The 120,297-nt window shown below is 41.2% G+C and overlaps 4 protein-coding genes and 1 long non-coding RNA gene across 7 annotated transcripts; 3 read left to right on the forward strand and 2 right to left on the reverse strand.

The window, feature by feature from the left end:
* Positions 1 to 10,979: 10,979 nt before the first annotated feature.
* LOC139640851 (uncharacterized) lies at positions 10,980 to 13,081 on the forward strand. The gene is made up of 3 exons (XR_011694955.1): positions 10,980 to 11,086; positions 11,901 to 11,994; positions 12,795 to 13,081. It is a non-coding gene; the product is annotated as an uncharacterized lncRNA (long non-coding RNA).
* A 24,208-nt stretch (positions 13,082 to 37,289) lies between these two features.
* mthfs (5,10-methenyltetrahydrofolate synthetase (5-formyltetrahydrofolate cyclo-ligase)) lies at positions 37,290 to 45,551 on the reverse strand. Of its 2 annotated transcripts, XM_071515136.1 has the most exons (4): positions 45,529 to 45,551; positions 44,142 to 44,253; positions 42,733 to 42,997; positions 37,290 to 37,989 (listed from the first exon to the last, which is right to left on the reverse strand). In XM_071515136.1, exons 2-4 carry the CDS (start codon positions 44,250 to 44,252, stop codon positions 37,763 to 37,765), a joined length of 603 nt encoding a protein of 200 aa, XP_071371237.1. In that variant the 5' UTR covers position 44,253; positions 45,529 to 45,551; the 3' UTR covers positions 37,290 to 37,762. The 2 variants fall into 2 exon arrangements, with proteins under 2 accessions (XP_071371237.1, XP_071371229.1); XM_071515128.1 differs by lacking the exon at positions 45,529 to 45,551 and having other exon boundaries at positions 44,142 to 44,354.
* Positions 45,552 to 46,295: 744 nt separating this feature from the next.
* On the forward strand, positions 46,296 to 61,322 carry zfand6 (zinc finger, AN1-type domain 6). Of its 2 annotated transcripts, none has more exons than XM_071515106.1 (6): positions 46,296 to 46,496; positions 51,282 to 51,439; positions 52,674 to 52,791; positions 58,445 to 58,530; positions 60,009 to 60,113; positions 60,451 to 61,322. In XM_071515106.1, the coding sequence occupies exons 2-6, from the start codon at positions 51,289 to 51,291 to the stop codon at positions 60,597 to 60,599; spliced, it is 609 nt and encodes a 202-aa protein (XP_071371207.1). In that variant the 5' UTR covers positions 46,296 to 46,496; positions 51,282 to 51,288; the 3' UTR covers positions 60,600 to 61,322. The 2 variants fall into 2 exon arrangements, with proteins under 2 accessions (XP_071371207.1, XP_071371199.1); XM_071515098.1 differs by lacking the exon at positions 46,296 to 46,496 and adding an exon at positions 47,511 to 47,589.
* A 722-nt stretch (positions 61,323 to 62,044) lies between these two features.
* On the forward strand, positions 62,045 to 79,545 carry fah (fumarylacetoacetate hydrolase (fumarylacetoacetase)). Its single transcript, XM_071515119.1, has 14 exons — positions 62,045 to 62,156; positions 62,686 to 62,796; positions 63,767 to 63,888; positions 64,434 to 64,483; positions 64,958 to 65,048; positions 66,457 to 66,554; positions 67,287 to 67,339; positions 67,561 to 67,660; positions 73,296 to 73,426; positions 74,200 to 74,275; positions 75,033 to 75,079; positions 76,086 to 76,187; positions 76,726 to 76,843; positions 79,059 to 79,545. Exons 1-14 carry the CDS (start codon positions 62,076 to 62,078, stop codon positions 79,133 to 79,135), a joined length of 1,257 nt encoding a protein of 418 aa, XP_071371220.1. The 5' UTR covers positions 62,045 to 62,075; the 3' UTR covers positions 79,136 to 79,545.
* Positions 79,546 to 92,002: 12,457 nt separating this feature from the next.
* Positions 92,003 to 92,185, reverse strand: LOC139640859 (cortexin domain-containing 1 protein). Its single transcript, XM_071515050.1, has one exon. It carries the CDS (start codon positions 92,183 to 92,185, stop codon positions 92,003 to 92,005), a length of 183 nt encoding a protein of 60 aa, XP_071371151.1.
* Between the last annotated feature and the right edge of the window lie 28,112 nt (positions 92,186 to 120,297).

Here is a 120,297-nt window from a genome sequence, read left to right on the forward strand (position 1 = left end):
GCAGGACCAACGTTTTGACGCCAAGTGTGTCTTCATCAGAGTCAAACAGTACAAAGGCTTGTATTCTCTTAAATAACCTCACCTAATTAGGGACTAATCCAGCACAGGCTGGAAGAATGTGGAGGGGACAACAAGCTGCATGCAGGATTCCCAACTATGCAACAAAAAAGAGCAGTAAATACATAAATAGATACATAAATATGATATTTCATGCATATCCAGTAAGCTGTATCAAGATATCAGTAACCATAATAAATAACTTGTATCGAAACAATATATATTAGTCCATTAAATATCTTAAACAAAACTCCCCTCATCAGAAATTACTACAGCATAGGCTGGAAGAGGGAGAAAAAGGGGAGGGGACAATAAATTGCATGAAAACAAAGTTCTTTCTTATGCAATATTAAAAAAGAGAAAAGAGAAAGTAAACATGAAAAAAGAAAATATCTATTCACAACAGTAACCACAGACTGCATCAAGACAACAGTAACAATAATAAATAGCCTGCATCAAAACGATGTATCTTAGTCCATTGAATATCAAAACCAACACTCTCCTAATAAAGAATTACTACAGTAAAAGCTGGAAAAGTGAAGAGGGGTCAGTAGGCTGCATGTAAATAGGGTTCTTGATTAATAAATAATAAAGAAAAGGACACATATAAAAGATACATGACCTTACATCCACCCATAAAAAAAACAACAAGTAGGGCTTGGCTTAGGGCTATAAAAACAAGTAAGACTTAGCTCCTCGTTACATCCTGATGGTTCAACAGTGTTAAATTCAGTGATCCAGAAAGCTTAATGGACTAATATATATTGTTTCGATACAAGTTATTTATTATGGTTACTGATATCTTGATACAGCTTATTGGATGTGGTTACTGATGAAATATCATATTTATGAATCTATTTATGTATTTACTGCTCTTTTTTGTTGCATAGTTGGGAATCCTGCATGCAGCTTGTTGTCCCCTCCCCATTCTTCCAGCCTGTGCTGGATTAGTCCCTAATTAGGGGAGGTTATTTAAGAGAATGCAAGCCTTTGTACTGTTTGACTCTGATGAACGTTAGTCCTGCAATAAAGTTTGTTGCCTTCAATCTGTGTGCTCCAGTATACTTTGGACCATATCTCTGAAGTCCCTCCTGATACAAGATGGCTCTACTCTGAGAGCACCGGACAGGCCTACTATTCCTTATTAAACCTCTTCCTTCATCTACCACCTTAGTCCAAGTCAATTTCAAGACCAAAGGGGGTCGAAACTCAGTTATGAAGTTATGAATCTGCAGGCCATGGAGTAAAATCCAATACCCACTACGGATTACTAAAAGGTTTATCTTCATACTTTGGATAATGTTAATGGCCTACGATTACTTCACATACTGTTTGCTAGGGTGATAACATGCGCACCGGACAGAACCATCTACTGGAGACAGAGATGATTTTGGTACCAATCCTCTGGTACCAATCCTCAAGTCAGTGTAGTCCTTTAATATCATCAGACAATACAATACATATTCTTGAAAAAGGACTGAACAGGCAAAGACACCACAGGAAAGAAACTAGGACAAAATAAACTAAAGATCTTAATAAGACAATACATGGGATATACTACTAAGTACAAACTAATCAGATAAATAGTAGGGCGTGCACATTTTCAAAATTTGATTTGAAAATTGTTATGTCCTGCAGAATTATTTTTAGATATGATTAGCAGTGTAAAGGCATGGTGAGCAGGTGAATTGCATCCATTTTGCTTGATTTCTCAATATCTGGCTTGTCTCCACCAGTGAGGTAAAAGTTTGGAAAATTCAACTTTTGTCACCAAGTGGTGTCTGCAGGCAGTATGCGTCACTTTTGTTTTCTGTTGAAAGCAATGAATATTTGCTTTGCTCTACCGCTTACCTCCCAGCCACAATGTGTACAACACAGCATAGCTATCACCGTTATTAGCATTCGTCCTACTCTCCCTCTCTCAGTCCCCCTATACTGACTGGGTAATGTAAGGTAATCTGTAAATAAAGCCACATGTCGTCTGCGAATATAATTAGACATTCACAAGGTTTGAGAATGATAATTCCACATCGGAGCCTCTCTCTCGGTGAGAGAGACGCGTGGGCGATGCTGGATTCAGAATGAGGCGGTGCAGAGGTGTTTGCTGTGTCCAATACATAATGAAATTGCTGCGTTTTATTCAGAGATGTGCTTCTGTCACGGCTAGTCGTAAAAACTCTTTGATGCTGTGTGTGCAGTTTGGACATGGTAAAACATTGCTGGATATCAGACCTGCCATGTTCATGTGGTTCTGCATTTTGAGGCAATTTCACATCTCTACCTGGTTTACTGTTGTTGGAGGTTGGTGTGAATATAAAAATTCAGCATATCATCCACAAATCTCAAATTTTAAAGTGGTAGTCCTGAAGTTCCTTTTTTTTTGTTTATTTTGTATTGTGTCTCCATCTTTGTTGCTAAGAGCTCATAGCTGTGCAGTTTCTGCACTGTGCTTCCCAGAGATCACCTGTCAATCAAACAGTGTGGGCGGAGCTTGGATTTTCTGTTGATGCAGTTTTGAGTTTCTGTAGGTGGCGCTCTGTTCTTTGTCTCTTCAGCCATGGTGGCTATCACTGCTCATGCTAACTACCCACTTCTTCTTCTGGAAACATAAAACATATCACTTTTCCCAGGAAAGAGCTACCAGACGCCAATCTATGATAGAGAGTAGGAACTGAAAATATTGCAGATTATTAGATTATTACTTTAACCAGTGGAATTCAATCTGATCAGGATTTTCAGAGAATCCCACCCTGCTCCCATTTTCGTACATGTTCTAAACTTTTATTCTGTACCAGTTAACTAATCCCAGTCATTAAATAGCTCTCACTGCTTCCAGAGTCTTCCTCCCTCCAGGGACATGGATGCATCCTTACTAAATTATTCACAGCATTGGATATACAGCGTATGGCCAGTGGAGGTGTTTTTTAATTTTTTTAATTTTTCCCTACCGTACCTCTCGTCCCATCGTGCATTGCTGTTGTTCACATTTCTTTTTTGTGTTGGACCTGAGTTGGCTGCTAATTGAAATAAATAGACCCAATTTAGCTCTGCTCTCTTACGCTGATCTATGGAGTTGGTAGCACATAAAGCAACTGAAGTGAAAGTGAAGGAGTGTGCGTGCAGGTGTACATTATGTGTGTGTGTGTGCGTGGGTGGAATAAATAAATGAATCGACAGGAGATTGGACAGTTGTTAGAGCCTGGATTGGAAATGGCTCCAGCATCATAAATCATACAGATGGTTCATTCTGGTGACTGGCATTAGCTGCCTTTGGACTCCCATTGGCCCAAATCACCACACAATACATACACACTGAACCTCTGACCTTCGCAATTGTTACTCAAGCCCCCAGTCTCCTTCCAGTCTTCATTCACGTTCTCTGTATTCACACTGATCCCTGCAGGAGCTGCTGCACTGTGGTATTTTTTTAATCACCTGCCAAATTGAGGAGAAATAGAGTACAGAAGCCCAGAGGAACTGGATTAGGCCCGGAGTCAGGACTGGGGTCAGTTGAGCATGACCGGTAACTGTGTGGCTGTACGTGCACATGCACACAACACGTGCACACACACCAATTAGGCAAACAATGAAATGTAAAAGCACCCAAGACAAGCTCACTGCACACAGACAGGCCTGATTAAACATGGTGAAGCCTGGGAATGAATTGGACCATATGTAGAGCAAGTGAGATGTCTGCATTCGGAGGAAAAGTCCTATGGTTTTAGTTTAGGAGGTTTTGTCTCAGGTACGTGAGTTCAAAAATCACAGATAAAAAATCATCCAGCAAGAACTGACACACTGATAAAAAAGGAGGAAATCTAAAAGAGGCCAACTGATGGGGAAAAGGACTGGTATTTATTTAAATGAGGTGCAAAAGCAACAAAAAAGTGCAAAAACTAAAAAAAAAAAGTCCACAAACAGAAAACGTATCAGTCGTCACTTTTGCACCTCATGCAAATAAATGTCAGTCCTTTTCCCATGAATTGGCCACTTTTAGATTTATTCAGTTTTTAGCTGTGTGACTTCTTGTTTGTGTCTTTTTTCAACCGTATCTAGACAGCACACACACACACAACCCTAGCCCAACTCACTATACTATACACTTCACTGACTACATCCGTTCCCTAACTCCTACCCTAAACCTAATCCTAATTCTAATCTTAATCCTAAACCCAAATCCTAACCCTAAACAACCCCCTTAAAGAAGTGAGCAATGGGAAAATGTCCTTACAGGATCTTTCTATCCTTGAGAGAACATTTGGCCCTCATGAGGATAAAAGTACAAGAACAAGAACACACACACTCTCCCAGAAACCGCTGCATCCTGCCCACCTACCAGCTCCAGTAATTACGTCTAGCCTGAGCAAACTCTGAGGGAATCTTGGCCAGGAAAAGAAGAAGAAGCTGTTTGAATTTTCTATTTCAAGGTCAGCCAGAAACGTCCAAGTGAAAATGACGAGGCCGGCTTGCAGAGAGAGATGCCGCGGAAGAAGGAGAGCAGACAAGCCTCTGAGTTTTGGGACCGGCTCGTAATGAAACACTACGTACCGCTGAGGCCCATTTCAGATGGGAGCCAGCCAACCTTAGCGGTGTGTGTGTGTGCGCCGGAAGGTAAGAGGTGTTAGTCTGCGGAGGACTTTCTGCATAACCGAGCGCGTTCTGGTTCGAGACGGATCTCACGAAGACGCGGGGGGTAACGGCCCGCGAGCGTTTTTTCCGGTCTCGACCGCGGTGAGTGATGGTGACGTGACGGTCGAGGCCACCTAGACTCCCTCGTACCGGGCGCTTTATGGACCGCCACGTCCAGAAGAATGTCCTCAGCCATGCATGAAATGGAGATGCCACCGACAGCTGCTGACAAAAGCAGGAGGAGACAAATGTTGTTGCTTTTTCATATTTTTCTGTCAGCAACAATGCTTTGTAGGGGAGAGAATTTGATTTTGGACAGCGCCGGGCCGAGGACAAATCACAGCGTTCGGCCGTGGACGAGCATGACAAGCAGCACCGGCCAGCTGGGTTCAGCATTGTGTCTCTTGCCTTTGTAGGAGCGCACAGCAGCAATTTGCTACTTAGCAGGCAGTAGCCCTCCTTTTATTCTCTCCCACCACATCCGTCTATTGATTTAATACTCACTTGCTTTTGCTGACTTTTTGCTCTGTGGCGCTTTGGACATGCAAATGTCCTAGAATGCAAATTACGGAGTTTCGTGTCGATTCACAAGCTGCTAATGATACTGGTGGTTGGAAAGGGGCCCAGCAGGCATTTCATGGACATGGACTTGTAGGACCCAAACCCAAACAAGCACAAAATGTTCACAGTGTGATATTACAGCACATAAACAAATCATATTAAAACGTCTTTGGAAACTAAAGATATCAGAAAGACGCTTATGTCCCGATGTGCCAAAATGATGCAGGTAGCAGCTATAGGAGACAATAGACGTCTTCTTAACTTTGACTTTGGTGCTTTATTTACACAGGTTTTCAATGTTGGTGCAGGCTGTCGCATCAACATCAAAATGAACGTCCACATCAAAACATTGACCTTCCTCTCCTCCTCCTGTCTGGGGAATTATGCATTAAGAAGGAATGCAATTGCTCTTGGAGCAATTAGGGCTCATTAAATATTTATGGATGAGAAATGGTATTCCTGAATCTTTAAATCATTCAGCCCTGATTTCTATATGCCACCCGTTTCCCTGCTGATAGCCGACGAATAATGAGCCAAATTGAGTGACTCATGACTCTGGGAAGCAAATGAACGCTCATGTAGGTAGGATGATATTCATTCTTGAAGATAGCAAGAGGACATAATTTCATGGGGATGAAGTAGCACATCAAGCCTGGGGTAAGTAAGATTGGGACATAGTTAACCATGACTAAACATACCCCTCATTTAATTATTCAATAAGTCTCCTAACAGGATATTAGTAGAATACATTAGCATTAAATTGAGGCATGATTTCTTGGAGGCTTAGGTGGAGATGCCTTGCATTTAGGTAGACCTACCATGTAATTATGCACTTGGAGATTTATCCCCTCATGCTTCACGCAGGTGGTAAGACAGTTAAGTAACGCCTACAGTGTGTCTTCTTTATTGGACACATCAGTTTTCTGGGTTTCAAACGCGGTGCTAATGTTCATTAAAATGGCATTCAACGACAAAACACCTTGTGGCAAGAAATGACCATTCAAGAATGCTGATTTACACGGGTATAAATGATGAGATGACAAGATGAATTTAGATGATCTCCCTGGGGAAATTGGGTCGCTGCAGCAGCAAACAGGAAACACCAAAGAAGAATATGAATAAGAGTATAGCAGAAATTAAACACAGCACACACAGTTTGACGCTACAATGTGTTAAGTAGAAATATGAATGAATAGTAGGAAAACATTAACTACAGCTTTTCATCTATGCATTACAAGTTGTTGTTTTTTTTTTGTTCAAAACAATCAACAATGAGTCATTTAGTACGGGTCTTTTCGTTAGCAATCCAAAATAACCAGTGTGCTGGTATCGGCGTTCCTGAGATACTGCCAGCCAAAGAAACAACACAAAGTCATTGTTTTTGTTCAGACACATGAAGACCTAACATACCATGTGTCAGCTGAGAGTGTGTAAGTCTGTAACTGACTTCTGTTGGCAGCTGAATTATCCAGCTTTCGTGGCTAGGGGCTTGTGCTGTGACACTTCTTTGTTGCGCACAAGAAAGCAGAAGCTGTGATTACCTTGATACAGCTGACTTCCATCCTGCAGCAGCACTTAAAGTCTGCACTTTAAAAGCTCAGACTGTGATGTATTTCTTGTGTCATATGACACAAAACGATTCAAAGAATCACATTTAGGTGTGATGTATCTTTGATAATTTGACCACATTTTGACAACTGCATTTAGTCTCTTCTGTATTCTTTATTTGTTTTGTTTCTTTGTGTGTGTGTGTGTGTGTGTGTGTGTGTGTGTGTGTGTGTTTGGGGGACACTATATTGAATGAGTGACTAGCTGTGAGGAATAATATCAGTTAACAAGCAGCTGAATAGAACTTGCTGCTTGAGACTCAGAACCTAGTATTTTGATCTTTGTAGGTACTTGAAGTGAAGTGACTGTGACAACTTTTATTGAACCTTATACTTATGCACTGCATATCACTCAGGAAACATTTGTACATGTTTGGTAATGAATGTGAAGTACCCCAGTAGTTCTGTTTCCAAGGAACTTAAAGGTGCAATAAGTAAGATTTTTACTGCCCCATAGCACAAAATCACTATAATACAGCCTGTTTCAAAAGTAGGTATAAATGTTGATATACAAGCATAATATTAATCATAAATAATATGAATGAATTCCCACATGTTAATATTATCAATTGAATTTAATAATTATGTTGTTTAAATAACTAAATAAGTGAAAAATCGCTAAAATAACAAAACGTCCAAAAAGTTTCATTTGATTCCATGCTTTAGTGCTTACAAACTCACTTATGAGATCATTTTATTGAGCATTCATATAATCAGTTAATCAGAAGGAATTAATTTGGATTAGTATAGTATAGTAAAGTATTCTGCAGGTAACTGTTTGCTGACACTTATGCACTCCAGGCAGGACGAATGTTACGCTCTAAAAATAGTGTTGTTGTTGTTCTGCAAAGATGGATTTGCTGTCTGCAGCTGCCTGCTGGCTCCGGCACACCTGTGGCGTCCGGTGAAGCTCTACTGACGTCCTAAATAGTGAACAACCCGACACTCCATGCTAAACTCTCACGAGACAAGAGTGGCAGGTTTGGCAAACTCCGGATCTCTTCTCCTCATGACAGTTTTCCACTGGTAAGCTGTTGCAGAGGTGGGAAAATTAACTTGAGGCGTGATGTTCTTCTCTGTGGAGGAAACTGTCGCCATTTGTCAGGCCCTTTTTTTTTTTTTTTTTTCCTTCACAAATTCTAGCTGGGCTGTGTTTCTCCGTCTGCCGACTCCCAAAGTTCTGCATTTATTTCTCATATCACGAGTCAGGCTATTTCTGGAGTTACGACCCGCTGCTATAGACCCCCAGAAAAAACATACAAGGCCAATTAAATATTTGAATGAGAGGTAGACCCTTGGGGGCCCAAAACTCATCCCCTTCATTTGACAGAAATTACATCTTATTTGCAGCTGCGTTCTCCGTTCTCTTGCTGTCTGCACACATTAAACCGTTCAGACACGGCTTATTAAAATGCTATTTCTGTTCAAGCCTTTTCCAGCTACTTGAAATATTCACTCATTTCTCTCGTTTTTTCGAGAAGGGAGGACATCATCCCAGCAAACGAACTCATATCGCTCACTGAAAAATGTAAAAATGACTGATGAGGCTTCCAGAATGATAATCGGGTTCGTTTTTTATCGACTGTTAAGATCAGATGAAACGTTGCGGATCCCCACGGGGAAATTGGGTCGTTACAGCTGCAAATAGAAATAGGATACAGCTGTGAAAAATAATAAACATAAGAATAGAACAAATGGGAGGTATTTAAATATAGCCTAACACTATATCTGGCAATTCCAATGTGTCAAGAAAATATTTAGTCAAACGGTAATGAAAGTATGAAAACAATGAGGGTGTCCAGAGTAACAGCAGCAGAACAAACTGAGATGAAGACAAAATTGATGAAAATATGTGATATGAAGATAAACCAAAACATGAAATATATGCAGGATGAAATAAGTGAAAAAATAAAAATGTCAAGATACATGCAATAAAAACGAGTGAGATCTACTATGAAGAAAACCAATCTATAAAAAAATAAATAAATCTATAATCTGTAATTTACAGTTTATGATGTGCAAAATGTGCATCATATTCAAATTGCCAGCTCTAAAGAAGGCCATACATATGTAGATGTGTGTAGACGTGTATTGTAAAGAAAAATACTCCATAGAAAGAGATAAGAGCTATAGATTGTATTTGAATTGCATAAAATCTAATTTGTCATGCTCATATTGAACCACTGAATTAAGAAAAAAATGAATTTGTTGAATAAATAAATTCAAAAATGACATTTGTAAGACACCATTTGAAACTGAATGCAATGGCTTGAAATTGAATGTGATTATTGTCCAATTCAACTTTTAACTTTTAATTCCGTTTTCCCAATTAAAATTCCTCCTGACACACACATCAGGTCACAAGGGCCTTCTGTTCCCTGAGTGTTGACTGGAAGGGGCTAACTCCTCCTGGTTGTCTGCAAGGTAGAAATTGATGTACTGAGCCTTCTACGCAGCCCAGGACCAGTAGCTAGGACAACTCTTTCACCAAGTAGGAATAAGACTTAATCATTAGCTGAAGAAGATGAACATGGCACAGTGCCACATGGCTTGTGATTGGCTAAACAAAGAATGTTAGCCCAGTTTTGGCAGGCTTGGAGGAGGCCAGTCAACACTCAGGGAACAAAAGTCCCCATATGTGTGTCTCAGGAAGCTGAATCTGAATTAAGAAAACTGAATTTCAATTAGGAAAACCAAATTATGTGCCTTGAATTTATCAGCAAATAGACTGAATTCAATGGTTCAATATGACTATGACAAATGTATCCATTTTATATTTATATTCAAATACAATCTCTACAGGGATTGATCTCTTCCAATACTATCCACCCAATCAAATATATCCAAATACAGTATATTCTAATAAAATGATTGCACTTCACTTCTGTTCAGCGTAGAGTTTGGGAAATCCTTGAATGAACTTGAATGAAGTTTTTGGAGGAAACTTGCAGTACAGTAGGGTTTCTCTGGATTACTTGCTGTTGTGGTGGGTTTTGTAATTTCATGAGTCTGCGCTGGTGTTCAGGGAGTTCAGGCTGGTCTCATATCCAATTCCCCCACAAGGTAACACCTCATTAATAATGTTGAATAAATCATGTGTTGTTAACGCTGCCATTAAACACTCATTTAAACTCTAATTGCTTTGTAATCAATCTCACACTCGAGACTATCAAACATCCCTCTCCATAAATGTGTAGGTGTTTAGTGAGTGTGTGTGCCCATGCGTGCATTTAAGAGAGGCTGTATTGCACACACACACACACATACACACAGGATGCAGTGTGAGGGCAACACACATATTAAATCCATAGCCCTGCGGATGCTCATTGTCTATGAACTTCAGATGTGAGATCTGTTGATGTGAGGGAAAAGTTGTGTGTGTGTGTGTGTGTGTGTGTGTGATGTTAGCTCAACAATATGTGGAAAACTAACAGCTGGTGCAAAGAAAGTGACCATTGGGGTTATGGATTCAGAATAAATATTATATGGCTTAGAATGCATGGCTTATGTATTAGAGTTCGGTGCCGTTACCGTAGGCTTACCGTAGGCTTTTAGATATAAAACGTGATGTTGCTTCATTCAAGGTCAACATGCTTCATCACAGCTTCATCTTATGCCTTTCATCATAGTTTTGTTTCAACAACAAATCTAACAGTGAATTTTACGATGTAAATCAAACTAAGGAAGAACTGGACACTAATGCAAATCCTTCAACACAAACGGTTAGTCTATCCTGAGCTGTCTGTCTCTTGTTTGTCTGTTCAGCAAAATCCTCTGCACTGTAATAAGTGCTACATCCATCATGTAGGTTTAATATACTTTAAATAGTTGTGATCTAGTTTATTTTATTTGTTTTATCCTAAAAAGTATCAATATACTTTCCCTTTACTTAAAATGTGTCAGTATATATACAACAATATATTTTAAATAAAACTATCACAATTTATTTGAGTAGTTATGTCTATGTGATTGTTGTGTACATTAAATGTTATAAAAGTGAGTTGACATACACAATTTATTAGAGTAGTTATGTCGATGTGGTTGCTGTGTTCATGTAACGTAATAAAAAAAGTTGACTATCACTTTTCCCCTGATGCTTTGTGCTGCAACGTGTCTGTCTGGTCTGGGCGGGACAGGTCACTTTACCCGGGAAGGTATCAGCAGCTTGCTTGGCACTACAGCCTACTCACTCTGTTCGCCGCTGCAGAATTTTATGGATCCTGGATAAAGCGGTAAGTTGAGCAATTTTAGCCGAATGATTGGTGATGTAAAGTCGCGCTAAACCGATGACTTGAGAGGTCCCGTTCGACAGCTAACGTTAGCTAAGCAAATCTGTAGCTAGCTGCCCTGCACACATGGCAAGCTAAGTTAGCTGCCCGGTGCTAACTAACGTGATCCTGTCGACCACGGTTCTGTCACCGTATTTACCGCAACCTAACGTTACACTTGGGGAAAACAGAAACCTGAAGCGAAGCCTGTAAAATTTAATATAGGCTAAGCCAAGCCGATTTAAGTTTCAATACAGACAGGCTACAGACATGCTAGCTAAAGTATGCCTTATTAGCTAAGTTAGCTATCACGTTTCAGTCAGAGTGAGTTTTATGCACTTGTGCTCTTCATTATGTCTGCCATCTCGCTTCTCTTGTTTTGCCTCAGAGCAGGAAACTTGGTGTGTGGCCATACACGAAATTAGAACCATAAACGGTTAGATAAAACCCCTAGACAAAAGACGCTAATGCTAATGCTAGTTAATGCTAACGCTAGCTAATGTCAACTTACTGTAAGTTAGCTGTAGCTGACTGTCTGATATCGAGTGTTGTGGGTTTTGGGCAGGCAGTAGTTGTTGTTTATTTTCTCAAAAATCTAATCCAAATATAGACAAAGTAAGTTTTTTTTATTTTCCTCTCAACGAGTTGAGAACCACAGCTTTAAAGAATGCTTGGTCTATTATACTGCAATTGAATGAATAGTTGAAATACAGAGGGTGTATAGTTTGTGCTGGTGTCATCAGGCAGTGAATTTTGAACAGGTTTTACTTTTTGATAGGATCCATCTGCCTCTGTGGAGAAAAGGAGAGAAGTGCTCCTGAGATGCCTGACCGAGTGGGGGAGAGAAAGAAGAACTCATCAGTGACCACCAGGTATGTGTTAGGCTTAAAGCTATGTATCTATCTGTCTGATCAACAGTCTAACTGGTCACCCGTTTTTGATCAGTATTTTTAAGTGAATGTCTTAATGTGTTGATATTGTGATGATATTATAGGGATGATTATCATTGCTCTCAAAAGATATTTACACACTGTAGATTAGTGATGAACAGTCATTAGTAATGTGATGACCAAGCAGGTAGAGGCAAAGAACAGAAAATTGCATCCCTTTACTGTAATGCAGCCTTTAAAACCAGGAAAAGACAACACTTATGCCAGATCACGATAGTACAATACCCACACTCCATGCCATTGTCATGGCAAAGTAAGATTGGCCAACACAGCAGGCATACTTACAGATGCTGTTTGCCAATGCTATAGTACTTAGGTCCATGGCTTGGAATTCCAGATTGGAGCACTGGAAACCAACTTGAAAATTGACTTGGATGTGTAGCTTACAGGTGACTGGGACACTGGTAATGGGGTCTTCAATTTTGGTGACTCAGACTTGAAAGCAAAGGAACTGAAGCTAAACAAACTTAAGATCCAGTGATCCAAGAACATAACTGCAATTTGGTGTTGTTAACATTACACTGACAGTAAGTGCTATATGAGATTGATTTTGACATATGCTGTCAACTAGTGTAACTGTGTAATGAAGTATCCGTCACCTTTAGCAACAATGGTACAATTTTGACTTTGTGTCTGATCTATCTTTTTACCTGTCTGATCTGTTTATCTCATTACCTGTTTCTCTGACCAAACTCTTTATTCTTCTTTGTCTCCACCAATAGAGTCGTGATGAAACCGAGGTGCACGCCGAGCTCAGCAGTTGCCCGATGAAAATTTACGCGTGCCATCAGCCCGATGCCATTGGCATCATCAAAGAAGGACATCCAGTGGTCAGAGGTCTGACCAACCTGTCAAAAGCATGCTGCCTTCTCTTTGGACTTGCCTATGCCATGGAACTTAAGTATCTACCAAAACTGGCGTGTTACATGTGCTGAAAATAATTTGTCTTTTGGCAAGTTACTCATGTAATAGAATTTCAGTTGGCATTTTCCTTTTGTGTTCATTCTAATGTGCCTTAAATTAAAATGGAGTTAACTGTGTTCTAACCCTACAATCATTGTCATTACCTCATGAGGTAGATATTCAACAGCATTGTGTGCACAATTCAGCAGTTATGGCCTGTTTTGCAATCTATGGCACTGTTAGAATTGAAACCTTTGAAACAGTGGGTTGTGAAGAGTTAAATAAATGTTATAATCTTAAATCTGTCTTTCCATTTGTTCTTCTTAATTTGAAATTGTTATTGTTATTGACAGGAAAGTCTATTTATGTAAAGTTAGCCTAATCAAAACGTAGTGCTTGGGATATAGAAATTATAACAACAAAACCTTTAGAGAAATTAATGTAGCATAATTTATTCACCAGAGGTTGTAGCCTGGACTCAATTTAATGGAGTTCATTCACATGTGTGATTAGGTTAATTTTACTATTTTACATTTTATCTACAAGTAACCTGTACTCATTTTAATTAAGTTCAATATCATGTGCAAGTGAGTTACCTTTACCAAGAAAATTAAGTTTATCTAACTAAGTAATATCAGTAGTATTAGTTAACTCAACCTGATTTTACTGGGTTCATGTTAAGTAATGTTACAGTGTTCATTCTACTTAAAAAAGCCTTGAAGTTGACTCAACTCAAAAAGTCCAATGCAACCACTTACCTCACTTTTTATAAGTTAAAGAAAGGCATTACTTTTTAGAGTGTGTGCTAATCTTTTCCCGTTAAATAATACAATTATAAAAACATGTGGCTTACCAAGATGGAAATCACTCTCCATGTTTTCTGTTCTAAACAGTGGATATTGTTGGTGATGTTTCTCCAAATGAATGCAATGTGAGTTTTCTGTCTCAATGTGCAGGTGAACAGCGATCAGAGATGAAACTGTGAGTCTGAGTCTGTGTTCAGGTCAGTCTGTCTTTATGACTCTGACATTCTAAATTCTCTGAACTCTGCTGCATTCTGTCCAGCTGCGTTATGATTCATCAGATGAAGCTCAGGCTCCAGTAAATTTCGATGACAGAGATGTCTAGCTTTGTATATGGTTTATAAACTAGACGTGATTAAAAAACACATAACTGAATATTTGGAATTTGTAAGATGCCTAATTTTTTATGCGGAAAACATCTATTTAATTATTGCTAATTCCTATTGCATTTTCACTGTTTAAAGCCACAAATTAGCTCACTCTAATCTGACCTGCTATCAGATCTGAGGGGATACTGAGGGGTTATTCATCTTCAATTCAGCTTTTCAGGTGTAGAATTTTGTTTTCCAGAACAACCTGTGCATCAACCCATGTCACTAATAGAAACAGAAATAGGCGTAAAGAGACACTGTGAAAACCGCTTATTCACTAGACTCATTCTATATGTATGACTTTTGCATTTTCATATATCATTTTGTTTTTCATAGTCCAATCATGGGACGCCTTTCTCTGGAGGATGCTTACTCACTGAAAAGCGCCCATGCCAGTACACACAAACAGACATAGGCCTACACATACACACACACACACACTCAGCCATTCTGTCTCTGTCTTAGAAATGCTGAGTTGTCCTTTCCATTTCGGTGGTTAGTGTGTGTGTGTGTGTGAGAGAGAGAGAGAGAGCGAGAGGGCAGAGGGTTAATCCTGTTGGCTGTGAATGCTCCTCAACCTGCTGCCCTCCTGGGACAAGTTGCCAGGCATGACAGCACAGACTAAGCACATTTCAGTGTGTGTGCGTGTGTGTGACAGAGAGAGAGAGAGAGAGAGAGAGACAGTGAGAGAGAGGTTAGGTTTGAACACATTTGATGTGAATGGTTTTCCCTGTTTCTTTTCACAAAAACCTGTTGTTTCAGTCAGTCCTCTTGTTTCCTCATGTATAGGGCCTTTAAATTAAGGTTCCACCAATATGTGTTTTTGAAGGCTGATATTTTTGGATTGAAGCGGCCAATAACCGATATTTTGTGCCAAAATAAATGTTAAAATCTTAAATAAATACGTGTTTCCAACAGAATTTTTTTTCTTGTCATGGTTGAAATCCTCTGAAACAACATTCAGACCATCATGGGACACTAAAACTCCAGTGAAACCCAAACATATTCATACATGCTTGTGTGGAATCTGATCAACATTAGGATCAATTCAGTTTAAAATCTTCACAGTATAGTATTGATCAATTCTACGATAAATATGTAATCAATCAAACTGCATCATATCCATCATATCAGAGGTGGACGAAACTGACTGGACCAAAGCTGATTTTAAATTAAAAGTTGACCAATATCGTGGCCAGTATATTGGTCTAATCCTACTTTACACCATAAAATGCAACTGCAAATGGTATAAAGAGAAACACATCAAATAGATAATTCAATGGCTCCACTGTAGATGACAGTTTTCCTCAGGCTTTGTGTGGGAGACAGCTGGACTGCAGTGGGTCAGTATCTGGTGTTGTGAGGCTGGACTCTGCTGCCACAACCAGCCTAATGCCAACAACCAGCCACACACAGATAAGCTGGTAAGACACCGCTCTGGGCTGATAGAACTAATCCTAATACCAAACAATGCACACCCACACACACACACACACACCCACACACACACACACAGCTGTTGTCATTAGAAACTCCTTGTAACTCCAATTATGGTGATTTTCACGTCTTAAACTGAAGGATGTTTTAATGTCAATTAAAGGATTACAAGGTTCCTCTCTGGCTTGAGAAGATTCTACAACGCTTGGGTGGCATTAGTCAAAATAAATAGAAACACTAATAGAAACCACAGTGATCGTTACTGGTTGGATGTTAGATGTTAGAGAAGGAGGCTTGTTACCAGAAAGTCACCGGTTTGAATCGCAGGACCGGTTGGGAAAATGAATAAGGATAGTGAATAAGTAATGTTCTCTCTTGTTGATGTTCCCTTGAGCAAGGCACTGAACCCCCAAACTGCTCCAGTGGAGACTGTGGTTGTACTGGGCAGCTCCCAGTGTGAATGTGTGGAACTGTATGGCATCGGTGAAAAAGAGCATGGAGCTCAGTCAACTTACCCGGGATAAATAATGGTGAAAATATTTAAAAAAATGAAATTAAACCCATTCAAAACTAATTTGGATAAACTCAAAAACTGCATAGTCATCAAGCAAAATACAACGTTTTCTTAGTTCCTGAAATGTACAAGGTTTTCAATATTTTGGAGGCTATATCATTATCATTATGATGAGATGATGAGAAGTAATTGAGGGTTTTCTTTTTAGAAAATTTGACCAAACCTCCAGTGACAGGATATAAATGTAGAAGGTGTTCAGTGTGTGGGATGGGAGAGGAGCCTGTCCTCCCAGTGGTCCTCCATCACCATCCGGGTGTCTTGATGCTGCACCTCCTGTCAGGCTGAGTAAAGCACTATTGATCACCTTGAAAAAAAAGACTGGATAGGTCCCTGCGGAGCCCTGCATACCTGAGCACTGATGACAGCAGACAGGAGACAGACAGGAGAGTGTGTGCGTGTGTGTGTGTGTGTGAGAGAGAGTGTGTGTGTGTGTGAGTGTGTGTGTTTGTTCTTGTATTTCTATCTTCATGAAGACCAAATGTCCTCACAAGGAAATCATCCAAAGTGACGACTTTTTGCTGCTCCTCAGTTTTTTAAGGGGCTGGTTTAGGTTTAAGATTAAAATTAGGATTATGGTTAGGTGTAGCATAGGGTTAAGGTTAAAATTAAGGTTAGTTTAGGGGCTAGGGTTTTAAGGTTAGGGCTAAGAATTATGGTTACTGTAGGTTTAGGTCAGGACAGTGGTTCTCAGCCGTGTCATGTCCCTTTGTACGTTTTGAGAATTACCAATATTTTTTCACAGTAGCTAATGAAGCTCTTGCTAGCCACTGTAGCTTGTTCCCTTAGCAGGAGATTGAACATTCAAACTAGCTAAACGTCTCCCGGGTGGTGAAATTCTGTAACTAATTTTGTCGTTCATGTAAATAATACTGAATGGATTTTTGTGAAATTAAACCAAGTCATATGTGTCGATGCTTCATTCAAAATGAAAGCTATATGCTTCGTAGATAACTTATATGAAGTAACCTCCCATTCATTGACAGAGGGTAAAGTCAATTATGTTTAATTCGGCTCCCAATAAATGTATTTACTACTTAAAGAGTAACTAAAATCCACCCAAATCTGTGGTGAAGCTTGACACCTAATGGTGAAAAGTAGGGTACTGAACCAGCCATCTGCTATTGGCTGGTCTTTGGTGCCAGGTGATGTCACCTTCTATAGAGTACAACAGGTGGTGACATCACCTGGCACCAACGATCAGCCAATAACAGATGGCCAGTACCCTACTTTTCACCAGTAGATGTCAGGCTTTAGTTACTCTTTAAGAAAAATCAAAGAAAGGATGCAACCTAAGTTCAAACTGAGCCATTTATTGCAACTTGCCTGTTGTCATTGTGTTTACATTGACAGTTAATAGCCAGTGGTGCTTGGGGGTTGAGGGGAAAAAAATCAAACACATTTTTTTTTTCTCATTAATTGGTTCAGTCCCCTCCGCAGTTCTCCAGTGCCTCCCCTAGGGGGCGCGACCAACCAGTTTAGAAACACAGGTTAGGAAATTAATGTACTGGAGTGAATGGAAGGTACTCACAAGTACAGTAATACAAACGAGTGTGTGTGTGTGTGTGTGTGTGTGTGTGTGTGTGTGCTTATTCAGATGAACACAACCCAGTGTGTACATACAGCAGTCACTGTGACAGTTACAAAATAGACCCTGGTCACAACATCATAATCACCATATATTACGAATTGAGTGGAGAGTCCCACTGTGCCTCTCAAAAGCAAACCTGACATCCTGCTAACGTGCCGTTACATTACCTGCTCTTCTGCTGTCTCCTTACTGTAGAACATCGTGCGGCGTCTGGAGACGCTCTGCGAGACTCTGGGCTGAAACTGGGTCGACAGCTCTGCAGAGAGCCAAACAGGGAAAAAGAAGGAAATTGGAGCTTAGAAATCTGTGAAACAAGTTCTCCCCGTAAGGGAAGATGTGATCACATCAAACACAAGGCTGTAGCTTCCCCTCTTCACTCTATGGGGAGTTAAATACGCCCTCCGAGAGAGACAGAGAGAGAGAGAGACAGACAGAGAGACAGAGAGAGAGAGAGAGAGACAGTAATGAAATCACGCCACCCGAGGGGAAAAACTTAAGCTACTCGCGTACCTCTTCCATTCTGCTTCCATTACCTGCCTCTTACTCCCAAGTTCCCCTGGGTTCCACTTCATTGAGATGTGGATATTATTTCACTCCAACACTGGGAAGACGGATGATGAGCATGCTAAGTGGCCCAAAAAAAATCGCACTACTCGAAAGCTGTAATAGATTTCTGCGGTTATGCTGTTCCTCTCATTTGACCTGATGTGGAACTGCGTCTTCAGATGGATTGAGACGTCTCGTTAAGCCTTGGTGCCTCCGCTTCTATAGTTTTCACTTCTATCCACACAGCTGCACATACATCTGTGCAGATTGTCTCTTCTGTTTTTTTTGTTGTTGATGTGTTTAAAGTCATTCTAGTGACACAGTGGTTTGTCTTTGAAATGGAATGTAAATGTTATGGGTTTAAATAGGGGTTTAAATTTGACAATTTTCATGCCAAAAGATTACCTCCCAAAACAGTGTTAGTATTAAAATTCATACTAAAATACATGATCATATAGAGTTTGACTCATTTTCTGGGTTTTCTGGGTTTCTGAAGGCTGCCAGATTTTGTATTGAAGCTGCCAGTATCTTTAAATTTGGCAATTTTCATGCCTAAGGAATTCCACTAAATTTTATTCAGTGTTTCTGCCAGAATGTTATTCTTGTCAGGGTGGAAAAGCCTCTCAAACAGCATTTAGACCATCATGATGGGACACTAAAACTCTCCATTGAAAGCCATGCTAATGAAATTCTTAGCAGCAGGGTGACTGTATGTCACCTATTCAGTGACAAGAGAAACTCTACATTTGGCTTTTAAATAATGAAAGAATTTACATAAATAATAATGTGCAAAGAAAATAAAATGTCATGTCAGGTTTGACAGACAGGAACCAGAGGTGGACAGCACTGACTAGACCATATCCAATATTCAATAAAAGGTCAATATTATCCCCCATATAGCCATCTAACCCCAGTTATGAGCAAGAAAAAGTAAAGAAGGGTAGAATGGGCAACATGCAGCATGACACATGAATGATGGAAAACAACTGTACAAAGATCTGGACAAAGAAATCAAATTCCTGCTCTATGCAGATGATCTAGTTCTGCTGTCTCCCACAAAACAGGGACTACAGCAGCAACTGGACCTGCTGGACCGCTACTGCCAGAGCTGGGCCCTGGCAGTCAATCTGAAAAAGACCAATATCATGGTGTTCCAAAAAAAGGCCAGATGTCAGGAAAACAGACACCAGTTCACCTTAGGAAACACCATCATACCACACACCATGAGCTACACCTACCAGCCCATTGCGCTGTATGGTAGTGAAGTCTGGGGTCCACTCAGTCACAATAGCTTCACCAGCTAGGAGAAACATCCAACAGAATCCCTACATGCTGAGTTCTGCAGACACATCCTACACACACAGAGAAAAACACCAACAAACGCATGCAGATCAGAGTTAGGCCGTTATCCTTTAACAATCAACATTCAAAAGCGAGCGCTAAATTTTTTAAATCACCTCAAATTCAGTTCCCCAGACAGCCTCCACTCTAAAGCCCTCCGAACCCAAGAGCTGAACCCAGAAAAGAGTCCGCTGTGTCAGCTGGTGCTGAGACTAACTGCCCCCCCTCAGCCACACCCGGACCAGGCTCACACCAACACTGCTTTACCAACACCAATCAGAGTAAACCAAATTATTAAACAATGCAAAGAAACCTATTTGGAACATTGGAAAAAAGAAACTAAAATCCAAAGTAGACTAGAATGTTATCTGACCCTAAAAAGAGATTATGAATTGGCAGAATATCTCTCTACTGTCAGAGATAGGAAGCAGAGACAGATCCTCACCAGGTACAGGCTCAGTGACCACCAATTGGCAATCGAAACAGGAAGACATAAGAAATCATGGCAACCAAAAGACAACAGAACATGTGGTCACTGTTCGACAGGTGAGGTCGAGACGGAGATGCACTTCCTCCTAAAATGTGAAAAATTTAACTCAGCCAGAGAAATCTACTTTAACAAGTTCAGCTCCCAAGTCTCCCACTTCAGAGAGCTTGATGATCAGTCAAAGCTGCGACTTCTACTAGGAGAGGGAAACACAGCAGACCAAGCGGCTCAGTTTGTAGAAACTTGCCACAACCTGAGGAACAGTGAGTGACCAATACACTTTTATTTTATTTTATTTATTTTTCTCTTTGAATGTTATTGTGTACTGCATATAAAATGTGTGTAACCCTTGTTACCAACAAACATGAATTCCTTCACATAGTTTACTGATCCTCACTCTGTGATGGAGGCTCTGGGTACGGGAGCTGAACACGCAGCAACCCAGTTCCTCTGTCCAAGCACTGACTCACACACACACACACACACACACACACCTAGACTGATATTCATCTTGATGCTTTGGCAATATTGTCTGTGAACTTTCATGCCAATAAAGCACATTGAATTGAATTGAATTGAAATTGTATGAATCATGCATCTTGTATTGCAACCACAGATGGTGCAAAAGGTAGAACTATAACTTTGTAAAGTACACGTGTGTAGGCACAACAAAAAACACACAACTTGAGCCTCTCAACAAATGAGAATTTGCTAAATAATTCCTTGTGAGGATGAAGCGGTGTAGCTGTAGTTCACTGTTGCATGCAGGCGGTGAAGTTAAAAAGAGGGAGTTCTGCAATGCATCTTTATCAGTCTGTCAGAGGGAGACCCCCGGGGCCCAGACTCAGACTGACACCGCGCTGGACTCTTTGAACACACCTGATGCTGTTTGTCTGTGTGTGTGTGTGTGTGTGTGTGTGTGTGTGTGTTGCGGCGGAGGCTTCTTTGATTCCTTCCTGGGCCAGGCTTTCAAACTTAACGACATTAGCGAAGTCCCGGACCTCTCCTGAGAAATATATATATATTTTTTTTTTAGCCATTCAGTATTAGTCCGATGAGTAGAAAGAAATATCATTCCAGTTATTCAAGTGGAAGGCTCTGAATTATTCAGCATGGCCTAGATAGCGGTCCCATCATTTGCTCAGCGGGGTTAGGCGATATGAGTAAAATATGCAAAAATCACATGTCCCAATAACATCTGGTGGGGTGCTTATGCACATATCTGAATGAGGCGGACACTGCTCAGTGCACAAGTCCTGGATGTCTGATTTCAATAGTATAATGACAGTGTGACGTTAGAATATGAAACAGCATGCTGACTGAGGCCATCCACTCTAACAGGCTCTGATCAGAATTAGTGTGTGATGGAAAACTGGGTGGCATCTCAGCAGGGATTAGTTCTCCGCTGTGGATGAAGAGATAACATTGAGAGTGGGGTTAAACTGATATCTCAGCGTGATATTGGTCTCATTACAAATCAGCCATTTATGTAATCCACTGCCAATATGACGGATATGATTCAGTTTGATTGATTAGATTTTTATTGTAGAATTGATCAATACTACACTGGTTGTCTATGGGAAGAACTTAACCTGAACTGATTTGATATTTTCATCTGATTCCACACAAGTATGCATGAATATGTTTATTATTATTAGCAGCAGTAGTAGTAGTTGTATTGTTGTTGTTGTTGTTCTTATCATCCTGGGCTTCAATGGAGAGTTTTAGTGTCCCATGATGGTCTTAATGTTGTTTCTTTTCCACCCTTGTAAGAATAAAATTCTGGGGCAAACACTGAATACTTGGAATTTTCTGAAATTTATGGCAGGGAAATGGTCAAAATATAAGATATTGAAAAACTTTCAAAATCCTGTATTGGTCGAAACCTAGTTACAATACAATATTAACTACTGAATACTCTATTATTGTGTTATAGTGTTATTCAAAAGACAATTCTCCAAGTAGGAATGAAAATGGGCAAACTTAAAGATATTAAATATCACCACACACACCACAGTCGCATATACAGTATATGTAGTGATCCTAGACCTGAACAACTGCCACACAGCCTGAGTATTATTTAGCTAAGATACTGGAATCCTTGATTAATTCCCCACTAAGAAGCTTTTGAGGTAATAATTTCCATTTCAAGTGTGTCTCAGTCGGGCGTTTAGTCTCGCTAAGGCGCCGTCTCTCCCGCTCTGAGATGAACCTGAACGACGTTGAGAATTTGCTTGACAATAAGCAGCATTGTCTATCCATCTATCAAAAGCCCTGAAACAATTAATCATGCTTTGATGTTGCGAGGATTATCTGCACGGATACAGTCACACACACACACACACACAGATATCACTTGCCATGTTGTCAGTGCTGCAGGAGACTGAGATTGCCTCGGGGACTGAAGCCAGTTCTATGCGACCCGCCACAGGAGGAAGGCTGCAGAGAAAAGAACTACAGAAATCCATTGCACTTTGTAGTAGCTAAGCCTCTTATCAAAATGAAATGATTAACACTTCTTTGATGTCACCGGCATTACCGTGACTCTGGTGAAGTGATGATTTATTTGCATACTAGCCAACTAAACAAGCATCAAAACTGCTTGACAGAAGTGGGATTTGTGCAGTATGACATGCTGCTGCGTGTGCACGATATAGACAACATGCGCTCCAGCTGTATTAAAAGCAGATAGATAAAAAATGTGCACACATTACAAGCTAATATACAAAGCCCTTTTCTGACCCGTGGTGTCGGAGAGCTCTAATGATGTGATCAAACCTACAGTTTGTTTTCTTTGGTGGGAACCATAGTTGAAAAGTTGACTTTGATGCATTTTTGTATTTGGTTTGTTTAGGTTCACACTGACCAAGGGCTTGTAATCAAAAGTCACATGGACTCACATGTAGCTTGTTTATAGGACAGAGTCTGTCCACCAGGTTAGAGACTGTAGTGGCGAGGGCCAGAGTCAAAACAAATCTGATTCCAGTCCCTGTAACTTTAGCTATGATGGCCTGCACTCTTTGCTGTAATTTACCTTCTCTGGTGTTCATAGCAGTTAAGTGAAATAAGATGAGGTAAGATGACACTTTATTGATTCCTGTGGGGACATTGGGTTGTTGCAGCAGCAAAGGTATATAATAGAAGTCAATAGAGAAAAGGACAAGTAGAGTATACGCAGTATATAAAAAAGCAATATATCAAATAAGCAATGAACAATAAACCAATAACAGAATTTAAACGATGTAAATAAGGTACACATGTGCATTGAATTCACATTAGGCCATATTTGTGTACATAGTGTTGTGCCTTGCAGGCTAGCACAGTAAAGAAACTATGCCTTTACCAAATAGATTACAGACTGTGCCATGTGGATATGTGCAATACCAGCTGTTCTATGTAACAAAGCTCCAGGAAAGAGGAACCATATGTACAAATGTGCACATGTGCAATATTATCTGTTCCCTGTGTGACTCTATCATTGGAACAACGAACAGGAAGAGTGCTGTTTTGTGCAGAGTGCACCGATATATGCAGAGAAGTGTCCACCGACAGTCCAGAGTCTAGGAATCAGTCCAGACTTCATTTTGTTTAGCTAGGCTTTCCAAGAATCAGAAACTGCTGGCTATCAGATGTCAACATCTGTCTCCTTCTACCCATAAACCCTTGCGTTTTGGGGTCATTTCTTGTAGTTGGTTTGGATTACATTCTCAATCGTAACGAACCACACTGCAGTTCTCTTGGAAAGGACAGAGACTCGCATTTTCAGTCGTCTCTGTGCCGTTACTTGGTGCCACCTGAGGTCAAATGGCATTGTCCTCACCTGGATACACTCAGCAAACTAAAGGAGGGAACAGAATTTGAATAAACTGCTCCATACTTGTTGTGAATGCGCCCTTAGCACAGAGCGAAGACAAATCGATACGAACGTCTGGAAAGTCTAACATCCCTCCAGTCACATACTGAAGATGGTACAGCCGTTCATCTCTCAATATCCCTGTGATGTTGTTTCTTACTAACAATAACGCCTTGCAACACAATGCTGTCAGCAGGAAATTAATGAATTTCTAATCAAAACACACGTCCTCATCTCTCTCAATGGCTACATGTACATGCATGGAGATTTACATTCTTAACCTGGTTAATAAACTAACCTGGTTTTGGGTCAACACATGTAATCATCACACGTCGTTACTGGGTCAGAAAAACCTGGGCAGCTCATACTCTGATTATGAGAAACGTGGCTTACTCCCATATTAAACAGGTTACTGTGGCGTGGAAACATCTTACTCCTTTCAGTTTTGGTTTGCGCTCGCACAGCATTATGGGTACATCTTGATGTCAACAAGAAAACATGGCGGCAAGCAGCACTTACTATGAGTCTCTAGAGTGACTTCTACAGAAGTGAGAAACAAAACCTAGTCTTCTATAAAACGATGGCGTTTGCAAGTATCACTATCAGGAATTGGTGTATCAGTTGTTTACTCTATTGTGTTAACTGGTGTAATCATAGCAACAGGGATGCTCAGTCACAGGGTATCAAGCTGAAGCTGAATTAGACCTTAGCTGGAACATGAACAGCAGCAGGGTTACTCTGGCATGTAAACGTAGCAATTGACTCCGGCATTGTGAGTAAAACACTATTCATAAAACACTCTCTGGACTGCTGTGTTCATCCTGCGGCTTCTAGCAGGACGCAGGCACTGCTGCTGCTGCTATCAATCCTGACTGCATGGACACCACACACTGCCAGGAGACTGGCTGCTGTGTGTGTGTGTGTGTGTGTGTGTGTGCTTGTGTGTATGTGTGTGTGTGTGTGTATGTGATGCAAGGGGGCGAGCTGGGCTGTAGTGATACAGGGCTGCCAACAGAGGAACCATCTGCATGGGTTGGATGAATGGATAAATGGAGCTATTGGGGAAGGAGGGGTGGAGGGACGGATGGAGAGATCGGGGAAGAGAAAAAAGCATACTTTCACAAACTGATTGATAGATAGAGGGAAGACAGGGTGGAAGGGAGGCATGGAGGGAGGTAGAGAGAGAGAGAGAGAGAGAGGTGTGGTTGAGAGGAAGTACTGGTGAGCTGAAATTGCCAATCAGCAGGAATCCTCCCACCTCATCAGGAGAGAGGGAGAGATACACAACCATGACCCACCTATCCACACACACACACACACACACACACACACACACAGTAACTACATGCTCTCAGTTTTGGAACTGTTTTGTTATATGATATATGATTATGTATTGTTGTTTTCAAGCCAAATAATGAATTTTTCTAATATGGTTTGAATATATAAACTGTTGTTTGATGGGTTTTTTGGGGGGGGGAATGTACATGTTGTAAATGGCTTTGGCAATATTTTGATATTCATAGTATTCCCATGATGTCACATGCATTTCCTACCAATATGGCGCTTTACCATGTACACAGCTCATTGGCTGTGGCTGTCATTTGATTATAAACATCTGTTAATTTATTACAATCACCTGCTATTTTCCTACCAAGATGGCCGTGATGTAACAGAATACCACTAAAGTTATTTGTTACATTCCTTGTATTTTCTAGGTGTTATGTTGGAAGGCTGTCTTTTGTTTCTCCCTCTCGGTCTATATATATATCTATATATATGTGTGTGTGTGTGTGTGTGTGTGTGTGTGTGTGTGTGTGTGTGTGTATATATACATATATATATATGTGTATATATACACACACAATAGGAAAACTGGAGCAGGTAAGGGGCCCTACATTTGCCACATGTAGTGAAGTCATGTTATTCCACTAGGTTAGGAGTGGATGCCACCCTCTGTATGTTTTGTTTGGTTAGTTAGAGCAGACAGCCAGGAGCAGGTTTTTGTTTCAATGTTCTTTTCTTTAGATAGTGAGTTAAACCTCTCCTTCTGAGTTAGTTCTGGTTTGTTTTTGTTCTTTACTTTGATTTGGCATCCCTCTGGCTCCTTGTTTTCCTTGGGGTTTAAACACCCCTATTGCGAATAGTGAATATTGTAACTACCTGCAAAAGAACAAACACTAAAGAATATTTCACTATACTCCTACGTATCAGTGTGTTTCTGTCCTCCTGCTGGTTCAGAGAGAGAGAGAGAGAGAGAGATGCTGAACTGGGTAGACTGGGAGAGATGGGAGGAAGAAGGTGACCTAGTGGGTGAGATGCCACCCTTGGGTGGAGGTGAGGGGGTGGGAGGACGTGTTAATGAAATAACAGCATCCAGCAGAGATCAACCGCACCTTTCCCTCTCCCTCCGCCCCCCCGTCACGCTGCATCTGAAACGGCAAACACAGAATATCAGTTAAGTGGAGGGTGCTCAGGTGTCATCATGCCCCCTCTGGCAGCCATATTGGAGGCCCTCAGCTCTCTGTGGGATCACTCTGCCATAGTGATGACACTTTTTAAACTTCCATTGCCGCCAGCTTTCGGAAGATCTTACCATCTCACCTTAATTGCGAGTGACAATTAGCGATGATCTTTGTGAATCGGACGCACCCTGTAATGAGCCTCATTTGTAAAAAAAAAAGGGTCGTTTTTGATCTGAAATGCATATGGATTACTTCATTTAAATATGCATGAACAGCGACACAGCGCTGTGTCACTATTTCCTTGGCAGCAATTAAGTGTGCTTTCCACCCACTGTGGGTGGTTTGTGAATCACATGTTTTTTTCCTCTGTCCTTTGCGATGGTTTTAACCTCCCCAAAACTGATGCAGTCCTTTTGTGAATTCACCCCTCTCTCTCTCACAGTCTCTTTCTCTCTCTGCCTCTCTCTTTGTTGTCTGTCCTGACTTTCATCTCACCATGTGGAGTCAGGACACGCTCTGTATCAGACATAGACAACGTGTGTGTGTGTGTGTGTGTGTGTGTGTGTGTGTGAGGTTTAATTGGCTTTAACACCCAGATTTTGGCAGCTTGGCATGTCCAGCATCCTCACGCACACACATGGTCACAATAGCGTAAAAACACACACATACTTGTATGCCTACAGTATGCGCACACACACACACACACACACGCACACATTATAATGCAAAACAAAAGTTGGGTTTCTCAAGGGAAATAAACTACTGGGACCTTGAAGGTCAAACTCCAACTGTCCTTGTGGCCTTGTGAACCCTGTGGTCTCTCACACACACACACACACACACACACACACACACACACAGTGAATGAGTAGCTGACTCACTGAGCTGACTTACCTGAAAAACAAAAAATAGTTTTGCTTTGTTGTTGTTGTTTGCTTGTTTTGTTTATTTAGTTTATTCCCCATTTGTTATGTCTGTCATCCCTGCTGTGTCTGTTGACATTGACTAAAAAATAAATAAATAAATCTACACTTGAGATTAACGTGGAAAACAGAGGAAAAGAGAAAGTGAATGAGTGATTCTGGCAAACGATGCTGCATCTCACACACACACACACACACACACACAGAGAGAGAGTGGCTGGCTCAATGAGCCGGCTTACCTCAGGAATGAGTCTAGAAATCACAGCAAATATTAAAATCCATACTGGAGACAAAAAAAAACCTTTGTGTATTTCTAATAAAATTTACCTTTGTCTTTTGTGTCTGCTGGGGCTGCAGTGACTCATATAATAACTGCACTTTGAATATACCAAGTTCCTGTTGACAGAAAAGGACAAGACAATTTCTTCTACCCTTTTTGTTTGGCCTTCAGTTGAATAGCTGTTATTTTGTCAATGTAATTTCATTCAAATCAGTGTTTCTCTCTGGGACTTTCCCCCCCCGCACGCTGTAATTACATGCAAGTTTGGGAAGGTAACATTATGCTGCAGTGGTCAGCCTGCATTAAAGTCTGCACTGGTAACAAACTGCCCACGCCCACACACACACACACACACACACACACACACACACGAGCTGACACAAAACAATGTTTCCTATTTGTACAGTTGACAAGACTTGCTGAAGTCTCCTCCAGGCTTTAAGTTGTTCCTGACAACACAAGTCAGCTTTCTTTCTTGTGATTTTTCCTTTTGTCGTACAAATGGATGACATGAAACTTTAATGACCGAGTTAAAAACTTGAAATTAGGTCACTTACAGCAGCAAAACTAAAACTCCCGCAAAGGCGAAAATGGAATATACATAATATTAGAGCAAATGGGTGGAAATACACATAATCCAAGTGACAACTCCAAAGTATCAGGAACATATTGGCTTTTGTTATGTACTAATCTACGCTCTTAATTCAGGCTGATGTCATCAAACTCACAGTATGTGCCAGCAAAATGATTTTTACATGTAGGTCTATTTTGAAGAATGCCCGTTAGTTTACATCTGTTTTGAGGTAAAATGTCGGAGCAAACATGATATTTTTTGAGTTATGGTTTATTGATTTATGGTATTTTCTAGTGATGGGACGATGTATCGAAATTCAATAAATCGCAATCCAATACAGAAAAATGAATCGTGATATTAGCTCCATTTTATTCTGCTGTAGTAATCACAAATGAGACGACTTGACCATCACAATTTCACAAGCTCTCCATCCAAATTATATTATCTGCACTTTGTAGGGACATTTTTAAATTGTTGTTTACATTCTAGTGAGCCAGTGCCATCGCCAGAAAGATTTGTGGCTCAAAAATAAACATTCTGCACTGACATACTTTCTTGTCACTGAACTTTTATTTATTACATCGTATCGTACTTGTATTGAATCGTGAACCCGATATTGCATCTCAAATCATATCATGAGATAAGCATATTGTCCCATTACTAGTATCCTTCTAAAAACCTGTGTATGCACTCATCATAGTGTAGAGTGTCAAAAATCCCTAATTAACATTTTAAGGAGTCAACCTAGTTTAAGATCTGCCTTCTATGGTCAGAGGAATATCATAAGGACACTAAGGACTTGACCTTTGACCTCCTTACTATTGGCTGCTTGTAATTTTTGCTACTCTAGGAATTGAAGCTGTTTCCACTGTTGCACTCTATAATTCCCCGGATAAGAGAGTCAGCTAAAAGCCTGAAATGGAAGACGTAATAGTCCTTTCATAAGCACTCTGACATAATCAGGCCCTATTCTCTCCTTCAGAAATATGCAAAAGACTTGATACACTCAGCAAATGCTGCGACTGGTGGACACTGATTACAGGCATAATCACGGTCTCAACTCTTACTCATGTGCAGCAGGTTTTAGTCCCAGCTGGTGCCGTTATAAAATGAGAAATTAACGTAATCTGTGATGTATCATAAATATTCATAACACAAAGTTAGCCCCTGGAGCTATGAATTCATTCAAGACACATTTATTACTCCGCAAGTTGACCGAAACACTGAGATTTATCACACGGGCTCGGGTTCAGGCTGAAATTACACGGATTCAATTATTCAACAATGGAAATAAGTCACTAGCGCGTCATTTATGGAACATACACTGATATTTCCTCTCCTGGCCTTCAGGTTCCGAGTGAGCTGTGTGTGTGATGGATCGTTTAATGACTTCTCAGACCATCGAGTGTGTCGCTGCCATTTTTCTCTGCCGTTTATTGCGGTGGAGAAACTCTACTCTGTTCATAAAGACTGAAACAAATGTGTGTGTCTGTAAAACACACACACACACACACACACACACACACACACACACACAAAATGGCACAGAAGTGTAGCAGGACTTCAGCTGCTTGTTCTTCATCAACTTTCCAAGCACTTTCTTTCTTTCTTTGGTGTGTGTTAAGTATGATTAGACCAATATATCACGTCCATATTGGCCTTTTATTAACCCTTAGATGCATAAGTGTGCCAAAAATAAAGCAGCTGGCTTGTTTTTAAAGCAATATCAATGCAATGAAAACATTTCACCCATTAAATTTTTTTTTTTACGTATATAGTTTTACTTTTTAAGAAGATAGTTTTTTGTATTACTACCCGAAGTTTCCAAAGATTACCTGTATGCATTTCCGATGGAATTTTGTGTGAAGTGTGCAACACAAGACTTATTTTACACTGCTATTATTTTGCATCTGATCTCCATTTTTGCACCTAAGAAAATATTTGATGTAGGTTATCAAATGTATTATGTAATATTTTTGCACATTCCTTTCCAGAAAATCAAGAGTATCTCTCTATCATCATCATATGAGCCTACTTTATAGCTAGATAACATTGCGGTTGAGGCTGTGTTGTTGGCATAACACTCTTTTATTTGTTGTCTTAGCACTAATATCGGCATAAATGATCAGCTATGGGCAGCATTAACCCTCATATAGCAGTACTCAGCCTTCAAAACCCCATAGTGGTTGAGCCCTAGTGCTAAGACAGATGTGATGGATCAACTTTACAGCCTTACTGTGCTACATAATGCCACAATAAGCAGTGATGTAAGTGAACTGCCAGTTCACATAGTTCTGATGAATTTTATAACCCATTTACATTACTGTCTGTGTCTAGTTTACATTTCTCCCACACTTCCATTTTTAAAATACAAATTTTATGGTGTGAAACCCAGCTTGAAATGAACTGCTGTCCCGGCAGGCTTAATAAAAAGACATGGATGTGACAATAAAGTTTTATAAGGCGGCATGTTCTTGAGGGATTATTTCCATTTCTTCCTGTGGGTGTCAGGTGATTGGAAATAATGGAAAGGAAGAAGGGCAACCTAGAGCACTGGCATAAACCTAAGAAATCACACACACATGGAATTATCCTTCTAGTTTTCACTGGCCTGCTCTGTTTGGGGGATCTGGGTTTTACACCTGTCCCATGGACTGGATTAGAATTTGAGCCCAGAGATCACAGCACCAGAAACAGAACAGGGCTGTACCGCCTGGGGAATCACATCCTCTAAATAAGACAGTGGGATAAAAAATAATTTAGTAGGCCAAGCTCTGCTACGGAGAATCTAGTTCATGCATGAATTTTATTATTCCCAATAAAACATTCCCCCCCCCCTAATCAAGCCGCTCATTCAGCTGCAACACAGCTGCATAGCACAAGTCATCATCATTTCTTTTTAGTCAGAGATGAGGTACAAAAGATAAACGGGATCAAAACAGGTGACACAACAGCTTCATGTTTCTGTCTGTCTCACCTTCAGAAGCCTTGCTAAGGTAAAGGAATCTGTACATGCATGAAGCCCCTTTCCAATTTGGTCTCCATAGCAGAAAACTCTTCTAGCCTTACATCCTATGAAATATTGAACAGCCCCCTGCTGTTGTGCTTCACTAGGTGGAGGCACACACACACACAGACACACACACACTCACACACACACTCACACACACACATACACAGACACACACACACTCACACACACACACACACACGCACACGCACAACAGGATCAACAGGTTAAAAACAAGGAGACTGTCAAGTGACTAAGAGGGGGGAGAGGGGACACTAGAGACGGCATGAATGAATGATCTAGGGCAGCAGCAGAACTGGCTTATAGGAAATAAAGCTGGTTCTTTACAGGCTGATATAAAGTTTGAACATAAAAGTAAATCAAAAATAGATCAGACATACTACAAGGGAAGAAAGATATTCCACAACTGCAAAATAGATATCTATAATAGAGGTGTGCTGGACCCCAAAACATAGACATGCATTAGAGGCAGACAGACCAGATGCCAGCAGCCCATATGGGAAGACTGTAATTGATTTAGCATTGAATTGTAAAATAGCATATACCACAGACTTCCCACCATAGCAGATCCACTGGTGATTTTGACTCTTATTCGTGGGATTTGATGTTTTTTACTCATTTTAAGCATTCTCCTATAGATTAGACATATTTTGGTCTAAGGTGATAAATCCTTTGTTTACAATTGTACAGAAGTATAGTGTGTGCATCTTAAAAAAAAAAAAAAATCACCAGGTTTTCTCATAAAAACAAGACCTTTTCTTGTTATTGAGAAAATGATCTGTTGATTTCCAATTGGCAGCTTCCTATCCGCAAAATATAAAGGGAAACTTAAATCTATATCTAGCCCTGTAAAACATGGCAGCACATGCATTTTTCACTTCAGCTATGCAGACTATTACATTTATGATTCAGTTATGAATAATTATGATGTCCATGTAGGTAGTAGTAGCCATAATCAAATCAGTGTTTTCAGTACAGAACTTGAGATCTGTCATACTGGTGGCCCAAAATTGTTTAACCCTGGATATGATGTCACATTATTAAAAGCACAACAATATGGCAGATCTTTGTCAAAGTGTTAATGATCTAATAAGAATCCAGGTTATGAGCTGTCCAGAGTGGCATGGGAACGGCATAGTTTTGGCCAGACATCACTTTTGACCCAGAGAGCTGTAGTTAGCCTGGCCCAAAAACATTTAACCCTTCAGAATCCCCTGTGAATTTGTCCACAGCACTATTTTTGGCCAGTGATTTGAGATGCATGATTTTTTCTTCCCCCACCCAAAAAAGAAAAAAAACCTTATCAGGCCAGGCTGGAGCCAGTGTTATCTAGCAGTGCTTGAGTCTCCCTTTATAGGACATCTATCATGTTTGTTGCCCAAAATGATTTAGGGCTTGATAGCTGAACTGGAGGGAACAACAGTTATGTATTATTATGCTGCCTTCAGGGCGGCACAGTGGCTTAGAGGGTGGCAATGTGGCCCCACAGAAAGAAGGACCAGGGTTTGAGTTCTGGTCCGGTCTGTGTGGAGTTTGCATGTTCTCCCTGTGTTCACCTGGGTTTCCTCCCGTAGTCCAGAGACATGTAAATCAGGCGGATCAGAGACTCTAAGATTGCCCATAGGTGTGAATGGGAGAGGGAGAGGGAGTGATTGCTCATCTGTGTTCACTATTATGGACTGGAGACCTGTCTCTGCCTTTCCACAAAATGCATGCTGGGAGAGGCTCCATCTCCCCATGACCCCGGAGAGGAATAAGCAGGTAAAGACTGAATGAAGTACTTCACAATTTGGACCACCGTTTCTAGGTCGAAATCCCTTCTGGGCTAGGCTGGTTTTGAAAATATAGAAGCTTGTAGGTTGATATCAGCTGAAAAAAGAAAATCTGGCAGGTTTCTTTTTCAAGATGAATGCGATATGCTGCCATACCATTCTCTCCATCTGCTCTAACTGGAACGTCAAGGCACAAGATGCCAGGGCTGAAGGTGTGTAAATCATAGATATATATTCGGTGTTACTATATATCTCTGGTGTGAATGTGTGTTTTACCTGCAGGGTCACTTGCTAAAGGGTGAACCCCAGCTTCCAGCCCGGTGACAGCGGCACGGCGGCTACCTGCGTCACACGTTGCCAGTTCTGTCAGCTGGCAGGACCCCGGCTGCAGAGGATTAGCTGTGTGCGTGTCTGAGTAATGAGTGTCCGTGCTGGGTTTCTGGCAGACCTGGCATCCCAACAGATTTCGTTTCTTTAATTAATCGTCTCCAGGCTGCCGCCGTCTCTGATGAAGCAGCCAGAGGGAGAGGGAGAGCGAGCGAGCGGAGTGAGGAAGGCAAAGGGGGAAAAAAGAGGACACAATTAAAATAAAGACAAAGGGGAAATATGTGTCCCGTAATGTGTCATAGGTAGAATGCTGGAGACATCATCACCTAGTAGCAGACAATGTTGTAGGTTATTGCTAGGGCTGTAGTCAAGAGCGCCTTGGTCGAGTCCAAGTCCAGATCGAGTCATTGGTGAATCGAGTCCGATTCAAGACCAAGACCGAGGGGGGTCGAGACCGAGTCGAGACCAAGACCGCAAAACTACGAGTCCAATTCGAGACCAATACCATAGCAATGTGTTATCCAAGGCTACCATTGTATTTATTGACTAAAATAGCACATTTTTATTTATTGCCTAAAATAGAAGGGAGGTTTCTAAAGACATTTCAATAAAATTAGCATGTTTTGAGGACAAAATTAATTCGATTATAATTATAAAAACAATAATATTATGTAACGTTAATTCATCCGAGACCGATTCAAGTCCAAGTCATATTAACTACGAGTCCGAGACGAGACCAAGACCGTCAAAAATCGGTCTCGAGTCCGGACTACAGCCCTGGTTGTTACATGTTATGGTGGTTATAGAAATCTTCATGGGGTCAAGTTTCCTAGTTGGGATTCCAACTCTTAGGGCTGTTCCATTGCATTTTCCTAGCAGGTAGTTGCAATGTCTGACTTTCTGACATGTAAGTAATATCACACGAGAGGGACTGCTGTTATATTTTAGACCGAATAACAGCCAAGCTGATACACAGTATGACAGCACAACCTCCAGTGTGATATTGCTTTTATACCACCGCTCTATGAACAAAGCTATTCATCAAGTAATGGTAATTGGAGACAACAGATTATGATTTTTGTTTTTTATTCATCTCTGCCAACAAAAACAATTCCCTCAGGATTCCACTACCAAGTGTTTCCAAACAACACATTAACCGTTTATGTTAGAACAGCTGTACAGCAGAGTGATACAAATATACGCCCCACTGCTCTTATACTGTATATCAGCACTTATGAATGCCTCCTGTCCAATCAAATTACTCGACCGGAACTAACTGTTCTGGAATGCAGCATAAATTCAGCATAACATAATAAGATTTGTAAATCATTATTTTCATGGGTGTCAATTCTGAGTGCCATTTTATGTCAAATTTTTTGATCAACTCTGTAGATTATCAGTCTGAACAGTTGATCAAAACTTTCCATTAAGACAGGTGAGAAACTATTACTTGTATCTTATTAATGACAAGTTGAAAATTTTTACATTATTCACCAAAAAATTCAATTTATGTTGTAATGTAATAAACACAAACCGTGATAACACATTATCTGTCAATAGGTTTTTAAATTGTGCCCAGCGTTTTACATGAGGCCCTTTATTACATTCTGAATTTATATCACTGTTTATGTGCAGACAGACATTTTGACATTACATTGCTAGAGTATAGGAGTTACAGCCTCATAACTAACAAATGACGTGTTTTGCCTATTTTTGTCCTTTAATGCATTTCATGCATTTGTGTTGTGAACTTATTAGTGTGTGTGTGTGTGGGACATGAATGTGAGTGGAATTCAAAGGCTGCCATCATTCATGGTGTTTTTGATCCATTATAAATCTGGCAAAGATAAAGGGAGAGAGAGAGATTGGATGAGAGACACAAAGGCTGACTGCAGTCCCTCTCCCCTGATATGATAATACACCAACTGGTGAGTTTGATGCTGACACCACAATGCCTTCAGCAGGCAGCACCGATGGATAATCTCACCTTTACACAAGGGATGGATGTAAGAAGCTGATTGTGGAGCCGGTTTTGTTCGCTGGGGATCTGTGGGACTGAATAAACCATAGGGAGAACATAGCACGCCTTCATGCAGACAGTGGAGTTGTAGTAAATTCTTATCCAGCTTTAATAATCTCCAGTACAATAACACCGACACAGGGTCCTGTCTGAGGCTCTATTCAACATGCCCTGCTGTCTGAGGTATGTATGAAAGTAGGGATGTAGTGGAGGATAAACCCACCAAGACTCTGTTCACCCACCTTTTTATTTCCAGTTTTTAACCCTTTAAGGCTGATATAACTGCATGTTCACAATGCGAGCAACACAATCAACTAGTCACTGGAAGTCCAATCACTTCCTATAGAGCTCAGCGACCAGGGAAAAAGGTAAAAAAAAAATCAGCTGATGTGTGGACGATCAGCTTTTGTCAGCCAAGATAAGTTGGCCACGGCAGAACTTTTTGCAGTCATCAGCAGCCAATCCTTGCTTTCTTGTTTCTCTACCTATGTGAATTTGATTTATGAACAATAGTTCTGCCTGGCAGTGTGAAAAATGGACAAGAAGTTGACTCCAGCCATTCAAAGCTTCCCAGGTCTCTACAACTCAAAAACACAGTTTTCTTGTTTTTCACGTAATGCTACCTCATTAGTGCTTACAAGCTAGCCATGTTAACTCATCAAAATGATGTAAAGTTATGAAAGACAATAAAGCAGTGAAAAAAAAACATGTCTGTTCAAAACTTTGTGGCTGAAGATCACTACATAAATGCAACCAGTTTACATCGTGAGTAGCATCAAAGTGATGTATGTTATATAAAGGGTCTTTTAAAGGGTAAAGAGCATAAATTAATGCTTTTCTGAAAGTATAAATTACATTTTGCCTTATGATAATCACCAATTTGAGTCACTGTCACTGTCACTGTGTCAAAGTTAGACAACAGCTCAAAGGAGCGTCCTGGCTAAGTTGGCTAAGGCGCGTCCCATGTGGCTGTGAAGTCCTGGGTAATGAATCCAGCCTGGGTCCTTTGTCGCATGTCATCTCCCTCTCTCTTCCTCCTTTCCTGTCTCTCTCTCCACTATACTGTCCAATAAAGCAGAACTGCCATAAAAAATAATCTTTATAAAAAAGAAAAAATAGACAACTGATCGAAGAGATTTCTTTTCCAGTCTCTTCCATGCGCTCTCTCTCTCTCTCTCACACGCCCACACAGAGTTATCAATTCAACGTCAGGATTTTGATGCCTTCTATTAAGATCATGAGAGCCGGCCTGGAAACTCCAAAATGAGGGCAGAATGAATGATAGAAAAAAGGTTTGAAAGAGTTTGAAGTCATAGAAATGGATCATTTTCCCATCTCTCCCCCCTCTATCTTCAGCAGCAGTGGCTGATAAGGACTGTGATGAGGCTGCCCTGTGGGACCAGGCAAGGCCCTCGAAGTGATGCTGTCAAATGTGACAAACTAGTGGTGACCAAACTAGTGATGTGGTAGAAAGATGTTCAACAATGCAGAAGAAACGTAAGAGCTGCTGGAGACCTACATAAAGGAAACCCGTTATCACCAATTAGGTGTGTGAGCCAAGGTGAGGGAAAGGCAGATTTCCAGGGAGGCATAAACATGTGAACGTGTCCTTCAGCTATTAAGCCTTTTCCCAAAGTACTGTGTTGTGAAGACTGGGCCAACCACAGCTATGGGCGAGTATCAGCAACTTGTTCTGCATTGCTTCTGCATCGCCAACATGATGATATCCTGCCTGTGACTGCAGTTAGACCGATCTACTGTTTTGCAGATATTGGTCGATTATTAAATATCCATATCAGCCAGTCAGTGTCTGGAGGTTCCTCCCTGAGCACAGCTACAGAAAAAGTTTGCAAAACCGGCAATGAAATTTTCTTTGCACATTTTATTTATCGATTTACTTGTTCAATAATGTTAATTGTCAATGAATTATTCAGTTTAAGGCAGTGATGAATCCCAGAGTTTCCACTACCATTAAATAAATTAATTAAGGAGCTGCTAACCCACCTGAAGGAATTTCATTAGTCTGGGTTTGAGTGGAGAGTTTTAGTGTCCCATGATGGTCTGAATGCTGTTTCAGAGTCTTTTCCACCCTGACAAGAATACAATTCTGGGGAAACACTGAATACTTTTGGCATTAAACTGGTAAAATTTAAAGATTCCGAATATTGGCACAAAATATGAGCTATAGGCATTTTCAATACAAAAATATTATTATTGGCATCGGCTTTTAAAAAAGCCCATATCGGTCAAACCCTTATGTAAACAGCTTCACCTGAATAAGACCATAACTGAAGTATGGTTGGGTTAAACAGCCGGATTAGTCTGGCATGTAAACACAGCCAGTGTCTCCAGATCTAACAGCCATCATGGTCCACCACCACTGATGTTGATTCGCCAGCTACTCCTGGTCCTCATACAGGATTTCATCTATGAGCACGTCGTTGTCGTCTATGGGGATTTCCGGACACAGCTGCTCTTTGAAGGCCAGGGCGATGGTGTAGGGCTTCCCCCTGGGGTGTCTGATGCAGCGCTCCAGGTAGGTGTCGTAGAAGCCCTTCCCCCGTCCCAGACGCTTCCCGGACCGGTCGAAGCCCAGGCCTGGCATCAGGATCAGGTCCAGGCCTCCTAGATGATGGGAGTAGAGAATGTAATCAGAGACGGAGGTATGGAAGATTTATATCATCTTTCATCTTTTTTTATCTGTTAACCTATTCTGAATAATCTGTTTTTATCTTTTAACCTATTCTGAATAATCTGTTTTTATCTTTTAACCTATTCTGAATGATCTGTTTTTACCTTTTTTTTTTTATCCCCCCGCCCTCCCCATTACTGCACCTCAAAATTCACGACTCTCTCTCTCACAGGCATGGCTTTGACATGTATAAATGATTAATGTCGCTTAAAGAGTGACATTACGTATCCATTACTCAACCTCAAAACAACAGCAGGTTGGCCATCCAGCAATCTCCAGATTTGTTATTACCATAAATAATACATTATTGAAAGATACACACAGGCCCATGGTGGAAACCTGTCAAGTCTGCCCAGTGTTACATAATTATACGGTCTTGAATGAGATAATGATTAATGATTTAGACTTACATAATAGGTCTCTTCTAACTTGTACTAAATTTCTGTTGAAAATGAGATATCAATAGCAGTCATTGGTCAACAACCAATAGGATTTCAGTGCTTTCTTGTTTCCCTAATGTAATGTAATTTGTTTCATGAACAATACTTCTACATGGCAAGTGCAAAATGAAGGAGAAGTTGATTCCAGCCATTCAAAGCTTCCCAGTTCTCTACAACATTTATTTGAAAGACTAGAGGAATAAACATTTAAAAAACGATGCTTGGAGAACATTTTTTTTCTGTTCATTTTTTATTAATGCTACCTAATTAGCATTTGCTAGGTAGCTATGTGAACTCATCAAAAAGATGAAACGTCATCAAAAGGCAATACCCAGTGAAAAATACATGATTTGTATAGTTTGTACAGTTGATTTCTTTGTTAAAAACAACCATAATAAGTCAGAATAGAGCGACTCGACAACATTGCTCGCAGTGTGAACGCACTGTTAGTGCTAGTATTTCTCAAAATTAAGACCACATTTCCCATAAACCCCGTTGCTTCCTGTCCCCCTCTCCCCTTCCCTGGCATCTTTCTCTTTACTGAAGAGGATCAACATGTTGGAAGTGATTTTTGCATCAGCCTTTCACTCCTTCCACCATCTGCCATTGTCAGAAACTCTGAAAGCTTTAGCTCTGTTTGCTCTGGAAGAAATGCGCCCTCTTGCTGTTTTGTGCCATAAAGCAATCTCCCTTTGTGCTGTAAAGCAATCCAGTAGATTTCCTGACCAGGTGGCACACAATGTAAAAACCTGTGTAGAGGCCAGTAGAGGGCAGGCTGCCAATATTCTCACCGATGGTCTTGTTTGTTTGCGGCAATGATACCAATGTCTCAAAATGAATGTGGCAATGATTTATTAAAATGCTACATTCAGTATATGTGAGAATATGCGAGTTATTGGCCATTCCCTCTGTACTCTCCATCCCTGCATGCAGGTATCCATAGAGGTATGCACAAAGAGCTTTGAAGATCTAAATGAGTATCCAACTGAAGTCAGCGAAGTAGTACACCACACACACACACACACACACACACCGCCACAGCAGGTGGGAACGGAGCGCTCATTACCACAAACTTTATAAGTTGTTTTTCTCCCCCTTTCAAAAGAAAGAAATATTCAGATTACTGTTCCAATGGGGAAAGAAGGGAGACTGTGAGGAAAAGCCTGAAATTCACCCTGAAATTTGTTGTCTGAGATTCTGGTACAAGACGTGAGTGTATATGACAGCTACACAAGTTTCACATGGATTTTGAGGCTGAGAAAAGTTGTTGTCTATGTTTATGTTACATATGCCAACAATAGAGTAAAGCAGACCTGTAACTTGAATTATAATAGGCTAGGGAAGTTTTGAAAAGTGGATTTTCCATCTAAGTAACATTCTTTCTGAACATACGTAGATATACCCCAAATCTACACCTACAATAAGCGATATCAGATGTGAGCTATGTGGAGATTTCCTTGAGACATAATGATATAAACCAATATCCACACAGCAGCCAACTGTGTTCCTGTTTTTACCTCTTTTCTCCTCCCGCTCCATTCAGTAGCTTTTCATTTTTCTAAAACTAGTCTCCTCCCTCGCTGTTTAAAAGCGCCGCTCTCCCCCTCCCATTCCTGAAAATGTTTCTCGTAATGGCGGAATCGATGAAGCGAGCGAGTAAACCTGTTAAACTAGTAAACTCGTTAAACTAGTAAACTTGCTACCTGCCTCTTCACTTGTCATTGTGGGACATGTGACCTTCAGCAGGAGAAAGATCTGTCAAAGTGAGACTGGTAACTAGTGACACTCAGCAAGTATGTTTAGCTATTAGCCTTTATGCACACTGCTTTGCTAGGTTTAGTTACTTAGTAAGCCTCTGTAGTGCAGTGGCTTTGCTGTGCTTTATTTACAAACGTGTTGCGGTTTCTGTCGCCCTCTAGTGGTCAGAAAATCGCTTATTGCTGCTTTAACATTAATTGATTCTAATTACACATTTTGATCAGATTCCATACAAGTCTGCATGAATATGTATATTATTATTATTGTTAGTAGTGGCAGCAGCGTTTTTATAAGTTTCAGTGGAGAGTTGTAGTGTCCTATGATGGTCTACAAAATTATGCATTCATATATTGTTATTATTATTAGTATTAGTAATAGCAGTAGTAGTTGTAGTAGTAGTGTCCTGGGTTTCAGTGGAGAGTTTTCCTGTCCCATCGTCTAAATGCTGTTTCAGAGGCTTTTCCATTTTCACAAGGATTACATTCTGGGGGAAACAGTGAATACTTGTAATATTATGGAATTTTTGGCAGGAAAAAGGTCAAATTTAAAGATATTGAAAACACCTGCAAAAATCCTTGTCAGTCAAACCCTAGTTACAATATAAGTTGGACTACTGAATATTGTATTATCTGTGTTATTCAAAAAAACACTCCTCCATGTAGGCCTACCGCAAACATCATTAAATAGGAAAGAGGATTGTGTGAGCGAGGGAGTAACAGAAAAGAGTGCGAGTTTGTATGAATAAGGGATTTTTTTCAGCGGTAAATCCTCAGCGGCCCCAAGCCAGTTCTGAGAAACAGCAGGATTGCGGCATAAAAAAACCCCTCTCAACTGAAAGGAATGAGCTCAGCTTACCTGGTGTACACATTTAGCTGCAGGTTACTGGATTTCAACAAATTTAACGCTTTTACCAACATTTCAGTTTCAACAACAGGGCATTTTCAAACCCCTCAAACATATTAGGACGTATCTTACTAATCTGGTTAAATTTATCCCTGTTTAAAGCATGAAGGAATGTGCTAAATCACCTGGTTTGGAAAAGCCATAGGAGGAAAAAGCAAAAATATTACCTTTACATTTTTGTCATTTATCTGATGCTCTTATCCAGAGAGACTAACAGTAAGTACAACAGTAGAATAAGCTTCAGTTCGTACATCACAAAAATGACAAGAAACTAAAATTAAGGAGGGCAAAGGTCAGGTGTTTAGTGGCCTCATAACATTGCTGTGACCATACAACAATCATGGAAGAGTGAAGTGCTAAGAAAAGAAACAGAATGACGCTAAGGAGAGGGATAGAAGGGATTTAGCTTGGAAATTAAGGTCGGATATTTAGAGTATTTGAACTTTTACTACAGCTCCTTCTGCCTGAGACTGTCAGATTATAGTATCATCTGTCAGGGGAAATATTCATATTGAATGATATTCAGTTTGCCATCTAGCATCTAGTCTAACTATAGCATCAGTGAGGAGAGATGGGGTGGTGGGGGGTTACCTGGACTTCAATTATAGTGTCATGACAGGATATTTTACATACTGAGAAAGGGTGGCAAAAACTCACCAGCAGCTGACATTTAATTTCACTGATTACAATAACTAATTATAAACTCCAAAATGGGATCCTTCAGAGGATTAAAAGGTGCTTATACAGGAATATTGATCTTTTTTTTTTTATGGAAAACCAAAATTATGAGATGAACATATGGTTGTGTAACCAAGCACAGGACTGCTCCACTGATATCAGCAGGTACGTTTCTTTAGAGGCACAACAGCTCTATCTGCTGGTGAATCAATGTACTTTTGTTCAGGTCACACAACAGACAGCTGACAGAATATGAGTGTGGGTTGGAATTAGAATTTAAAAATCCTGTTAAGATAATTGTGGAGTCTGTGAAAGTGAAACAGCAGTTAGACATCATGGGACACTTAAACTCTCCACTGAAAGCCAAACTAATGAAATTCTTTTAGGTGGGTAGGTTTCATGTCAGGTTTTACAGACTGACACCCTTGACGCTGTTGAGTAAAATCCTCCCACTCCACACTGGAATGATTTCTCTGGTCCGACATCTGATATAAAAATCATAATAATAAAAACACATTCACTAGTTGTCTTCAGGGAGGAACCTGAATCATATCTGAGGTGGATGACACTGACTCATCAAAAAGATGTAACACCTATGAAAAGGTCAAATGTGGGCTGATTTACCAGCAAACTGATATACTGGTACAGTATATCAGTAATCCACCCTCAAATGCCCAACTGGTATCTGTTCAATTAAACCTGGGAAACAGGAAAACATCCTGGTATTTTCAGTGTATGTTCATATGAGAAAAGTATTAAACTTCTTTAAAATTCAGTAAGTTGAAACAGCAGATGCTACATAAATAGACACAAAGAGGAGCTACCAGGAGGACAAACAAGTTAGCGCTACTGATGGGGTGTGTGTGTGTGTGTGTGTGTGTGTGTGTGTGTGCTGACCGGTGTCGAGCGCTTCCTCTCTGGTGCTGTCATCGTCGGCAGGCTGTTTGATGTTCCAGGAGGTGAGGGGCAGCGCCTCCATGTCCTGCAGGCTGTTCAGCTTCAGCATGTCCATATGGCTGCTGTTGGTCTGGTATTTGGGGATGAAGCAGGTTTTACCCCGTTTAAACAGGTCCTGGATGATTTCCTCGGTGCGCACCTCATCATGCATGCTGAGGAACACGGCGATCCGCTCACAGCCCGCATATTTGGGGTGTCTGAACAGCTGGACGAAATGGCAGAGGAAGAGGATGAGGGTGGTTAATGTCTTATAAATAAATGCCTGTTTTGCTACTTCTATTGCAGATTGATATAACACAAGTGATTCAACCCATAAAGGGCTTTCTTTAGAGGTAAACATAACTATGGATTTATTAAGGACATAACACACTCTACAGTGGCCATATCGGAGGTCCTCAGCTCTTTAGCTTAACTTGTAGACATAATTTTATCATTTCCATTTTATGGTGAAAAATCTAAGATATTTACCATATACATAACATTTTGCAAATAATTCATACCAAAAATACTTTACAAATTATTGTGTACATTTCATTTGCAGTGTGCATAACCTCCAAAGCAGTAGATGGTGATAATGAGCTGTGAGTGCATTGTACATGACTGCAGCTCAATGACTGTAAAGCAGCTATGACTTTGGAACAAACCAGTGCTAACTGCTTTCGACAGAGCCTTTAGACCAAGGAGGTTTTATCTTTAGACCCTGGCCTGTAAGTTACCTGTATTAACGGAACTCTACGTCCTCCGACTGACTACATAATTTACAGTTGCACATTATTAAGTGGGCTAAACCTGACTTCAGCCTCTGCAGCAGCGGGTCGGCTCGGACTGTTGATAGCCCCAACTCCGTTCAAAAAAATCTGGTAGTTTATTGTTGCCTTGCTTATAGGCAAGTAAGATAACTTAATACTGTCCAAATATCAATAGGACACTCTTCAATTCGGCATGCATCTAACCCACCAATAAGCACTTTATTTCAGTCAAATGCCAAGTTTTAGAACTGGTTCACACTGCTCGTCACCGCCCACCGTGGGGTGTAACGTTATTTTGGTGGAAGACGATTGTGGGAATGACATGTGAACTACATAGCAAAGGCGAAATTATGTTTAGATAAGAGCTGCTTGATTGGATGTATGCCGAATTGAAGAATGGAACTTACTAATTAAAAAAAAAGGCTTAAGTCATGTTCTAGCAGGTATGCACCTTTGTCGATATCCAAGGCAATATTGAATTGCCAGATTTTTGAACGGAGTTTGTCTTGAAGGTTCTCTCTTCTGGAAACGTATTGGCTGATATCACAAGGCTTACAGTACACTGATTTCCAAATCACCAGCTGGCATGCCCTGACCTACCTTTTGTGAAATTACTTGAGACTGTCGAAGTTTCTCCTGGTCACTCAACGCTGCAACCCGTCGCTTTATTTCTTTCCTCAAAGCTTGCTTAGCTGCTCGCAAGGCGGCCATTCTGCTTCTGCAAACCCCAAGTCAGCTTGAGCAAAAGCAAATAAAACAGAAAACTGCTCTGTCAGTTGGCTCTCGCGTCGCAAATAACTGTGCTGGAATAAGGAGGAAATTTCGACAGCTGTATTTGATGTCACGCAACTTTCCAGCAGTTAAACATTAATAGATAGGCTACACCAACGTGCCAGGTGCCAAAGCACAAACGACAAGGTGTTTTTGAGTATGTGAAATATGCAAACGTTCGTTGTCAATGGAACAGTGAAGAACATATCACTGCATTCATAAATGTTACAGCAAATATCTGACAGCGTCTGCACTACTACTCCACATGTCTGATGCCTGGTCTCATGTGATGTCAATATCCCAATAACCTAAAAATAAGACTTCCGGCTTGGGCGCAAACCTTCAAAATAAAGGTTTATGGGATGGTTTCGCGGACAGGGATTAAAGCCTCGTCCTAAATACAAAATTCAGTCGAGATATCCATTGAAAAGCCCTTAGTCTAGGACTAGGCTTAATCCCTGTGCGCGAAACCATCCCTAAAAGTGTAGTTAATAAAGATGAAATTTTAAGAATGTTAATAATGTTAAGAAATGGATGTGACAAATTAGCTATGAAATATGTAATTAAGAATAAATAACGTAGCAAAACAGTTGTATATCTTTCTTGGTCATGGTTGAACACATCATCTTGGGCCTCTGCATTGCTTGCCGAGGTTCTCCAGAAACCTGCCATGCTTTTGCTGATAATGCTGGGCCTAAATATTGGTGTGTTGTTAAAGTACAGGTCTGTAGGAGTGTGTTGGCATTTGTCTTGTGCAGTAGCAATGAAAGGTGACTCGTGTAATGTTTAACCTATTGTCGTATGTTGTCCAAAAATGCCATTTCTCTATTGAAATGTACAGCGGAACTTCCAACAAAATGATTAGAACAATTATTACCATAGAAAAACATTGTAGGCTACACAATGTGTAGTTGCATTTGCTACTTACGTAGGCTACTTGCTTTTTTATGCAAAATGTTTTAAGTCAATATTTGAATGCTGTGGATTTGTAGAGATGAGGTTTTCATTCTGAAAATAATTGGACCAGTAGTGTTATTCTTGTTCTGGCTGCTGTATAATACTTCCATGGGCTGAAAAACAGGATGAGCAAGAGGCCTACAGGTATTTTTTAACACTATACCGAACTTTCTCTAGTTTAAATTGGAATTTCCCCTCAATCTGGACTTCTTAGAGTCACATAGCAAAGTCTGTCTACTGTGAACCACTGTCTGCCTACTGTGAACTTACTATTGTAAGTCTCTTTGGACCAAAGCGTCTGTTAAATGACATAATGTAATGTAATAATAACCTTTGTGTGCCATACAATGCCCTGTGTTAAACATTCTCAGTCCTGTCCTCAGGACTACTGCTGGTTTTCTATCCTCCAGCTAGTTGCCTTGACCAGGTGTCCCAGGTGTAAATCAGTCTCTGATTATATGGCTACATTGTAAACCAGCAGGACTCTGGATCCTGAGGATTGAGAACACAAGCGGTTTGGGCTGTTCCACAAAGGGATCCAGGTGCTGACCTACCTATGACAAAGCAGGTTTGAATTTGGCCCGGGACCTGTGTGGCATGTCTCTCACTTCTATTCTGTCTCCTCAACATGAACTGTTTAATAAAGTAGAAATACCATAAAATAATCTTTGAAAGGGACATTTTTGAAAACATGCTTTAAAAAAAATAATTTCTGGGACTCCCCCCCCAAAAAAATAAATAAATAGAATTAGTTTAATTTCAGATTTGTACAAATCCTCCATTGACACCAATTCATTATGGACTAGCAGTTCCTCGCGCGCCACCTCTGGCCAATCTGCTGTGGTTGATATTGCACCCTTCTGCTACACCCCCTTTGACCTGACGTACGCCATCCAGGTCAAGGTGACGTTTTGCAGCCAGAGCCTTTTGGTGTTTTTCTGCATAGGTCGCCACTTTAGATAAAATTAAATCCTAAAACCACTCTATAAACGAGGCTCAAGACGCTGGTCCTCCACTGGGTGGTCTTCCAACAGCGCGTCGGTATGGTTGCTATGGTATTTAGGACGCTTCTGCAAGTGTCCATAGGACCAGTAGGCCCAGTTTGGCGTAGTGTTGAGTAGGGGTGGTGAAATGTTTTTCTTCAAGTAAACCAGATAGAGACGTTGGACAGCCGCCAGATAATTTTGAGACGCCAACGACTTTGAAGCGGGCGGCCGAAAGAAACGGGTAAGGTCGGATAAGCCTTTCAGCTCAACTATGAGAGCTAGAGCTACAAGTGCGTTTATCCCAACATGGAGAGAACGGTACGCCAAACTCCATTCAAGAATCCGGCAGTTTAATGTGACATTGCTTATCAGCGAAGTACACACTTCAAGAACATCGCCTGAGACCTTTAACACATTGCTAGGGGTCACTTGAAATGTGGCATATATTTCATTCACCAAGCAGTACGTATTTCGATAATATTACAACTTTTAGAATTGGTTTTCCTGATATTCCCACGACCTTCCCTCGTCGAAATACGCCGTGGAGGGCGGCAGCTACCATGTGTGGACAATTCTAAAAATTGCAATTTTATTGAAATTAAACGCTACTTGGTGGATTATATTTATGCCGAACTCACCGATGGAGCAAGTAATGCATAAAAAATGTCTTAAGACTTGACGTACAAGGTGTGCATGCATGTCGAAAAGCAATTGGCGACATTAAATCGCCGGATTTTTTAATGGAGTTCGTCATGCGTTCTCTCCATACAACAGAATTACATGTTTCTACAAGTATGCAGAGTTGGTGAACACGACGTCAGGTGCTAGTTTCACTTTGATAATTAGACTGTTGCACTGGGTCTTGCTAGAATGTTATCCTGATCATTTCGCGCTAACAATCGTTGATGTTTGGGAAAACTAACTAGTTTCTCCTCAGTTTTCCTCAAGGCTACTGTTCGGATTCAAGTGAAACTCCTCGCTCACTTTGTTTACATTGTTTCTGTCTGTAAGAGAATGTATACACATAGAAGTGATGCTCACAATTTAATGATGTCAATCCAGTATTTTGCAATATTTGTCAGGACTTGTTTTCATCTGTCAGTTAGGACTTTCCCCCTTCCCCCAACCAGCTGTTTACTAAAGACAATAACAAATGATTGACGTGCCGCCCAGCCAATGAGTACACGAGTATGGGCGTGGCTTGTGCAGCAGCTAGCCAATGGCGGCAGGCTGTTTGTTATTGCATTGTGGATCTATGCATATGATGTCGGATGTTATCTGTGTTGAAACGAAGAATAAGAGGAGCAGAGAGGGGATTTGGGACAATTATTGAGGTTGGTCGAATACAAAGTTTCATTATAAGAAATTGGAAACCTTTTTAGACGTTTTACCCACTGAAAGGCAAGGTTATCCGTCGCTTATGTGTCGAGCTTGTGTGGTATATTGATGCTTTTATCAGAACAAAAGGGGGCTGTTGAAGCAGGAAATGAAAGGATCACTATGTTGTTGCCTGGGTATTTCATTGTAGAATATCTTGAAATGCACTTCAATCTGCTCCAACTTCAGTTTGTTGATGCTAGTACGCTGTATCCTCATTGGGGTGTACATTTGGGCAAAGTTTAGGTCGCAGATATTCTTTTTAAGGTTATGCAGAATATGTCTATGATTAGGTTGAAAATCTCTGTTGGTAAGGTGGGTATTCCCCTGAGTTTTAATTGGCTGGATCTTACAGTTGGTGTCTCGTCTAACTTGTACTTGAAATCTATATGCTTAAGTTAGCAATGCCAAACTATCCTGCGTCTTTTGACTTGTTTAGCAGTGCAACAAAGTAAGTTTTTTTTTTTTTTTTCATTTAAAGATAAGATATCACCTATTATGGGAAATCTGGTTGCCAACAGCTTAACATTTAATTCTGCCAGACTTCACTGTTAGAGAAACATTTGACCTGTAGTAGCTGTTTAGCTACGAGCTAGTCTGGTGTGTTAATGTTCACCCTGTTTTGAATACAAGGAGGCCAGGTCAGTAGGTCACTGGCAGCCATGTGGTTACTCAGGTGTGGGTCATAGTTCAAGAATAGTGTCTTACAAATCCAGTTCTGTGGTTTTTATTGGGGCCTGCCGCCATGCAAACTCAGATGTCCTTGTCATTGTCATTACACTAGACCGATTCTGAGTTCAGCGCTATGCACTGAAACAGACTAAATAAAACATCCACTATGTAACAGTGGCATTCCACTGATGCCAAACTTGATAGTTTCAGTTCCAGGTAGGTAGGCGGAATGCTTGTTTTCAAGTAATTTCCCAGCAGCCTTGAGATTGGGTGTATTCCAGTTCAGTCCAGCTGGACGATGAAAAGCCATCTCTAGCACCCTGCCCTTGATTTGCTAAGGTTTAATGTGTCATTATGGGAGGACTAGATAGACTGTTGCTGAGCCTCACACATGGTGTACAGGTCAGGAATTCATTGGTAATCAAGTACTCAGTATCCTAATACATAGCTTGTGGGTGTGCTTCATCGGTAGGAGAGGCAGGGAGAGGGTATAGTTCAACAGCAGTGAATTTGAGAAAGGCAGAATACAACAATATCAAGCCTCAGATAGAGAGCAGGCCAAAACATGGGCTGCTTTTACAACAGCTTTCAATGTCCCTCCACTTATTGTATGCCACTTCTGAGCTATAGCCTGCTTTCTTGTCTCTATGTGTGATTTCAACTAGGCCCTCCCCCAGATTAGAGATATTCCAGATTAACACTGGATTAGGCTCTCTCTGTTAATGTGGAAGATGTATCCCAGAATATAGTCCCTCTTCTTCACCACCAGTGGGATAGCGCAACTCACAGGCACTGGAACTGGAACCGGTATGAAACAGGAGTCAAAGTGAACCCAAATTCTTGGTGCCCCAAAGCTATCTCCTTACTCCACAGTTCCCAGTAGAGACACTATAGGGAATCCAACAGAAGCCTGTGCTATAGCTGGGTGGACCAGCACTCCATTAGGTTCTCATGGAGAAAATGGCAGTAAAAGCAGCACCAGATGTCCTGCAGAGCAAATGTACTGTTACATCACCACACACCAGCATTATAATCGTAGGAGGCTCAGCAATATGCCACATTAGCAGCCTCACATTTTGTCTTTGACTGCTTTGGTTGTGATATCTACATGGTTACCACTACATAGGGCTAGGCAGATATCGTTGGTGATATATGAGGTCGTTATTGACCTTTTATTAAAAATCTGATATCAACCAGTCAGGGTCGTCCACCTATGATTGGATGGATATGATGCAGTCTGATTGATTAATAATTGATCAATAATACACCGGTTGTCTGTAGGAAGCCATTAACCTGAATTGATTCTGATGATGATGATGCCATTTTGATCTGATTCCACGCAAGTATGAATGCATACATTTTATTGTTTTTATTTTTAACCTGGGTTTCAGTGGAGAGTTTTAGTGTCCTATGGTTTCAGTTCTGTTTCAGAGGCTTTTCCACCCTGACAAAAATACAATTATGGGGGAGATACAGAATACTTGTTGTTTTTCTTTATTTGGTATTAAAATGAACTAATTTAAAGACATCAAATGTTGGCACAAAATATTAAAAAAAATATCAGTATCAGCTAGAGCTGCAACGATTAATCAATTAATCGATTAGTTGTCAACTATTAAATTAATCACCAAGTATTTTGATAATCGATTAATCAGTTTGAGTAATTGTTTAAGAAAAATAAGTCAAAATTCTCTGATTCCAGCTTTTTAAATGTGAATATTTTCTGGTTTCTTTACTCCTCTATGACAGTAAACTGAATATCTTTGGGTTGTGGACAAAACAAGACATTTGAGGACGTCATCTTGGGCTTTGGGAAACACTGATCGACATTTTTCACCATTTTCTGACATTTTATAGACCAAACAACTAATCGATTAATCGAGAAAATAATCGACAGATTTATTGACAATGAAAATAATCGTTAGTTGCAGCCCTAGTATCAGCCATTCAGCAATTGGTTGAACCCTACTACATGATAACAGAGGGAAGACCTGTTCTAGGTTAACTTGTTATATGAACCTTGCAGGGTCGAGTTCTGTGACACTCTGCCCCTTTACTGACTAACCCTCCTGTCTCAAGCTGATGTCAGTATGTTAGGATGAAACAGAGTAGGCCAGGGTGCATCAGCTGATCTTCATGTTTCTCTTGCGTTTTTTAAATGTCTTACGAGGGCAGGCTGGCTCAGAGAAGCGGAAGTGAGAAAGGCCACAGACACTGCTAAACTAGTGCATGACCAAACACCAAGACATATGACATCTGTTGTAATACTTTCTGTGTTTTTTTGGCATAAAACCTCACAGGCTGTAGTTGGATGTCCTGTGCACAGCAGTACTCTTCTCAGGTGTTGGTTAGAGCAGGAAAAATAGTCCATGCAACAGCTGATGTGTTCTACCACACACTGTTTCATATTTACATATCTTTAGTGTATTTAAAACAGCAACAAGAGAATCCATTGTAGCCAACACAAATTTTGCCATCAGGCTTCATCAGGTTTACTCATCAACAGTCAATAAGTAATGGGTATTTAAACAGACAGTGTTTGACAAGGGTGATGTGACTCTGCAAGCGCAAATATACACATTACAGCATTTACAACACAATCTTAAAGGCATTACTAAAACATTTTATTCAGTATATCAGCACTGGCTGTTACAGAATCAAAATCATACAGGCTGTTCAGAAACTTTTAAAAATAAACATGAAATCTGTTGAACAGAAAGATTAATATTACGCATTAAAGGGGTAATAAGATTTTTATTGCTACATAGCACAAAATTACCATAATCTATCTGTGGGGGGTTGATAGGGTTGTTATTACCTGTAGATATAAGGAGTTAATGATGCTACACATGTACACTAGGCCTGTTGCTATGTAATTTAATTTCATAAATCGTTGCTTCCACCTTCATCAAGCCTGTCTTAACTAGTCTCGTGATGTAGATATTGACCTGTCCACCTGACACTTTGTCTTCCACAGGAGGGATATGGCCCAAGAGACCAACCAGAGCCAGGCTCCTCTGCTCTGTACAACCGGCTGTGGTTTCTATGGCAGCCCCAGGAATAACGGCATGTGTTCGGTGTGCTACAAAGATTTCCTCCAGAGACAAAACAGCAATGGACGTGTTAGTCCGCCAGGTGGGAATTAAAAGCACACAGAATATCTACTGTGACATTATTCACAATGCTGACTTGTCTCGAATATCTGCACACTGAGATGTTTTCTGTATACTGTATTTATGGCCTTCTATATCATCTGTATTGGTGAAGAAAAGTCTTGCACTGCAATAATTAAAGGATAAGTTTGCCGATCTGGACCCTTATTGTCTCTTACATACCTGTAGTACTTGGACCCACAGAGAATATTGGCTCCAGAGTCAGCTGTCGGTTGTCGAGCTCCGTTGCTAGGCCTCAACAATGAGTCCAAATGGGGTTTCTCAAAATATCTCCAAAAAAGCCATTTGTAGGCTCCACAGGGGAGCTGAGAGTAAACATGACACACTTCCTCCATTACACACACTTTCTCTAATCAGGAAATCACAGAACAATTTATCTCTGCTGCAGCACAGGCTGTTGTGGGGTGAAAGTGCGTTACTGGCGGCATGATCTAGTTTTGCGGACGCAATGTTGCAGCAACAAATAGTAATAGGATACAACAGAGAGAAATATAATATATTAAAATGAAGAGTATTTAAACAACACAATTACAATTGTGTTATGTGTAAATTACAGTTACAACAACAGAACATGTTAAGTAGAACTAAAACAGTGAAAAGTATGAGATATATGAATAACAGCAGGGTGAAAAATAGCAGCAGTGGAAAATACTCAAGCAGAGAAATGAATGAAACGTATGTAAGATATGTAAATGTACAAAAATATTAAATTTGCAGTGTGAATATACATGCAAAATTATACAAATATCGAGATATATGCAATATATAACAAATTAGAAAAAAAAATATGAGTAACAACAAATATGTGAATATACAGCATATATACAGGATGTGTAAACGTGAATTGTATTTGCTGAACAGATCCACAGAAGGCCATTCATATGTACAAGTATCTAGTTGTGCAGGCTTGCTTGGTACAATACTATTCACCTTATCAACATATTCATATTTACAGGTGTAGATAACTTATGTACAGAACATGCAGATTTGGGTATGTGCATCAATGGCTGTCCACCTTATCAAAAACTCATGTGCAGAAAAAGTGACAATGTGCAGTGTTTTCATGATCAGGACGTACTTATGACCGGATGTTGCATCCATACAGAAATGTGTCCAGAAAAAAAAGGGAGAGGATTGTAAACAGGTGAGTGAATAAGTGAATACAAGGTTGAAAGGTGCTTTTGTTGTGATTTCAGGTCTGTCCTCTACAGACAGCAGTATTGGAGAGTCGCTCCTAGCACAGTGCTCCGACACTACTACTGTATCTGTACCAGCAGCCATATCCCATACAGACACAGCATCTGGACACACCAGGTACTACAGCTTTACCATCTCTCCAATTTCAAATGCAGTTTCTGAAAGTTTTTGGGCTCACCTGCCAAGGGCTGCTAAACTAAAAATGCAAAGAATAGTTTTTACCAGCCCAAATAATTCATGTACATTCGTCATCCTATCTGTTTTCATTGCTATTTCATGTACCGAATCAGGTACTAACCCTGTGAAGCATTCAATAAAGAGACGATATTCGATATCAAATATCGCCCTGCCCGCTTAAATTACTTAAAAGTTCTAGCCTAGCCTAGAAATTTTACACAATTTAGGAGAAGTAAACTAAAATACTAATACAGGACAGTATTACGATATTAAATTTTGTTTATCTCCCAAGATTGTTTACATGTTGGTATTAATCTTCAACTAACATTAGTCTGGTTAACCATCCAGGCAGCAGAGAAAGAGAAGTTTAGATGCTACTGCTTTGTATAGAGCAGCTAACAAGCAGCCAGTCAGAGCCTTTGTTTTGCCTTGATTTGATTTGCTCATGGTCAGAGAGCGTGTGCGGTGGTCAGTGGGGACAAAGTCCGAGAACAGGCAAAGACCAAAGACCCAAGGCATTCAAATGTTATTGTCTCAAAAGGTTACCAGATAGTGTGGTAGGTGACCCTTACTGATTTATCCACCAGAGACAAATCTTACCTGCATTTTACCTGCATGCGGGTTCATTTCAGACACTGGTTGAATGCACACATTGACTTCTTGATATGGGGAAACCTTACAATGATTGTTTTGTTCCTTAGCCAAATGCCACCTTCAGAAATGTGCCAGATTACAGTGTAATTATCTGAGGAACTTGCATCATGCCCTTCCTCTTTTTTTTACCAGAGAACACTGTGTGTATTATATCTTTGTGGTGTGATGTCATATGGCCTGAAGCCTGTATGTGTGTGACATGTAGTTAACTCTATTGTATTTCAGAGGCAAGCAGGGATAATAGCCACAATGAGAGTAAGACAGTCTTTAGAGCCATAATGAGTCCCTCCTGGCCAGGCCATGTCTTCTTTGCCTTTTTAAAAACTATTAATGAATTTAATTTATGGTTGTTGCCATAAATGTTGGGTTCAGATTTGATGCGGAGGCTATACAGTATATAGTATCGTGTACTACCAAGGATCAATCCCAACAATGCAAATTTGATGAGCAAGACGTTTTTGTTTGTTTTTATTTGGGGTCACTGGGGAGAATATGATTGAGATTCATCCCATTTCAGGAATTGCAGTTCGGCACGCCCTACGAACCAAACAATTGCAGCCTACGTCTTGCAAAAGTTGAAAACTCCGACTTCCATCTGACATGACTTTGGCTAAGCGCGGCATGTTGTTGTGTGTTACCTCAGCCAGTTCGCTCTAGCCTCAGGCCTGGTTCAAACAGCCCTGCTGCCACTTGACTCGCACGCATCCCAGTACACGCCTGTTCCACGTCCAGACCAGAAGTGTATTTCTATGCGCCATGCGGCCGCCTCCCTGACTAACAACACACTACACGGAGGAGAAATACCCTGTGAAAATAGGCTGTGTTGTGCTCCAACAGCCGAGGCAACAAGATCCCAAGCCTCATTGTCTTTGTAGAAACAATGTTGACGTCTCACTGTACTTTTCCACTTAAGGGATTAACTTTATATCATCAATCGTCCAATCTTTGGGCAAGCCTATGTGACATACGTCTCTCTCTCTCTCTCTCTCTCTCTCTCTCTCTCTCTCTCTCTCTCTCTCTCTCTCTCTCTCTCTCTCTCTCTCTCTCTCTCTCTCTCTCTCTCTCTCTCTCTCTCTCAATAGTAACATAAATAATAAACTATTAATAAATATATTTTCTTATTTATTTTTGTGACAGTTCAAAAACAGACCCAATTTTCAAAAGGCAAGTGATAATTCAAAACCACATAGCTAGATAATTCGTGTTGAGTGTTTTTATAAACACGTGTTTGTGTGCCTTATTTTGGTCATAAAGAATTATGGCACATGAGCCACTGTCACTGCAAAGTGATCTTTTGCGTACATTTTTTTTCTGCTGTACCAAAAAACATACAGAACTGTAACTCCAAAACCGAGGTACACACCGAACTGTTAGTTCAGATCCAAACTTAGAAAAAGCCTCTTCATCAATCAGCTCTGTGAAAAAAACGACCCCAGTCCTAGAGGATCGGGTGGCCTTTTTTTAAATAACCTTTATTGCAACAATTCCATCTCTAAAACCCGATATGAATGAAAACATTGCATTCAAATGAATGAGACATGAGACAAGTAATAAAAAGAACTGTACGGGTGGAAACTATTGAATCAACAGATGGTAAGAAGGGCTGTTCACTGGGCCACAGTGTTTAGAGATTAACAGAACCCCTTTGTTTTCCATGATGATTTATTATCAGAGATATATTTAATCTATCAGAGATACAATAAAAGTTTATAGCGTTTCCAGGGCTTCTATTAAATAGCAGGTAGCTTACATTAGTTGACTTTAGCTATCAATAATGACTGAAATATACTGTTGCATGTTAACTGTGCTGAAATGATTCCCGAGACTGATTGATGCAGTAGATTGCACCCATATTCCATCACTGCAGCCCTGGGGAACATGAGGCAGACTTTGTGAATAGAAAATCTTTTCACAGCCTCAATGCGACGACACAATACTGTATCAATGAAAAGTATGCCCACTGTGCCTTAATGACAGCCATTTATTTTTGCATTTACAATGCCTGCAATTTTACTGCAGTAATCCCCTCCAGCCTTGGCAGCAGCGTTACTTTTCAGTTACAATGTTTTTGTATTGCTTATATTTATACATTATAATAGTTAGTTCTTCTTGAGAGAAGAACACAAATGTTAGTAATCCGTGTCTTTCCCCTACCCACTTTTACAGTCTACTTAACGTGTTGAAATTGTCGGCAGCATATGTTTACATAATCCCACAGTTATTCATAGTCTATTGCTTTTATGTTTGATTATTTTCTACTAGTTTCATTGCATCTTTTTATATTGTAGTTGTGTGCTTATATGCTATTTCCTTTTCCCTGCCTAGAGAACATGGGAGCCAACCTCATTTCAAGAGGCGGCCCCTGTCAGATGAGAGGAGACTGCATCCCAACATTGTGAGTCATATTTGGACTCTGTTTGGGAGAGCGAAGGTGGATCTGTTTGCCATGAGGCAAAATGCACAGTGTCTGCTGTGGTTCTCGCTGATGCCCCAGGACCGGAGGGGTGGACACACTCACTAATGCGCCATGGCCAACAAGGCTGCTATATTCTTTCCCTCCCCTCTGTTGCATCCCTCTTTTTCTGAAGAGAGGAGAAGCTGACAGTCAGTCTGGTAGCCCTGGACCGCACGACAGCCCGGTTGTACGCGGAGGTGACTCAACTGCTGGCAACGTCGCCATGGGCAGTTCCTCAGTACTGGGGAGCACTGTTACAGCGAACAGAGCAATAGGTGTGATGCCCAATCTGGGCCAACCTCTCAAGGTTTGTCTCCTGAAAGGGACAGATTGATGCGTGTAGGGTTGTCTGCAGACGCTGTGCAGACTATCCAGGGCGCACAGGCACAATCCTTTATCCACCATTTTATGCTATAAACCAAAATGGTTGGGTTTCCAAAAGTTGGAGAAAGGGATGTTGATCCACTGAATTGTTTAGTTGGTCTATACTCCCTTTTCTCCAGCACCTGCTGGAGAAGGGGCACATTCTACACTTAAAGTGTATGTATCGGCAATCTCCTCTTGTCATGAAGGTTTTGGAGAGAGGTCGGTTTTCGGCCACCCTCTCCTAAAGCATTTTCTGCAGGAGGCTAGGAGAAAACGTCCAGTGATACATTCTGCCACCCTCCATTGGGAATTGCCTTTGGTTCTCGAAGCATTCTCTAATGAGCCTTTTGAGCCTGTTAGGCAAATTGCCCTTAAATTTTTGTCAATCAAGATGGCGCTAGAGCTTGTGTTGACTTCAGCTAAGAGTGAGTGATTTGTGCACACTATCCATCCACCCTTGTTGTTTACTGGTGAAAATGGATTTGGGTGATGCCACACTTAAAACCGCTCCTTTATGCCAAAGAACATGAAAAGTTCAGTTGGATGCATTCTATCCTCCTCCGCATGCTGGAGATATCGAGGAGAGATTGCATTGCTTATGCCCAGTGCACGCGTTGGCATGCTCTGGAGCGCATGGCTACGCTGAGATGCACACAACAGCTGTTTGTGTGCTATGGAGAAAGAGTAGCCGGCAATCCCCTGTCTAAACAGAGACTCGCTCACTGGCTTTGCGATGGCATTTCACAAGCTTATGTATTAGCGCGTAGAGACCCCCCGGTGGCTAATTCTGGGACACAGGACCTGTGATTAGAAGGACTTATGGTGATGGAGTGTTAAAATGCTGGAGCATTAGTAAGACTAATCACTAGGTTGGTTATGCTTGGAAACTTGTGTTAAAAGAGTGAGGGGCAATGCATTACTGTGTAAGAGAGGGACAGATCATAATGGGTATGCTTGATTGCACAGTTTGGTTACAGTGAATCAGGCCTGGGATGCGGTGTGTTGTCGCCATGTTGGCAGCCCTCTAACGTGTCACCCTGCTGCTCCAGGAGTTGCTGAAGACATGGTGGATGCAGAGTGTAGGTACGCTCACCTTATATAGGGCTGTGTAGTCTCATCCTGATTGGCTGAGAACATGCATTCAAATTTCAGTGTGCTGAGGCAGCTAGATGAGTGGTTAAGCCAACAGAGCCCCATTAGAGGGCTCCGACTGTGATCATGTGATCATATATGAAAAATGCAGCAAATCGCCTCCTCTAGATTTTTCGGTTCCCCTCTGTCATTTGGCTTGAATTCAAAATGTACCCAGATGGACGAAGTCGTGTGGGGCTTTGCAATTACATAAATTTTCTTTGCGATCTGTTGTTCACTAGTCCAACTGCAGTTATAAGATCAGACAAATTATATGTTATTTGGTGTTGGTACACACGCTCTCGTTAATAACATTTCATCTCTTGCCGCAGTAGTGAAACAATGGAAGACAGTTATACACTTGGGTTTATTTATTTAAGAAACAAGAAAAAATAAACCCAAACTATGACACAGTTTATTTCATACAGTCACGACCACCCGATTATACGATCATCATCACAGCCCTATTGTGAACCTGTTCTAGTTGGCTTACATCTATCTGCAACTGGGCTGCAGGGTGGTGTGGTGATTTTGGAGACCGTCCTTCAGCAGGAACGCCCAGGTTCAAGCCGCCGTAATATCAAGCATCCACCCTGCTGAAGTGTCCTTGAGCAAGACTGAATCCCTACCAGCTCCAGGGGTGATGCTGTAATTATCACATCCCCATGACAAAAGACTGAATTGAAGACATCCTCACTTAAGCTCATAATTCAGCATGTGTTGAGTGGAATCTCCAGCCTCTGAATGATAATTTACACTGAGTATACAAATGATCAGAGCCACCCACCTAATGTTGAGTTGTGTAATGTCTCAATTGTTTTCAGCCTTGTCCTTGAATCTCCTCCCCTACATCTACACCTCCCCATCATGACTGAAGTTGATTTGATAGGTTCTTTATTGAAAAGAACGGATGATCCTATTATTTTGTACACTCACTGAATATTTTTCCTCATACAAATGAATTCATTCTTTTTCTGTGTTTTTCAGTGGTGTAACAACAGCCTCAGCGACCTCTTCTACAGATGAGAGAACCTCAGGAGGGAAGGCCAGCCTGAAAGCTGATGATTTACAAAGTACGATTTGATTCTCCTGCACCTCCTCCTTGTTTCTCTCTGTCTGTTGCTGTGCTGCCTCTGGTCCTGTAAATGAGAGGGGGGATGGAAATGAGGCTATAGAAGACACACTGACATGTAAACACTCCTTGATGCCAACAAGGAAGAGTCAGTATTAGGGTTCAATCAAATTATGGGTTTTTGAAGGCAGATCGTAACGCCAATATTTTTGGATTGAAGCTGCAGATAGCTGATATTTTGTGCCAATATTCAATATCTTCAAATTCAACCATTTTCAATTCCAAAATATTAGAAGTATTCTGTGTTTTCCCCAGGATTGTAATCTTGTCAGGGTGGAAAAGCCTCTGAAACAGCATTTAGACCATCATGGGACACTAAAACTCTCCGGAGAGCCAGACTAATGAAATTGTTCTAGCTGGGTTAGCAGCTCCTTAAGGCAGGATGAGGCAGGTTTCATGTCAGGTTTTGCAGACTGTAAAATCCTCCCACACCACACTGGATTGATTTCTCTGGTCAGACATCTGATAAAAAATAATCAAAACATGGCTACATTCCATGCAGCTAGAATCAGCTGGTCAAAGACAGGATCTGGCAGGATTCCTTCTTCCTTGAGTATATACAAAACAGGTACATGTGGAAAAACAGACACTCAAAAGTTCAGTTTTGTTGTTAAAATCAACTTGGAAACGCCTCAGAACCTGAAAACTGTCCAAGTACACCATTCACCCTATTCTGTCTCTAGAACACCAAGATCATATTTCAAAATAAGAGTGATCCACGGACCAAACATGCAAATCCTGATATGCAAGACTGTAATGCTGTACCATGCAAGACTATTTATTGGATTTGTTTGGTCAGGGTATTACTCTTGTTATAAAATTTGGTCATCCAAAGGGTCGCAAAGAATAGTGTTTGTGCAGTAGGGAATGGACAATGAACAATGAATTCAAGCTTTTGAGTGTCTGGTTTTCACATATCTCTGTCTTGTATACACTCATGAAAGAAAGCATCGCATAACAACCTGAGAGGAGAGAGACCTTACAGAAAATGCAGATGAATTGCAGTGACATCTTGTGGCCGTTTGAGCTAGGGCCTCCTGTGTTTATGGGTCCATCTGTCCCTTTGGTTCATGTGTCTCAGTCAGAGCTGAAGCAGTAGACAGTGGGCAGGAAGGTCAGAGCTCAGCAGCAGCTAGCTCAGGGACAGTTTCTGCCAGCCAGAGCACAATGCTAAGGAGACGTCCCTCTGTGGAAGAGTGCTCACATAAAGGCAAGAGGAAGAGGGAGGGCACTGGTGAAAGTATAAATGGAGAGAGAGGTGAGTGACTGGCTGCCAACAAATAACCTAGAGTCCAGCTAACTATTTGGTCTGGGAATGGAAAGTCATCATGTTGTTCTCTGATGGTTGCATTCAAGTGAATCCCTTTCCTTTTTTTTGTCTGGTGTGAGTACTAAAGTGTCACTGCTGTGTTCCTCCAGCATCAGTATCTGAAGACTCGGTCCAGGCCTCTGTGGAGACCGAGGAGAAACCCAAAGCCAAGAAAAACCGCTGCTTCACCTGCCGCAAGAAAGTTGGCCTCACAGGTACAATTTAGTCCACAAAGAGTCTTGAATGCAAACATAAGCCCAGTTACACATGAAGCATTTAAAGATCCAGTGCAGTGATGCAGTCAGGAAAAGCGTGTTGTTACCTCGAGTTAGTGTCGCTTATCTCTGAGTTTGTGACTTAAAACACTTTGATACTACTCTTTTCTTCAACATTAAATTACAAGTACATTGAAATGTTTTTTGATTCCAGTTGAAGACAAAGATTGTAGGACAGAGTGAGAATAATAGTGCCATCCACTGCAAGCCAATATTTTTTTTTCTCTGACAAACAAATAATCCATTTCACTTCAACACTCGCCCCTTCACGTTGCAGGCTTCGACTGCAGATGCGGGAATGTGTTCTGCAGCATGCACCGATACTCAGACATTCACAGCTGCACCTTCAACTACAAAGCGGACGCTGCGGAGAAGATCAGGAAAGAGAATCCCGTCATTGTGGGAGAGAAGATCCAGAAGATCTAAGAGCGTTCGGGGTGGATCTCACCAGAAGCCTACAACTTAAGATCAACCATGTTTGTTTCCAGTCTCTTCCTCATCAACCAACCTGTCTACTCTCTGATCATTAAATCCTGCATGCCACTCAAGACTCATCTCTGGACTTTTTTATTTTTTATTTCATTGATTCCTTTGCGATCCTCTTCTTATTTTTATTTTTTTTAAACTCTGAATGTTTTGGTTTGTGAATTCTTCAGTAGGCGAAAAACAAAATAATCAAGCCCTATTAATAATCAAAAGTTGTAAAAACAATTATGTTGGGGCTACTTGAAGGGCTGTGCTTTTCTTGCTAATCTAAAATGAATACTGAATACTTTGAATACTTTGTACTATATGTAGCCTTGTTTAATAACCGAATGTATTGGAAAAACACCAGACTTTGTTTTTACATCATCAATAGGAAAACAGCATCTTGCATACACGTGCTTGTTTGCTTCCTCACCTTTTTGTATAATTCAGTCAACTAATGTGTGTGATCTTCCATAGAGAATTTTGTGTGTATGTCTGTGTCTATCATGAGTGACTAAGAATAGCTCGTATGCACGTTGTTGCCGGTTGTGAGTTTTATGTATGAGAATATAGTTCATTTATGGATGCACAAAAGAATGACCAGGATTTATCGTGCTGTATTTATGTTTGTTTATTCACTGTTTTGACTTTGATCTGAATTAAAATTAATTTTTCCTCTTATTTAAGATTGTGGTACTATTTGAGCTACGTAAACTTATTGAGGATTATGTAATGATTGTAATGGCCATACTGTGAAGCTACAGAAACTAGCAAAGAGAAAACACATGGGGCATCCACTGACTGAACACTAAACTATGGCAAACTCCCCACATCTAATATATTTACCACCAAAGCATCTAAACCCAGTTATATCCACTAAATTAATGGGGAGCAACGACTGATGAGATGTTATTTGGTTAATATGATAAATTATTAGATATAAGTCACCACACTTAGATGGCTTAGAGGGAACGATGGTCCTGAAAAACCGCCCTGGTGGGACTTTTTTAGATCTGGCTTCCAAACAGATTTCTGGCAATATTTTCTTGATCTTGCCTCTTAATTATAAGGATAAAAAAGTACATGATCAGATTAGGACTCAGTCTAAGGTATGGAGAGTGTCACATCTTGCTATACCCAATTGACACCCATGACATGGTGACGAGTACATGATGCAACTAACTTTTATTATCAGCTAAAACTGAAAAGGCTGATCACTCCTGGAGAGAGTGATTTTGCTTAGTCATGTTCCAGGCTGGTTTGCATTATCTCCAGAGGTCTGGGTTAGGGTGGATGTTATAGGCAGTGTGTGATTGGCCCTGCAGGAGGAGGTGGGCCTGTCCAAAGGCTGCAGCTTAACATCTGGAAGTGCTTACTCTACTGCTACTCATTCACTCAAGCAGAGTATAGACCGGCACTACTGCAAACTGGAAGATGTCTTTCGTAAAAGTAGACGCGAAGTCCGACTTCTCCTTCCACAATCTGCCTTATGGAGTGTTTTCTACACCGGATAACGTAAGTACAGTATTCTTATGCAGGGGAGGAAGTGCTTGGGTTTACAAACAGATTAAACACTGCTGCATGGACACAAGCAGTGGAGCAGTGTCAAGTCAGCCGGAATATAACACATAGGACTTCCGGTCATGACTTTCAAAATAAAAGCCTTATCGATCCACATGCTTTGAGTAATAAGATAAAGATGAGATGAAAAGTATTGAAGTGAAAATAAAAAAAATAGATTTAAGGCGGAATCTTTGCTAAATGAAAATACAATTGTTTTTTCCACATATAACATACAACTATTAAAGCTCGATGCAAGGATCTCAGCAAGATTGCATATGTGTAGTGTAACACTCCATATTCAGTACAGTTCTGTAGACTAATAATTATTTCATTTTTTCAAGTGACAAATGTATGTTTTTGATGAAGGAAAAATTGCCTCACTTCCATTTATTCTGGTTAACTCTGGCTGGCTTGTCACAACTCAACATGTGTGTGAATGGCTTTGTGGATAAGGTGAAGTGATGTTGTTATATTTCCTCAGCCCAGACATCGCATTGGGGTCGCCATCGGAGACCAGATATTGGACCTCAGTGAGATGAAGACTTTGTTTAGAGGACCTGTGCTATCCAAACATCAGGATGTGTTTGACCAGGTAATGACACAACCTTCTCTGTGCTGTCTAAGTTGTTTTACCATGTTAATCATTTACAGTAACCAGGGATGTAGTGGAGAGTAAAACCCACCAAAACTCACTTTACCCACTTTTTTAGGTTGACATGAATCTGACATATTGGATGACATCATAGGAAGTAGTACCAAACTGATATAAGTTACATGAAGATAAGACCTTTTAAAGTAAGATTTTCAGCGATCAGTACCAATGACTCAGTGATACTTCTTCTACAGTATGAAAATGTACCTTAATTGTTTTTGTCAGTTACAGGCCACCATTGCTCAAGGGGATGGGAGGGGTGGTGGGGTGCAAGGAAAGTTGTTTAGAAGAAGTTTGGTTGATGTTGTTCCTACTGGACACCAATAGAGGTCCATAAAAGTCATTGATTACTTTAAGGATTTAAGGAAAAAATACATTTGTACGTGAATGCTTTACCCTCCTTTTCATAGCAGTAATAGCAATGGTACTTTTGCTAGAGGACAGCTTTACTAAGGGCATGACGTGGTTTTAATGTCTTTTCTTTCAACATCAGAAACTAAGCCAGTGTATGGAATAACACACTGGATGGATGGATGGCAAAAATAAAATAGTGTTTTAAGAAGTTATTTAAAAGATGATACTAGTGAGATACCTAGTGAGATTCATTTTTAAATATGAAGATAAATGAGGTTAATATAGATCACTTTTGGTAGAGTGTATATGTCTAAAACTTGAAGAGTACATATGCACTCGTTTATGTGTATAAGAATAGCAGAAATATAGGGACCATTTAAGGCGTGATTTTCTTTTCCTCTTTTGGTCATGTTTTATGTATTTCCTATAGAGTAAGTAAGTAAGTGTACTGCTCCTTCAACATATACCAGTGTATATTAGGAGGAGGTATATGGAAGATATGGTGTATTAACGTGAATCAAATGTAGAGCATAGACTGACATGCTTTCCCTGCCAGCCCACGCTGAATGCGTTCATGGGTCTGGGTTATGAGGCGTGGAGGGAGGCCAGGAGGACGCTGCAGGCCCTGCTGTCAGCCAGTGAGAGCACACTGAGAGACGACATCAGCCTCCGGACCAGGTCAGTCTGCATACCATCTGGACATACAGTAGTCTATACAGTACACTGATATATGAGGCTGATATTGTCTTTTTTTGTCAGTGTCGTCCACCTCTGATTTGATTGATACAATGCAGTTTGTTTTGAGTACATATTTATTGTATGATTGATCAATACCACTCTGGTTGTCTATAGGAAGACCTTAACCTGAATTGATTCTAATGAGACATTTTGACTGGATTCCACAAACGCATGCATGAATATGTTTTATTATTATTACTATGATTATTACCCTAGGTTTCAATGGAGAATGTTAGTGTCCCATAGTCTAGATGTTGTTTCAGAGGCTTTTCCACCCTGATAAGAATACGATTCTGGGGGAAAAGCTGAATACTTGTAATTTTTTGGCATGAAAATGGTCAAATGTAAAGAAACTAATGTCAATTCCTTGTATTTACAACCTCCAATAGGCGTCTAGCTGCAGTATCTGGCTGCAGGCTGCCTTTAGGTCTTTTCTTGAGAGAGCTTTTATTTTCAGGCTTTGTTCTTTCTTTCTGTGTCTGCAGAGCATTTGTCCACCAGAGTTCAGCCACTATGCACCTGCCTGCAGAAATCGGTGAGCTCCTCCCGTGTGTGACGGGCTAAACTCCTGTCATCAGAGCTGTGGTTTTGAGCGATGGCCGTCCATCCAGAGTTCCAGTCAATGGAGATGCGACTCCCCCCTCAGCGCTGCCACATCTCTGAAATTTATGATCACACTTTTTGAATAATGCATTTGGTTCTGTCGACGGAGCTTGTCTCGACCTTTTGACTCCATCCAAAGCCGGTTTAAGGTGGCTGTATTAGATGTTGCTGTGTGGCAAGTCAACAGGAACAGAGGAAATGGATGGTTTCAGCACAAGGGGGCACTGTTTAACAACATGTGCATTACATTTACATTCCATTATTTTGCTTTTATTCACTCAGGTCTGTGCTGAGTGACTTCAATATAAAAAAAGGATGATATAGGCAGTTGGCTTGTTGCTTCAAGTGAATCTTCCTGCACTGTGGACTGTTTTTCCTATCAACTATCCCATCTGTTTTTCCACAGGTGATTACACTGACTTCTACTCCTCCAAGGATCACGCCACCAATGTTGGCATCATGTTCAGGGGGAAGGAGAACGCTCTGATGCCCAACTGGTACGCTATCCATCAAACTAACAACATACAGTATAGAATTAACAGGCAGTGACCTAAAAGGCTGAGTGAAAGGCCTTGATTTTATCCCATTGTTCGGGTAGATATTGAGAGACAGGCTGGAACAAATTGTTCAAGGCTCTCTGTGAGCAGCGATATGCAGAGGGACACTACAAGGTTTCTCTAATTGATTTGGGCCTCAGTGCATCAGCCTGCATTTAAACACTGCAGCATGGCTCTCGGAGCGTCCCCGCACCATGCCTGAGTCACACACCGCAGCCAGCCTTCATTTATTCTATGGCTCTCATGGGAGGAATGCTAAGGCTGCCTGGGCATCTGTGTCTCTCTCCTTTCTCTGTCTGAGTCTGACAAGCGGCGTACCGGTTACGCACATGATTGGCAGGGTGTTCTCCCCGGCTGCCGAGGTTTCTTCCCGTGTCTGTACAAACGAATGGGGTCGGGGGATATTGTTAAGCCGTGTTTCTTTTATGATGGACAACATGTTTTTAGCACTTCAGCCTTCATCTGTATCTGTATGTTATAGATAAGCGGACCACTGTATGGGCTGTTTTTGGACTTTTGAAACCATTCAGTTCAATCAAATCATATTTTTAACTTTTATTTATCAGGGGAAAGTCACCTTCAGAGTGAGCTCTACCTCTACTGGAGGCCACTGAGCAGCAGATGGGGGTTCAGTGCCTTGCTCAAGGGAACCTTGACAGTAGTTGTTGAGGGAGGAGCGAGACCCACATCTTTCCAACTGTCATTCGTCCTGACAACCTTTCAGTTACAAGCCCGCTACCACCGCCCCAGATTCATATCAACTGGGTTCACTTCTAAACACATTAACAGTGTGCAAAAGGGAAATCATGAAGCTAAAAGTCCAAATCCATATACATTTTCAGTAGAGACCAAACATCAATAGGGTATGTTGTACAATGTAGTGGTTGATAACAAGGATTACTGTAAGCATGAGACAGAGAGCCATTCAGAAAACAGTCAAAAAAGATGGTAGTCAAAAACTACTCGTCCAGTCCTGTGACGTCTTTTTCCTTGGATTTTCTGTTGATGAAGTTTGAGTTTCTGTAGGTGACAGTCTTCTATTTATTCCAAACAAACTGGAAACCATCACTTCCTGTTCGCCAGAGGATTTTTTTTTCCAGGAAAGAGCTATATATAGAGCTCCTATATAAGATGGAAATGGACCTCTTATCTACAGACACTGATGAAGGCTGGAATGCTGAAATAAAAGTTGAAAATATCTCTGTCCAGTGCGACCCCATTCTTCTGAATAGACATGAATAGACAAGGTTAATACACCAACTGGTCTGAGCACAGTGGCCCACCTCCAAACTAAATATGCTTCTTCCCACTGTGGTCGTTGTGTTAACACGGTAGTGGTTTTGTGCAGGTTGAGGCTTCCAGTCGGGTACCATGGTAGAGCATCATCAGTGGTGGTTTCTGGGATGCCCATCCGCCGGCCCTCAGGACAGATGAGACCTGACCAAAGTAAGAACATTTACCGGTTGTAACGACCTTACCGTTCACCATTGTTGCGCTCTATTACTCAAAAAAATGCCACATATTACTAATTTCTCATCACTCATTCCAAAAGTAATATTATGACTGTGCTCATTACTACCTGGGAGCAGAAGTTTGTCGCACTGCTGGTTAGATTTCACCTCCCAAATTGGTGTTTCCATTCTTTGTTACCTTCAAAGACAAGGGTAAGTCAGTTTTCCCCTCCAAATAGTGTTGTTGTCCTGTGTTCTTGTCATCGTTTGGCTCAATAAAATCAAAGTAGTGGAATATTTCCACCTCATCAAAGTAGTGGGTTGGAATACTTCCACCCAGAGAGTCCAATTTTCTACAATTTCTCATAAAAGTGTTGACAACTAGATGCAAGAAGAACTCATACTCACCGATGGAAGAAAAAAAACTCCTCAAACCAAGATATTGGAATAAAATATACCATGTTTATTCTACATCTGAATGGAATGGGATATCGTTTTTTGGATAATTCAGCTTCAACAATCTGACAATTAGAGGGGGTGATAACAAAAGTGACAACTTATTCTTCGATTGGTAACTATAGTATCATTACTGAAATAAAAGTAACAATTTGTCATAGTATTTGTTACTAGGAAAAGTAACATTACTGTAACATGTTACTATCCAACGCTGCTATTCACACACACACTTTAACCTGGATAACCATATTTACCTTTTCCTTTCTCTTAGCCAAGCCTCCGGTGTTTGGCCCGTCGAAGCAGTTGGACATTGAGCTGGAAATGGTGATTACAGCGTTTACTTAATCTAACCACTTGAAATCACATGAACACATTGGCGACTTCATGTTTGTAATGTCTGATTAGATGTTTAAATGACAAAGACATTGAGCCAGGGAGCCTGAGTTGCCTTTCTCAGGGATACAGTCTGTATGCGATAATATATGACACAATACCATACGTCAATATTTATTTTAGTGTAATGTTGTTTCTCTACTCTTTAATAGGCCTTCTTTGTCGGAGGAGGGAATCGCCTAGGAGAGCCGATCCCCATAGAGAAAGCCCATGAACACATCTTCGGCATGGTGCTCATGAATGACTGGAGCGGTAAGAGTCTCTGCACAAGGCAACATCACACAAATATCATCCTCATTATACAGCATGTGTTTGCAGTTGGTTTGCAGTCTAGAGTCTAGCCTGGTCTCATGAAATTCTGTGTAATGAGCACAAGGTTTTAAAAAGCCAATAACATGCTTCTTGTACCAAAAGTGAGAGAAATACACTCCCCCACCATGAAAGGATTACATGGAGGAGACCCAACTAGAAACAGCAGTACTTTGATGTTGAAATAACGCTAATAGCAACTAATGACAATACGTTTTCTACAGTGAGTGAAGTTTTCATTTTTAGTTAAAGTTTTCCTTATTTAACTATGACCAAAACCGTAATCCTCACCTTAACCAAAATTGTTTTTCCACAACACGTAACCTGCAGAGTTCATGCTCCTTTCCCAAAATTTTCTGAGATTGTTTTGATTTTTTAACTATAGTAGTTATTCGATGAAAGATGACAGTCTGCCTGCCAAATCAATAGGACTAATTAGCAGTGACTCTTCACTTAGAAGCGCACTTGTTCCTTAATTTGGCTCTGCATTATAGATGTTGTTGCAGCCACTTCATATTTAGTCATCGGGAAGCCGGCCTGAAATGGCAGACTAACCTCCCCATCAGAACATGACTGGGAATATGCATTATTTACTCAACTGGGAAACCTCTAGAGAAGGCTGTGCCTAACAGGTTCCTCCATCCCTGCCAGTGGTGTAGCGGTAAATAAAAAGGAGGATAATCACCTCCACTCGTTGATCCCAACAACCACCATTAGAAAGAAATGTCAATTATATGTTCCGAAAAGCATTCCTTTTTGGTGTTGTTTCTTAGGAGACTCTCTCACATCAGTTTGATAGGACTTACCATGATGTATACTGTGAGTTTCAGCTTTAAAAGATGTGGTGGATTTACCCTCCACTACATCCGTGATCTCCTCCCTCTCCCTCTCTCTTCCTGCATGTATTAAACATGAGGTGGATGTAAGCAGGTCAGTCAATTAGAGCAGGGTTACGACAGGTCTGTTTGAACAGCTCTCTGCTCTCCCAGGTCTTCTATCTAACAGCCAGGCGTTGATGCCTGTCTGTGGAACCAGTCTGATCATTACTAAGCTATGTGAGTGACCAATAGTTCTTGAAGGCTGATACTGATACTGGTATGGCATATATGGACTGAAGCTGCTGAAAAAAATGGACTATTATCATGCCAAGACATCCCACAAATTACAAAAATGTGATGTTTCCCACAGAATTTTATTCTTGTCAGGGTGAAGAAGCTTCTGAAACATTTAGAGCAGGGAGAAGCAATCATGGCTAAATATCAAACCCAAGAAATGGCAACTTGATGCTTGTGGTCTTTTCCCAAGTTGTCTTGGGGAGAACAAACTTCAAATGAAAGCGAGCACAGAGAACATCTTCACAGTTTGAGATGGGCTGTGTGCTTGACGTCGCAAATGCGTTCAATTAAGACACACAGCTGTTCATTTTCCCATCTGTTTGGATTTCAAGCATCATTCTCAAAGTGAATCTTCCCGTTTGTTCTCGTCTGTCATATTTACAATTGTAATATCAATTCAGTTTAACATCTTCATGCACACTTTTGTGGGAAATGTCTCGGCTTCCCATAGACAACCGGTGTAGTATTGATCAATTCTGCAATAAATACGGTGAGGTCCAAAAGTGTGACTCCACTACCAAGAACTCTTTTTGTTTCATCATTTATCAAAAACGAATACAAATGTTCAGTCAAATGATATTTCTCAAACAAGACTGCACAATTTTTCACCAATGTAAGTCAAAAAAGTTTGTTAGTATTTACTGAAAGTCAAAATTTCTCAATCTTTGTCCACAGTTTGCCTTAATCACAGTCTGGCATCAATTTGACAAGTTTTTGCAGAATCTGAGAATCAACATTATTCCAGCACCCCCAGAGAGTGTCTTGTGATGTTACAGTAGGTTTTGTCTTTTCCCTTTTCAAATGTTCCCAAAGATGTTCAGTGGGGTTGAGGTCTGGTGACTGTGGAGGGAAAGCCATGCAAGTCAGCACTCCTTGCTCTTCCTTGAACTTCAAATAGACCTGGCATAGCTTTCATGCATGTTTAGGCTGATTGTCCTGCTGGAAAATGAATCCTCTTTCACACAGCTTTAATCCAGAAGGAACAGCATGCCTCTGCAGAATAGAGTGCTACTTCTCTTTGGTCAGTGTGTAAGTGCAAGTCACCGACTCCGGAAAAGGCAAAACATCCCCACACCTGAATATTTCCACCACCATGTTTGACTGCAGGCTTTATGCACTGTTGCACTAAGCTCTCATGCGGCCGTTTCCATTGCAACCATAATGTTCAAATTTAGATTAATCCGTAAACAAGACTTTCTTCAGTTTTCAACAATGCAATTGTGGTATTGTTTAGCCCATGCTAAACATGTAGACTTGTTTTGTCATCATAGGAGTGGTTTGGAAACTGCTACTCTCCCATATAGGCGGCAGTTCGTTAACCGTCTTTTGACTGAACCTTTACTAACTGGAGTAGGACGTTCTTTGTTCAGTTGGCTTTGGACACTTTTGGTCTGCCTGGCTTAGATGAAAGTGACTTGGTTTGTGAAAATCTCTCCAGCGTGTGTTGTACTGCCCCCCTAGAAACTTTCAATTTAGCTTCAATTTGGCACTGGGATAGTTTTTCAGCACTCGGGAGAACAGTTTGGTTTTGGAAGTCGTTTTTCAAACTTAAAGCACTAGCAGTAGCGACAATAACACATAGAGGACCCTATTCATTTAGTCAATATCTGGGAGCAGTGATGGTGCAAGGAGCAAAAAGAGGCGACAGACTTCCAGGGGTGGAAAGAGTAGCAAAATATCAAACTCAAGTTCAAACTCAAATTTCACTTAAGTAGTATCTGGTGCCCGGTGATGTCACCACATGTTGTACTCTATAGAGGGTGACATCAGCTGGCACCAAGGATGAGCCAATGGCAGATGGTCATTTCAGTAGCATGCTTTTTACCATTAGATGTCAGGCTTTACACAAATTTGGGTTTGGGGTTTAGTTCCTCTTTAAGTCAAATACACTTAGGCCAAAATAAAAGTCAACAGTAAGTACACAAAAAAGCTCCTCAGTCACAGTATTGAGAATAAATGCAGGTCATTGCTTCCACCCTTGCTGACAAACTGTTCTGTTGGTTGTTGTTGCAGTACTGTTCTCAGCCTGTCTGTGGCTTGGTTAAATATTGAAGCTAATTTGCTGCCTGCACCTCTCGTGCCATGCCGGAGCCTGACTGGTATGATTTAGGGAGACTTTTAGAGCACGTAGCAAGTGGCATTTCAGCACAACAACTAGCCTTTATTTTCTTTTTTTTATTCCTCTGCCAGAGCCCACAATGGCCTTCTGTGGAGCGTGGCGGCAGCTATTACTTTTTTATGGCCCTTGGCAGAGTGAGGTGTGAGGAAGAATAGGCGCACAGTGCCATTCTCATAAAGGACCGGGCCACATGAGTCTACTGTTACAACTCATATGACTGGCACTGTGTGCAGAATCCATACAGCATGATAAAAGGCATAGAGCTACTCACATTTGCCTGAGGTTTTTCTGTTTTATGAAGAAATTATGGTAACACTTTACTTGAAGTGTTTACTTAAGATTACTTAAGACACAAATTCTGAATTTAAACTATGGTACTAAAACTCCCTAAGAAATATGATAAGGTCAGTGAATGGAGAGTAATGTTTTCTTTTATTAAATTATGGTAACACTTTGAAGAGCATTGTGATGCATTAGAAGAAGCCCCTTTAAAGCATAGATAAACTTTTCTGATAATATAATCATCAACACCAGCATCAGAAAATTCAACAACACTTCAAGTGAAGCAACAATTCACTTGATGTAGTACATTATTAGGCATTATAAGGCATTATAAGCACATTAAGAGTTCATGATAATTATTACAATCAGAGCATGATATAATAAACAATGTGCAAAAAATTAGCGTAATGAATGGTAGTTTTGCCCCTTTTTTGAACATTAAATAAAATTTCCACCTGCATTCTCCAGACAGGGCCCATATATTTGAAGGACAGCCCATCATAATGGTGCACAGATGCTTCTGTGCAGCAGGTTTCAGTATTTTCACTACACTGCTGTTAGCGATTTCTCCCTCTGTGACACTGCTGCTGAATGTGCAGTTTCGGGGAGGGAACTGACATCGCTTTCATTTTGTGCTCCAGTGCCGAAGCCCTCGTGAGATTAGTCATCCGCTTAGCCGACCGCGCTCTTTCTATGAATATTTTCCATGCACAATTTCTAACACAGAGCCGTACGCTAACTTAAATGTCTTCTCTTCTCAGTGTCCTCTCCCCTCCTCTCATTACAGTGGTTTAATTGAAAAGTCTTTCTTAAATGCTCCCAGTGGCTGAGGGAACGGCTTGGCCAATGAGCCATCTCTGTGTGTTGAGACAGAAGAGGAGACTGATAGCAGAGCAGGATTAAAGCATTTATAGTGGAAGGTAATCTCCCTGTTGCTTCATTAGTTTCACAGTGAGGGGGAGAGGTTTTGTAGTGTGTGTATATTTCAAGGTAACGTGCATTATATTGCTGTTAAATCCATTCCAATGTGACCTCAATGATCTATTCTTGCAATCAATTGGGGATGATAGGGGGAGTTTTCAGTAAGAATTTGACAGGGGATTTTTTTCCAAATCTTAAGAAGTAATTTCCCCTCTGACTGGTAAGTACAAGTGCAAAAGCAACAGCAGGGAGAAGCAAATGAAATATGTTGATAGAGCCAAGCTCACACAGGCCACTTATGCCCACGATCATTATAATTATCATTATTTTACTGTGGTACATTTTGTGCAAATCCTACACACAGTATCTATAAAGTAGTAATCCTCAAGTTCCTTGTTTTTCTATTTTGTCTCCATCTTTGGTGATCGTGCCAACTACCCAGTTCTTCTTCTTTTTATTCCAAACAAACCGCAAACATAAAACACATCACTTTCTGTGCAGCAGAGGATTTTTCCCAGAAAAGAGCCACCTGACACCGGGTATTTAGAACAGCAAATGGAAAAGCTTTCATGATTTCATGTATATTACCATCAAATTATTACTTTAGATGTTTTATCCTGACTGGGTTATTAGTCCCAACCAGTTCATCGCAGCACAGACGCTGCCTGGATGGCTCATTGACCAGAATTGACACTGACTGACTGATGGGTTAGTCCTTTGTACTGAGAAATGCAGAGGCAAGGAGATTTTGCAGTAGATAGGTTATGAGAGAGTAGAGAAGCAATGAGAGTTGAAATGAGAACTTCAAACGACTGCAGTACGCATGATTTGAATCCCAAACAGTATATTTTCAAGTGAAACTGTTTGAAACTCAGATAAGGAGTACTCGTCATAATCCAGTTATATATGGGACAGTCCACATCAGTCCCTCATCTGTGTGTGTGTGTGTGTGTGTGTGTGTGTGTGTGTGTGTGTATATGCATTCTTTAATGTGTGAATATGCTTACTCGAGTCCAGCATTCCAACCCGTGCCACTTTTTCACTTCAGCAACAAATTCCAAAGTAAATTATAAGTAACATCATCTACTTTTTTGTGTTGCACTTATGCAGTATCTGTACATATGTGTGTGTTTCTTCCCAGCACGGGACATCCAGGCTTGGGAATATGTTCCTCTGGGTCCTTTCCTGGGGAAGAACTTTGGGACAACCATCTCCCCCTGGGTCGTCCCCATGGAGGCCCTGCTGCCCTTCGCTGAGCCCAACGCCATCCAGGTCAGTACCGCTAAAATCCACTAAAGTCCTCCCACACCACACTGGAATGATTTCTCTGGTGAGGCAAATAAAGTAGAAAATATATTGATGCATGCTTGTGTGGAATCTGATCAAAATGTCATGACAGATTGTGTAATAAGATTAAATTAATTGAAACATATATTAAAGGAAAAAAATCCACCCTAAAACACCAATGGTAAACGTCAGGTTTTGCTGTCAGTCCCTCATAATCAAGGCTTCTTTCTAGATCCAGCATTTTGCATTTAAATCCATCGTAGAAGAGACCACTTTCTCCACCAGCAGTTGCCTCAAAAGACCAGAATGCAATGCAGCAGTGTTATGAATAAGGGACTCCACTCTGACTTTTCCTCAACTGGAAAAACTCTCATTCTCTCATTCACGATATCACTATGACTATTTATTTTCCTCCCTCACCTACACATACTCAAAGCTACAACTACACTCCCCTTTCTCTGGGGGTTGTCAAAAGGCATTCTGGGAAATGTAGGAAATCACTAAGTGAAGTAGAAGTAGATGAGGCAGTTTGAGGGAAACTGGTTACACCAAAAAAGTAAATTACAACACTTCATTACAAAACAACTCCTGGAATGCATTGAACATCACATTTTGATGATAATACCTGCTGTTTCAGATGCTTTTCCACCCTGACGTGCATAAAATTCTGGGGGAAACACTGAATCATTACAATATTTTGGAATTTGGCATGAAAATGGTTAAATGTTTGTTTTCCTGTTTTCCTGCTCTCTGCTCAGGAGCCCGAGCCCCTCCCCTACCTGCGACACGACGACGCTTACACCTTCAACATTAACCTGTCCGTGTCACTAAAAGGTACATACTATAGATATTTATAGCCACTATACATAAAGTGACGATAATCTAATAAATTGTAATGGTTTCTCTATGTAGTTTTGTAGTTAAACACACTCCCTCTTCCTCTCTCTCTCACACACACACACACACACACACACTGTGCTTGGCTGTGAAAGCCCCGAGGCCATCCATGGTAATGAGTTACCATTAAATGCTTTTTATGTCTGAGAGCTGCATCTAATCTCTCTCTCTCTCTCTCTCTCTCTCTCTCTCTCTCTCTCTCTCTCTCTCTCTCACTTAATATTTTACCGCCTATACTTTCCACCTACACTTTAAGCAGAGTGGTTGCCATTCCTCCCCTCCACACACACTCCATTATGTTTTCATGGATCTAACACTCACACACACGTACAGTGTTGTAAACTGGCATGTAGTGGAGGGGGAACCCACCCAAACTCAGTTGCCCTCCTTTTTAGGCTGACATCAATCTTTATGACCTAAATTCATAGCATACATCATCATAAGTAGTTTCTAACTGATGCAAGTTATATGAGGATAGGGTCTTTTAAGGAAAACACATAAATTATTGCTTTTCTGAAAATATAGCTGTCCAGATTGGTTTGCCTTATGATGATCACTGACTGGAGGTCATAGTTTATCCACCTTTTCATTTACCACTACATCACAAGTTATAACACACTACTGAAAGTACTGTCTTATGTTACAAAGAGATTTTCTGTTCTAACATAAGTTACTTATGCTGTGTGTTTTTAAGGGCAGAGCATGGCAGAGGCAGCAACCATATGCAAGTCGAACTTCAAGGTAAGAGCCTTGTATACTGAGCCAGAGACATCCAGTATAATGCAGATCTGCTCTATGTCTATAGTATGTGATAATGTTGTGAAGTGTAAAGTGGCAATCCATGAGATACTTGTATTTTTTTGTTTTGTCTTCATCTTTGGTGCTAATCTCAAAATGCCGTCTTTTGTTGTACAGGTCAAAACATTTTCCCACATGGGAAAGCTTACATGATGTGGTAATGAAGTCCTCAAAATTCAAATAGTTACATGCATAGTTGCCTAATGCAGCTTTAACATCATTTCAAGTATTTCATACTGTGGTTTTTCATTAAAAGCCTTGAAATGTGATTAAAAATATCACAATACTGGATATCAGCATATACAATATTGCAGGTGAAATTGAGATATTGGTCTCACCCTAATCTTTGCAGCCATTCACTATAGAGGTGTTGCAGTCAGACTGAGTTATTACCATTGACCAATGCAGTATGGATGGTAGGGTGACTGTATATCCACCTCCTGAAGGGACATTAAGTAATCTATAACCTTTATCGATCTCTATTGTCAACCAGTGGAAATTGCAACAACACTGATAGAACTTATCTCCTCCTACACAAGTCTCTGGCACCCCAGTTTCAAGTGTCCTGAAACTACAATGGGCAGGGAGTTTTTGTATGGACAATGGGTTGGAAAGTGAGTTTTGAAAGCCACATATCTCAGCACTTGGGCTTGTAATGGTTGAGTCACTGATATAGATCAACAATCCCATCAACCCCGACATATATATTGTGGTCATTTTGTGCTATGAGGCAGTGAAGGCCTTACTTACTGCCCATTTAAACAGTATGTCTACTGTTCAAGGCTGCAGAGCTCCTCACTGCTCTCAACCATCACCAGACTGCATGCAGGGAATCGCTATCTGATGGGCAGATAGACAGTGGATGGCTGTGGAGAACCAGGATGTTGTCTGACTGACAGTCTCTCTCTCTCTCTCCCCTCTTCATCCCCATCTATCTGTCTCTCTATAGTACATGTACTGGACTATGAAGCAGCAGCTTGCCCATCACACAGTTAACGGCTGCAACGCCAGACCAGGAGACCTGCTGGCCTCCGGGACCATCAGTGGACCTGTGAGTGTGTGTGTTTGTGTGTGTGTGTGTGTGTGTGTGTGTGTGTGTGTGTGTTTCTATGCTTACCGTGTAAGGAACAAATATCCTTACAACCCTTACAAGGATAGAAAGATGAGGAAAATCCTCCTCTTGCCAATCCTCAGTTTAGGGTTCAGGTTAGGCATGTAGGTTAAGGTTAGGGTTATGGAATGAATGTAGTCAATGGAGGGTCCTCACTAGTATAGTAATACAAACATTTACTTTTGCAAAGCACAGGACAGGAATAGAAACTCAAGAACATTCTTGAAACACATTGATTTGCAATGGAAACAAGTAAAACTATCACACAACACTGGCAGATTTTTTCATTTTGTTATAAAATTTTAAGGCTCAATGCTAGATTAAACTACTTAAAATAGATATTTTTTGCAATGTGTGTGTAGGTGTGTATATAATATGAGACAGAGAATGTTTGTTTAGCTGTCTGTCAAAGTTTTGACATGTGCAGTATATTTCTATGTGTATGATGTGTGTGTGTCCCTGCGCCGTGTGTTTCCAGGATCCAGAGAGCTTTGGCTCCATGCTGGAGCTGTCATGGAGAGGCTCTAAGAGCATCGATCTGGGCGGAGGAGAAGCCAGAACCTTCCTGAAGGACGGAGACCAAGTCACCATCACAGGTTAGATTTAATATCCCTCACACCCCGGCTCCAGTATTGGATTCCCTGTGTTTTATTGGTCTTGGATAGGAAGGATATGGGTTTGGGTGTTTTGTTGTATTTTAGGACAACGGATCAGTCTCCATCTATTTGTTCATTCATCCATCAAATGCGCTATCTCAGACACTGCTAATAGGATTTTGAGGAAACTTTGGGGGATTGATGCATGTCACCACAGTGGGCTGGCATTTTCACAATTACACTGACCGGCCCCAGGGAGGCACCGCAATTACCGGTCAAAACAAGCCCACATATTTGTTACTGAAATTACTTTTGTGTGTTTACTGCCTGCTTGTAAATTGGCTATCAACCTAAAATAATAACAAGAAAGAAGAAGGAGAAGAATAACTAAGTTAATTCATATAATTCATATAATTAATACGATACATGAATAATAATAACATTACTAAATCAATTAATTAGGTTTATAAATCGTCATCACAATTGTGCCTTGGGACTGTACAGAAAATTCACTAGTGGAATTTGAATGTGCCTTTGGTGCCCATGGTCACCCATGGGTGACAATGTAGAGAATCACTTTATTACTAGTACTAGAATAACCAATAATATCATTAAAACATCCTCGTTAGCTACATAAACATATTTTTGTCACTAATTCACTCTTATATATCTGCTCACCTCTTTATTATTCACATTTCCACCCCTCAAATGAAACTATGCATTGCCATGGAATGCCTTGATGAATCATGGGAGATATGGAAATGAGATATTGAAGTGTCCACACATAAAAACAAACCAATTAAAAACGCAAACTAAGCAACAAAGGATACAAAAACAAGAAACGCCAAAAATGAAATACATATATATAATATATATACAGACACATACCTGTACATACATGTACATGATATTGCTGTAATTTTGATGCACTCACCCAATGTGAACTGTTAAATAAATACGTCAAATTTCATCTCATGATTTTTTTCTGACACGTAGCTGAGAATCACTGCCTGTTCAGTAGCCTAACAGTCGTGAATTTAAGTAATTACCACCCAATATAAAAATGTTTGGGCAGACAGGTGTGTATGACACACATATGCGGGACAGAATCTGTGCTCCATTCTTTACCTTGATCCCAAAGCCCGGCCTCCCTGGGCGGCTGCTGAACCCCGGTGGAGTCAGCGATCAAACAGCACATCAGTTAGTGTGGAGCTCCACCGGTTCAGCTTGCTCTGCAGAGACACTGTTTCCCACAACTTGTAGCAGTCAAAGCTGCTGTACAAGCCCTGCACACAGCCAGCGGCAGGATGAGAGGCCACTGTCTCAGCACAGTGTAGCATTAATAATTCATTCATTCTCTGGGTTGTACAAGGCTGCCACTGTTTCACTTTCTCCCCCTAAAAATTGAATTTGATACTTGAAGACTAGAAGAAAGAGAAGAAAGAGAGAGTGTGTGTGTGTGTGTGTGTGTGTGTGTAAGGGCCAGGGCCCCGATGGCTGGACCTCTACTGCTGATTGAAATCATTAGTCAGCCTTTGGTTGCAGCAACACGCACACACACGCACACACACACACACACACACACACGCAAGCTCACACATACACACACACACACACGCACACACGCACGCACACACACACACACACACACGCTCACACACACACCACCACCCAATCTCCACTCTCATTCTGTCCACACTGCAGGCTAGATTCAGTAGTAAGTTGAAGAGTGACTCACCGCTCCCTTTTTTGTTCGTCCCATATTCAGTTGGTACATATAAAGTATTAATCTGTTTGATTTTTCATTTCATTTTTAATATGCATCGGGATCTGTGGTCTTAAAATCTATGAATGGCACTGTTTTTTGTCAAAGTTAGGTGTAGTAAAACCTAGTCTGCTGAAGTATTCATCTCCTTTCCTCACTTGGGCTGTGTTGTCTCCCTGGTAAAACAAACTCATAACATATATTATTCATTCTTGATCTTTATAAAATGTAAGACATTTTGAAAACATTTTCTTTTCAAAATTACTCTATTTTTACTAGGAAGTCTTATGTTATGTCCCTTCAATACATCTTCGTAAAAACTTGACATAAAAAGTGGAAACCCTGTAACATTTGTACTCTATAATGGATAAAATGTAAAAATGTAATATCGTAAATGTACTGATAATAATGATAATAATAATCATGTCCCTCTGCCTCCCATCTGTCCAGGTTACTGTGAAGGAGCTGGATACAGGGTGGGCTTTGGACCCTGCATGGGAACCATTCTTCCTGCCCTGCAACAGTGACACACACACACACGCACACACACACACACACACACACACTCACACCCCTATCTCACCCTCTATTGTATTGTATCTCTGCTTTTTAATTCCTTGACCTTCACCATCCAGAGGAATGAAGAGGACTACAACTAAAATACAACTGACACACACACACACACACACACACACACACACACACATTTGGCTCTTAAAATGATGTCTTATCAGCTTTAGTTAATAATTCATGACCATTTCTCAAATTCATTAGATGGAGTCTCGGAGCTTTGTAGTGAGTTTTAAAGTGACCTTGTTACTGAAATCCTGTGTAATATTCATCTGTGAGAGGGATGCTCCTCCAGGTCAAAGTGTTACTGCCAATACCAGTGTTACCTTGATGTTTTATGTGTCTTGGCTCCTGATTTATAATGAAATCATCCATTTTTAATCCCTCTAGTGTTTGTGTCTTTCATTTTCATATTGACTTACCCACTACATGGCTTCACTATTTATTCACAAGCTATGCATTTCTTCCAGCCAGGGTTGGGGAGCTTTTATTACATGAAACTGGATAACAGTGATCTGGTTACAACTAAAGATAACTGCAATCCATAATAGTTACTGTCAAAAATTAATCAGTACTCAGTGAAATCATATTACAGCCTGTTAATGCCTGTTAATGTAATAAATTGCCTGATAATTTAATTTGTAATAATTAAAAAAAGTTATATAGCATATAAAATGAATATAAATGTAATGATGTATTGCATTATCAGGAAAAATACAATAACAGGTTTTATTACATTTTTTACTCATTTAGAGGGACATTTTATTCTATTTTAAAAGGTTTATCCACCAGTTCTAACATTATCAGGTGCGTACATATCTGTTCACATTATTGTCTGTAAATTGGAAAAAAGTCTGTGTTAAGCATCACATTCTATGAATTTTTAAACAGGTTTTGTGTTTTAAACAGGTAATATGTAACAGGTTACACTGTTAGAATATTACCTCCCCAGGTGAAGGCTCTTAGCAGAAAGTGACTGTCTTGCTTTCTGCAGATTGTACTTTTAGTTCTACAAACATTTACTGAAGGCAGAAACAATCTCATTGGTTGACTTAAACCTCAGTGGGCAGAGCCAAAGAACCACAGTTTTTCTGTGCTATTTGGTAAGTTAGCAACCTGGCAAACTTGAATGGCAAAGAAAATATAAATGGTAATGACTTCTTTTCTCATTCATTCATGACCGTGGCATTCATGATCTCGTCTTTTTCACTGGGCTTCAGTCTAGTGTTACTCAGCCAGAAACACTGCGGTTCTGTTGGAAGAAATTCTCATACCACTGAAATCTGCATTGATGTTGTGTGATGTGAAACATTAGTTAGAGTGTGTCTGTGCATCACTGTACTTGGGTGTGTGTGTGTGTGTGCATGCGTTTGTGTGTGCCTGAAGAATATATACACCATTATTTTTGAGAGATTAAGCAAGCTGCTGTAATCATGCAGCAAACCAGGCTGGCTCCCATTTGAAAGGTGGGAGGTGATGAATAAATAATTCAGAGAACATAAGAGACTATCTCTGCTCCCAGAAGAGGATCCAGCGCCAGTGGCCAGAGCAAACTGGTTGGACCGTGGCAGCTTTGGCTGGCTTGCCTGTTTCATTATGGATGCTGGTGTCTTTTTGGCTCTCTGTCCCGTCTGCATTATGGATACTGGCGTCCCACTGTGGACTGATAGACTAGAAAGTCATTAGTGCTCTTAATGTTGAGTTTATTGCTGCATTAAGGCAGTGAGGAGGGAGCGATGTGTGTCTGTCTACTTTTTAAGTGTGTCTGTACTTATGCATGAACTGACTGTTTATCTGCCTCTGTGTGTGTTTTTTTATGCATGTGAGTTAGTGTCTTTCTATGTGTGTGGGTAGCTGAACAGAGAGCCCAGCTACAGAGGAATGATCAGATTTCTCCTGCAGCCTCTAAGTCCAGATCACAGAGAATTAAACAATTAAACGAGTATCAAAACTGCGGGTCAGAAGTGGGATTCAAACCCACAACTCCATTCAGAGACCAGAAACCCTGTATGTCGGAAACAAGAAAAAATATGGTATTAATTAGGGTTGATATTGTCCTTTTATTAAAAATCAGATTTGGTCCAGTCAGTATCGTCCACCTCTGATATGATGGATATGATGCAGTTTGATTGATTACATACTCATTGTAGAATTGATCAATACTACACTGGTTGTCTATGGGAAGACCTTAACCTGAACTGATTCTAATGCAACATGTTGATCAGATTCCACACAAGTATGAATATGTTGACATGAATATGTTTTTATTATAATTATAATCCTGGGTTTCAATGTCCCATGATGGCCTAAATGTTGTTTCCTCTGACAAGAATAATATTCTTGGGGAAACACCGAATGCTTTGTTGGCCTGAAAATGGCCAAATTGAAAGATATCAAATATCAGCAGATCAGGCTATTGGCAGCTTCCAATCCAAAACCATCAGTACTGGCCTTTAGAAACCCACATCACTTGAACCCAGCATTACTTCTCCCCGCAGTTTCAGACACGCTGCAGAAAGCCTTGGATGAGGTCAGCATGCCGCCTCTCAGTTTGGACGAGATGAAGAGCTTTTGAAACAGAAACTTTGATGTTTTTCCACCCCATCAGCTTTTCATTTTCAGCGCCGTGTTCCTGAGTGAGTGTGTCATCCTGACATTTCCCTCTGCAGCGATCCTGTTTCACAGCACAGTGGGCAGCTTTGATGTCAACATGCTGCCTATTGTCAGGCCTGTTAAGCCAACACACTCCTTAAAAAGTAACCAGACCACAGACCTTTAGTCCAAGACTGATTTATAGAACACAGCTTGTGCCTGACTGTGTGAGTGTGCGTGTGTGTGTGTGTGTGTGTGGGTGGGTGGATGGGTGGGGTGTGTGTGCATGTACCAATTTGGTCATGACTGCATCTGAGTGCATGGGTGTGTGTGTATTTGTGTGTATACGTGTGCGTGTGCCTGTGTGTGTGCATGCCTGTGTGAGTGCACTGCAAAAAATGCCCATCTTAACAGGTCATTTATTCTCAAATTAAATCCTATTTCTCTGAAAACAATTTTGCCATTGGTGTGAGGTAATTTCACTTGTTTCCAATGCAGATCTACTAGTTTCAGACTTAAAACATCTTGAAACAAGGCAGAATAAGGCAAATCATTGCACAAGTATGAAGAAAATGGCATTTGATTACAGAAAGTTCTTGATTTGTGTTGAGAATAAGTGAAATTATCTCACTCTAGTGGCAGATTTTATGACTTCTATAAAGAAAATATGATTTCAAGACTCAATACTAGATTAAATGACATGTTACGATGGATATTTTTTGCAGTGTGAGTGTGTGTGTGTGTGTGTGCGTGTGTGTTATTGATGGAGCAGGTGGATTTCAAACTGTGAAGCCGGGCTCCAACGGGCTCTCAAGGTCGACAGGGGCAGAGAGGAAAGTCTGAGGCAGTATCAGAGATGAAAGCAGGAATAAAGCACACTGAATTGGTAAAACGTCAAGTGTGGAGGAATTCTCTAAGATCAGCCCACTGGCTTTGGGCTCGATCTGTCTGTTGATATGTGGTTTATCTGACTCATCTAGGGATGGAGAACAACATGAATTTCTTATAAAGGCTTTGCAGCTGCGTCGCAAATCTCCTAGCATCCATTGTGGACTGCGGAGTAAAACCACATGGACTGAAATTACTTGATTGAGGTGTTCAATCAGGGGTTTAGGCCTAAGCAGAGTACAGAAATACTGTTGCGTTGGACACAATCTGCCACGGCATTCTGCTCCACCACATTGAAAATCTACTGGGCATCACCAGTCATATCTGTCTCCCAAGGTGTTCCTCAGGGTTCCATTCTGGGCCCACTGCTCTTCATCATTTACATGCTCTCTCTTGGCCTTATCATCCATCAAAATGGCTTAAATTTCCGCTGTTATGCTGACGACACACATATCTACATACGCACCAGACGCTCCCTCACTCTGCCTCTTCCTGCTCTCATTGATTGTCGCATGGATATCAAACTTAACAGTGATAAAACTGAGGCTATCCTCATTGCCTCCCCAGCCACCCGCAAGAAAATTGCCCACATCCCACTGTCTATCCCTGGCTATATCATATCCCCCACAATCTCCCAGTCATTTTGGATGCTACTCTCACCTTTGACATCACCACAACAGCTTTCTTCCACCTCAGAAACATTTCCAGACTCTGTACATCCCTCACACACTCTGTAGCTGAGCCTTTGTTGCATCCACGCTGGACTGCAACATTGTTCTCCTTTGAGTGAGTTCATGGGCTTAACAGGCTGTAGTTTGTCAAAAAAAACTCTCCAGTACTTACACTGGCTCCAAGTCCAATATTGCCTACAGTACAAGATCCTCCTGCTTGTCATTAAGTCCCTCCATGGTCTCCCTCCTCTCAGTCCCCCCCTGCTTCGCTCTGCTCCATGGGTGATAGAGCCTTTAGTGTTTACCTGCGCCAAGCTGTGCAGCACTCCTGTGCCCCAGTAGCTCCGTGCCACTACCTCCTTTACTTCATTTAAGTCTTGTCTTAAAACTTTTCTTTTCAAACTTGCCTTCCCCCTGTCTTCCTAAACTCTGGGCTTTATGCTTTGATCATTCCTTTGCTGCTGTTTGATAGTCTGTTTCATTTTGTTGTGATTGTACCTTTTGACATTTTAGTTTTGTGCATGATTATGTACAGTGTCCTTGGTTACCATGAAAGACGCTTAAAATAAAATTTATTATTATTACAGCTGGCGTCATCATGGTGGTCCATTTGAGAATTAGAGGAGTGCAAATAATGGTTTCAAATTTTTTATTTTCTTGTATTTTTATATCAAGATCTTGTTACTTTTCCTTCCTGGAAAACAAATGTCCCTAAAAATTGCCTGGTATGGTGATTTTTTATTTTTTTGCATTATAGCTACAAAACCCATCAGAAGCCACCTCAACAAATAAAGAAATGTATAGCGTTGGACATAATTAAAGTAAATAATTTTATAACCCCTATTCATTTTCACATTAGACTGAAAGGAGGTGGGATCCAAAATCCCTTATTTGGGCCGAGAAATTAAAAAAAGTCATACTTGAGAGGATAATTGGAGAGATAGTGAGTTCCAAGGCTGTCTGTGACTATAATGGCTGTGCTATTACTACTACTACTGCTACTACTACTACTACTACTACTACTACTACTTCTACTGCTACTACTACTGCTACTACTACTGCTACTACTACTACTGCTACTACTACTACTACTACTTTCAGTCACCCCGCCCACCACTTGACACTGCCATCACCCGTAAAGCACTTATCATAGCACACGACCCCAGCCACCCCCTAAACTCATGCTTCACCCTACTCCCATCTGGCCACAGATACAGATCCTTGATTTGTAAAAAGGCACGCTTCAGCAAGAGCTTTGTGCCCTCTGCCATCACTGCCCTCAATAATGGACTTGTGCCCTTGTGACTTATTTATGCTCTTTTTCGCCTGTGTCCCCCCCTTTTTTTAAGGCTTTGTTCTGTTTTTGTGACTGGCTCTGTGCCCCTCCATGTCTTTGTATTTGTTGGATGTTTTGTATGTGTACAGGCTGTGGAACAAATTTCCTCTAAGAGGACAATAAAGAATCTATCTATCTATGTACTACTACTACTGCTACTGCTACTACTGCTACTACTACTACTGCTACTACTACTACTACTACTAGTGCTACTACTACTGCTACTGCTACTCCTACTACTGCTACTACTGCTACTACTGCTACTACTACTACTGCTATTACTAGTACTACTACTACTACTGCTGCTGCTACTACTACTACTAATAATAATAATAATAATAAACTTTTAATCCATCCTTGTGTGGAATCTGATCAAAATGTCACATAAGAATCTGTTCAGGTTAAGGTCTTCCCAGTGCAGCATTGATCAAATACATAATAAATAATAAAACAAACTGCATCATATCCATCATATCAGAGGTGGACACTGACTGGCTGATATCAGATTTTTAATAAAAGGCAAGTATCGACCCAGACCCTGTATAATAGCAAACTGATATACTGGGAACACTGCAGCAACACTGAATGGATGACTTTCAAGGAATTATATTTGAAGGAAAGCCTCAGGCTACTCCACTTTGAAGCGACAGAGGTTCTCCTGAAGAAAGAGAAAGAGAGGGAGAGAGGTAAAATGAGGAGAAAGAGTTATAAATATATATACTATATATGTAATATAAATGGTTACCACTGCTCCAGCATTAACCTGCTGGCCCAGGCCTAATCAATGGCGTCCTGTGGTTTGTGGAGCTAGAAAGAGGAAATCTGGTCTACGCCTCGCTCAGAGGGCAGAACTGCTGATGCAGGAGCAGCTTATAAATGCCATCTAATTACCAAGCATTGATTCCCATTAATATAATAGCAGAGGGGCCTATGTTGGTCAGTGAGCTGTGACGAACACACCGAATAACCCTGAGATGCATCTAACTACGCCGACAGCGGGTTTTTACATAAGAACGGGAGAGATTTAGATATCAATTTAGATAGAAAATAGGATTTTGTTTTCTTTTGCCTCGCTGGTCAATTAGAGGAAAACTACAAGGTGTGCAGCGGAAAAACTTCATTGACTGAAACCTGAGATTATCTTGAAGCCGACCTTTACTTTGCCAACGAAATGTAAGTGAGGTATTGATCAAAGTGACCTTTAATAAACAGGAGAGCTGATTACAGGAACATAGTGAGAAACACCAACAGGATGCTGACATATTGAATAGGGACCAACAGGCAAACTAAGAGCACATTTTTTAGATGTTACCAAGTGTTTTGTCTGTGTGTGTGTGTGTGTGAGAGACAGAGTGTGTGAGCAGATGTGTGTGTGCACGCGTCCCTGGACAGCGTCACGTTTTCACCGGGAGGAAACGAGAAGTGGGGGAATGTGAATTTTTAGAACGTCACCTTTTCAGCGCAATTTGCAATCCAAACAAACAACTGCACCGACTTGGCTAAGTCACATGCGGTCGGGTTCGCCAAGAAAATGACAGGCCGCCGCGTAGAAACGAACGGAGGCGGAAATGGAAGGTTTGGCTTGATTAGTCGAGGCCCCGCGGTGGAAAATAAGCCGCTCGCAGAGAAACAGCTGGCAAAATATTAACCGCGAGAAGCACTCAGCCCTAACCAGACTAACAGGCTGTGAAAACGAGCCTTTTCATTGAGTCAAACCCCAAACGCTTATGTGGTTTGTACTTTTAAATGCAACTTTAACGTTCTGCTGTTTTTAATGGATCGGGTTGCGCATAGTTAATAATGACTCTAGATTATAACTTTATACAACTCTTTCCACTTCTCTCATTCTGCATATATTCCATATTTGTGGTGCATTTTCATATTCATTCATGGATTTTTTATGTCTCAGTATGGCCTGCTGCTTACTTGGCACACCGTGCTATACAGCCATACATGCTGTAATTCATATATTTCATTGTTTTCATTATCAGTTTTACTTGCTCTTGTGTTGTTACATGGCTTATGTTATGTTTAAATACCACACTTGCTCTATTCTTATTCATATTTTATTGTTCTTGATGAAATTATCAAATTTCCCCACAGGGATCAATAAAGCTTATCAGAGAATATCTGTTTAAGAGGATAAAAAGTACATTGGCTATTGCCATAAGCTGTTCAACAACACAGATTCTCTTTTATGAGGGAAAGGCTGAGGGAGTTAAAGAGAAAGTGAGATAAGAGAGAAAAATTGAATGAATAAGACCTAAACCCTTGTTTTTAGATGTTTTAGCTCTGAACACCGTGTTTGAGTATGTTATCAAAGAAAAGAGGGATGGTCTGTACATAGCTTTGATTCATGCTTTACTTGATTTATTTTTTGTTTCACTTAAAAGAGTTTAGTTTGTAGTTTGAACTCCTCTTGTCTTTTGTCCATTACATGGGAAAGATCATATGTATCAATGCCTGTTTTAAGTCATTTGTACATTTTAAATGAGTTAACTTAACTTCTACTTCCGTAACACTTCAGCAAAGCAACAGTGCTTGTACTTGAGTAGGATATTTTGGTCCTCTTTCCACCCCTGCTGAATGCCCTCCAACCTCTCTCCCACCACATCACCCCCCCACCCTTCCACCCCCACCCCCCGCACCCCCACCCACCCACCCATCCACCCGGGCCTGTTTGGGAGTCACGTTCCTGCTCCGGTGCTTCAGAGCAGCAGCCTCCGCGTAATTAGTCAGACTCATTCCTCCCTCCGAGACCCACAGGGATTTTAGACTTTACACCCCTCCTCAACCCCTCCATACCCCCAGCACTCCCTCTCCCTCTCCCTCTCCCTCTCCCTTTCCGCTGTGCAGGATTTAGAGGGCAATTTCACACCTGAGAGGGAGGCATGTGACAGATATCGCAGAGATAAAACCCCCGAGGCTCCTGAGTCGCTGCGCTTTTTTGCCTGTCACATCGCAGGGAGAGGCTTTCTCGGCCTTGGTGGCACCAGGTGAGGGAAACGGTGATCTGACAGTCGAAAACACAGTAGCATTCCAGTGGTGAATGGGAAAGTGTGTGTGTTTAGATCGAAGGTTCGGCCGATATATATATATATTTGCTGATATTTTGCACCGATATACTAAATGTTCCGATATTGGCCAGCTTTGTTTTAGTCTTAGTAGTTTTAATCCACTATAACTATACTTGGTTAGCACTTACTGCCCAGATCCTAATATATATCCACAAACTATACAGATATTGGTATCAGATGTTGGAGCTGATACCAGGCTAAAAGTACAAAAATTGTCCCACAATTAAAATCTGATACTCAGAGCCAGGTATAACAGATCAGCAACCAAAGTAAACAAAGAGGTACAGTATGTTAGATCTTTCTAATGAATAAAAATCTCTGTATTTTTGTCCGGTGACCCTAAACTAGTATATCTTGTTCAGTAACAGTAGTGGATGCGATTCGTACTCGAATTTTACTTAAGTTCAGTATTTGGAATTGGCAACCAGTCAGTGTCGTCCACCTCTGACATGATGGATATGACGCAGTTTGATTGATGACATACTTATTGTAGAATTGATCAATACACTGGTTCTCTATGGGAAGACCTTAACCTGAACCAATTCTAATGTGAAAAACCTAAGATCTCTGCCCTGCTCACATTAAACAACCTAATTTCCTGTAGTCTCCTGTCTGGCTGATGCACTAACACTGTGGCACAGATGGGCGGTCACACATTAATAGATTTATCACATGGATTAAGTCGTGAGGGATCTCAATACCCTACCGTCTTGCCAAAACAAACGCCAAAAAGTGGCTGTTTTTCGCCTGACTGAGCTAAAATAGAGCTGGAGAAGGAAGAGCAGCATTCAGCACTGATTGTGTTTGCTCTTGTGTGCTGAATAAGAAAAAAACAGAAGAGCTAGATGTTGAATTTGGAAGAGAGAGTGATTGGGGAGACGCAGACAGAGTGGTGCGCCAGGTATGTGACATTTTGATCGGATTCCATGTAATTATGCTTGAATATGTTATGACTTCCGCAGTTGATTCAGTGGTGATTTTGGTGGTGATCCAGATCTTTGCAAGTTGGAGAATTGTTGTTTTGAGGTTTTTGCTCTTCTAGTTAGTAGTAGTAGTAGTATTATTTTCCTGGGTTTCAATGGAGAGTGTCCCATTGTCTAAATGCTGTTTCAGAGGCTTTTCCACCCTGACAAGAGGAAAATACAAGGAAACAACAACTGGGCATTTTTTAATATCGCTTGGGCAGAAACATGGTCAAATTTAAAGACACTGAATATCAGTACAAAATATCAGCTATCGGCAGCTTCAATCTAAAAATATCAGTATTGGTCTTAAAAAACCCATATGGGTGGAACTGTGTTACGGATGCTGTGGGGCTTCATGGCGACAGCTGAAGGGACAACTGTTTATCCTGATACAGACATAGAACAGTGAGCAATGAGAGGGGATTAGGTGTGAAATATTCACTCATACAGCAAGCTGCCAGTGTCAGAGAGATGGTAGCAGGAGGCGAGCACACATACACACATACACACATGCACAGCTGCATACTGAATGCTGTAAATGCTGCCCTTGTGCCCCCATAAGCATGCTCAACATGACATCTGGTCCAACCTTTTCATAGAAACAGGGCTGCAGCGAAGACAGGAGGCTGCCGGGTTCAAGGCCAGAAGAGAGAAAGAGAGAGATTAACCTGTTCGATGTATAACTGCCAAGGCAAATTTAATCACTGTTTTAGATTCTCACAGTGTGGAGTCGGCCTAATTACCATAATGGTAATATATGTTCCTTGAACTTGACCTTCAAAACCCTGTGGATGGTTGAATGTGGATTTGCCTCTAAGTACAACTGAAGAGATTTTCGTCACTGTACCATTTAGTCTATTATGTGAAATAGAAGTTGATGAAAAAGGCCTTGGGGCTGGCAGACGGTTCCCCATGGGTAACCACTGAATGAAATTTCATCAGGCTTTTCATGTGACCCAATTACATGTCCAAAATAATGGAGATTCGCTTCCGATTTCATTTATGTTCAATTAAAAGACACAAAAGACAGGTTCGTTCGGCAGTTCTGTAATTCATAATAATCTATATTGTTGACATACTGAATGTAGGCCAGTCTTTTTCACATATCAAACAGAACATAATGGCATAACCTGCTATTTATTTTCAAGCCAAGCTTGTCAGTAAACTGCTGACTTCCACATTGACCCCCAGCACCTTCACCGCTTGGGACTTTTCTGTATATCTGAGATCACTGGAAAGGAATACAGCTATTTAACCCTGCTGCCTTAAGAAAAAGCATAATGTGCCATTTTCCCATCCAAAAGTTTACTATGTACCCCCCTGGTAAAGGGACTCGGGGGCTGATATGGAACTCAGCATTGTGCTAAATGGCTTAAAAACTCTTCTGTGGTGTAAGCATAGGCACTTCATAACATGCAATAGACAATCATTTCATAAATGATAAATGCTTTCTGCACAGATACATAAGTCAGAGACAAACTAAATTAACAGCAACAAGAACGTATCAGCTTGTTCTAAACTAATAGCTGAGACAGCAGCCGAGGCAAACAAGGCCAATTTATGAATGGAAGCAAAGGCGTCTGGGTGTAATAGTTCATGTTGCCATGAGCTATGACTTATTAGACAGGATGAGTTGCCTATTTTGCAGTTGTGTGTGTGTGTGTGTGTGTGTGTGTGTGTATGTGTGTGTGTGTGTGTGTGTTGTTAAATAATAGCAGAGGACATTTTGTTTCTCTGCCTTGATATGCTGTCGGCAGTAGCACGCATTCAAGCATGACTGATAATGGCTAAAGATTGCGTTAATGGTCGATAGGTATACTCAGACACTGTATCATAAGCAAATGCAAGTCAATAAAGTCCCTTATGAAAGTCATTATTCTTTATAAAACATACAAAATTTGCCTCTGTGGCACAAAATGAAATCACTAGACAAAGGCCTCCTTACATTTTGTCAGTCTTGAATCATTTAAACCTGTCACATCTTAAAGAAATAATCAAGTTTCTGGGAGGTTGACCCGCTGGTCAACTTAGCAACTTAAGTGATGACAACATAGACACCAAAATCATCCATGTGTCCCAGGTAGATCACTGCCTCCGGTGCTCAGTGCTAACAGTTTAGTATACACTATGTTGTAGTAGGCTCCATGCTAACACTTGAACTCTGGTTGAAGGTGTGCTAATCAGTGAAATCTACTACTACCAAAGTTCTACCAGGGACAAATGAATGATTTTGGCATCTAGCCTATGTTCTAAACACTTACTGTTAAGTTGACCAATGAGCCAATCTCCCCAAAACTTGGTAAATTCTTTAAAGGTAATGGTACACAAGCAACAATTTGAGGCAGTGTGGATGGGCAATTTTGGGAAAATTATGACCTAGTCATAGACCTAGACTTACACTATTTTTGAAAGATACTTTTTCTCTTTATGGCCTACAAAGGTATCCACATTTTGTTTCATTTTCCAATCCACTGCAAGCTGAAATCAACATTGCCCAACACTGCCCCCGAATTTTGCCTAGGTACCATAACCAACAAGTGTGCTAGTCTTTCTCCTCTTCATCCTCTGCTGCCTCCTCCTCCTCCTCATTCATCAAGTCCATCAGTACAGGTGTAAAGGGAAAGTGCGGTCAGTCTGCAGTGGAGCTCTGCAGTCAAGGTTGGCATGCAGTCAATGGTCGGCCATCACTGACTGTGTTTATTTGTCCGGCAGGAATGTGAGGCAGCCCAGAGGCTCCTGAAGTCGTCTAGGTAGTTACAAAAAGCCAAGTTTATGTGCTTTACTCTGTAGTGGTAATATTTTCATTCATTCAATGGCTTTGTAGGCTTACAGAATCCCAACAGTTCCTTGCTTTCCTTCTCCTCTTACTCGCTCCATGTCGGGATATAGCAGTCAGTACATTTGCTCCTTCCCAGGTACATTCCACTGGACGTGTAGGCTGCATGTCAGTGCCTGGATGTAGCCTATATGTTTCTACACTATGAACCAAAAGGGTTCCATATAGTACCAGAAAAGGGTTCTTTAGGCTTGTACCACAGTAGAACCCTTTTTGGTAGCTGTAAAGAACCTTTTAAGAAACCATGAAATGCTCCAAACCAGCAACATTAAAATAACTTTTTAACGTAATTTCATTCTTCATTTTTTTAATTTGATTTGAACAAATCAGAGGGGTCTTTGAGTCATTACGGTTCCTTACAGAACCACTACCCAAACCAAAGAACCCTTGAAGAACTCTCCTCTTTCTGGGTGTATGTATCTATGCCTCTGTGTGTGGCTGCATGTATCCGAGTGTGCGTCAGTCGTCCAGGTGCTGCTCCTCCCACGTGGAGGTGGGGATGGCGCTGTAGGGGTCCATGATGACCTTGGCGCAGCGGATGATCATGGCCACCAGCAGCAGGCAGAGGAAGGCGATGCAGGCCAGAGTCAGGCCCTGGTCCACGTCCACGAAGGCCGGGTCGGCGGTGCTCTCCACCTCCATGACTGCTGTGGTCCGCTGCTGCTGCTGCCGTCCTCAGCCACGGCCGCACACACCGCTACCATCCTGAAGACCAAGCTGGAGATGCACAGGGAGAGGAAGAGGAGGGATGGATGGATGATGGGAGGAAGAAGACAGGGATTAAATTGTCATCAAACAGCCCATTACAAAGTTCTGTGTCTGAGGCTGTGTTCACACTGCAGCTGAAAGTGTCCCAATTGTGACTTTTCCCTTTAATGTGACACAGATCTGATGTTTTCTAATCAGTGTGAGTCACATTTTTTCAATTATAATCTGGACCACATGGATAACTGGTACAAAATCGGATCCCGAGGCATGTGACCTACATATGACTTGTATTAAACACTCAAATCCGAATTTTTCAGCGTTGCCATGACAATAAGTACATATTGCATCATTCACGTGAGACAATTATCATAACTTTGGCACCACGGCAGCTTGGCTGAGCCAGCGTTAGCATGGAGGATAACGAGACGCAACAGTTGAAAGAAAGCCAACTTGCCGACCTGATTGGTACTTGGGGGAGACGCCTCAATTCAGGCAAAGCTCAAAGACACAGACTCTTACCGCAATGTGTTCCAAACAAGCAGAAGTGTAGTTGCAAAAGCAGATGTGATCTCTTTCGTTATTATGTCTTTGCCTGTGTCTTTTTGATGCACATACTGGAATCAGATGTAGGTTACATCCTTAAACAGATATGAACAGTCATCTAAAAAATCAGACATGAGCAGTAATGGAGCATGTAGGCCTGCAGTGTGAATGTAGCCTCAGCCTGTAGGAGTGCATGTTGGACAGCAGGAGTTGACATAAAGGATCATATTTAACAGGGAAAATACATTGATGATCCGCATTTACTTGCTACCACACAGCCATATTCACCTTGAGGTATCAGTGTGTGTGTGTGTGTGTGTGTGTGTGTGTGTGCTTAGCCACTTGCCCTCTGCTAAAAGCCGTGAATCTCCCCTGCAGTTGTGATCAATTCTGCTCAGACAAACACAATAAGAACATTGCCCCCAATCATGTGTGAGTGTCTGTGTGACTGTGTGTGTGTGTATGTGTGTGTGTGTGTGTGTGTGTGTGTGTGTGTGTGTGCGTGTGTGTGCGTGCGTGTGTGTGTGACTGATTAGGATTACGGGCTTGTTCTCAGCGGACACACAGTTCAGCAGCACCATTAAGAAAGGAAGCGGATCAATTATCCATGGATGTGCCCTTCACACACATCGTACTGTAACCACAGCCAGGCTGCTATGAGGGTGGAGGTAACGAAAACTAAAGACGCCCTGTGTAGCATTGTAACATGAATAAATCATCACCACATTAATATTGAGAGATTGGTATAATTACCGTAAACAAACAAGACCATTGCTGAGAATATTGGCAGCCTCTACCAGCCTCTACACTGCATTTTACATTGTGTGACACCAAGTTAGATTTTGCACAATTTGCATTGCTTTATGGCACAAAGGACGCTATTCTTCCAGAGCAAACAGAGCTAACGTTTTCAGAGATTCTCATAATGGCAGATGGTGAAAGGAGTGAAAGGCCGATGGAGAAATCTCTTCCAATATGTTGATCCTCTTCAGTAAAGAGAAATCCTTTCACAAGGAAATAGCAACAAGCAACAGTTTATGAGAAATGTGGTCTTAATTTTAAGAGACACTAGCACCAACAATACCACTGGTGTGAGATAGAGGCTACCGATCGTCTAAACCATGGTCTTATTTGTTTACAGTAAGTAAAGTAATAGGCATCACAATTAATCTGAAAATAACATATTGATGTTTAAAAATGCTACACATAGCACCTTTAAAGTTAAAGAGAAGAAAGAGAGAAAGAAGAAATTAAAGCGAATCATTTTTATTTCTGCAGAAGGAACAAAACCTACTCCCTTTAAATGATTGACAGGCATGCAGTAAAATAATCACTTGACAGCTGATCACTATTTCAGTTCAAATGCATTTTCACCATACTTGTTTTCAATTCAAAGCATTTCCATCACATCTGTTTTCATCATTTTGTTACTTCCACCCCTCATAGGCCACAGTACTGGTGTTAAGTTGCTCTGGATAATAGCTTCAGCTAAATGCCTGAACTGTAAAATGTAAATGTAATGTTCCCATGTTGAGGGTGGGACCACTCAGTTGCCTGCGGCGGGTTATTATCTGCACCAAAGAAGGAATTTGCACAGTGAACAGGTTCAAAAACATAAAAAATCTGTTTTCAGAGACAGATTTAATCAGATGCTTTCTGTCTCTTTGAAACGGGCCCAAATGTCAAAAGCTGTTAAATGACTCCATTCAGCTCTATGAGGATTTTGCCTCAGGCTTTTATTGTCAAGATGTGCTGGCAAAATAACTTGGCCTTATTCACGTATTTTACATTTGGAGCTGCTCAGTTGATCTCATCAGCATTTAATGAATCCCATAATTCTGCTTTTTTTCCCCCTAAAACACTTAGTGACAATTCTCATTATTACCATACTGCATTCCCTTGTGTCAAAAGGTTTACTCACAACCAACAAACATGCTACAGTATGTCTCCATAGACAAGAATTGAACATTAGAGATCCTTTCTCCGTAGACGATCCCACAGCATAAAGCATCATTAATATTCAAAGTGCATGCGAGTATGAAGAAGCCAGCTGAGGAATTAAAGTCTTGTTGTTTTCTGGTGATTCGTCTTGACCAGAGAGCTCCATAAATCCATCCTCTGCTGCATAGAGATAAGCTATATGAGCCTGAACGCAACACTAGAAGAGGGACTTGAAGGAAGATGGCAGAGATGTTTTCACCTCTGCTCCTGTTGTTTATTCAGTTTGTCCTCTTGCTTCATCCTGGCGGACCCCAAAAAAAAAGATGTCTCGGAGCAAGGTAGAGCTCAAACTGAAACGCTCTACTGTTGGAGGAAATGCTGAAAGTAGGGCAGGCTGTCCTGTTAGTGTTGCAGACATTTGGAGTAGGATTTTAAAATAGGATCAGTGTATTTTATTTTCATGTTGATTGTGTATGAATCAGCTTGTACATATGATATCAACTAGGGTTTGACCGATATGGGTTTTGAAGGCCGATACCGACGCTGATTTTTTTGGATTGAAGCTGCTGATAGACAATATTTTGCACCAATATTCAATATGTTTGAATTTGACTATTAATGCCCCCCCCCCAAAAAAATCCCCAAAATCACAGTGATTTCCCCAGAATTTTATTCTTGTAAGAGTGGAAAACCCTCTGAAAAAGCATTCAGGTTAAGGTCTTCCCATAGACAACCAGTGTAGTATTGATCAATTCTACAATAAATATGTCATCAATCAAACTGTATCATATCCATATCCGATATATTGGTTTAACTGATAGCAGTTCTCTGTGAAGGAAAGGAAAGGAAAGGAAAGGAAAAAGAGCTTAGTCCCTGTGGAAGCCACGCTGGCAGTAACAGCCCACAGAGGTGATGGACTGGCTGGCTAAGTGAAAGGGAATGCGCTGATTGGACTCTGATCCCAGACCAGCACTCAGCATGGATTTTGCCTCTACCTGAGTAGCAACATGATTGCCGCCCCGTCTCTCCCCCCAGGCTTTCTATCATTCTGGTTTTCTTCTTCTCTCCTTCCCCTTCTTGTCCATTTCATCAAACGTTTTCCTGTTTTTTCCTCCAAGCTTCGTCGCTCCGTCTCTTCTCCATTCCGTCGGCGTCTACCACGCACTTGTTCATAATTAAGAGGGGGTGTTCATCATGTTTGAAGTTACAAATTATTAAATTATCAGGAATCATTACAGCCACTTCATTAATTAACTTAAGTCTGCAGCATAAGCATCTTTCTGGGCAAATCAATAGCTTTCAAGATAGGGACAGAATAGTTTTTGGGTGCAAAATGTCACTTTTGTATCTGACACACCTTGTCAGTTGGTTGCTACATTCATCGGTACTCCCATTAGACATATCGATATACTATATATCGATAAACCAATAAATAATATATATAATGGGATATATATGGGGCCCAATATCTTTAAATATTAGATATGGTTTAGTCAGTGTCGTCTACCTCTGATATGATGGAGGTTCCTCTCTATCCATTTAATGATTCAATAATGTTTTTGTAGATTAATTCTTCATTTAATGTAACCCACAGTTTCCCCATTGTATAGGTTTGGTGGGTCATCCCGCCTTAAAGAGCTGCTAACACTAAAAGTATTTCATTAGTCAGGCATGAACTCTTTATCCTTAACCAGTCTCGTCCCCCATGGCAGCAAACTGTCTCCCTCCTGAACAGCTCACCAGCCACAAGGCACAGAAACAGAGGATGACCCTGGAGAAACGAGAATATAATCGGGTTTAATAATACATCCATCCTGTCCATCCATCCCTGCTCTGTCTCTCTCATCCGGAGAGCTCTTTGATTCTCTTAACCACCAGGGATGAAGGTAAAGTGGAGGAGCCTTTCCTGTGTCAGCGCTTTCGGGATTTCCTTACAATATACAGTACATCACACCAGTGAGACGTTTAGCTCTAGGAAGAAGCTTCTTCTCACTTGCCATGTTTCCATCCCACTATAAAGCACGTTTTTTGGTGAATTTTTGAAATGTCAGAAAAAGAAAATGTTTCAATGAATAAATAGGCTTCTTGATGAAAACGAAGAAACACTTTATATACATGGGAGAGATGGCACTTCGACATTTCTTTGACATTTGGAAGATAAACGTCGGTGTGTCATTATTTATTCACCAAATGGATTTTCATTGCTATTTATTGCATAATCTCTTATGCAGAGTAAAGACTCGCACATACCAATCTAATACAAGCAAGAGCAAGGAGGTTGAATTACATCACATGTATTGATGTTAAAAAACTCAAATAACATCGACAGTGAACCTTTCTGCCTCGAGAGTAAAAATGTCTTTTGTGAAACTGGGGACTTTCTATTGAAATTAGCTGTTTCCATTTAGCACTTCTAATTTGAGACATCATAATTCACATAAACACACTTGGATGGAAACCAAGCTATAGTGGCTACCCTGATCTGATCATTTCCCCTCTCCAACGACCCTCTGTCATCCCCCCTCGGGCAACTGTAACCTCAGTTTCCCCATTAGATTAATTTAATGAAAAATTACCGCTGACTCTAACAGGCCTCGTTTTGATCCCAGGTCCGAATAGCAATGTGTACAACCCCAGCTTTGATGCGTCCATCTGTGTATGCAAACTAAGACGCGGGGCTGAGCGGCGGATAAACAACACAGCGCTGTTCGGCGTTGTAAGCAGATCTGTGGAAGCTCGCGTCCTGAATGATCCGCTTGTTTTGTCCGCCGCCGAGCCCAAAAACCCAAGATGAATTGCCTCACCACGAAGCGCCTGAAATTGATAGATTATTTCTGAAAGCGCCACCTCGGGACGCTTAAGTGAGGAGAGTAAACAAATACACCTAATATTCTCATCACCTTGTGAAGACTTTCAGGAGCTCCGGTATAGTCCTTTATCACCATTGCCGCCAGTGCGTACATAAATACTCAGAAATACAAAGACACTCACACACACACTTTACATACAGATCATCCAGGCAAGACAGAGCGGCATCAGGCTGTACAGTTACAAGGAGGAAGGACAATACAATAAATGATAAATATTCCTTTAGTATATCTGTGGCATACTGATATTTTAACAACCGCGACATTAATATTGAGAGAAATTTCTACTGCCGTCTCCAGAGCACAATAGTCACAATGCATAGCAAGCACAAGAAAAAGACAAAACAGAAGACCAATGGCGCTCCGCTAGTGTCTTGTGATGATCAATGGTAATTGCTCTTATATGGACTTCTAATTAAACTGATGAATGGGCTTCATAATGCAGCGACTCTGCTACACTCACAGGGCAGGGACACATGGGAGACTTCCAGTGACTTGCAGCTTTGGCAAAAGCGCTTTTGCCTGGGTGAGGAAATGCTCCACAATAGAACTGAGGTGTTTTTTTGGTGGTCATCAAGAGGCAAATTCAGGTCAGTCAGTCAGGGTTAGACACTTGACGCCTATATAGCTGTACACAATAAAACTACATCCCTCCTCTGTAGAGGCTTTCAGGTGACACCGAACACGACGGTGCCATGCCATTGTTCCGACGGCCCGTTATTCCGAAACCCCAATAATCAGAAAACTCCATGCCTGGCTCCATCCACAGCCGTGGCTTCTGACAGCCTTGACCGTAAGCTTGCTCTAACCCTAACCTCAGTGACCCCATGCCTCAACCCAACCACCTCCGGGATAACGGGCTGTCGGACAAATGGGCTTTCGGTCCAATGGGTGGACATTTTTCGGACTATTGGGGTTTCGGAATAACGGGCCATCGGAACAATGGGCGGTCCCCCAGAACACACCCTCTGACAGCCATATTGGAGGTCCTCAGCTGATTGCATTTCTACATATCAACAGAATTGAATAAACATAGGTCTAGTTCATTTCTGTGCTGTTTGTGACTGTGAACTGATCATTTCATCACTGATACATCTGATTAATTTTGTGTTGTCAGTTTGTTAGCTAGCTAATAGTATCTGGTCAGCTAACCATCACTGTCTTGCTGTACATCTGATTGCCCAGTAGCTAACATTAGGCCTACATGGCCAGTAGCTATTAGCGGCTAGTAATTGCATGTTAACATCAACAGTAGTTGCTTTGTTTATTTAGCCTGCTGGCTAGTTAGCGAGCTAACAAAGCCAAAAACAGAACAGTTTGTTCAGGCTAACTCAGCTGACTCTTCTCAAGCTACAACTCAGAGTGTTTTGGAGTAGAGACTAGAGCTAAAGACAAGACAGTTTACTGTGTCATAGGAACCTAACTTTGGAAGCAAATTCATTTCTTCAAACTATTTACTTTTAGTCTCCAGGCTTCTATGTAGCCTAGAGATGGAAAATGCTATAAGCTATCTTTGCTAATGTTACTGTGTTCTTCATAGAAGAGATGAAGGCAGCTGATCAACTAGAGAGTCAGAGCACTAAGATCACATTCAAATATGATGATCATTAATTAATGTGGTCTATATATCATGGTGGGACTGTAGAGAGTTTGTACTTGTCTTACAAAGTGATGAGTGACTGATCCAGTTACCTTGGCTCACCAGGCCTCCCTGGAAGGTCCTACAATACAAAGAACACTCAGCTGCTCCCGTTGGGTCATTTTTACTACTTCTATATACTTCCTATGAATTGTTCTCTACTTCCTTGCTTTACATTCCAGACACAATAATCTTTTATATTTATCTTTTTTGTGTTGTGCCTTAATAATGTGTGTTCCTCTAATTTACCACGTTCAAATGCAAAGTTTCTATTTCATTCTACATCTGACCAATACAGTGACATGTGCTCAAGTGAAAAAGTGCAACGTCAACTTTGCATTGAAGCAAGTCAGTTTGAGAAGAATTTTTCTTCCATTTGTGTGGATAGAGTGCTCCCTCTTGTAACCTATCTCGCTTTCATTGGATTTGTTGGGCCTACGCATCCCTGCCTGTACAATGGGAACAGATTCAGTTTGTGCTGTTTGGTTCCTGTAATTCAATGTGTGCTTTTGATCGACAGTCCTCCATCAATGTGCCCATGCATGAGTCCGGGGTGAGGTGAGATTGTGAAGTGTGAAGGAAATTTGGGGGGGAAAGTTGGTGAAAAGAGAGAGAGAGAGAGAGAGAGAGAGAGAGAGAGAGAGAGAGAGAGAGAGAGAGAGAGAGAGAGAGAGAGAGAGAGAGAGAGAGAGAGAGAGAAAATGAAAAGGTAAAGCTGACTCCTGTGGACTGAGATAAATGCCCCCTGTCTGTGTTATCATTTAAGGTGTAATATACTGTGACACCCACTGCACAGCCTTCTTATAATTGACTGGAGTGATTAACAAGCTGCAATCATGACAAGCGTTTTAGCTATAACACACACACATATACACACACACACACACACACACACACACACACACACACACACACACACACACACACACACAGTGATAAAGGCCCTTCAGTGGAAGTGGAGGGGAGAGTGTGTCAGACAGACAGAGAGACAAGGCTGGAAAAAAAGTCTGACTTTGGAAATTATTAATTGGCTCAGAACTATTTCCTCAGGCCAAATTCAATCAAGCCTACGATGCAGGAAAATAGGACAGTCGGTTTGTTTTAATATTAAAATAGGTTTAAAAAAAAAAATCAGCTCTTGACTTATTGCTGTTTCTCTGTGTTTTAAGTGGTAAGCCGAATCTCCAAAATCGTCATTGTTTTAACTGTGTCTCCATCTTTGTTGCTCAGCGCTCATTGCTGTGGTGTTTCTGCACTGCTCTTCCCAGAGATCACCTGTCAATCAAACAGTGTGTCCAGTACTGTGACTCACTGTTGTGTTACAGTTTTTCTCAATTGATCTGACACATATTTCTCCATGCTGGTTCACGCTTTTGAAACAGTTAACAGCCTTTGAAACAGATTCTCATTTTGCCAAACAGCCCAATTCCATTGCAAAGTGAAGTGCTGCTTTGTTTTCAGATAACATCTTTATAGAAACCAAATATTAATATCAAAACCACACACGTCATCTATTGATTAGATCATGTGTGCATGCAGCCATATGCATATTAAGTACTGTATTTTCTGAAGAAAAACACATTTTCTGAAGAAAATTTCTAGTAGTGCTAGAGTGTTACTAGATGGTTGCTAAGGTCTCACGAGGTGGTTCAAGGTGGTGATCTCATAAATATTTGTGAAATGAGCACACAGTCTGAAACACTTTTCGTGCTGTGGACACGAGTTATGTAAAGATTACGTTCGTCCACCATGAATTGGATTCTGTGACAATAACACAAATTGGACACAGCAATTTCACCTAAAGATTGGCCAACGGTTAAGGTTAGGCAAGTAAAACAACTTTGGTTAAGTTTAGGGCTAAGTTTATGGTTAAGGTCAGGTAACTAAAACAGCTTTGGTTAAGGTTTGGGTTAAGGTTATGGTCGTGTCTCCTCCATGTAACCCTTTTGTGGTGAGAACATGTAATTCTCTCACTCTTTATGCACATTGTGTTTGTATGATAAGACTTCAGGAGACTAGGCTGGGTGGTCGCTAGGGATTTACTAAGTGGTTGCTAAGGTGTCACAAGGTGGTTGCTAGGGGATTACTAGCTGGTTGCTAGAGTTACTGGGTGGTCACTATTGCTAGTGGTCTCTAGGGTCTTGTGGTTGCTAGGGTATTACTGGGTGGTTGCTGGGCAATTACAAGTGATTGCTTGAGTATTGCTAGGTGACTACTAATGTTTTACCATTAGCATTACTACCGGTCTCTAATCCAACTCCACTCGCTGCCACTATAGGTGTGAGTTTGCGTGATAACATAAACAAAATGTGCAGTTCGTTTTGAAAAAATAGATAGTTTAGATGGCTGTGTTAAATATTTTGACAGCATGGATCTTAGTTCGGGTCAGGTTCCTTTGGGTGCTGCAGTAATCTCCAAGGTGCCCCCCCTCCTCCCTTCCCCCCCTTCTATTTCTCTTGTGATCCACAGGGGTGAAAGTTTGTGGCCACCGCTCCCATTCATCACAGCCCATCTGCCAGCCTGGAGAAAGGGAAAGAAATAAGGGGGGAGAAAACAGAGAGGAGAGGGAGAGGCACAGGAAAGAGGGGCTTAGGAATAAAAGATTGAAAAATAAGTGGAGAGCAGAGAGGGAAATATGGAAATAGTTTCCCCTGGCTTGGATTACTGAACTATAAAAGACAGAGAGAAGGTCTGGGAGTTGACTGCAGAGAGGAGAGAAAGACTGGCAAGAAATTGTATTGATCCCTGTGGGGAACTTGGGTTTTTACAGCAGCAAGCACCAACAAGATACAGAAAAAAAAGAATATAAACATAAAAATAGAATATAAAAAATACACCAAAAACATATACAGCCAATAATTAAAACACATTACATAGACTGTGACTCTGGGGAATGTATGGGAAAGAGTGTGGATTACTTACATGTATGGATTTACTTACAGTTGTCAGCGATGTGATAACTAAAAAGGTGGGTAAACCCATAGTAAACTGAGTTCATGTGGGCTTACCCTCCACTATTTACTTACAGTTGTTACTTACAAATATTAAAGTACTGATTGCTTGCTTAAGTAAGGATTACTAAATATGAAAATGTGCTACATATTAATATAAGTATGTATAAAGATAACATTATAAAAATATAACCGCTAAAAATCATCAATATGTATGCAGCATGAAACGGTGAAACATGGTGGAAATGCATGCAGTGTTTACTTAGGTGTGAATGTCTGCAACAAAATAGAAAACGTATGGCAAGACACAGAGCTCACATCTGCTATATTTGCTACATTCACTGACTCTCTTCATTGTGTTCAATAGAGCCAGATGGGAGGACAGAAAACCTTAAGCAGGACAAGTGTAGTTTCCCTCTGCCCCCCCCCCCTTGCCAACGCTGTGTTTGCTTTGCACTCCAGGGATCGACATAGTCGCCCTTTCACTCTCTCTCTCTCTCTCTCCCTCTCTCTTTCTCTCTCTTCTTAAGGCTGGACAGAGCAGAGCTGGTAACTGAGGGAGGAAAATGACAAAGCCTGCCCTGTAATTCCCACAGACAAGGCTACAGTGGCAAGGCTACAGTGCTCCAGGCCAACAGAAGTAGATTATAGATAATAGACCTACAGGGAGGTCTGCTTTCTGATTCCACACAGCTCCCCCACGCTGGATTCATTGACAAATTAAAGCAGAGGTGTAAGTTCACTAAAATACCTCTGAGCTATGGCAAAGTCTCAGCATCTGATATAAAGTGTTACAAAAAACTCTAAACCCGCTTTTAACCACTGAATTGGAGGACAGAGTAGAGCAATGACTGATGACTGACAAGATATTATTTGGTCAGTGTGATAAATCAGTGGTTCTCAGACCAGTCCTGCTGATTTTCATTCCAGCCATCTAATCAGGTGCTGATTTACACCTGGGTCACCAGGTGAAGGCAGTTACCTAGCTGGTAGGATAGAAAAGCAACAGTTTACTCTGGACCTTAGGACCAGGATTGAGAACCACTGTGATAAATTATTAGATCCAGGATACCAAACTATCACAATAGAGGAAACACTGATCCTGAAATGATGTTCTTTGTTTCTTCTATTTTTTTAGTTATGGCTTCCAAATACATTTGCAGGGATTTTTCTTGATCTTTGCTCTCAGTTATAAAGATAAAAAACTACAAGATACAAATTTGGACTCACTAAAGCCTAGGTACTCAATTCTGGTCCTTGAGGGCCGGTGTCCTACAGGTATTGTTCCTCCCTGATAGTTACTGAACCAATTTAACCAGTCCTTGAAGGCCAGGGGCCTGCAGGTTTCTGTGTCCCTGATAGGTAAGTTGGCTCATTAACTAGAACAAAAACCTACAGGATACCGGCCCTCAAGAACCCGAATTGAGTACCTAGGCACTAAAAGCTAGATCACGCTAGACCAGTGGTTCTCAGTCTTGGTCCTCAGGAGCCAGAGTCCTGCTGGTTTTCTACTCTACTTGGTTGTTGATTACATTCACCTGGTGTCCCAGGTGTCATTCAGCCCCTGATTACACTAAGTGAATGTAATCAACTACCAGGTAGGATAGAAAAACAGCAGGGCTGTGGCTCCTGAGGACCAAGACTGAGAACCACTGGTCTAGACAACTGATTGTAAGCCTAACTGGACCATGCAGACCGTTGGGGTGAGTCTGGGCTAGTTGGGGTGTGTTTGGGCAAGTCAGGGTTAGTGTGGGCTAGTCAGGGCGAGTTTAGGTTAGTTTGGTGTCCGGGCTATTGAGGGTGAGTCGGGGCGAGTCTGGATTAGTTAGGATGTCTGGACTAGTTGGGGCTAGTCTGAGTTAGTCAGGGCCAGTCTGGTCTAGTCTGGGCTAGTTGGGGTGAGTCTCGGCCAGTCTGGGTGAGTCTGGGCTACGGTGTGTGCCACACCTTGCTACACTCAATTGATGCCCATGAAAAGAGACTCGCTGCTATTGCAGGATAGGCGGAGATGAGTGACAGAATAAGCTCAGTCCTAACCATCACAGTCTTGATAGAACAAAATGACATTGTCCCAAGGGGTTCAGCATCAGGTCACCCAGCAATAGCTCCATCTGGCCGGGTAAGAAATAAACTCCAGCCACCTTGAGCTCCACCACATGGCCCAGTTTGAACAAGGATCTATCTGGTACAACAATGCTGCGGAGTTGGTGTACTGCTGTACTACTTAGACTGGGCCACCTGACCCAGTCCGACTCCCTGCTATGATATGACAGACTCAACAAGAGAGAGAGAGAAGGGGAGAGATAGGCAGAGAGAGAGAGAGACAGAGAGAGAGAGAGAGAAAGGACTCAGTGATGTGACCTCAGCAGGAGGAAACGCCGCGATTTTGATAAGCCGGCTTCTCTCCGCACTGTGCGTGCAAGGCCTTTCAGGGACGATGCTGACAGAGAGTGTGTGTGTGTGTGTGTGTGTGTGTGTGTGTGCGTGCGTGTGTGTGTGTGTGTGTGCACGCGCTCGAGATTCAACCCCGGTGGGACTGCTGGTAAACACAAGGCTGTGAAATCAAAGTATCATCCAGCAGTTTGACCCTCCATATGGGAGGATATTTTCAGATTCATACTTGCATATAATTACATCTCCAGGATGACAGCCATATGTAGTGTGTGTTGTTCGGGTTAGTATCATGTATTGCCTAACAATATCTGTCACTTTCTGATATCTTTCTCATATTGTAAAATAATTGCTTAGGATCCGAGATGTGCATATGTTTCCTCCATCTGGAGTTTTTGATAAAGTGAAGACTAGTAATGCACATATAAGCCAAATCTGCATGTTCTCTACACCTATACACTGAATATACTGTGATAATTTGAATATTTTTTCCCATGGTGCAGCAGAGGGCATCACAAGGCAAATGCAGATCAGACAGGCAGTCAGTCAGTCACCTGTGGCTTAGTGAGATGATGCGTTTCGTCAGATGGCCTCTAGAGGGCGTCTTGACTGTGAGATGCAGTGTTTCCCATACAGAGGCATAAAATCAAAATTTGGTCAGTGTATAGAAATGTATCTGAATCGATCTCTAATGCGCCTGATGTGCGCATCACGTCATGTCTGTAATTTGGAGATGTACAGACAGCAGACCAGCAGCATTGTACTCAATCCAGAGTCTCCTGATGTGAAAACAAAAGTGAAACTTAACATTCCACAATTTGTTCCGATCTCGCCTATGTTAGTAAGGGGATTTGTAGACAGTAACACATCTTCTGCTGCCCTACAAACTTTAACAGTAGGTAACGTTATTATCTTGTGGTATTTAAGTAACGTTAGTGGAATTAGATAGTTTAACCGCGTGGCAGTGCTTCAGTGCATAGAATTGAACACACTTGCCGTGGGTCTGTACAGGATCTGTGCTTGTTTAATCATGTTAGGTTATAAACCATATAGGCCTACAAAGCGAGACATCTTTGTCATCAAAGTTTACTGGAGCCTGAGCTTCATCAGATGAATCATAACGCAGCTGGACAGAATGCAGCAGAGTTCAGAGAATTTAGAATGTCAGAGTCATAAAGACAGACTGACCTGAACACAGACTCACAGTTTCATCTCTGATCGCTGTTCACCTGCACATTGAGACAGAAAACTCACATTGCATTCATTTGGAGAAACATCAACAATATCTACCTTTTAGAAAGGAAAACATGGAGAGTGATTTCCATCTTGGCAAGCTACGTATTTTTAATTTGATTATTTAACATAAAAAGATTTGTAGAGGATTTTGCTGAAGAGGTAAACAAGAGACAGCTCAGGATAGACTAACCGTTTGTGTTGAAGGATTTACATTTGTGTCCAGTTCTTCCCTAGTTGTATTTACATTGTAAATTCACAGTTATATTTGCTGTTGAAACAAAACTATGATGAAAGGCATAAGATGAAGCTATGATGAAGCATGTTGACCTTGACTGAAACTGCAGCAGGTGGCCTCATGGTTATTTGATTATTAAGATGTTGCCATTGCATTTCTGTCAGCATCCATGCAAATGGTCGCTCGACTCAATGCCCTTAATGACGATCGCCATGAAAACATCAACTGCATGTTTGCGAAAGTCCTGAATAAGGAGCAGTACCTTTATGCTGAAGCCTCTAGTTTCTCTGGAGTTCCTGCTGAGCTCGACTGTGACCTTTCACCTCAGTCTGCTGTTGGTCTCGGCTCCAAACCTGCTTGTGGATTTGAGAGCCTCAATATATGGGAACCAATAGCCAGCACAGCTTCATCAGCATGCAAACTTCTCTTGGATATGGACAAAGGAGACTTTCCTCCCACAGAGAAAGAGTCTCCTCTCATGGCCGAAGACACAGTGTTAGGTAATGCTGGAGCATCCATCCACCCAGCTCAGCATGTTGAGGCTCAGTCCAACCTGCTCCGCCTTGTTGAGGCTCCATCCCATGAGGCTCCAGTGACTGATGACTTCAAACTCATTGAGAGATTGAGGCTGCTTCAGCACTCCCCCTTTGGTTTTGACGATGACTACCACCTGGAGACAGTTGGAAAGAGATACCTCTATGCTCCCCCATGTGACACATCTGGATTTGTGGCTGACTGCTGCTCACCCTGTGGATCCACTCTGGGCTGCCTGGATGAGTGGGAGCCACTGGTCAAATCCCACTGTGACTTGAAGAAGGAGGGATTTGGTGAGGAGCTCCTCTATGCTTCATCACATCTCTCTAGATTTGTAGTTGACTGCTCCCCACAGTATGGGCCGACTCTGGACCAGCTTGACAAATGGGAACCTGTTGTCAGCAGCACTGATTCTCACCTGATGCAGTTCCTCTCAGTCCTCCTGGAGGAGGAGGAACCTGGTGAAAAGCACATGAATGCTCCATTCCATGATAATCTTGATGAATGGGAGCCAATTGTCAAAGCTGATTCTAAACTGATGCTGTTTCTCCAGGACTTGGAGAAGGAGGAAGAACAATGTCCTTTTATCATCAAAGGGGAAACGGTCAACTCCTGTGCACAGACTGAGGCCGCTGCTGAAAGCTCTGTCACTGTCCTCTCCGCTGGACTTGACAGTAACTCCACCTCAGAGGAGGTTCTCCCCGTCTCTCTTGCTGAAAACACCCTGATTCACCTGCTTGAGGAAGGATCAACCAATCTGCTTCAGGAGTCAGAGGCTCCTCAGGAGGCTGAAGCTTCATGTTCATCCACTCTTCTCTGTGTGTGTGAGGCTGTTGTTCACATCAAGGCGTCTAGCAGTTTGTTCCATGACACCAAGGACACCAAGGATCTGTCCTGTCTGACCCTGGAAAAGACACTTTCATCCGTCCAGCTGGTCAAATCTACAGGACCTCAGAGTTCCAGTGCCAAAGACAGCCAGTCAACAAAACCAAAGAAGAAGAAGCGTGGCTTCTTTTCTTGGCTATCCCACGTATTCCGGGGGAAGAACAAGAAATCTGCTGACAACATGGCTACAACAGCAGAGACGCTGCTCCAGCAGACCTGCCAGACAGAAGCAGATGAGCCAAAGCCCTGCTTGACTGCCCTCTCACCTGCAGTCCACTTCTGAACTGCTGTCATCTTCCTATCCACTTTACGGAAATGAACAACTGAATCATATTGTTCAAATACATTTGTTTGCACACCCTAACCCTACTGTTATAGTGTCTTTGCACATTTCTTCAAAACACACCTTTGTTCATGCAGTTATGGGTAACCTGTAGCCTAAGCAATGAAATTATAAAATTTATGTTGGGCATTAAAGATGTTTTCCTGGGCATCTCATTCTAAATGTCAAAGATTCAATCATGTTTATCTTAATCATTGCACTCAATAGTATCAAAATATTGGAATTCAGAGAATGCATGCTACTGTTGAAAGACTTGACCTGCAGAATGTTGTTAGGCCATTTACAATAGAGTGAAGGTTTATGTGCACAGAACATGTTTTATTAATTAATGGTATAAGGTGGCAGTGCTTCAGTGCATAGACTTGAACACGTGCCGTGGGTCTGCTTGTTTTACAAAGCAAGTCTGCACACCTTGACACTTTCTGTATGTATATGTGTGGCCTTCTGTAGAGCTGCTAATGTGCATACGATACACATTTTGCACATGTATATATGCTGTAAATTGACATATTGTTTTTGTTATATTCCCATACTCTTTCTCATTCATTATATATTGCATTTACTATATATTTTTTCACTTACTTCATACTGCACATATTGCATTTTTTGGATATATTTCCTATGTTTTCCTATGTTTCTTACTTTTCAGTCACACATTTGTACTTAAAGCTACACTAGGCAAAATTTTTATGTAAAAACACACCCATCTTATCTGTCTAAATCACAAAGTGGCTCTATTCCTATTCCATTTTTATATCCTAGTGCTATTTTGCTGCTACAACAACCCAAGTTCCCCACAGAGATCCTTACATTTTCATCATATAGAAATGAAACTAGTCCACTTAAGCTCCATCCAGTTTCAGCTGCAGCCTTCAGACAGCAAATAACAACAGGCTGTGAAATCAAAGGCTGAAAACCTCCAACACCTGGGAGACAAAGACTGGCTAGACTGGCTTTAAAGAAGCACCTTGAGGTGTCTAGTGGACACACACACACACACACACACACACACACACACATACACATGCACACTAGTGGATCATGCACACAAAGACGCTCGTAGGAAAAGCAGTGGGCAGTGTCACTAAGCTTTTATCAATCAGACTGACTCATACAGTGACACACACACACACACACTGACACAGTGGGGTGGAACAGTGAGCAGTCGGCGTGACTTACACACTCCATCAGTTCACCTCCAACCTGGAAAAACTATTTTCATCTTTCATCCTCTTCTTAAGAAAGATACACCGGCATCTCTTTGAGACACCCTGCATAGCAACTGATAATGTAATAAAACGTTCCTCTATATGGTTTGAAAATGTAATAAAACCTGTGAATGTAATAAATTGCCAGAAAATGTAATAACGTCACATTGATATTTTCACAGGAAACTCTCGATGTAAAGAGCCAAACTGATTTGCCAATTTGCTGACTGTTTCTAAAACAGTAACAGCATTATTTGGTTACTAATATGATTTTTACTTTTGAGTTGTTTGGGTTCCTGTTACTGTAAAATAATGTAATGTATTGAGTTTCTGTTTTGTGTGAACCTCACAGTATTGTGCTGTTATAGACATGGTCACTGTACACTTAACATTATGAATGTACACATTTTGGTTGAATCTTGTGTGTTATACCATTACTGTATTTGTTCATGTTCAGTGATTACAGTACATTTCAGTAAAGTAAGCAAAATATCAAATTGTTTGGTGTTTACAGTCTTGCATAACAGCAGAAGCTTGACAGTAAGGCTGATGCAGAACAGAGAATATGTAAGTTGATGCCAGAAGGCACATTCACTGAATGTGTTTCATCCATTTTGCATAGAGTCTGCTGCTGTCTGTCTTATTGTGTCTTTCTTGCATCATGATGGACACAATACAATCATTTTAATTGTCTGTCTGTCTGTCTGTCTGTCTGTCTGTCTCTATACATAAACTTAAAGGTCCCATATTATGAAAAACACGTTTTTCCTTGCCCATACACATATACTTTAGTCATCCCTCAACCTAACAACCCCCAGAATGTGAGAAGTGAATGCCTCTGCATTGTTGCCCTAGCCTCCTCCCTGGGAACACATGCCAGAAAACGAGCCGTTTTGATTTGGCTCCCCTTGTGACGTCCCAAGGGGAGCAATTTGCATACGCCGACCTCCATGGTGGATAACCACTCCCACTCCTCTCTGCTCTCTGTGGGCTGTTGGCCGCCATTGTTTTCCTTCGCTGCTACAGCTTAGCAGATGTCAAAAGCAAGAGCAAAACATGCTAAATGTTCCGTTGTTGGCTTCAAGGGTGAACACAGAGCTCTACACTGCCTCTCAGCATCGGAAGATAAAAAGATATTTTTTTTACAATAACGTTCTGACTACAGTAAACTTAGTCCAAATTTGCGTGTTTGTGCTAACCGCTTTACCTCGGACCGCTTCGTAAACGAGTGTCAATACAAAGCAGGATTTACATCAACACTGCTCCTGGAAGATGGAAGATGGATTTATCCCAACTGGATGTGGCCCAACAGCAAATGTTGCAAAGCAATCGGTAAGTGTCGCCACTTTGTGATGATATTTACAGTTGGGTGCAGTCAGCTGGGCTTGAGAACATGTCGAGGTTTGCTAACGTGTGTAAATTTATGTTCCATTTGCTTGTTTGCGACATTGTTTTCATGTTTGTTTTTTAACACAGTCTATGGTGCTTTGTTGCTAAATCAGCTGCCTTGTGTGGAGAGATGTGTCCGCTAACGTAGCTTGAGAATGAGAAATGAATACGGTAGTTTATGGTGTTTCAGTCCGATTAGCATCGGGTAGCGATTTAGCTCCAGTCCCGATGGGACGGAGTTTGATGCGGGCCTGTGAATACGAGAAAGCCTGTTGGCCACAACGACAACGACAGTTAGCAATCGTCTAGTTAACCAGGTCCTGAAAGGACAAAGCTACTATGATCCAGGCTAGGAGTTACTGCCGTTAGCGGCGTGCTAATCTAGCGTTAGCGTTAGCGTTAGCGTTAGCGTTAGCGTTAGCGTTAGCTAAGGTTAGCTCCTCTGGCTCACTTTGCGGACACATCTCCTTTCTAGACAGCCGCACCTAACGTGGCAAAACTCGAACAGTACTTTGTTTATCGGGGACTCTGGTCACCGCAAACATTTCACTTCTAACGCCAAATGAATGGAAGGGAGTTACTGGCTGATGACATGTAATATTTCACGTTCTGTCTTTGCACCTAGTCTGGTAACTCTAGTCTTGTAATCAGCTGGGGTTGTGGCAAAAAATAACTAGAAAACCTGAACAAGAGACTACAACAAATGCTACCTTTCTCGAGATTGTAATGTCCTATTTTACTTGAGACTGTGTTTAGAATCAACTACATGGTAATTATTGAGGCTGTAGTTTGTGGTCATGTTACTGGATTGCAGTATATTGTAAGGTGTAGGTATTACTCATGATGCAATATCCTAAACAATATTTGAGATAATTGGTTGCATTAAACATTGCCATTCCCTGCTATGGGGCCAGCACATCTCAGACATCAGTCATTAAATAAATATACAAATGTTATAACAAAGTATAAACTATAGTATAAAATAATTTATGACTCAAAATTGCACATTTTGCTACTCGCCAGTGTCAGGCCACACTATGCAATGTATATTCTTTTGTAATGGAACAATTGATGACTTCTGTGTTTCTGTTACTCCACAGATTACGTCGATGAGTTGATGGACCTCATCTTTGATCAAGTCTTCCAGGACCCTGCACCTCATGTGAGCCAGGTTTTGAAGATCCCCATCCCAGAAGACCTGTGCGCCCAGTCTGACAGGCCAGCCGAGGTGGACGTCATTGCAGCCACGTGTCTCGGTTCAGTCAAGAGGCAGTCTGAACCCGACGCAGCTGGCAGCATCAGGGAGCTCACAGCATTTGCACAGCACCACACACACTGGTATCAATACTCTGACCCTGAGACCTAGAAAGCCCCAGCACTAGCTGACAAAGGATCTGTAGGCTAGACAGTGAGAAGAGGGTACACATACTGTCAATATATTTCATTTGAATACTTAGTCTCTTCTATTGTTGTTTTGGTTATCTGGCATGAGGTCAGGTTGTAGTTGGGTGTTTTCCACGAATACATAAGATAACTAAAAACATCAAATTATAAATCATTATTGTGATTGATACACCCTGTGTACACTCAGATGTAGATTTTGTAACATAAGCAGCCCAGTATGGTCCTCTATAAGCAATATGTTATGTTTCTACATGTGCCTTTTTTATGCCTTTTCTAAAATAAAATAATTTTATTCTGTATGAACAGTCAGTGTTGTGGTTACTTATTGGTTTCACATTTAATTTACATGGGTGTGTAAAGGGAAAAACGTATATAATCCCACACACAGTGTCTATACTTACATGGTGCTTTACTACATTTCAATGACTGAAATGTAATAAAGCACCATGCAAGTGTAGACAGTCTGTTGGATTATATTACTTTTTCAGTAACTTTTGTCCTATGCCCCTGTCACTAAAAGACTTTTAGGTGTGCTAAAGTTTTTTCTACATGGATATGTAATAAAGTATAACAACACACAGTTATTTTACTCAAATTTATTGTCATGTAAAGTATTATCCAAAGTCACATGTTCAAATCAATTCATGCACAGAATGCATAAAAGAAACTTACTGCTCTCTACCTCTAAGCTGTAAGGTCCCGTAGTCTGCTTTATAAATGTTCATTGCATTCTGTAGTGAGAACACATTCAAACATACAGGCTCCAGACCAGGATGATCAACATGCATGTAGGTGGATCCTGAAGCTGCTTCATTCTTCTGGTAACCTAAGGAATGAGAAAGGGTAACTGTTACTGAATTTTGCAAGCTTTATAGGAACGTTACACTGACGATTACGTTTATCTATATTATATGTTTATTAGCACAGACAATTTAGAGTAGATGTGAGTACTGTACAACCTAATGTACAGGACAAACAAAGGTGTCAACTCTAAAAGAGGTAAGATGTTATGTACAGGGGGAATGACCAGCAGGCCTCCATGAGATGTAGTTTTTGAATATTTCAGCTATAGTTCTAAAACTGTTGAGCTGTAGCTGAGTAACACTGGCATAAATTACGACAGTCATATGTCCAAATGGTAGATAGCATGGGACATAACCATATGTTTGCCGGTGTCGTGACAATATTTGTATCCACTGCAGATGAGTTCTTTTGCGTCTTCACATCAATTTGATGTATTTGAACATAATAACTACATAATGTCTGGTGTGGATTTGTTTCCTATCGCTAGCCAGTACAACGGCAATTGGAAGACACTTCATGGAACAACATTACAGCAGCATCCAAGTAGCCAGCTAAAAGCTACCGACACCTACTGTGTTGACGAGCTTACTAGACAGCCTCAAACCACCGGCACCGGTGAACGTCAGGCTAAAAACGACTCAAACAAACCATACGGTATAGTTACAGTGCGAGACACTCCGGCAGGTAACGTCAGATATCGTTTTTATGGGATACAAATTTGTCCGCTATGGCTATCCAGAAAGACCACATAACGTTAGCCGACGCAACCACATACACACACACGGTGAGAAAGTAGGAAAACAGTGAAATTTCAACCTACCAGTCAGAGACATCCTGCTGTAACCGTGTCTGTAAAACTTCGGCAGCTTCCTCCTCTTGTTCGGTTGACAGATTCCGCCTCAAAACTGTAGGTTTTACATGTTGTGTCACGGAGTTTTCTTCTACAAGCAGCTGCCATGTTGGTCTTGGAGTTTTTCCGCGTCTGCACCGGTCTGCACCCCCCCCCCCCCCCCCTCACCCAGCCGATCAGGCGGCCAATCAGAGCAGCGCCTGATTATCAGAGCATCCCCGCCCACTCAGAACAGCGCATAGTTAATGAGGGGAGAAACTGAGAGGATGGAGAGGCCCCATAGAGCCTGGATTTGGGTGTTTTTTTGCAACAGAATTCATAACCTTATTTTAAAGACCACTGAGAAATGTTTTAAACAGCTAAAAAGAGCATAATATGGGACCTTTAAGTAAATTGAATCCTAAAATCCAGAATATCAAAAGGAATGCTTACTGTAGGAAATGGGTTACTGAACTGTTTCATGTCGCATTTATTTGCCGAGTACAGCAGGTGCAAACAGGTGCACAAGGAGTTTGACCTGTTTAACTGGTGCTGACACTACAAGACAGCAGCACAATAAGGGACTAACACATTAGATGCAAACAGAACCTCATGCATAGTGCGGACAAGATGTGCGTAATGCATTTCATGAGCTTGGAATGATAAGGTTTCTATCTGAATTTACTTTTTCTTTCAATCAAAATTGAGTTATCCACATATTCATGATGTTTGAATGTTACTTTATGCTTGTGATGTTTTGTTAAGACCCTTTTGGGTTTACATTTTCAAAAAGATAGAAAGTGCATCACAGTTTTGGAGCTGGCATGTCAAAACTTTGATGCTCAACATCTCAGAACTGCACTCCTCCCAGATAGAAGCTTGTAATTCCAAGCTCGCCAATTTTGGTAACAGTAATGAAAGGGGGTAGTGAGTCCAGCAGTGCAGCAGTCCAGTGTGCCACAGGCTCACAGTCATGAAAAGGTTGAACAGAATGAGACCGATCTGAAAATGCCATGAAGCACTGATGACGCAAAACAACAAGAGAAGGATCTGCCTGTGCGGCAGAGTGACAAATCTACTCAGTACACCTAGGCTGATGAATAGAAAAAAACTTATATCAGCCTGTATGTGCAGATTAGCAGCAGAAAATGATGAAAATGACAATATATGCTAGTGTTATCCAGAGGAATCCTTCTCATGCGCGGAACAGGGTGAACTGGCCCGCTCTCTCAAACAGGGAAATGCTGCCGAGGGTCGACACACAGTGGGGAAACTTCTACAAATGTCCACTTCAATTTGTCCTTCTAGTGATAAAACCGTCGCCGCATTCCCAACCAACAGTCAGGCTAAGCTGTGACTTTATCTTAAACACTCACTCACAGTTCTGCAATTGAAAAAGTGAACAGCAGGTCAAAACCCAACTGAAAAAACTGAATCATATTCCGGTATATTTACTTATATATTGAGCTGTGTACTGATATTTCCATTGTAGGTTCTGTGCCTTGTGATGACACTGAAATATGCTGAAATATGCTGAAATATGCTTCATTCCATATCTATTGTGGACATTTCCCTGAAGCCGTATGTGGATAAGACTGAGCGGTAAAACCCTGGACAGAGTAAACTGGGCTGTGTAGTGTAAGCCGACGTCAGATCAGATTTACGGCGATGCTTTCCTTAAGTACCATCAAGCAGCGCTCATGCCAATACTGATAGTGGTAATCATGTCTAAATAGGTCATTCATCCCGATGGAGAGACATTGTCTGGCTTCTCAACTATCAGTCTCATCACTAACCGCCCCCAGGACATCAGATCTCAATACAGGCCAGAAATCAGGCCAGTCTGAGAAAACAGCAGGGATTAAGCCACAATGGATGTTATGGGTGTCATAGTCGATATTTTGTCTTGATTATCAATGTAGCTTGAACTCACATTTGTTTCCCCCGGAGTTTTAATTCTTATCAAGGTGGAAAAGTCTCTGAAACAGCATTTAAACCATCATGGGACACTAATAAATAATGCCAATCACCAAACACAAGCCTATTGGGGAATGTGGAGCCATCATCCAGTAAGTAAACACAGGAGAATACTACTACTACTACTAATGCTAATAATGATGATACATATTTGCCGCATACATACATGTGAAATCCGATCAAAATGTCCCATTAGAATCAATCCAGGTTAAGGTCTTCCCACAGACAACCAGCATAGTATTGATCAATTCTTCAGTATGTAATCAATCAAACTGCATCATATCCATCAGATCAGAGGTGGATGACACTGACTGGAGTCCTGTGTCTGCCAGCAGCATGCTACACACTGAGTCAATTCAAAAGTTGAACAGTGTAATATGTCTAGCAGAGGAGTGTGTTTACTGCCACCACTGCATTCTAGTCTGCGGTCTCTCACAAGTACAAGCACCCAGTTAGTGGGTGACTCTCAACCAGCTGCACTCATGCTGGATAAAAGTGAAGCGGGTTTTTACCTCCGCTGACATAATGATAGATGGTGAATATTAAATTCATTTTCAGCGGGGTTCTTTTTGGAGGAAGGATTTCCTCCGAAGCGTACTTCACTGTAGCAGGCTCGTCAGTCTCTGTGCCAGCCGCCTCAACCAAGTTATTACAAATTTTATTGTTTCCATAATTTATAGGAGGAGATTCTGACTGTGAAGAGGTACAGCATTTCAAATGGAAGGCTGAACTTCAGCTTTGCCCCTGGCAATTATTGCAATCTGACTTCATTTCTATGCGCGAGCTATTCCGGGAAATAGTATTTAACTTACAACACGCTCACACACACACACACACACAAACAAATGCACAAATACTACACACTGATAAACAGTAAATAGTAAAGCTGAAAAAATATTTTTGAAAGGTTGTCAGTTGGAAGATATGATGCAATGTTGTGCGCAGATGCAGGCCTGCGTGCAATGTTTGTGTGTGTGTGCGCGTGTGTGTGAGTCAATGCTCAATAGGAAACCACTACAGGAACTCCCTCCTCTCTGTTAAGGCTTAATGAACCCTTCATAAGTTTCTCGGACTGCTTTATCATCTCTTCTCATTCTCCTCTGTTCGTTCAGACAGCAGGCCTTATCAGGCAGATGGAGAGAGCTCTGCTATGTCCAGTCAATCAAAATATTCTATCGCTGTCTATCCAACCGTAGCCGGCCTGGGGTTTCAGATAAGTCGTAGGAGACAAAATGCATCGATGCGAGAACGCAAGAATCTTCAGACGATGGGGATTTGCATTTGCGAAGTTGAAATGTCAATATTGCTGTGAGCTGTCGAGCTGCTTTTTGAGCAATAAGCAGTAGACCATAGCCACAGTAGACAGATTCCACAGACAGACATGTACATAGAGAGTCTGGTTGGACCAATAAGGGATTTTGAAGGCCAATACCAATCCTGATAGTTTTTGTATTTGACCATTTTTATGCCAATAAATACAAGTATTCAGTCTTTTTGCCAGAATTGTATTCTTATCAGGGTGGAAAAGCCTCTGAAACAGCATTTAGACCATCATGGGACACTAAAACTCTCCACACTAAAACATTCTAGGCTGTTTTTCTGTAGCTGTGGTCGCTAAGGAACCTCCATCATATCAGAGGTGGACGGCGTGACTGGCAAATATCCAATATTTAATAAAAGACCAACATCGGCCTGATATCTCAGCAACCAAATTCATGCTGAAAAAAAATGCCGCAAAAGACTAAGGATTTTCTAATCCATACTATCAAATCTCTGTGTAAACACACTGCAACATCTAGGATGCAGTCAGGCTTCCAAGCATCTTCCTCAGCACTGAATGATGATTTCCATTCTAGGTTTACGCTTCACATCCGAGCCCAAAAACAAGCCCGACCAGACACGTCCCATTGTGTTTTTGGCGTGGAGTCATGATCAGCCACTCTGCTCTTTTACCCAGTGTTATTATTCATTGTGTACAGGAATCGAGGGACCAATACTGACCTACTAAAAAGCAACAGATAACAGAATGCCATCACTTCTGGCTCTCATCCTCTCTCCACCTCTCTAACTCTGTGAAAACCCAGCAAGTTTCCTTAAATGAAGCAGATAACGCAGTAGGCACTCTAAAAGGATATTTAACGGCTGCACTGAGAGGAAAACTAAAGTGCAGACACTGCAATGATAAAACTGTGGGGTTCAAACGCTCCCGTTGAGAATGGGCTGCCACCGTAACCACAGCTGCTTCAGTCATCCCCCCCCCCCCCCCCCGTGCCCTCAGACTTATCGCCCACAGGGAGCAGAAGTCAATTTCAACTCTGCTTTGCACTCTATTAGAAATCTATCATGTTGTATTCCATGACTCCACTGTATGCAATATGAAGGGAAACTGTGTTTTCTCTTGCACAGGGAGGTCAAAGGTCAGGCACAGCTACAGAACAGGCGCAATCGAGCTGGGAGGGATTCAGTGTGTTGCTCAATGACACTTCAGCAGGGTGGATGTTTGCCAAAATGAGGATTTGAACTCAGGTCCGCCAGCTGCAGGACGATCTCCAAACTCTGTACACCACCCTACTGCCCAAAAACTATGGCGATGGAGGGGATTTGAACCCTGATTTGAGTATTTGATCTGTTTCTGAGGTCAGAGCAAATCAGAGCAAAGTTACCACATGATACCGTCCCACTTTCCTCCCAGAACAGACACAATTGGTTGATCCAATCCCTGGCACTAACAGGACATTTGGTGGCACTTAACTAAAAAATAACTCAGAAAATAAAGATAGTATGCAAGCACACATGGGCACCCACAATTACAGAGTTCATGCAGTTACTTTGCAATCGTTGAGTCCGCAATCTTCAACTGCACAAACCCAATATCATCAAAACACACTTGTCGAACCCTCTTCCCCTGCCCGTTTCTACTAGAAAATACACACACACACGCACACACTTTTAAAACCTCACTGACGGCAATCCATCACCACACCCTGCATCACAGCATGCCCTCACACACATGGAGAACTGTTGCCGGTGCAGTGGAGAGACGGACAGAGAGAAAAGAGGTATAGAAAGAAAGAAAGAATCCTTCTTCTTACCTGCTCCCCTCACATCCTGCGCTGCTGCTGAAGGTAGGACGGCTCCTGGTACGCACTGAGGAAGCGCTGCGAGAGAGAGAGAGAGAGAGAGAGAGAGAGAGAGGAGAGAGAGAGAGAGAGAGGGAGGAGGGCAGAGGGAGGAGGTATAGGAGAGGAGTCGAGGGAGGGTGGGAAGTTGAAAGGAGAGGTTGAAGAGAGGGAGGACAGATGGGAGAAAGGGGGTAGACGGAGGGACAGAAAGAGAGAGAGAGAGAGAGAGAGAGTCACTGCCGGCTGCTGCTGCATCCCCTCTCTGCATGCTGAGCCCCACAAACACAGCACAGCACACACATCCCTGCTCCTGCTACACTCTATATGTCTGGTTGAGTGTGTGTGTGTGTGTGTGTGTGTGTGTGTGTGTGTGTGTGTGTGTGTGTGTGTGTACGTACATGTGCATAAGAAAGATGCAGCAAGTGTGTATGCCATCAGCCTACGTTTGTCTGCTTAGTTGCCGACTGGGGCTAATCAAACAAGACCAGTAAAAAGTAGGCCTATGTCTGGTTGTTTGTCACATCAAAGATACTCTACTGACTATTCTGTAAGAAGAAGAATCCCTGTGAGAAACCAAGTGTGCCAAGTGTGTGTTTGTGTGTGTGTGTGTGTTTTTACTTCTATCTTTATGAGGACCAAATGTCCTCACAAGGATAGAAAGATGAGGAAATCCTCCAAAGTGAGGACATTTTTAAAGGGTTAAGCTTAAAGGAATAGTTCACCCCAAAATGAAAATTCAGGCATTATCTACTCACCCCTATGTCAGTCGAAACTCCATTGAAATTTGTAGGACTGCCAAGCACAGAGGGAGTTAGCCCATGTGGACCCATCTCAGCCTTCTTCCAAACTATTGAAGTGAACAGGGCCATCTTTTTTACAGCTCAAATAAAGCATAAACTGTCCATCAAATTTCTCCAAACAGCTTGTGCAGCATAATCCAAGTGTTTTATAGCCAAACAATTGCACTGCGAGTCCACAAGTCAAAATATTTACATCATTATCTCGTAGATTTTCCTCGCTGACGATGCTCTGGTCTCATGCAGCCTGCAGCACCCGGGCAGAAGACTCTGCTTGCTGCTGTGGGCTGTAAACACAACCAGTATTGTCAGGGAGATATAGGAGAGAATTAGGTACTTATTGGACTTTTGGACCCACAGTGCAGTCTTGGAGTGGAAAATGAAACCTGGCATTACCTGGTGAAGAAATTAGGCCTCTAATAACTGGATTTAAGACAGTTTTAAACTTTTTAAAGGATAAGTTCAGCACCATTTCCACTCAGTGGATGGTCTTCTACCAAACTTCTACCAAACTGCCGCCAGTAACGCACTTTCACCCCACAGCAGTCTGTGCTGCGGCTGAGAAAAATAGTTCAGTGATTTCCTGATTAGTGAAAGTGTGCATAATGGCAGAATTGTGTTATGTTTATTCTTAACTCCTCTGTGGAGCCTATAAATGGCTTTTTTGGAAATATGTTGACAAACCCCATTTGGACTCATTGTTAGCAGCAAGAGGCAACAGAGCTCGCTGTTTCAACCCGACAGCTGACTCTGGAATCAATATTGTCTGTCGGTCCAAATACTACAGGTAGGCTATGTAAGAGACAAATTATATATAGGTCCAAAATCACTGAACTTATCCTTTAAGGACACAATACATTTAGATCACTTTAGATCACCCAGCAGTCTGCTGACCAGGCTGCTAACAATTTTGGCCAAGGACAAAGAAGATAAGATACAAGACTCAGGCCA

This window comes from Centroberyx affinis, unplaced genomic scaffold (genome assembly GCF_046629955.1).
Source record: "Centroberyx affinis isolate AG114_WGS23_722 - 3 ecotype Tasmania unplaced genomic scaffold, CSIRO-AGI_Caff_v1 ptg000025l_1, whole genome shotgun sequence".
NCBI lineage: Eukaryota > Metazoa > Chordata > Actinopteri > Beryciformes > Berycidae > Centroberyx > Centroberyx affinis.

What these genes read in the sequence shown, in the direction of transcription:
- mthfs (XM_071515136.1), bottom strand. Translation starts at nt 44,252, where the DNA reads ATGGCCGCCTTGCGAGCAGCTAAGCAAGCTTTGAGGAAAGAAATAAAG. An exon ending in CTCAAGTAATTTCACAAAAG is followed by an intron (nt 42,998 to 44,141) that starts GTAGGTCAGGGC and finishes CATTTCGTCCAG; the next exon opens with CTGTTCAGACACCCCAAATA. An exon ending in AGAGGAAGCGCTCGACACCG is followed by an intron (nt 37,990 to 42,732) that starts GTCAGCACACAC and finishes CCCATCATCTAG; the next exon opens with GAGGCCTGGACCTGATCCTG.
- zfand6 (XM_071515106.1), top strand. Translation starts at nt 51,289, where the DNA reads ATGGCCCAAGAGACCAACCAGAGCCAGGCTCCTCTGCTCTGTACAACC. An exon ending in ACAGCATCTGGACACACCAG is followed by an intron (nt 52,792 to 58,444) that starts GTACTACAGCTT and finishes TGTGTTTTTCAG; the next exon opens with TGGTGTAACAACAGCCTCAG. An exon ending in CAAGAAAGTTGGCCTCACAG is followed by an intron (nt 60,114 to 60,450) that starts GTACAATTTAGT and finishes TTCACGTTGCAG; the next exon opens with GCTTCGACTGCAGATGCGGG.
- fah (XM_071515119.1), top strand. Translation starts at nt 62,076, where the DNA reads ATGTCTTTCGTAAAAGTAGACGCGAAGTCCGACTTCTCCTTCCACAAT. An exon ending in GCACCTGCCTGCAGAAATCG is followed by an intron (nt 64,484 to 64,957) that starts GTGAGCTCCTCC and finishes GTTTTTCCACAG; the next exon opens with GTGATTACACTGACTTCTAC. An exon ending in TGGACATTGAGCTGGAAATG is followed by an intron (nt 67,340 to 67,560) that starts GTGATTACAGCG and finishes ACTCTTTAATAG; the next exon opens with GCCTTCTTTGTCGGAGGAGG.
- LOC139640859 (XM_071515050.1), bottom strand. Translation starts at nt 92,185, where the DNA reads ATGGAGGTGGAGAGCACCGCCGACCCGGCCTTCGTGGACGTGGACCAG.